Raw genomic sequence first — 115,847 nt, forward strand, 5'->3', positions numbered from 1 at the left:
TCACATGGGAGAGTCACGTCTAATGTTTTAGAGCAAAACAGTAAACACATTCAGCCCTGTGTGGAATCCTCCAACCCAGCCAAGCCTTTCTAAAGAGAAGATCCTGACCTCTCTCTCCAGTGTTCTGTTTAGCCTGATCTTCATGTCAGCATTGTTAAGTGCCTGTTACTACCACTAAGCCAATCATGTGCCTCCAAGTAATTATCTCAGGCGCACTGCAGCACAAGAGCAACTCTGTTTGTGGCTTCTTGTTGTCCCAGCATAGAGCTAAATAAAACCTTTTAAATTAAAGAGCCTCTGACTCTTCCCAGAAAAGCAGTAACAGCATTCTGTCTCCATACACTCCCTGAATTTTTCTCCCCTGTTTTTAATAGGAAAGGGACATTTTGTTATAAATAGGATTGTTTCAAAAGCATTCACTTGCTCCTTGTGTTTATCCTCTGTGATAGACCCAGGCCAGTTGGGTATAGCAGAAGGCAGATATACTGGCTACTAGATTTTCTGTTCCCTGACTGACCAGAGCAGGGGCTGCTCCAGGCTAATGAGAACACCTGACTCTCATTAACCTGCAAAGAGTCAGGTGAGGCCATTAAGCTAATGTGATCACCTGACTCTAATTAAGGCTCTGCTGATACTATAAAAAGGGTTCTCACCAGTCAGGCAGAGGAAAGGAAGTGCAGTGGAAGGGCTGGTTAATGAAGATACTCTCAAACCATTACTAAGGGAGACCTAAGGTAAGGGAGAAGCAGGAGAGCTGTGGGGAAATGGCCCAGGGAAATGTAGCAACTCTGGTAGTGAAAGGTTGGTTGCCAACAGCTGCTCCCATTAGGGTCCCTGGGCCAGAATCCAGAGTAGAGGGTGGGCCTGGGTTCCCTCAGCCCACCACTACAGGAACATCTCCAGGGAGGGGAAGTCAGGCCCCTGTCAGGACAGGAGGCTAAACTGTTCTGAAATAAGCCCCCAGGGACAACCGAGACTGTGGGAGTTCTCTCATCAACCTCTATGCTGGCCTAAGATGAAAAGGGTTCAGTAGACTGTAACCCTGGCCCTAGAGAGAAGGGCTATGTGGAGGGTCACAGTGAGCCACTGAGGCTAGCATAAATTGCCTAGAAGTGCAGGACCCATGGGGGTAAGGTCAGAGCTCTGCCACACCTCCCATGATGCCAGATTCCTGTCTGTGCCATTAGAATCACTTCCATAGCATCCACTTCAGACTGAAAGCTCTTTGGTCAGGAGTGTTTGTTTTTTTTCCCCAGTACCAATGGGGCCCTGATCCAGGTTGGAGTCTCTGGGTGCTATTATAAAATAAATAACATCAGAATTCTCAGTGACCAAATATACTTGTGCTACAGGAGCAGATGGGCACCTAAAGAACAGTGAGCCTGGGCTAGATTCACTCCTATAGACACAGGGGAATGCAAATTACATTACCTTAGGTCCAAGAGTGCAGTTTTGCCCTAGGAGTCAATCCAACTCTGGGGAGGGGGTGCATTGATACCACAGCCTACTTCTCCCAAGGGTTCCATCAGAGGGAAGCAGTTTTGAATTGCAAACGTGCTTCTGTGAGTGTGCTAGCAGTGGAGGGTCCCTTGGAGCCAGTCTGCCTGGTCTCACCCCCTCCTGGGCTGACCAGGCTCACTTTTGGGGTCAGAAATGGGTGGCCAAGGATGGTATATTGCAGCTTATGTCTCTGATGTCCTTTTTAAGAGGACTCTCTGATGCCAGGATGCTGCAATGTAAGGGGTGAATCTGGCCCCCTGCTTCTAGACAAATGTTCTAGCAATAGGGAAGGAGAGAGATTGTCAGTCTGATGTAGAAGCTGGAATATTGTGTTTGTGTGTGTGAGAGAGTGAGAGTTCTCTATGAAGTCTCAACAATTCTGTAAAAAGCTGTTTTAAATATGCTTACTACATGTTTCAGGCTGGCAGAACTGACATTGAATTCCCATTACATGCCTCCTTCTGTAACCAAACATCCCAAGGAAGGATCCTGCAAGGTCAGATCTGTATGTGCCTGCAGAAAGGCCAAAAGCAGGTTTAAATGTTCAAGTCTGTGGTTTTGGGGGCTGGCACTAAGGGGCTCCCCATGTGTCGTAACAGCTCTCTGCAGCTCACCATCTGGGGGAGGGGGACATAGCAGGGGCTTGCTTATTGGCTCTGTGCACTGCTATCTCCCCCAGAGGAGAGAAGCAGCAGGACACATCTGTTTGTTTGTCTCCTTAATCAGGGCTAGATGAGTAATCTTGAGACAACTGGCAGGTTGGGGACCTGCTCAAGTGCTATAGAGAACCATTTCAACACCTGCTGAATTGCAGCTGGGCCTGGTTTATGTTCATGAGATCTGGATTGGACAGGAGGGACTGTTTTGCTATTGACTTAATTGGGAGCAGGATGGGCCCCTGTGTCTCATGTTTGATTACTTTTTGTATTCCCTCTCTCCCCAGTCCAGGCATTGGTTCCAATGAGAACTATATTCAGGGGAGAATTCTGAAGGAAAGAACTACAGTGAAAACACAGCTGCACAGTGCCTACATTTCCAAACATTGTCTTTGGACAAGGCTGAGGAGAAGCCAGGGTTCTGGGTGCCTAAATATATCAAGGTTTTAGTTATGCAGCCACAACCCATGGAGGGCCTATTTCTTCCCAAACAACTTTCCACTGTGACAGACTGCCCCAACTCTAGCCTGCAGTTGTCTTCTGTGGGGAGGCTTGGTGTCCTCTAATTCCTGTTCCACCGTGGCATCTTCAAGGAGGAGCACCAGACCTCTTCCCTGTTCTGATGTCTTTAGGGAGCGCTCACACTCTCTCTCTATGGGGGCTGGGAGCATCTCCCCATGCTCTTCATGGTGGTCAAGGGCTCCAGGCTTCTCATCTCTCTAGGATTTGAAGAAGCTGTTTGTTTTTCCCTCCCCATGCATTCCCATCTCCTGGTGAAGCCCCAAAGGTTCCTTTCCCTTTCACCATCCCTGAGAAATCAATAACCATCTCCCAAATCTCACCTGAGCTGCTGACTGACCCCAGCAGCCTCTCAAGACTGCACCATTGCTGCCTTCTGTGGCGTAACGCCAACAGACTCTGGTCAGCAGTGGGCAGGATTGAACCTAAGCAGCCTCTGGAGCTTAATGCATGAGCCTCTACCACATGAGCTAAAAGTCAACTGGCTGTTAGGTAAGGTTGTAGAGCAGACTCAATCTCTCTTGCTCGCTAAGTGGTCTCGGTGCCACTAAATGGGACAAACACTACACCCAGGAGGTGTGTGGGTTACACATGCACAACAATCCCATTAAGGAACACTCATCTCTTTCTCATTCTCCCCACTTAGGCTGGGACATCGGAGCAAGGACCACTTGTAAAAACATGGCACTGTCCTGGCCAAACTGAGATTTGGCACCTATGCAGCTGTAATGGAAGTAATTTTTAGGACTCTCTAAGTAGCTTCTAAATGGCACTGATACAATAGGTTTCCTCAGGAGCATGCTGATCAGTATAACTATGGAAGAAACATGATGATGATCACAGTGGTTCCTAAGTGACCAGCACTGTATTTGGATGGTCAAACCAGCCTATTAACTTAGAACTACTAGTGCTGATTCTAGAGTTTTTGCTGTCCCTACCAGTCACTCATACTATAGTCACTAAATATTTTGCTGACCGTAATATTTTATCTGAAGCAATCCTGTTTTGCTTCTATGACCAAGCTAGCCCTGCCCTGAACCTCTGATCCATATGACTCTTCCAGAAACCAAACAAAAGCCAAAACCTAGAGTTTTACTTCATCTCCTCTAATTCAGCAGATTCTGAAAAGAACAACTTCTAAAGTTGGGTTGCTTATGTGCTCCAGAGTGAATGTGGTTTGTCACTCACATGGGATTTTAGATTAGATGGCTTTGTACAAAACCTTGGACAGACTCTCTTACAAGGTGAAATAAAAGGATGCAGCAAAGAAGAATTCACCATTTCAACCTTGTTTGGTCAAGGTTTCTGATGCTTCCAACCTGCTCTGTTCTCTTGGTACTTGCATAATTTAACCTCATCGCCATTTCAGCTGAACCAGTTTGAGACCCACATGGAGATGAGTTAAAAGTTTTGTAGTGTTGTTCAAATGGGGTTAAAAAACAACCCAAAACTAGGCCCCTAAGGGATGCCCCAGCAATAATTCTAGCGGACAATGAGAATCTTAAGAATGCATGAGGATAGGCCTCCAGAATTTTCTGCCAGGCTATGGGTTAGTCCTTTTGTCCCAGATTTTTAAAAGTATTTATCCATTGCTCTGCTTAGACTCATTCACTTTTTTTAAACAATGAAACATAAGTTCCTATGTCAAGTAGGCATTGCCACAGTAAGCACAGCAATGCCTAAATACTTTAAAAGTCAGTTGTTTTCAGTGTTGTAGCCATGTTGGTCCCAGGATATTAAAGACATGTTTCTGTTGGTGAAAGAGACAAGCTTTTGACCTTACAAAGAGCTCTTCTTCGGGTCTGGGAAAGGCACTCTCATTTCCCAGTAGAAGTTGGTCTAATAAAAGATATTACCTCACTCACCTTGTCTCTTAAAAAAAAATGTAGGCCTTTGTGACTAGAAGTTTTATACTTCATGGGCACAGAGGCAAGTTGGTCCTATGTATGCTGATTGTGGACACTGGGTTAGCACCTCTCTGGCATACTCCCTAGAGTTCTCATTAGAAAAGTGATAATATGGTTCGCCAGAGATAAACCATGCTATAGATCATCTCACATGGTAAACCATGCTAGAAACAGCTAGAATGATTGGACATCACTTATACTGTCCAGGGAATCTCTGTGAGAACTATTTTAGTAGGAGCTGTATCAAAACTAAGGGGGCCTGATCCAAAGATTCTTTAAGAATTTTCCTATAGTTATCCAATCTATGTAATGGGCAGCACTAAAATTCTAGATCTCTAGGGAAGTTTGGGTCAAGATCCTGATCTGGGCATCATGGCTTAATCCCATCTCTAGTTTCATTTAAACATTGTTCTCTAGAAAGATGCCAGCACAGTTTCAACCCTTGATGTAGACAGGGCTTCAAAGTTTTACAAAACTTTGAAGATTGTTAGGCCCAGGGAATGGAATGGGGAGAGATTTTACATGATGGAAAAGAAAAGACTAAGCTTATCCTTATCACTATCCAGATACAAGGTCTCTTATCTGACTATGAAAAGGATTGTTGATAGAAGACAATGTTCTTGACAAGATAAGACACAGGATAATGTTCCTTGGAACAATTAAAGAAATAAAATATATAGCTTTTAAGACCCTGTCTATATATCTTAGTGTTTTATAGTATTTTAAATGGATGTTAAAACAAAGAATCCAGAGGTCAGTCATCCAGAACTTGCACTCACCACTGCTGTCATTTAGAAAATCAGAGGTGGAGTAGTGAGTAAAGGACTTGCTGGGGAAGAGGCTGTTGTAGGCAATGAAAATACTTCATTGATTCTAGGGCTATTCAGGGGAGAGAATGCCCCTTATCATAAACATGGCCCTTCTTGTTCTTTTCCGACCATATGGATGTGTTAAAGTCACCTATGCTCCTCCCTAAAAATAAAATTTCCAAATCCCAATTGGCTTTTTGACAAATTGTTGTTTTCCTGAACTAGTCAACTAATGTCTATTCTCAACAAATCAATATATTTTAGTAGCCACTTGAGTTTTTTTTATTTTGTGCAGTACAGTAGCTTGCAGAAGGGATGTGTAGGGGCCTGTGAGTAAGGGAATTTATGCTGCTTTATACCTAAGTATCAGAGATACTGGTATAGCCCAGTGGTTGCTAAGGTGGTACAGAATTCATACTTTTGGTTTTTTATATTTATATACACACACACACACTGTGGCTGAGTGAGGTTAATGGCTTCATCTAGCAGCAGTGTAACATTTAGAGGGTCTGTCCATATTTACACTTTTTTCTAACCTTTTATTTTATTTTTTGTAGGCATTTATAACTTCACTGTTTAAATATCTTGCTGACACTGGGAAATATGGCTTTTTTATTACTTTTTACACAGACGTAATCAAACTTGCTATTTTTGCCCTTCACCTAACTTTAAAGAAATAATTTGGCTTCATTTCTCTGTTGCAGTTTTTTTTTTAAACTGAAATTGTAGTCTGTTAGTCAGTGATGGACTAGAGCTTTTACATGCTGCAAGGATCTTGGAGCAGAGCATGCTTCTATAGATCACGTGCAGTACAATACCTTAGTACATAGGGATGGTTTATCTCTGAATGTCCTGGAGTCTGTGGTTCAAGTCAACACCTTTCTTCTAAATCTTCATGTACAGCAGCATCTGCAACAAAGTTGTAATACATACAAAATCTCATAATTGCTTTCTGGACACTTTTATTTGGGAATCATAGTCAGTCTGAGATCAGTTGACAATGTCTCCTTCCAGTGGTTTGGTGGGGTAGGAGATCAATGTTAGAAGAGGGTCCATTCTTCATATACAAAGGGATGTACTTTTATTGAATAACTGATCATTTTTTCTTGAGTTAATAATTTCTTCACACAATGCCCAGTCAACCTGTGGAACTCCTTGCCAGAGGATGCTGTGAAAGCCAAGACTATAACAGGGTTCAAAAAAGAACTAGATAAATGCATGGAGAATAGGTCCATCAATGGCAATTGGACAGGGATGGTGTCCCTAGACTCTGTTTTTCAGAAGCTGGGAATGGGCGACAAGGAGTGGATCACTTGATTTCCTGTTCTGTTCATTCCCTCTGGGGCACCTGGCATTGGCCACTCTCAGAAGACATGGCTAGATGGACCTTTGTTCTGACCCAGTATGGCTGTTCTTAGGTTCTGTTTAGAACCAAGCACTGTGAGGGGAGGGAAAAGATCCTTTGGTTAGTTCAGGCTACTTTACAGTGTTCTGGTGTCACAAAGCAGCCTTAAACTCTCCCAGTTGGCCTGGGAAGATGCTGACAGCTCAGGGGATTCGTCCATTGGTGAAGGCCAGTTGTAGTGGCTCCTATGCCACCTTCCCTCAGGGCTGCCCTGCATAGGAATAATGGCTGGATTGCCATTGCATGTTACTGATCCCAAGGTGCAAGAATTGTCTGAGGGCCATAGGCAGTTGAATATCAAAGTACACTGTTCTTCTCCTTCCTGTGGCACTCTGTGATTTAACTTTATGCTAGTATATTTGGTAGTGGATAGAAAATCATATTGACACACATAATCATCTTGAGTCCTGCTTTTAGCTTTTGATCACATATCTAAAAGAACACAGAATTAGATTCCAGATAAGGGCAATAAACTGATTAGAGGCATAGGAGAAAAGAATTGCATAGTCTGTAGTTAGTAATAACACCCATATTGCACTTTATCTTCAAAGTGCTGTGCAAATATTAATGAATTAATCCTCACAACAGCTTTTGAGGTATGGAGGTTTATCCCATTTTACAGACAGTGAAACTGGGAAAGGGAAGTTAAGTGATCTGCCCAAAACCAAAGAGGGAGTCTGTGTTAAAGCCAGAATTGCAACTCAGGAGTTTGTGGTTCCTTACCAGACCACACCTGTTCCTGAGATACCAGGATTGTTTCTTTAGTTTGGAAAGAGGAGGAACTAGCTACATGACATAGATATATCAAATAATGAGTAATGGAGACTAAGCAAAGAACTTGCTTGATCGATGGGTTAATAATGAATGAGCTGTAGCACACTTGTTCACTGTAGAACAGGCACTCTCAACTAAACAGAATACACTGTGGGGTGCAAAACAATAAAAAAGAGGCTAACAAATACAACCCATAGAGAAGGAAAAATCAGTTAAAGTCTTTAACTGTCTGAGAGGGAGAAGCATCTTGGAGAATGATGGGCTACACTCCACCCAAAAGGCATCTCATTTGCTTGTTTACAATAAAGGGCCCTGTGTGCTGGGGACAGTTATTACCCGTGGGAGGCTTGCTCACTCTACCTGAACAGAACAGAATGCGCCTATAAGTAAGCAAGTAACTGCTTTCCTCCGAGGGCACACGCACACATACAGACTTTCATATTTTGTATTCAAAGTTCTTGGCTTGGGTTCACTAGCAGCTGGTGCTAGCCATTTATCTCCCTGCTTATGTCACAGAGCTGGAGGAGGTTGCTTTAGCATTGCTGCCCCCAGGGCAGCTGTGTGGTGTTCCCATAAAAAGAGAAGGCGGATTAATTGAAAAACTTGGGGGGTGATACAGCCCCAAAAGCATTCCCTCCTCAGCACAACCATGCACCATATATTTAGTGCACACAATTAAGTTTCCTTAAAGCTGAAGACTCCTTTAGTGAATAAGGATGAATGATTTCTTTGGGGCACTCCCTCATTAGGCTTCAGAGGCTGAGCTGCAACTTCAAAGCCCTTGCCTGTTCAACAATTTTTAAAGCGGGAGCTCCACTAGCCTAAGTCTGTCCATCCAGCTGAGAGGCTTGCTCCAGAGTGCTTTGTAAACATACCTAATGGCAAAGATCATAAAGAAGAAATTGGCTTGAGAACTGCATTCAGCAAACATATCTTAAAACATTTTACAGAAACCCTCTATTTAAAAATTATTCTGCTAATGAGCCATCCACTTTCTGCACTGTTTCGCCTTTATTCTTTACCACCAAGAATATCTTCCCTTCCACAAATACACACAAAGTGGAAATACACTTCTACCCTGTTATGTGACCCGCTATAACACAAATTTGGATATAACATGGTAAAGCAGTGCTCCCAGGGGAGCAGGGCTGCACACTCCAGCGGATCAAAGCAAGTTCAATATAACACAGTTTCACCTATAACACAGTAAGATTTTTTTGTCTCCTGAGGACAGCGTTATATCGAGGTAGAGGTGTACTTTAAGTGTCTTTAGCCAGAAAAATCAAAACTGAGGCAAAACATTCCAACCTCAGTCCCCACTGCTCTGAAAGGAGCCTCAAAAGGAAAGAGGAAAAAACCACTTGTAGTGATATTGTACCTGTTCTTGGCATCCAGGCATCTTTGTATCAGCCCCTGCTGTAGTGCAGTGAATAGTACAGAGATAGAAGTTTGTGGGGGCAAAAGACATATCTGGCTTTAAGACTAAGCTTGATAAGTTTATGGAGGGGATGGTATGATGGGATAGCCTAATTTTGGAAAATAATTTGGCAACTGATCTTTTATTATCAGCAGGTAAGTATGCCCAGTGGTCTGTGATGGGATGCTAGATGGGTTGGGATCTGAGTTAGTACAGAGAATTCTTTCCTGGGTGCTGGCTGGTGAGTCTTGCCCACATACTCAGGGTTTAACTGATTGCCATATTTGGGGTCAGGAAGGAATTTTCCTCCAGGGCAGATTGGCAGAGGTCCTGGAGGTTTTTCACCTTCCTCGCCAGCATGGGGCAAGGGTCACTTGCTGGAGGATTCTCTGAAGCTTGAGGTCTTCAAACCACAATTTGAGGACTTCAATAATTCGGATATAGGTTAGGGATTTGTTACAGGAGTGGGTGGGTGAGATTCTGTGGCCTGCATTGTGCAGGCGGTCAGACTAGATGATCATAATGGTCCCTTCTGACCTTAAGTCTATGAGTCTGAGCTGCACTATAGCCTTAGCTGTGCTATGGGTGAAACAGTGAAAGGAAAATCTGTAAAACCACAGGCCTGTAGTATGTAGTTTCGGCCAGCGTGTAGGCAGGGCCTTGTTTAGCTCACAATACACAGTCCCATCATAGGCATACAGACAGGTTGTCTAGTTAATCTTGATTTTACTCGTATCTGTTTTCCAGATACACTGTCAAAATCAGCCAGGTTGTTCAATTTTAACACACCTACATAAATCATCAGATCATGCAGTGGATTACTAATCATGAATCAAGGCCCAAGATGATAATGTGTGTTCATATGCATTTTCATGTTGTCATTAGCCATTACATAACTGATGGGTTGGTTTCTCTGAAGGTTATTTATGTATCTATATACAGTATTTAATAGTTCTTTCATTCTCTATGGCTGATAAGAATCTAGCAATAGTTGCCGTATGTAATCCTTAACTTATTATAAATTCCTGTCAAATCAAGATTGGATGTCTTTCTAAAAGAAATATTCTCATTCAGTCACAAGTTGGGCTTGATGCAGGAATCACTGGGTGAGATCTATAGCTTGTTTTATGCAGGTTAGATTAAATGATCATAATGGTTTCTTTTAGCCGTAAAAATCTATGAATCAATGAAAGTACAGAGTGAACACTGTTAAATCTCTACAGTAGCCTCACACAGAGGATTAGAATTTAGTCTTAGGCAGCACCTTTTCATGAAGGTATCACAAAGAGCTTTAGTGCGTTAGATATTGGTAGTGCAAGAGCTATGCAGACATATGCAGCAAAAACTATGAGCTCACACATAGCCTTGGATGCTACATTTTTGGGGGAGAAGACTATAGAGAAGTTGAGGCAGCACTTTCAATCTCTTTATCTAAAGGGGGAAAAGGCAACATGTCCCCTTTCCCCTGGGCATAGTGGATAGACACAGCACTAGCCACTACTGCACCACCTACCCCACTAGCAAAGGTCCCTCCCTCTCTCTCATTTCACCAGAGGCTATTGTCTTTGTCTGCAGCACTGGATAAGAAAATCTGTCACCTGCACAGCTGCTACAACTGAGGGGAGTGTTCAGACTGGGATGTGTAAGTTATGCTATATCCCTACAGCTGCTACTTGAAAGGAAAAAGGAGAAAGTGGGAGCACTTATCTCTCCCCTCCTTCCGCCCCTTCTAGCAGCTACAAAGGGAATCTCAGCTCAGTGGCTTATCTATAGGAAAGCACCTCACAGTGCTTAAACCTTGACATAGTGCTTAACATTCAGGTGGGAGCTGGTCACCAATTCAAGCTTGGGGTCCCAGCAATGCTAATATTGGTGGAACCAGTGTAGGCCAAGCCTACCAGTGTAGCATCCTTTCCCAAGTTCTGCAGTGTCAGAATGACTATTGTTGTTATTTACTGTGGGCAGAATTTTCAGAAGGGTTGTAAGTGCTGAACGCTTGATACACAGATCTTGAGAGCTCTTTTTGAAAATCTCGCTCCGTATGCCAGCAGTGTATTCTGCAACGGATGAGACACAATTAAAGGTACAGCCCTTGTTCCAAGGAGTTAAATATCTAAAAATCAGAGTTGAATATAAGGTCAAGTCTAGCTTGAACCCACCAGGGCTAAGAGTGCTATTCGCTGAGACAAAATGACTTCTTCTTTTAAAAGACTAATTTAAAAATCACACTTTTGTCTGAGAATGTTGAACCTGCTATTGTCATAAGTAACAGCTAAGGTGGTGATTTCTGAAAGAAGTTAGTTGGTGGGTGTGATCTTCATTTTGTTTACTTTGTGTATTTGACAGAACTATATGTACAGTGAGTTTTCTTGTGTATAGTCAGTTTCCTCTGGGGGGGGCGTGGGGGGGCATTCACAGTAGAGGGAAACGTTTAAAAATGTGATTTATAAAACCACAAATATTAGCAGGAGAACTTGGGCAGGTTTAGGAACTGAAACTGCTATAATCCCTTTTTAAAAATTGAATGACAAGATTTCAAGATGTTGGCGTCCCTCTAAGGTATTCTGTAGTTTTAAGGTAAATGTTCTATTTACTTTTTGGTAAACTGAAAGTTTATTTAGCAGATTGATGTAATATGTTGATTCTCCTCATGAACTGCTCCAGTTCATGGAACAATAGATGTCTGTGTTTGGCAACTGGCAAAGGGTTCATGGGTATTTGTTTAAAAGGGTTTCTCTGAGTATTGCTTAATATTCTACTTGGGTGCACAGAAACTATAGCTGTTCAATATGCCTGTGCCATTATTAGCTACATTTACCTGTATGCTTTTTGGCAATGGGGAATCTCTTCTATATGCCATGGACGTTGGATGTAATAAATATGCCATGTCCTGTCTTAGCAACAGGGATCAGAGACCCTGGGTATAGCACTACAGGAATTGTGAGAAGGAGGCTCGGATGTTTTGGAAAGGGCATGTAAGAAAATAGAGAGAAATCTGCCATACTCCAAACAGAATTAAAAATCCTTTTGCAAGAAGACCGTAAAAATGTAATGTATGTCCTAGTGCCCCTTTCCCCATATTTATGGAATATTCTTTCTTTAGGCATGATTTACACACAGGTTTTGTTCTGGTGTAACTATGTTGGTTGGGGGTGATTTTTTTTTACTCTATTTTATTTTTTTTTAACATCTATAGATATGCTGGTGCAACCTCTAGTATGGATGCAGTTATACTGGTAGAACTTATTCTCCTTCCCATATACGAGTGAGCTATACCAGTATAAGCACATTTATATGGATATAATAGCAACCACACCAGGAGGGTTGTGTCACTTTAACTATTCTAGTACAATGGTACAACCTTATTTTCAGTCAGAGCCCAATCTGCTACTCTTTACTCTAGCAAACCTCCCACTTAAGTCAATAGGGACCAATCTTTTTAACACAGTTTGGCAAAACATATCCTCTTTTCAAGCCAGCTGTACGCTACCGATTTCTGCCAGCGTAGCTAGGTCAGTCAGGGTGAGAAAAGGTGTGATCCCTGACCAACACAGCTGTGCCAGCAGAAGGCCCTGATGTAGATGCTGCTATACTGGCAAAGCTGTGTTTTTACCATCGTGTTTTGTTTAATAGCTTGTTTTGTTCAGGGGTGGTTTTACTATGTTTGTACAGAAGGCAGTTTTGCCAGTAAAGCTGCGTATGTTCTAGGAGTGCTTTGCCAATATAGTATACCCCTGTTCTTATACCAGGAAAGCTACCTTAGTGTAATCATGATCTTGTTTATGTCCTACTTTTTCATGAAATCTGACATGGTTTCATGCAACATTGGATATGACCTTCTTCAGTAGATCCTGAATAATGAACTAGTGGCTGGGCCCCTATGAGTTGGCTGCTAATCCATTGGCTGTTCCAGGAGTCAGCAGCTGGTGACACAGAAATGAGATGTTTGGCTTGGACTGCCTGTATCCTCTTTCTTCTCCATAGTGAGAAATGTCCATTTTAGATTGCATGGCACGGACTCCTGGGTTCCTGCCAAGACCTGCTTGGCTTTTGATAACCTAACACTCTGTTCTTGCTTGCTGCAGCCAAGAGCCACCTGATTTGTTTTCCACAGTTTAGTACTTTGTGTGCTATGAACCCATTCAGAAATTTGTGTCTTCAAAATCCCAGTGTGTGGATATTTTGCTTCTGGAAAAATGCCAGACGTTCCTTAGACATTTGAGGGACTCCTCAAACCCCTAAGAATTTATCAAAGGGGAGGGGCCATGCTATTAAAATGTCAGGGCGGAACGACGACTGTTTGAAAACCTTTAAAAGCAATGTTAAAATTCCACATTCTGATATCACTTTTGAGTCTGTCTTGGTCCTTTTACTCACACTGAGTAGTAATTTACCCAAGGAGTAATCCCCAATTTTTTGGGTCAAAACCAGTCTTTTTGTGAAAACTCCTCTTTAATTGAAAACATAAATGGATTTTTTTTAACCAGTTCTATCCTCTTCATCCCATACCTGGTCTATCTTGCTTCACTCTTAACTTGTCAAGCAACTTAATATGTGCACTGGTGCAAGCTTTTTTGAGTTATAATTGTAAACTTATATAATTGGTCTTATTCCTTTGGATTAAAGGACAAGCACTGGATAATGTATTGTAGGCAACAATCCTGCACTGGGGGATGGGGTAAAGATTAGAATGACCTAACTTGTCTTTCCATGATTATGTCTTTTGTCTGATTTTTTTCTTTTGGTGGCTATTCTGGCATCTTTTCTTCTGCTTACAGGCCATTGGCTTTGGCCCATTTGAACTCTTCACCTCCTGTTCCAAGAACCAGCCAGACAAAGTACAAATCAACTAATCCAAATCCTTATCTCAAGACTGATGATATCTGAGCCACATATGCTCAGTTTACATTGCTAAGGAAAAAATGGCATCTATTTCTGACAACCAGGTGACCAAATGTGATTGCTATTTGCTACAAAGTAAGGAAATAACCTATTAAAGATTATAGGCCATGTTGTATCCTGCTTTATACCTAGTGCCACTTACTGAGTGTAAGTCAGGGTAGAATTTTGCTCAGTTAATGCCCTTTTCTGTATTGTGACTATTGTATTTTAATGGTGAAATAGGATCCTGAAGGATCTTTCATTGCACCACCCTCTTTCAAAGGCTTCCTGTCATGATGGTCTTTAAGGAAGGATGGACACAGCTCCTTAAGTCTTTAGTGTTGCTCAGTAGGTGCATTTGAGAGAAATGTGTTCCCCCAAGGGGAACACTGCCTCCCCAATGCTAAGAACTGAAATCAAGATTGAAACTTCTATCCCATGCTACAGCAAACAGACATTAGCATGATGTGAAACTTGGGCTGGCTGACAAAAAAACAAATACAATCTTGTGTGCTATTGCTCAGTTGCCTCACTAGGTAACACCATGGACTTCAACTAGAATATTTTGTGAGACACACAGGACATTAGTCAGCTGTGGTGCTCCCCAATAGACTGAGGATGCCCTTCATAATCTCTTTAGGAGCTGAAGTAATCCTCAGAGGGACAAAAAAGAACATTCATATAAACGTAACCATATAATATATATATATGAAACTAAACAGAAACTACTAGCTTTCTTTAACCTCACTCCTGTTTCAAGGAATGTGTTCCCTCCTCCTTTTTCAGGATTGGTGGTGTTATCTTTTAATATAGAGATTAAGCTCCTTGGAGAAGTGATTGTGGGACAAATTCATCCCTGGTATAATTCTATTGATTTCAGGGAGTTCAGACATACCAGGAGCCAAATTAATCTGTGGGGTGTCTGAAGTGCTATACGAACAGGTACACTTAACATATAAAAAAAAACCAAGTCTTCCTTAAAACTGTACCTTTATGAGTGAAGGATATTTCCAAAATGAAAATACTTAGGATGGCTAAGAACTGCCAAGAGAAGGGGAGTGGGTATATTGTATCAGGCAGAAGCAGGATTTTGTGATAGTTTTTTATCCCTTTGTTAGTGATAAGCAGTTTTTTATCCCTTTGTTAGTGATAAGCTGGAAATCAGGGCATCATGTTCTAATGCCCTGCCCAAGCAGCATTAATACTGATATGCTCTTCCCTAAAGTGGCAGACACCAGTCTTCTATGGAGAGAGCTCATTTGGGTGCTCTCGGACTAGCTGTTGAGTTATTGTGCTTGCTCACTAGACTGATTTACCTCTATCAATTTTAAATGTCCTGCAATTAGAAATTGACATATGATTGTACATCTTTGTTAATACTGTACTTTACTATTTCAAATGGTTAAGGAACTTGAGGCACATAGTTCTGAGACCACATAGTTCAAGAATCCTGGCAGGCAGAAGGAAAAGAGAAAGGTCTCCCAAAAATGCAGGTGTCCTGCTTCTACCTTAAGAAGCAGCTTCTGCCACCTTTACTCATGCTCAGTAGCACTGCTGAAAATCAGCGCTTGCTAGTAATGGGTTCCGGTACTATGGTGTGTGAAGCAGGACTTGCCCCTCACCATGGTTTATGCAAGATGCTCTAAACCTACAAAATGAGGGAAAGTGTCCACTACCTTTCAAGGGATATTGCTCAAATATGTTAAACAGGAGAAACTAAGAAGAGACAAGCTATCAATTAGAAAGGTTTTATTAGAAAAGTAAAAAACACCCAAAAAACAATACAATTGCATAGAAAGGCTTGCACTTGAACATCAAGTGTATTAATGTAAACTGTAATCAACGGAAGCACTACATGCGTATCATATAGGTTGTTTGTGAGGGTTCCTGCCCTCATCCTAGCATCACATCACACCTCCCTCTGGCATGCAGTATTGGAGTGCTGTAGGCAGCTCCCAGCAGCATTTGCTTCAAGCATAAAATATATGAAGTGATTACAACCCACCAACTCCTGCTTCTACATTCACTTGGAGTCTATATATAGCTGCCCTAATGTCAGTAGTGGAGCATCATCTGATCCAAATACATATACTTGGTCCCATTAGACAGAAGTTTAACCACCATTCACTCATACACATGCATCACCCTCCCCCCCCCCCCCACAAAAAAACCCCCACCACTTTGATTACAATGTATTTTGTTATAAAAAAAAATCAGCCAGGAATAGGGAGACTGTCTACCCCCAAAGCAGCCCTGCTGCTGCATATGGCATCAGCACTGTCACAAGACTAATTGAAGTCAGTACAATAAAATTGTCCTACAATCACCAAAAGGTTACAGCTAGCACTCACTTGCTATCCATGCCCACTCTGAGAGTGAGGGAAGCAGGGTGCAGTTTTGTTTTCCAGCAAGCTTCCTTCTAGCCCTCCCTTTCTGTTTGGACTATTTCCTTCTGTAATTGTACAATCATGCTCCAAACTAACCTAACCTTGGTGACTCTAAAGAGTTGCCACATTTTAACCAGCTTATGTTCACTTTTTCAAAGCACTTAAGTTGTCACTCCAGTTTCTCCTGGTGCTCTACACCAGTTCAAAGAGTAATGATCAGTTATTCCTCTATGAGGCGCGTTCAACACTCTTCTATTAGCAACTGCTCAGAGCTGTAAAGCTTCTTTTTAATGACTCTGAATCCAGTGCTCAGCTTCAGCGACTGACTGAAACCAGGAGTGAAAGAAGTCCCAGAGCTAAGAAGTCCCTGGATTTTGGGCCAGAGCCTGGAGTCCAGTCTTAGCACAAGGGTCAGCTGGAAAGTAGGCACAAGATTCGGATCCACTGCAATCTGCCCCACACTGTGACACCCCTTCCCTTGTTCAACACACAGGTCAATGAGGGCACCTCTCAGGCCACAGGGCTCACTATAAGCCAGATGAAGCAGCTCTTTGCTGACTTGAGTGACGAGTTGGCTTGGCATCACAAGTCTGGAGCAACGCCTGGAATTGATGTTGGCTTTGTTCAGACTGACTTGGATTAGTTTCATGAGATTATTACATAGGAGTTCATCTTCTGGGTCATTTAACAAGTCAAAGTCTGGCAAAGAAACTTCATCCAAGTACTCTGCATCTGTGAATGAAAAATCAAAGAAGGCAGGTCAGTATTGGCCAGTTTATTAAACTGGCTTTTGTTTCACAAACTCCCTAATAAAAGTTGCTACAAAGGACCAAACGTTAAGGGAAAGCAAACTGATCAGTTTATGAACTGAAGCAGCTTTTCTGTGCTGTGAGAGAATAATGTAAAGTAATAGGTGATAAAGAACAGTATTGTGGGATGGGGGAGAAGGGCTGCTAGAGTTTTATGGGACTATTTTTATTAAGCTTAAACCTCTCCCACTGAGTGTTTTAGCTTTTACTGAATTACAGCTCTGGTGTACATTCATTTTGCTATTTTAATTGTTTTAAAGTGTATTTAACAGACACAGTTTAGAAAAAAAACCATTTTATTTTTTAGGAAGTGTGTACCCTTCTTAAAATTGGGTAATGCCATCCCAAATTGTTCGTTATAGTTTAACTCAAAACACCAAAGAACATGACGTTTCAGCCCTAAACTCGACAGTGCTTACCTCCTTCACAGCTCAAGCTGCTGTCCAGGGATTCACAGTCGGAGCTCTCCGCTCTGACACAGCGATCGGGCGCTTCCTGCTGCCAGCTCTTTCCCCGGGAGAAGATGGGTGAGGGCTGGTTCTCTCTCTGCTCTGGAATGGGAGGCAGCGGCGAAGAGAAGCTGTCCCACACGCCTGGCATCGCTGCTGCTGGTCACCCTCCGGAGTGGAAGTGGGGAGGCGGAGATCAGCACAAAACACAGGTCCTGCAATCCAAGGCCAGCACAGAAAGGGGGGAGGGTCAGTAACGCACGGCTCTAGCTCGCCTAGTTCACGGTCATGCAGAGAGATCCCGAATGCAACAGACCCCCAGATCTCGGGGGGGGGGGGTTTACACCGATGACCATCTAGCGAAACAACCCGCGCAGAGAACGAACGGGAGCGGAGCGCTGCGCCCCGGACCGGCAGCGACAGGAAAGCCAGCCCCAGCGCGATACTTACCGGGCCGCGGGGTCCGGGCTGGGAGCAGCCGGAGGCGGTGGAAGAGGCAGTCGAAGTGCCGCTCCCGGGCAGGCTGCTGGTAGGGGCCGGGGTAGCGCCGTGCAACCCCCCACGTCCGCACTGAGCTCCCCCTTCTCGGCGCTGCGGTCCCCCGTACCCGGCCTGTGGAGCCCTTTAAATAGACAGCGCCGGAGCGGCCGCCCCTCCCTGCCCAGGCAGAAACCCCGAGCCGGCCCCCAGCGCCGCAGCCGCCAGTCGCGAGCCGGGAGTGTGTGCCGGGCTCGGCCAATGGCAGGCGGGCGCACGTTCGCCGCGTTCTCCTGCCCGGTGACAGCAGCCTGGGCCCCGCCCCCCATTGTGGCTGGAGCCTGAGCCGCAGGCGGAGAGGCCTTGGGGATGCGGGGGAAGATGACGGGGGGCGGGGTGGGGGGTATTGCAGGGGCTCGGGGCTCGGTTGGGCTGGGGGATGGCGCGGAGCGAGCCCGTGCACCCGAACGGCTCGTTTGCTGCGGAAAGCACAAGCTTCTCGTTTCTGCCTGCAAACTAGCTGCTGTAGCCTGGGCTACACAAGTAACATTGTATTGTACCGGGGGATCTGAGCCCTGGCTTCGCTCTCCGACCCAGCACAAGCGGGTGCCTTTGGCTCGCAGCGATTGAAAGGATGGGGGTGGTGATAGGAAAAATAACTTGCTTATTTCAGCCAACTTTTATTAATCTTGTGTCCCCGCCCCTCCCCCACGCGCCCCATTATCACGCTGTTTGTCTTGCTGGATAATTTTCCCAAAGGAAGACGTGTTCAGATGGACACTCTTCAGGCAGTTTAGGAGAAAAGGGATCTGTGTTCAGAGTTAGCCATTTGTAACACGAAAGAAAGCTTCGAATATCGGTCGTTAGGTGCTGTAACAAAGTGATTGCTTCATATAAAATCAGTTCAACCCACTCCAAACTAAGAATAAAAATCTCCTTGCTGGTAGGTGTTTTGGTATTGGGGTTCATTTTAAATAATGCGATGAATTCGGATTGGTATATATGGAACCCCATTAATCATCTCAACAGGAAAGATGCTACAGTACATTTCATCAACTGTGTTTGATGTAATTTTATAGAGAGGCGAAGTAGGAGTTTATTTCCTAATAAATCCTAAAGATTTTTTCCCATCCTAACGCACTATAAAGTGTGCCTTTCCAACTGTACATTGAGCTAATACATTCCAGCCTTGGATTATTTCGTGCACAATCAAGGTCAGGACATTAGTGCATGGTTTTCCTAACTTTTAGTCCTTAAAGCCTATTGAGAAACTAGTTTATTGCCCCTCCTTTACGTCAACCGATTTTTTTCACGGGGGGTGGGGCACTGGTGGTGGAAGGGGTTGAACGCCTGATCATGCTATTGATCATTCGAGTCGATAAGTTAATTTGTTTGTTGCAATTCTGCTTATGGGAATTCAGGGGACACGGTGAATTCTGCACGTATAAAGCTAACTTCTAGGTAAACAATCCGACGCTAGCTGGAGCCCATCCGCAGGGTCCTAGCGTCCGTCCTGAACTCTGTGGCTGCTTTGTGTAAATGACTGGGAAAATTGCATCATGAGGAACGAGTTGGAGAGAAAAAATCCCCAGCGAGTGCAATAAAGCAGATCGTTTCATCAGAGAGAAACTAGCAAGTCTACAACAGGAACAATCAACCGTATAACCTTTAAAAAGAAGGCTTAAAGCTTGACGCAGTCTAGTCGGCAAAAAAACATGTTTTCTTCAGTTTCACAGATTAAAACCCTAAGTGTAGTGTAACCTGTGAGCTCTTTGATTATACCATTAGTTATTATTATTAACTTTAAATCTTGGATTGATGTACTAGTGTGTATGTAGTTAGATAGCTACCTTTTCTGGACTAAGAGCCACACTCCTGTCTGCTATCCTACATCTCAACTCTACAAAGATGAGTTCATGCTAGCATATTCAATACACAGATTGTTTAAAATATTTCTGAAAATTAGAAAATAAAATCTCTGAAATAAGGAGGAGGTGGGGGAGCTGAAAGAAAATGGAGAAACAAATAAACATTTCCACCTAAATTGAGAGAGAAACCACCTAATTAATAGTAATAAAAAGCCACAAACCAAGGAAAAACAACATAGGGAAATTATTTTACTGTTTTTCAATGTAAACAGAAACAATTACACACAAGGTCTCCCCATTATAGGCCTGGTCTACACGTAACATTTTGAGTGGCATGCTTCCATGAGTGCTGTAGCTATGCTGGCCTAAGCCTTAGGTTTCTTCCATTAACCTAGCTACTGCTGCTTGAGGAGGTGGATTACCTACAGTGAAGGAAGAAACTCTTCCATTGCTGTAGGAAGTGTCTGTATTGTGTCGTATAGAATCGGTGTTGCTAGCATAGAGGGGTTTGTGCAGTGTGCTCATCCCAGGAACCTTCATTTCAAATCAGTTAGCAAAATATCTTTTTCCATAGGTCCATAGCTTGTTGCTATGAGATGAGACACTAACTGGAGATAACTGTTGGTCTTGACCTGCCCTCATTCACACACACGACAGTTATTAAACATCTTGCTGCCTCTCCACATAGCTCACCAAATCTATAGCAGGCTGCTAGAGGCTGAAAGTCATTTCTCCTGGATAGTTGTCTGGTAGCCTCAGTTAATTGAGTTGGTGATCACTGTGCAGTTCCTTGAGGTCAAAATGCACTATAACCATGGGCATACTTGTCAGGCCCAACAGTCAAAGGACTGAATGGGAATTACAAATCAGTGGTTTGGGTAAACTGAGGACTTCAGTATTCATGAAAGGTGCTCTATCAAGAATAATCACAAGTACTCAAGACTGATTTTACTTACACACATATGCATTTTGCTGCCCTTACCACTTTTTTTCTGGCTTAGGTAACTGCCTGTCCAGTTTATATTTGTCTATAAATCTATATAGTAATGATAGACCTGGTTTATATTTGTCTATAAATCTATATAGTAATGATAGACCTGGTTATGACATTTGAGTTATAGCCCCTGCTATTTTCTGTCTGGTTAGCTATGGACTATAGCAGGGGTGGGCAAACTACGGCCCAGGGGCCGCATCTGGCCCTTAAGACATTTAATCTGGCCCTTGAGCTCCCGCCAGGAAGCGGGGTTGCAGTCTTGCCCCACCCCGTGTATGCCAGAGCTCCCGGAAGCAGCAGCATGTCCCTTCTCCAGCTCCTATGCGTAGGGGCAACCAGGGGGCTCTGCATGCTGCCCCCGCCCCAACCGCCACCCCCACAGCTCCCATTGACCAGGAATTATGGCCAATGGGAACTGTAGCAGTGGAACCTGTGGACGAGGCAGAGCTGCCTGGCCGCACTTCCATGTAGGCACTGGAGGGGGGACATGGGAGCTGCTTGAGGCAGGCACTGCCCAGATCCTGCACTCCCACGCTCCAATCCCCTGACCCAGCCCTGATCCCCCTCCCACCCTACAAACCCCTTGATCCCTGCCCAGAGCATCTTCTGCACCCCCAACCCACATTCCCAGCCCCAGCCCAGAGCCCGCATCCCCAGACCCAACCCTCATCCCCGCTGCACCTCAACCACAAGCCTGGATCCCCTTCCCGCACCCTGAACTAATTTCTGGCCCCACCCCAGGGCCCCATCCCAGAGCCCCACCCCCAGCCGGAGTCCTCACCCCCTCCCACACCCCAACCGCCAATTTCGTGAGCATTCATGACCCACCATACAATTTCCATACCCAGATGTGGCCCTCAGCCCAAAAAGTTTGCCCACCCCTTGACTTTAGCTATAAAACAACTTAGCATTGCTGAAGATGTTAACTATGAAAGAGGGCAGGGATTATGGACTGAACTCTGGTTCTCAGATGAATGGAAACAGCATTGCAGAACAAATCTTGGGGGTGCGGGGAAGAATATTATTATTGATAAATTAATAAATTATCATTTCTGCGTATTAAAGCATGTGAAAATTGCAAGACAACCAACACAGCATTAAATACAGACACCTTCCTCTCATTCACTCTGGTTTACTTCTCCTCCCATTTGTAACCACATAATATTCCTGCAGCAACTAACTACGAGCAACTGCTTCCATTAAATACTTTCCTAATATTATTTTTCAACGGAATCAATTGCTGTCATTTGCTACAGGGACATGATATGATTTTGAATGGGATGGGAGGTGGTTCATCGGATAGCAAATGGGAGAGAAGTGGGTCCATGAAACCATCTTTCAATTCAGATGTAATCCATGATATAAAAATGTTTAAGAATACCTCTTCTGTAGACATTTTTCAGTATCTTTATTGGATACCATAAAACCAGCCATTCTACAGTATGTTAACATGCTGTTCTCACTCTCTGTGGCTGCCTGTGAATGTAACAGCTCCCTGTTGTGAAATTGACTTAAACTAGTCCAAAATGGTCACTGGAGGTGCAGAGATTGCAAGCAGAATACATTTAGCACTCACATTTTCAGACTTAAACCATATTAATTCACTGATAATTGTATAATTAATCAGGCTTCCTGGCAACATTTGAGTTAACACAAAACATGAATGTGCAATGTATAATAAGAGCATTTGTTTAGTAGCCGCCACATTGAGAATTCCATATGAGTCACCTGGTATTTCCAATTGTTCCCACAACTCTAAAAAAAATCACCATTTTGGCTAAAATTTTACATGCTTTGTCCCAGTCCAGAAATGAATTTATTATTTATTATTACTTTAAGACTGAGTAAAATCAGTTCATTCATTGCACAAACATGGGGGAAAAGTATCCTGGGCTTACAACTCTTGTGCCTAATCATCATTTCAGTGACTTCCAAAAATCTTTGAAGCAAATATTCACTTGTACCAGCATCTAGTGCAGTAGGGCCCTGATCCTGACTGCTGATTCATTCTCTTTCTTTTGTACTACTCAGGATTATATATCAAATATTGGGCTCAGGGCACAGGGTCATAGTTGTAGTGGATGGTGAGAGTATTAACTGTGATGGTTATAGTGTACTGCATTTCAGAAAAATGACTTGGTCATAAAAGATAATTGTCCAAAATCCAAATTAAGCTTTGTATATAAAAAAGGAGCAGTTTTTTAAATGTTTGACACTTTACTGCATCAAGAGGGAATGTTGTCTAGAGTTTAGAGGAGGGGATTATGAGGACCTGTCCATAATTCAGGGAAGTGCTTTAAACTATACTGGCAGAAGCAGTCATTAGCTGGTAGAAACTATGTCTCCATGGGGGATGGGGCAGTGGATGTTGCCAGTATTGCTCTGCTGGTGTACCCCAAAACCTTTTAAGTGTGGACAAGGCCTCACTGTGTGATTCTTGAAAAGATCAAATTAATCTCTTTTTGCTTCAATTAACTAATCTGTAAAATGGGGGTGGTGATGTTTCCTTATCTCTAAACTGGTCATGTGAAGATTATTTAATATTTATAAAACCCTTTTGAGATGTCCCTGAAAAGTGTGTCGTATATGTGTAGATCATTATTACTGTGAACTTTAAAAGATTACAACCTGATAAATGTTAAGTATCTGGGAGAAATGGCAAAATGAAGATCTCTAATATGTTTGTTTTACTGTGATACTGATTACAGGTTTGTCATTGACATTGACCAAATTCTTAATCTATTTAATGAGCTATCTTGGGTACTGCCCTGCCTGAGCAGAGACTGATAATAGTGCCACAATAAGCAGAGTGGAGTATACATGCAGGATGCAGCAGAGACTAGACTAAGACCTCCAAGATCAATGGTTTAGGAATATGGATTAAGCTCAAACTGTTATTTTGCTAGTATTTCCTGAAGCAATTTTTGCTTGCTGCAGATTATTTGGGGGAACTTCATAGCTCATTTGATCTCAATTTGAAGAACAATTAGTTCACTGCCACTGATCTCAATTCCATCTATTAGAAACAGGCCATTTTGTCTGCAGTCCGTCTGGCACCAGTTCAGTGTTATAGATGCCAGTGCAAGTTCCTTACTGCTGATGATAATATATGCAAATAAGTTGAGAGCACCCAGATGAGGGTGTAATTGCCAGAAGAGTTTTGTCTAAAATTTTCCACCATTGCTACCACTGATTCATCTGCACAGGTGAAAGCAATGATTGTAATATCACTGTAGGGTAGCTGCTGGTGTGTTAGCCAGCATGCAATTTAATTCTGCTAAGAGCATATTTAAATGACATGGTAGTTACTTATGAAGATGAACTAGGGATAGAAACAGTGAGACATTTTGGGGGTTGGGAATGTGGACAGGATCTGAAACACAATACAGATCCACTAGTTCTGGAAGATCAGCTCATATATATGGAAGCCAAAAGTATTACAAAATTATGTAGATAGTGAATTGAGAGCCCAAATAGCCCATTGGATAGGGCAGGGAACGGAGAGCCAAGAGACCTCAGTGTTACTCCTGGGGCTGCGCCAATGACTTTCCGGGTGACCGTCAGTGCACTGGATACATTTCTGCATCTGTTTCCCCATTTGTTAAAACAACTCATGGCTAGCTAATGACAAAAGGGAGATGTGCTATAGTCTACAAGTACTCTATCTAAAGGGTCAAAACTCCAAAGAGGGAAAAGTAGTATTAGAGCTTTACATGAGCTATTGATTTAAATTATTAATTATAACCAAGAATAATGAGAAGCAATTAAGGAAAGGAAGTTTTTAAGAAAAATATCAGGGAAACATTGGGTTAAAAAAACCTGAAGTTGTATTGGGTGTAAATTTTTCTTTTTAATGATAATGCCTTGCATAGAGAAGAAGCCCTTAGGGATGTAATTTGCTGTGAAGTTTTTTTGCTCACATTGGCCTCAGTCCTTTAGTTTTGCTGAATGCCCTCAAATCCCATTGATTTAAATAAGACTTTGATGATGCAAAGCTCCTTAAAAGACCACATCTAATGTCAATAATACTTAACATTTACATAGTCCTTTCCATCTTCAAAGTACTGTGCAAATTCATTTGCTTTAGTAAAGTTCCCCTTGGGTGTGATGCAGTGAAAGTGTTTAGTTCCACGTGAGATCTAGGAGCCAAAAGCTCTTCTCAGGATACAGGTGCAATCATTGTAACTGAGAGCAGAATTTAGCCCTGTACAGTTTGGATTCCTCACCTGTAGGATTGAACATTTTAAATAGAGCCCACTTATTGAAAGACATGACTGTGTCAGATACTTATGTAGAAATGACGTTACCATAAACATTTTTAAACTAGTGCACTTTTCCATTTCTTAAATAAAATAACAGTACTTAACCACAGCCTCTCTGTGGGTATAATCAATATACTTTGTTTCACTTGTTTTATTTTCCTAATTTAGATTGCACTCGTTAAACTATTTTGCGACTATTTCTGTAAACGATCCGAATTTGGAGCACTAGATGTAGAACCAATTATGTGAAAGAAAAATAAACACAAAGCTGTATTTTTCGATTTGCTTTTCACCATTAATAACATGAATCTTTTGTGATGCACATGCTGTTTTTCACAATACGGGAACTGGATAAAATCATAAAAATACTCAGTTTAAAAAGAGCCCTAACCTACCCCAAAATACACTCCGTTGTTTGCACAGTCTTTCTGGACTGGCTGCTGCCTGCTGGATCTAGTTTCTGTAGGTCCCTCCCCCAACCTATCCCATCCCAGAGATTAGATTCTTGAGTTTACATAGATCTGTACCCAAAAAAGGGTGGGGGTGGAGAGGAGGAGGGGTGTGTGTGTGATGGTGGTGGGGATTCTTTGCAAATGAAGGGCTGTTTTCAAGGACGCCTGGAGAAGAGTGAAATTGAAGTAGTACAGTATGAAAAACTTATAGCAGATATTTTAAGGGCTTAAACTCATGTACCCATTTGATATAGATTTAACCGTTGCACCTAAGGTATTTAGTTGATAGTGGTTTTCATACCTCACTTTGCATTTAAAGCCAGTAATAATGAATGGGTTATTGATGGGTATTTTCTTTTACGGGCAAAGGTGAACTGAGCTGATTAGTGTCCGTCCCAGTTTGGTGCTCATTTCCACGGTGAGGATGGGATTCTTGTTTGCTTCCGTTTGTCTCTTTAGCCTTATTTTACGTTGTTATACGAGCTAGTGGAATCTGAGGCAGAACTGGTCTTTAAACGTGCCCACACTGAAGCGTTGCGTGCAGCACAAGGCAGGCGCTTTGTCCCTGCAAAGGGTTAAGCGCACTCTTGCGCAGGAACGTGCCATCCAAGGCGTATTCCTTGGGAGGGAGGGGATTTGCACAGGGGACGGGCCGTCCGCACGGGCCCCTGGAGCAGACATGCTGAGCTCAGCGATTTTGCAAGCCTGCTGAGAAGCAGGGGCAGGGGGTTGCCGGCGGTTCATCAGGCCGACAGGAGGCGGAGACAGTAACAAGCGCCTCGGGAAGATCAGCTGCTGTCGGAGAGGGCGGTGCAGGGAGGGCACCTTCCGATGAACTGCGTGCGGCCGTAGGGCCAGGCAAGGGCGCTCCCCGACAGCGGCAGGAGTTAGAGAATAGCTGGGGGGCACCAGGCGGTGCCGGGGAGCTGGGAATGCAGCACGCCGTGCCGGAGAGCTAAGGCCTAGGAGTGGACAGATAGGAGGAGCCCAGGGAGCAGCTGTGCTTCGGTTTCACTCTGTACAAAGGGGGGAACCCGTGAGCGCTACAGATTTGCGCTGGAGGAGAGCTAGTTAGTAAATACTCCCATGCCAACCTTCGTAGGCCGGGCAGCACTTGCTGGGGTTTGTGGAGAGTTGGCTGGTCACCTGGTGCCGATTGTTTCCCAGCTATTAAGTCGCATTAAGACGTACAGAAATACATAAAATACGTTCCTAGCGCCTCTTTCCCTGCAGTCAGTTGCTGTAGTCGCTTCAAAGCTGCCCATGAATGGAAGGGGTGGGGTCCAGGATACAGCCTGCCTAAGGAGTGTATGTGGCTGGGGAAAGGAGCACAAACAGAGCCCAAGCTTCAATCGTTAGGGAGTATATAGCTCGTGCAGGGCTGCAAGGCCAACAGGGCATATCACATAATTCAGATACGGGAAACACCCTAAGATGTATCCTGCAAGTGAATGCAAAGACCTGTCCCCTACCTGCAGCCATATGGTGCCTGCAGGCGGGAGCCACAAGAACTCCAAGGAACAGCCTCAGGCTGTGCATGCAGCAGATTAGGAAAGGAGCCCAAAGGTGCAGCTCAAACTGTGAATAGCTTTGAATGGTAGGATCCTGCTGAGTACCACCAAGCCAGTTCACAGAGGAGGGGAGGCTGGGGAAAGGGAGGAGCCCAGCTGCCATGATGGGGAAAGGAAGAAAGCAAGCCCAACTACCAGGGTTAGGTGGGGTTGAAGAGGAGCTGGAGGGAGGAGAGCCCTGAACATGATAAGAAATGTGGATGGCCCAGGGGAAACAGACTGTTGGAGATGGCCAGCACAGGTTGGTGTGGGTGGGTAATATAAGAGAAGCAGCAAGGAAGGGAGAGCCAGACACAGGAACATGCAAACATATGTTGAAAAATGAAGTGAATAAAGGGGAGTCAGACAACAGGGGAAAGGAGAGATGGTTATCACTGTATTTATATAGTGCACTGATGGTATACTAAGTGCTCTGAAGACTTGCAGCAAGTCAAGACTTGTGCGGAGCAATGTAGAACCTACATAAAGCAGAGGGGAGGTGTACAGAGGTTGAAATTGATGAGTTTGAAGCAAGAGACAAGTGTAATTTAAAAAATAACAAGAAAATAAGAGAAAAAGAGGGACTAAAGGGGGGGGAGATTGGAAGTGCAGAGGTGCCCAAGAGAGTGTTGAGTTTCCTGTCCTTTCTTTGACTTATCCCTGTTGCAGTCACCCAGGTCTGTCACTGTTGGGTGTGTTTGTACTTCTATGGACCTCATTGCCATATACATTTTTAACGTGCTTTCAGATTTCAAGCCTCGAACTGGCACTGAGGGAAAATTTTCAAAATACTGCTCCCCCACCCTCAAATTAAGGGGATTCATAGGGAAATAAAAACAAGGGGCAGGACAGCACAGAGGCAGTTTGCCAGCAGTGAGCCTGAAGGGAGACACCCTGCCCAGCCAGTCCCCATGAATACTAATACCTCAAAGCCGGCCGGCCAGCCAGCAAAATCCCCAAAGTTATCCTGATAGAGAAAGGTAAGAGCATTTCTTTGCTGTGTTTGTTTCTTTGTGGGTGCTAAGCTTTTCTGGTTATTGTGGCTAAGTAGGTGTAGTTTTGGTATCTGGCTGCATTTTATTTTCAACCCTGCACTAGGTTTGGTCTCGGGCAGCATGGTTGGGATCACTATGCTGGTGGATGTGCCATCTTTCAGAAAAGATGTGACAAATCAGAAGTCAGAGTGGAAAAAAAAAGGAGACATTCTCCAGAACGCCACCCACAAGTTTTGCAGGTGGAGCAAAAAGGGTTACTTACTTCAATCGCAGATAGACTGAATGTTGAATTTGCCCTGATTCACAAGGAAAGAAAGCTAACAAAGTGGACAGAAGGGTCTTGGTTGGTGATGTGAAAGATAGGATAGCTATTCTTGTCGATGACATGGCTGACATATATGGCACAGTATGTCATGCAGCAGACAAGTATTGTTCCAAATTGATTCAGTACCCCACTGTACAGTCACCAGCCCACATTGCTTGGTGTCCATGTCCCCCCAGCTTTCATTTCAGCTGGGTCGGAATAGTATCTAGTTGTTTTTTTCTAGGCCCGGAGGGCACACTCCTAGCCTCAGACCCCGTGTCTGATGACTTCTTCGGGACATGGAGTGCCATCACCCTCGAAATCAGTGTCTGAGACCTACCAAGCTCCTTAGTTGTTTATACATGCTCCCTTAGAGCTCCACCTAGGCCAGACATGGGCAAACTACGGCCCACAGGCCACATCTGGCCCAAAGGACTGTCCTGCCCGGCCCCTGAGGTCCCGGTCAGGGAGCCTAGTCCCCGGCCCCTCTCCTACTGTCCCCCTTCCCCCGCAGCCATGCCACTGCGCGGGCTGTGCTCTGGCCCGCTGCTCCCGCTGGGCAGTGTGGGGAATGCAGCTCGTTCTGGCTGGGTGTTGCGGCTGCGAGCTCCTGCTGCTGGTAAGGGAGCGGGGAGTGGGGTTGGGTAAGGGAGCAGGGAGTCCTGGGGGCAGTCAGGAGGAGGGGCGGTTGGTTGGGGCGGCGGTTCTGGGGGGGTGGTCAGGGGATGGGGAACAAGGAGGGTTGGGAGTGGGAGTCCTGGGGGTCCTGTCAGGAGGTGGGGATGTGGCTAGGGGTCAGGAGGGCAGTCAGGGGACAGGGAGCAGGGGGGTTGGATAGGGGGCAGGGATCCTGGGAGAGGGTGGTCAGGGGACAAGGAGCAGGGGGGGTTGGATGGGTTGGGAGTTCTGAGGGGGGGCAGTCAGGGGGCAGGAAATGGGAGGGGAAAGATACGGGGTGGGGGCACAGCCTTCCCTACCCACCCTCCATACAGTTGTGCAACCCTGATGTGTCCCTTGGGCCAAAAAGTTTGCCCACCCCTGACCTAGGCTGTGATTTGAGTTTCTAGTTTGACCCCTTCAAGGACAACGTAGCAGAAAAGCAAGGAATATAGGCTTAGCAAAGAAATTTCTTAACCACAGTATCTTTACATTTAAATAGAGCCTCATGGTGCTATCTGCTCCCGCCCCATGAGTTGTTCTTGCCCCTTCTTGTGGGCCCCTGTATAGAGAAACTATTGTTCCATGGTGGTAGGCCAGTACATGGGAGAGAGTCAGTGGCCCTAGATTGCTTTGTCCTGGCTTTTAATGCTCTTCAGTGAGGTGTCAAACACTCTCCCTGAGCCGGGCAGCAGTCTGGAATGCAGTAAAATAGTGTATTCTTGGCCATGTCGAGGCTTGTGCAGTCACAATTCCCAATACTGTACTTCCATGCACAGCATAAGTCAGTGGAACTACTCACATGCATAAAGTTACTCGTGCTTAAACATTTGCAGGATTGGGACCTCAGGCTGTAAATTCAGCAGAGCAGGGCAGCTTTTTTTTCTGTGTGTTTATAGGACACCTAGCAGAACAGACCCCTCTTCGGGGCCTTTGCTATTACTATATATAAAATGATGGGGTCTAAATTAGCTATTACCACTCAAGAAAGAGATCTTGGAGTCATTGTGGATAGATCTCTGAAAAAATGTGCAGAGGCAGTCAAAAAGCTAACAGAATGTTGTGAATCATTAAGAAAGGGATAGATAATCAGACAAAAATATCATATTGCCTCCATATAAATCAGTGGTTCTCAAACTTTTGCATTGGTGACCCTTTTCACAAAGTAAACCTCTGAGTGTGCCCCCCCCCAATTAAAAACACATTTTTTATATTTAACACTGTTATAAATGCTGGAGGTGAAGCAGGGTTTTGAGGGTGGAGGCTGATGGGTTGTGACCTCCCACGTAATAACCTCACGACCCCCTGAGGGGTAATGAACCCTGATAGCCCACATCTTGAATACCGTGTACAGATCTGGTCACCTCATCTCAAAAAAAGATATATTGGAATTGGAAAAGGTACAGAAAAGGGCAAGAAAAATGATTAGGGGTACAGAACAGCTTCTGTATGAGGAGAGATTAATAAGACTGGGACTTTTCAGCTTGGAAAAGAGACAACTAAGAGGGGATATGATAGAGGTCTATAAAATTATGACTGGTGTGGAGAAAGTAAATAAGGAAATGTTATTTACTCCCTCTCATAACACAAGAACTAGGGGTCATCAAATGAAATTAATAGGCAGCAGGTTTAAAACACACACAAGGAAGTATTTCTTCACACAATGCACAGTCAACCTGTGGAACTCTTTGCCAGAGGATGTTGTGAAGGCCAAGACTATAACCGGGTTCAAAAAATAACTAGTTAAGTTGATGGAGGATAGATCTATCAATGGCTATTAGCCAGGATGGGCAGGGATGCAAAACCATGCTGTGAAGTGTCCCTAGCCTCTGTTTGCCAGATGCTAGGAATGGGCGACAGGGTGATTACCTGTTCTGTTCATTCCCTCTGAAGCATTGGCCACTGCCCGAAGACAGCTTACTGGACTAGATGGACTATTGGTCTGACCCAGTATGGCCATTCTTATGCTCTTAAGCTTCACACACTTCTGGTACCAAAATGCAGTGTCACTCACAGTAGATTGTGCAGCTCTGTGTAACCTTTGATCTGCAATGAGAAATTATTGATGGATTTGATTTTGACCAACAGAGGTATTGGTTGCGAATCTGAAGGTGGTAGGCAATTTGGGTAAAAGTATTCATGAAATGCTAGATGTCATGAGTCTGAGGAAAGGAAGGAGTGAGAGCAGCAGGATAAACTCCGAGAACTGCTAGGTAAGGTCCCATGGGAAGAAAATCTAATAGAAGAGTTCAGGAGGGCTGCCTGTTTCTCAAAGAGACAGTATTAAAGGCACAACACCAAACTATATAGATATGAAGGAAAGATAGGAAGAACAGATGTAAGCTATGGACAAAGTGGAGAGAGTCCAGAGGACAGCAACACCAGTGATAAAAGTTTTAGAATAGAAGAATAGTAATGGCGATGGGTGAACTCCAGCTTTGGGGAGGCAAGCCCGTTGGCCCCAGCCACATCGGGCCAAGCCACTGTTACTGGACCCCCCCGAACCAATGCCCCCCCTCTGAGCACCAGGCTGAGCTGCCTTCTCCCCAGCCAGAATCGGGCCAAGCCGCCGGCCTCCTCCAGCGCCAGGCTGGTCCAGGTTGCCAGCCTCCCTGCCCCAATGGTCCCCCACCAGAGTCGGACCGGGCCGCCAGCTCCCCCTGGTCACCTAGTGCCTATCGGGCTGGGCTGCCAGCCCCCTAGCACCAGCTCTTCCTGCCCCTGAAGGTCCCACCCCCAGCTGTGCCATTGGCCCCATTGCCCGAGGAGGAGGGACACGGCAAGCAGTAGGGACGTGGGGGTGTGGAGTGGAGGAGGCAGTGGGGGTCTCGGGGAAGGGTTGGGGCCACCGCTGCCCTGGTGGCGGGTCGACGGCAGCGCCAGGAAAGGTGAGGACTTCCCTGGCCTATTATACCCTCCGCCCGTGGTATCTGCTCAATCAGGAGCTCTTTAATGACCTGAAAATCTAAAAGTAATTCTAGAAAAAAGTAGAAACTTGGACCAGTTGCTAAGCAGGAATACAAAAGTATAGCACAAGCTTGTAGGGACAAAGGCTAATGCACAAAAGCCTGAGGCACAAAAGGAGCTGTACCTACCAAGGAACATAAAAGGAAATAAGAGGTTCTGTAACACATTAGGAGCAAAAAGGTGAAGGAAAGTGCAGGCCCTCTACTTAGTGGGAAAGAAGAGCTTAATGACTTACGACATGGAGAAGGCTGAGGTGTTTAATATCTATTTTGCTTCAGTCTTCACTAAAAATATTAATGGTGACCAGATACTTAGCACAATTAACAACAAGGGGGAAGGATTGCAAACCAAAATAGGGAAAGAACAGGTTAAAGAATATTTAGATAAATTCGATATAGTGAAGTCAGGAGGGCCTAATTAAATGACCCCTAGGATGCTGAAGTAATCTTGGAACCTTTAGTAGTTATCTTTGAGAATTCATGGAGGACATGTGAGGTCCCAGAGGACTAGAGAAGGGCAAACATAATACCTATCTTTAAAAGGGAGAACAAACAGGACCTAGGGAAGCCTAACTTGGATACCTGGCAAGATACTGGAACAGATTACAGTATTAAGCAATCAGTGTGTGAGAACCTAGAGGATAATAGTGTGGGTAAGTAATAGGAAACATGGATTTGTCGAGAACAAATCATGCCAAACCAACCTAATTTCCTCTTTTGACAGGGTTACTGGCCTGGTGGTGGGAGAGCAGTAGACATAATGTATCTTGATTTTAGTAAGTCTTTTGACACAGTCACATCACATTCTCACAAATAAAGTAGGGAAAGGTGGTCTGGATGAAATTGCTATAAGGTGGGTGCAACACCAGGTGAAGGACCGTACTCAGAGAGTAGTTATTAATGGTTTGCTGACAAACTGGGGGATGTATCTAGTGGGGTCCCACAGAGGTCAGTCCTGGGTCCAATGCTAGTCACTATTTTCACTAATGGCTTGGATAATGGAGTGGAGAGTCATCTTACAAAATTTGCAGATGACACAAGGGGAGAAGCATGGCAAGCATTTGGGAAGACAGAATTTAAAATGATCTTGACAAATTGGAAAATTGGTCTGAAATAAAAAAGATGAAATTAAATAAAAACAAGAGCACAATACTTCAGTCAGAAAGGAAACAATCAAATCCCCATCTACAAACTGTGGAATGACTGGCTAGACAGTAGTAGTGCTGAAAAGGATGTGGGTTTATAGTGGATCACAAACTGAATGACTCAACAATGTGATGCAGTTGCAAAAAAAGGCTAATATCATTCTGGGATGTATTAACAGGAGTGTTGTATATAAAGCACAGGAGATAATTGTCCACTTTACTAAGCACTGGTGAGGCCTCTGCTGGAGCACTGCATAAGTTCTGGATGCCACACTTTAAGAAAGATATGGACAAAATGGAGAGAGTCCAGAGGAGAACAACAAATGACCTATGAGGAAAGCTTTAAAAAAATACTGTTCATGTTTAGTGTTGACAAAAGAAGACTGAGGGGGGGACCTGATAGCCATTAACATATTTGAAGACTGTTGTTATAAAGAGGATGATGATCAATTGTTCTCCATGACCACTGAAGGCAGGATAAGAAGTAATGGGTTTAAGATGCAGCAAAGGAGATTTAGATTAGATATTAGGGGGAAATAATCTAATATAAGGATAGTTAAGCACTGGAATAGACTTCCAAGGGAGCTTGTGGAATTCCCCTCAGAGATTTTTAAGAACAGATGAAACAAATGTCTGCCAGGGATAGTCTAGGTGTACTTGGTCCTGCCTCAGCACAGGGGACTGGACTAGTTGACCGCTTGAGGTCCCTTTAAGCCGTACATTTTTATGATGGGGCCCCTCAGATTCTTGCACTTGGGTTTGGTGTGTGCCCCAACCTCTGTGTGTGGAATTTCAGGCTTCTCTCCTTTAAAAAGCCTTCTTGGGCCAGATTCTTCCATTATTTCTTACACCCAAACAGCTGCCTGTAAACCAGAATTGCTGCCTGGGTGTAACAGAGAAGGATTTGGTCAACTGTATTTTAAGGATTTGGTCAAATGTATTTTAAGGAACAAGGTATAAAAAATTCCAGCAAATACATTGAATGCTAGTTTGTTTGATTGGTAGTGCTGTCCTTCCTCAGACAGCTGAAGAGTTAATTCCAAACTCACAATTTGAACTGGATTTTATGTTTAAAAAAATAGGCTGGGTAAGGTTCCCTGATCCTTCTTGTAGTGGTTTCATTCAAAAAGAGGATAATTATTCACAGATTGGCTGACCACATAAAGCCCTTGTGCATGACCAGGTCATGTTCTGAGAACCAAGACTTCACAAGTCTCTCTATTTGTAGCTTCTCTGTGTTCAGAAATGCACAGATGGTTATTAGTCCCATCTGCCCCTGATTCTGAAGTATTTCAGTTGCTTATTTGGAGGGTGAGGGGCAGAGGTCGAGAGAGATCTAAATTATCTTAATCTGGCCCTGTGTAAAGCAGGATCCTGGAGACTCTCACACACAATGCTTGAGTGGTGGGGAAGTTTGGGACTCACCAGAGCAGTTTATAGCTGATAAGCATTAAGATGAGTGAAGTTCTGGAACAGTCTTTCAAGGGGAGCAGTGGGGGGCAAAAAACCTAGCTGGTTTCAAGACTTGAGCTTGATAAATGTATGGAAGGGTGGTATGATGAAATTGGCATGTGGCCCATCTGTGACTGCTAATAGCAAATACCTCCAGCAGCCAGACATGGGACACTAGATGGGGAGGGCTGTGAGGTTACTACAGTGAATCCTTTCCCAGGTGTCTAGCTGGTGAGTCTCACTGACATACTTAGGGTTTAACTCAGGGGTTCCCAAACTTTTTGCTGGCACAACCCCATTTTAATAAAGTGTTTCCTGCCAGGACCCCAGACAACACGGAGGTCACCATTTTGAAGAGCAAAATGGCATCCTCTGCACAGCGTGACCTCGCAGACACTATACATGTGAGGTAATGCCTCATGGAGGATGCCATTTTGTTCTACAAAATGGCATCATCCTTCACACATTGTGAGCTCATATGTATACTGTGTGTGAGGTCATGCTGTGTGCAGGATGACATTTGGTGTCTTCTATGCATTGTGACCTTGTGCACATCGTACATGTGAGGCCACGCTGTGTGGAATAAAATGACATCCTCTGTGCATTAGGGATTGCTGCAAACCATCTGCTGATGGCACGACCCCTTTTAAGGTCACAACCCACAGTTTGGGAACTGCTGATCTAACTGATTGCCATATTTGGGGTTAGGAAGGAACTTCCCCCATGGGTCAGATTGGCAGATTCACCTTCCTCTGCAGCATGGAGCACAGGTTATGTGCTCATTTGAATTAGTGTAAATGGTGGATTCTCTGTAACTTAAAGTCTTTCAATCAAGATTTGAGGACTTAAGTAACTCAGCCAGAGGTTATGGATCTTTTACTGGTGTAGGTGGGTGAGGTTCTGTGGCCTGCCATGTGCCGGTCAGACTAGATGATCACAATGGTCCCTTATGGCCTTAAAGTCTATGAGACCCTGCTGTTATCCCAGCCAGCAGGCAGTGTGTGCAGCAGAAGTTCTTCCTCACAGAGGAATCCTCTGCCTTTAGTACAACCAGTTCCAGAGCTGCTGCAAGTAACGAACAAATGAGGGGCTTGATCCTGCTCCCATTGAAGTCAACAGAGAAAACTCCCACTGACTTAAATAGAAACATAATTGGGCCTTTAAGCAGCCAGGAGGTTCAGCCCTTGATGGGACTGCAGCTGAGAGGGAGTTTAAAGAGCTGCTGCCGCCACTGCTGTCTATACCCCAAACTTTGTTCAGAGGCTGCAGCGCTGGCTTCCATGCTCCCATCAGAGGAGCAAGAATATGCCTTTTACTATGCTTATTGGAGCTGGTCTCTTTTGTTTGTTTGACCCTCCAGTTTTTGGAGTATAAACTAGTGTCAGCAAAGTGAGTGAAATAAAGCAACAAGACTCAGTTATTTTCCTACATGCATCATTTCTGTGCCTGAATCTTTTACTCTGATGCTGAAACAGCAAAGAGAAATATAACAGTTTGTGATTATGGGGAAAAAAATGTCAGGGTGGAAACTTTTGACCACAAAGGTCAAATCTTGAAGGTGAAGACACGCTGTCTTCTGGAATTTAAGCAATTGGCAAGTTACCTGTTACAAATGTTCAGTGCAGTAAGATCTTTGTGACTTAGGAAAGGGGTTAAAGAGTATGTGTTGAAAGTGTGGACAAAGGTGATACTTGCTGCATTGACTTTTCTCCACTTCTCCTCTGGTGACAGATGGTGGTTCATATAGCTTTTCTGTCATCATGGGGTAATTGTCTTAAGCTACTGCAAAAAGAGAGCCTTGTAAAATTGGTCTGATGTAAAAATAATCAGACATATGGACATCTCTCACTCTGTATTCCCCTTGCACATTGCTTAAGTTAGTATTTGCAGAATTTTGCAATCTGTATAGATCCCTCTGTAGATAGTGGCATGACTCTTATCAGTTAACAGGGATTTCACTGAAAGTGGTCTAACTTGTACTCCAGCACCTTTCTCTGTCTCCTCCCTTGTTCTGTTTCAGTAATTATAATGCCCTTCGTTAGTACTGTACTAGATAAGGCCAGTTGCTTACTTCCCCGGAATGTCCTCCTTGTTCTTGCTTAGAGTCCTGCCTCTCCTGCCCTTTTCAAACCAATTCCCATTGCTAAGGCCCTGGATTGTAGCAACCATCCTTCCAAACAAATGAAGGGGTCTCCCTTTGGAGACCACTAATGCTACTCTTTGATCAGGCTAAAAGGAATAGCCTGAAGTCACTCAGTGTATAGGACAACCTCTTCTTCACCCCAGTGCTGTCTTTGGCATTCTCCCCCCATCTTCCCTGTTTTAGGAGCAAGAATATGGGTTTGCTGAATGGAAGTGCAGAACTCTGTCAGGAGATCTCCTGGGCAGGCCACCCATGAATTAAAGCACTTATCTGTCTATTCATCTATGACTTTTTGTCCCCAGATTCATTTGGGTGGGTTTGTTCCCCTTTTATTAGAGATGAAATCCATCTGGAAAGTATCTGCCTCGCTGAGAAGCAGGCTTATCTGTATTGTCTTGCCTTCCCCCTTCCTTCAGTGTTGGCACTGTTCCTGCTCTAATTTTTGTGCTTTCCTCTCTCCCCATAGGTTCTGTTGTACTCTTCCCCTTCTTATTGTATATTTCCTCCCCTCTACCACCTCAGTATCACAATCCTCTATTTCACCTCCTTTCCACCCACCTCCTGTTCTTTGTTGCTTCTCTTCCTCACCCTGTTCTTACTCCTTCCATACTGAATGCTCTAAACCAGGGGTCTCAAACTCAAATGACCCCGAGGGCCGCATGAGGACTAGTGCATTGGCCCGAGGGCCGCATCACTGACACGCCCCCTTGCTGCCCCTGGCCCCACCCCCAATCCACCCCTTCCATGAGGCCCCTGCCCTGTCTCTTCTCCACCTCCTCCCCTAAGCGCGCGGCTCCCCGCTCCTCCCCCCTCCCTCCTGGCGGCCCGGCCCCGGCGGGTCCCGCTTCCCTCCCCCACCCCACGGCCCGGCCCCGGCGGCTCCCGCTTCCCACCCAGGCCCCGGCGGCTCCCGCTTTCCCCCTCCCCCCCCTTACCCGAGCGCGTCTCCGGCGAGGCCTGAGCTTCGTCCCGCTCAGAGCCGCGTGGTGAGGGGGCGGGGCTGTGAGCTCCACGCCAAGCGGAGGGAGCCGAGCTCAGCCCAGAGCTCCCAGCCCCGCCCCCTCCCCGCTCGGATCGGGGCGGGGCTCAGGCGCTCGGACGGAGACTCGGCGCTCTATGTGCCGAGGCTCCAGGAGAGGGGCGGAGGCGGGAGCCTCCGCTTTTCTCTTGGGGGCCCCTGCGGAGCCTGGGGCAAATTGCCCCCTTTGCCCCCCCCCTCTGGGCGGCCCTGGGGAGCTCCGCGGACCGCATGTTTGAGACCCCTGCTCTAAACCCTCATCTACACTACAAATCCAATCATGTTGGAGGACTAGCATGGTTCTGCTCGTTAGCATAGAGGACTATCTAAGGCATTAGCACACTTCATGGGTATGATTAGGGCCCATCTACTTACATAACAGAACTGTACTTTTACTGTGTTGGGAGAATGGACATACTATAATCAGGTCCCTCCCAGATCTGGTTGTTTTTATTATACAGACAGCCTTTCCTTCTCCAAGTATTAAGGGCAAGGTGACATTTATAACATTTCCTATTTCTAGAATGCTGCAGTATTAAATCATGGGGCATGTTCATGCAGGGACTAAACCTGGTACCCTCTGCAACACAAGCCCCTTGAGCTGCAGGAGTAATACGGTTGGCTGTCTGAAATAAGCTGTCTCTTCTCTTCACTGGGGCCAGCCACCAGGAAAATACTGTGATTATATGCTGTAAATCAGCATAGTGGTCTACTGCCAGCATTTCAGAAATTGTATTAGTTTAAGTGTATGTGCAGATGGAGTGGGGCAGCAAGACAGAGAAAAGTGCAGATATTCCACACTGGCACATATCAGCTTAGTTTGAGCTTTGATTGAGAATATTTGTTAGAATATTTTCTTGAATTTATATAAGAACTTTTCAGACCCTGCATTTTTTCATTTGTCTTTTGGTGTGTGGCTATGGATCTGGGGTTTATCATTTAGTTTTGGTATCCAGGCATTAGGACCTAGGTGAAAGAGAAGTACAGAAGTACAGAGAAGTGTAGCTTGAGTCAGTACAAAATGTTCTTGTAGCACCCACAGGAAACCCCAAGAACATCTCTGAACAAGGACATTTGAGGTGTTTTTTTTCTCCTGCAAACTTTTTATTGCACTTCACAGCCTTTTCCCCACCCCTTCATAATGCTGTGTTCCGCAGTTCACACAAGATGTAAAATAGCACAGAGTGATCACTGTGATATGGGGATTAGTTTCTTGACCAGTTTCCTGATTCAGTATGTGTGATGGTCATTTTTTTCAGTGATAAATGTGAGAGAACTCCAAGTTTGTGTGGGACAGAGGTAAATCAGTCTAAATTAGCTAGTCTGATTAATGAGGAATAGTTAATTATATCCACAGCTGCCACCCCTACATCCACCTGCATTGATTCCACAAAGGCAAGTGCCTTGTAGAACCATACCACACAAACAAGCGACTTTGGGGTTTAAATCTATAAAGAAGAAGCTGCATTTAGAGTAGATAAAATAATATTTTCTATTTCCATATTTTTATTTTCAAGAAGCCTACAGTATTTGCTGTTTTTGTATAGTGTTCATTGGAAGAAAAAACATGTTGTTCCATTTGTAATACAGTACAACATGAACTTTTCACTTCCTCTCAACAGCACAGAAAGACATGTCTATTTTGGTATTATACACATATACAAACAACCCATGTACAATACAGAGCTTGATTTGTTTCCTTCTTGTTTTGCTGGTTGCAGTAACAAGACTGTCAGCATTGGTTTGAATATCACTTGCATATGACTTAAAAAACAAACAAACAAACCTTCTCTTCCTTATAGAAGGAGTGGGGGGTGAAGTCTTATGGTTAGAAGAGGCAACTGAGATTCAGGATTTCTAGGTTCTATTTCTAACTGATGCTGAGTTGCTGTGCAACTTTGGGCTAGTCACTTAGGCTAAAGTTTTTAAAAGCAACCACAGATTTTGGGTGCCCAACTTGAAATGTTTGGACCTGCTTTTTAGAAAGGCAACCAACCCCCCATCCCCCCCAACTCTTACTGGAGTCAATAGGAGCTGCTGGCATTCAACATATTTGATGATCAGGCATAAGGTGTCTCCAGTTTGCCACCCACAAAGGAAGCACTGAGTGACCATTTCTGAAGATGTTGACCTTAACCCCTTTGTGCCTCATCTTACTTATCTGTAAAACAGGGACAACAATTACCTTATAGGTTTGTTGTGAGGCTTAATAATGTTTTAAGACCAAATATTAGATATATACCCTCATTTAAGAGCCAACTACCAACTTAAAATTAAATTGCAAACATAACAAACACCTTTTGAAACAGGTAATGTACATGTTGGATAGGTGGTAATTAGACAGACAAAGGAGTTGGTGCTGGGAGCTTGTAGGTTTAGGATTAGGGATTGAATCCAATCAGCATTAGGTTGCAGCCAGAGATTTGATGGCATAATTTAATACTTCATCTGTCACCAGTGTGCACTCGCTTTTGTTCTGTAATGGAAATGTTGGTAGGTGAACAGGATAATTCTTTATAGTGCTGAATCAAAGTGTAATACAGGAGTTGGCAACCTTTCAGAAGTGGTGTGCCGAGTCTTCACTTATTCACTCTAATTTAAGGTTTCGCGTGCCAGTAATACATTAACATTTTTAGAAGGTCTCTTTCTATAAGTCTATAACAGATAACTAAACTATTGTATGTAAAGTAAATAAGGGTTTTAAAATGTTTAAGAAGCTTCATTTAAAATTAAAATAAAATGCAGAGCGACCTGGGGAGTGTGAGTGCCACTGAAAATCAGCTCACGTGCCACAGGTTGCCTACCCCTGGTGTAATACATATTTCAAAAGCAATAGACTCAGGTTACCATACACTTATGTCAGAGTTTTGTAAGTTCTGGTGATGTGCTGAGGGAAAATGGTCCAGTGATTAGTGTGTCAGCTTAGGACTTGGGACACCTGGGTTCAGATCTGTGATCTGCCACAGACTTCCATGTGGAGCTTAGGCTTAATTTCTCTGTGCCTCAGTTCCCCATTTGTAAAATGGAGATGATACTGTGACAGGATATAACTACTTTGTATAAGGTTTGTCCAGGATATGCAATTAAGATAATCATTACTGAATTAAGATCAATGCCTTTGGGAACCATCGTATTAAAATGCAGTTATTTGTGTTATTGGGAGATTGTATGTAACTTGGGGTATGTTAATATTCCTCTGGTTACCAGCCCTTTGAAGCCACCTTCCTGGAGAGGCTCACATAGACTAGTTTAAACTGGATTATCTAGGGGCCAACACAGAGAGAGAGGATTTTTAGATAAATAGCCTGGTTTTAAACAAGCTCAGGACCTTCTTCCTGATCCAGCAAACGGACAGGACCACTAGTCCACGGAACACCCCAGTCCTTAGGGAAGAGTTGGAAGGACTTAACCTACTATGGCTCATAAGGCTAGGTGCTAGTTCAGTGGTGAGGCTGTTATGAACTTGTGACCCCTTTGCGAGGGGTCTGAAGGACTCACCTGCTGGAGCCCATGTTGAAGGGATCTCTTGTAAGCTTATTAGCATGCATGTAGGTTCTTTTATTGTTTTAATATGTTTACTCTGTAGTGCTTTTATTTTAAGAATAAAATGGCTTGTATTGGAATTACTGTATGGTAACTTATAAGTTGTTGACAATTACTCTATCAGTCTCTGAAGAGCAAGCAAGCAGGCCTCGAGAGGTGATGGCCAGGGGAGCTGGAAGCTTGAGAGTGGGTGCCCTTCCTGTCCCATAGAGGAGGATACAGGTGCAGTTGCCTTGAACTGTGACTGATATTACTATCTTCCTTTCCAGGGGTGTTGTGAGATTCAGATACATGAGATACATTTTTCTGGGGGAAATGTAAGTACTAAGATATTATATTCATAATCGGTTTGATATGAAATGTATCAGCACATGACATGATGTATGTTTTCTGAGTATGCAGAAACTGTGCATTAATTATAGTATGTAGCATGTAACTGAGTAATATTGTATATTATTGTTACACTGTATTAGAAATGGATTCCTTGAATAGGAGATGGAATTTTATAACCTTGTAATATTGCTTTGCACTTTTTGATACATTTTTGGCACATTTTAAAAGGCTGGCCAGAGTAAGGCAAGGAAGACTTGGTTTCTTTTGGGTGATTTTTTTTTTTTAAATTGGGCTTAAGTTTGGAGGTAGATTGCCATTATAACTATGGAGCTGCCTCTGTTGCTCCATAACATCCCATCTTGTCCACAAAACAATTGATTTTGTTTCCTCATGTCCCCAAGCCTTAGAAAAGTTAAAGAAACAGACTTCAAACTCTTGAAATTTATTGGCCATTGAACAGTTTTGTACATTATGGTAAAGTGAGAGCAGATTTGCCTCTGCATTAAACTGCAGTTCCCTTCTCATTCTGTGTACAGTCAAAAAAAGAAACATGCCAGCAGACAGAAAAGACTCAGCAAAAACAAGGAGATCTAAATATAGAAATCGGTTAACATTTTTCTCTTCAGTTGACCCTGCACAGTTTGTTATCACATTCATCTTCAAAAAGAATCTTCTTTCCATTCAGTGCCTTGTGCTTTTTCCCTCCAGGATTTGGACTCAAAACAGCAAAGGTATCCAGGTCCTGAATGATTGATATTACCTGGCCAGTTCAGGCACGTACACTCCATTGTGAGTATAAATGATTGGGTTTTTTAAAATAACCTTCCCTTCCCCTTTAAACAAACAGATTATTCGCCAAGCCTTTAAAACGTACTGTATTTCATAAGTTACAGAAACCAGGCCCTGCTGAATTATTAACAAATGTCTACCCTGCAGAAGACTAAAAGGATTTACAGTTTTGTGGTTGCAACTTATTGGATACTATTACAGAGCCACCTGGTGTGGATTTAAAAAAACATGATGCACCTGGGAACACACTGATAAATGGCAGCATATTTAAAAATCAATCCCGAGTGTTGTATATTTGTGTTGTCTTTCAACACCAGTGATCCCAAAGCTTTCAGCCTGAGGATGGAGTGAACCCCAACAACTGCTCTATTGGCTTGTACCTCCACTCATCTGCTTCCAGTTCTTCCACTAAACCAGCTAGTTTTTCCATCCGAGCAACTTGTTGATCTACAAGAAGTGCAAAGATAAACGTTTGCAATAACATTTCACTTAAATCTTTTAATTAGATGTATTATCCTTTGCAGCAGGGATGTCCTTCCCTAATAATCCAGGCACTGGAAAACAGTTTTGCTCCACTGTGTCAGACTAGTCTGAACATTAAAAAATCCCCATGTATTGATATTTTCCCTATAGAAGCAAAGACTTTATCAGATCATACAAGAGAACAGACTTCATTAACCTTCTTCAAGGACTAAAAATATATGTCCAGTGTGGGACAGGAGATGTATCTGCAACTCCCTGAACACACTGAGGCACTAATGTGGATCAAAGACCACAAGAGGGAAACACAGACTTCTTAGCCTCACATTGTTTTCAGCTTCTTACACTATTTTCTTTAGCATAAATAACTGGAGGCCTTAAATGCAACTCAGTGGTATTTCTCTGTATGTATATAACATAAAGTTTGACCGTTGCAGCTGATCAATTCCAGAGAATGTTCTAGGCATCAATGGCCAGAATCCTACTGATCTGGGGGAAAACTTAAAGGGGAGAAATGAGAGGACACCTGGAGACCCTGCCATCTGATAGCACAGCCACAGATTCTAGTACCTCTTCTATAGATCAAACAGTTGCTAGATGGAACCCATTAATAGCCTCCATCATAACAATATCCCATCCCATCTCATCTCTGATCATGCTCCCAATAGACTTTAACATGTTGACATTGTGAATGACTTATCTCCCACACCAATAATAATGGGGAGTATGGAGGTACACACAAAGTCCCTGACATGAGGATGGGAAATAAGGAACACACACACCACCTTTGGCAGGGGGGAGAAATCAGGGGAGTGGTGGTGCAGTGTAAATGCTTCAGCTGGAGCCTGGGACCTCCCCCCTCAGAGGGTCCTGGAGCTTGGGCTCCAGCCCAAGCCTGAATATTTACACCACAATTTTACAGCCCCTCAGCCCAAGCCCTGCAAACCTGATTCAGCTGACACAGGCGTTTAACTGCAGGGTAGACGGGCTTAAGGCCAGAAAGTGAGTCTGTATTACAGCCAAGATTAGAATTTGTAAGGTTCCCACTCTCTGCCCACTGTTCAGACCTCACCACTTGTGTATATACAGTACAGCACAGAGCAATGGAAAATGAGGTTAGAAAGTCTCTGCTCCCACCCCCACACTGTGTGAATTTAATTCAATATTTGCACCATGTTTGAAAAAGGACCTAACAATAGCCTCAGTTAGTGCTAATTCAGGAAGTTAATTTAAATAGCCATTCTGCTTTTTGTGGTTCACTGCACAATATGTTGTTGACCTTTGCTATATCCTCCTGCAGCTTTCTCAGTAAACTTATACACACGCTCACAAAACATATAATACTTGAGTGCTTACCATGTTTCACTTGCTTTAATGTAGAGGCAACCTGATAGCTGAAAACGGATTCACAAAGAAATCTTTCGGAGCCATCTGTAAACGGAAGAGAGAGTGATTTAATCTTTCCTAAGTTCTATGACTGAGAAGCTTTCTATAATTTTTATATTCAGAATGTGCTTTTCCTCTGTTCACCTACTTTAGACACTTGTCCTATTCTGGTAACATGCAGCACTTTGGTCTCTGGGCCAGGAAGCCGTGGGTTGAAGTCCCACACCAGGGCTTTGACTTATACCCAGTGCTGACATGGAAATGGAGCACAGAGTGGGTGTGCTGCTGCACTGTTTGGTATCATGGTACCCCTTTTGCCTGTTTCTGATGGTTGCTGTCAAGATGGATATGAAAGATGCTATGGCATTTTGATTAAAAAAAATCTTGGTCTCTGTGCCAACAAGCTTTTCCTTAATAAAAGGAACTTGAATCATCTACAGCCTGAGAACTATTGATGAGTTAATAAAAATTATTGCATTTGCCCACACAGTCATGGCTCTTAAGATCTAATTCTTCTTTAGGAAGTCTTTTGAGATATAGTTTGAAAGGTGCTCCATAAAGCTCAAGTTTTCCCTATATTTCTGAAAATATAGCTAAAAACTAGTTGAGTAGCCTTTGTATAACAAATGACAATTTGCCTGTCCAAATACAAAATGACAAAATTTCACCCTTAAACCAAAACTACATTGGTTTATTGTAAGTGTAACAGAAGTGCTGCGATTTCAATTAAGATTTACGTGTTCTGCAAAGCAATTACAGGACCAAGCACTGTGTCTGTGCCAGACAATGTCCTGAAAAATGGTAGGAGAATGATAATTGAAGACACTGTAGAAACTCAGCTGTGAATGGCTTTTTGGGAAGTTGTAGGGTGACTGACTTGTGTTCATAATTGTGAATTACTCCTTGGCTGAGGGCAGTGCAGGGCAATATAAAAACAAATGTTTAGCACAAATGGTTTGTGGAAGGCATCTCAATCCACAATCCCTGCCTGAATGAAAAGGGAAGAGGCCGCTGTCTTTCTTTTTAGCTGATAATTCATATTAGCACTACAGTGTGCCACATCTCAGCCAGTCATGTGCCCTTTTGTCATATAGAAAGCACAATGAAAGGAGACCAGGCTCTAGAGAGATGTAGTACTTAACACAATCTGTACTTAAAAAAAAAAAATACAAACCTTAAAGCAAGCTATGGTCCATCAGCCTATACATTACATATAGACCATATTATATTTGCTAAATGCAAATATAGATTCAATAAATCAGAAAAGGGATACCTACATTGGAAGAAAAAAACTGGGCCTGATCCTGCAAAGTACAGAGCCCCACTGCTGTCAACTAAAGTTTAGCGTACACAACAACTCATAAGAGTGTCTTAAACTCTTTAGTACCACCTTATCTCAACCCTTGACTGTGCATTATTACCTAATATAAAAGGTCTTCTCAGGGAAAACAATAGTTATTGCCTTATTTGTATGTAAGCCTTGCTCTATCAACATCATGGTTTATTCTTACATTAACTGATTCTGCACCTGTAGGCAGGGCTTCCCGTTTCTACCACTTTAAAATGTTTTGTTCAGCACCAGAAAGGGCTATAATACATAGCCACTTCCTTAAGGATGATAGAATCTAATTATCTTGAAGTTCTGAGGTAGAAGAGAGTACATCTGATGCCACAGACAGATTACTGAATATATGGAACAATAGATAACCATGAAATTGTAATCCACTAAGGTTAAGTGATACTTCCAGCATTTTTTATTCTATATGCAAGCCATTTAAAATAATTCCATTTTGTCTGAGCAAAATGTCATTCTAAAAAAACTAAGGGCAAAGAGTTACAATTCTGTGGATCACTCCAGCTCTCCATCAGCACAAAGAGAGAAGCTCTTATACAGACTGAGCGCTAATATGTGTGGCTATTAGGATAAATAATAGTTAAGACATTTATACCTATTCTTTCTTTGCTAAATGAACTTTAAAGTCAAAGGACAGAGTCCTCCAAAGAAAAGACATCTTTCTTCTGCCAGGCTATGTTCTTGTGCATCAACTAAGATGGCCAAGCATTAAAATATATCAATTTATTAATGTCCTTCACTATCTTGTCATGTCTTATTGCACGTAACTTCAGTACCAGTTTTAAAAATGAGCTGCTAACTAAATCAGACAAGTTAAGTACAGATTTCCATGCTGAAATATCCCTACTAGCCAGGCTGTGGGAGGCCTTCAGCTCAGAAGTCAGCTTTCACTGACCTTTTGCAATTATTCCTCCTTCCCCCTAGGCCTACTTGGTACTTCATGGTTCACTGAAGAAATCCCAGAATGTGACACCACAAATAGCAGAAACCTTATTGCAATCTATAATACTTGTATTATTATAGAATTGTCTGTACTGAGTTTTCCTAAGTCTAGATTCTCGAGGACATGAACAGTCTGGAACTTTCCATATCACATTTAGCAAACTCCTTACAATAAACTAATGTTAAATCTGATTCCTCTTAAAAAGGATGGAGATGCTCCAAACAGGAAGTGACCTATACATTACCAGATGGAAAAGCCAGGTTGAACTTAGTCCTCAACCTAATAAGTATGTAATAATTCTAGAAGAGTCTCTTCTGACAATGGGAGCTAATAATAAAGACATTAGGAAAAAGCATTTTACCCTGGTTCTTAAATATTGATGAGGGATTGTCTACATCATCAGACACAGTCTACAGTTAATTTTAACTAAGTTATTTAGTTGTGTGAACATGACAGGAGATACTTTCAAAGGCATCATACCGATCAAATACATAATTCTGGGTGTGACCTTCATTTTATTCCTTTCAGTTCATCCCACAAGGAGAAGAGTCAGAAGTTGCCATATGCAGATTTCTAGCAAATTCTCTAATAAAGCTCAATAACAGTCTTCAATTTTGCATGTCACTTAATAGTCAGAAATCCTATTTTCCCGTTTCATGCAAAACTCCTTTTCCTATGGCCTGGAAAATCCACTTGCCCCAGGACAGCAGAAAGCCAGATGTCTTATCTGCAGATGACTCAAGTGCCTCTGCCACTGCATGAAGCTTTGTCAAGCTGCAGCACAATGAAAACTAAGTCTTTTCGGCCTCATTGCAGCTATTCAGAACCCAGTGGGCGGCAGTAAAACAGATTGGCAGTTCATTTTCACTCTGCTGTTGCCTGAGAAACTGGGCAACAGCAGAGACAGGCGATAGATCAACACAGTAAGAACTAAAAACCAACCTTGAGGTGGCATAGGCAGTGTTTCTCAACCTTTTTGATACCAGGGACTGGCTTACTGCCTTCCTAAACAATGTCAGGTAGATCTCAGGGACCGGCGCTAGTCTACGGACCAGTCATTGAGAACACTGGCATAGAGTAGTGTAGCTCCCCACTGCAGCAGCCAGGAGGTCGGGGAAGAATAGGCTGGTAAAGGTCCATCCACCTCCATAGCATCCAGGTCACTCGGGTGGAACAGAAATAAAATGCTCCTCCCTTCCAGCAACCAGAGGTGGAGGGGGGGAAGGAAAGGGCCAGTTTATTAGACACCTACAAGCTACTGGATGATACTAAAGATTTAACCAAAGTGCAGGGGCAGCACCATTGTAGAAGTCCCAGGATCCTCCACTATCTGAGCAGCAGTAGTGGAGAGAAGTTGGCTTCTTACCTGGGCCTTGCCCCCTAGACAGTAGGGTCCCTCATCTTTCATATCAGTCTTTGGCTAGTGGTTTAATCCTGTTTACTAGGTATCTGATAAAAACTTTTCTAGCTGTGTGTGTGATTGGATAGAAGTGAGCGGACATAAGTGGAGCAGGCTGGAAAGATTGATTGAATAAGCATAATGAGAGAGCTTGGAGAGAAGACCAACAATATAGGGGAAGAGAGAGAAAACACAGCTGTGTCCCCAAAAGACCAGGCCAACCCTCTAAATCGGATCAGATCCACATCCCTCCCCAGACTGAACCCCCTGAACTGAACCAGACCCAAATCCCTCCTGAGACTGAACCACCCCAAAGACCGGCCCTGACAGTATCTTTCACTCTGCTCAACAGAAGATGAGTGGAGTTTTTAAGCCTTGCCAACTGTCACTATTGGGAATTTTGCCTGAATAAAGGCTGAACTCCACAGGGCAATCCTTAGACTTCACCTGATTTATCTGATATGGCAGAATGTGATTATTCTGCATTACATCTTTTATTTATTTTTAATCATTTGTACAGAGCCTATCACTTAAGCAACTAGGCTGTACTTACAGAAATGCTACAAAACCATAAACATTACATCATAACTTTTTCAATTGATTTTAGCGAATATTAAACTGGAAGCAAGCTAAGTAGAAGTTAGGTAATCTTCTGGCAATCCCTGGCTTATTCAGAGTTTAAATAATCAAATATATTAACTTCCCTCTATACCTTGTAATTACCACAAGAATAATCATAACCCCATGCAGGTTAAAATTACTCATGTATCTTAAAGCATCTTAGAAATAAGGGATTCTGCAATACATTGTCAATAACATATGACAAATAACATTATTTAAATCTGCTCTTGATAGTACCACCGGTAAGTCCAAAATCCCTTAAAGAATCCAAGGGTACATTATTTAAACAAAATCTAAAACTACCTGAAAAAGATGTACAATTGGGTAACATTTATGAATATTTTAACTGCTTTCTTTGAAAAAAGGCCACCACAATATGCAGCCAGCACATTAACAACTGTATCCATTTGAAGAAAGAACACATGGGATGTTATCTAAGAAATTAAAAGCCTAAATTAAATGAAGCATCCTGTAATGAGGATAGCATTAAACTGCTGCTGCCACTCAAAATAGATTAGTCACCATGTTTTCAGGAACAGATAGACCGAAAACTATATCAAATAAATGTACCTTGCCTCACATCCTAAAAGGCTCCTAAACTAAACAAGGGGAGAAAATTTCAAAGGTTGGGGCATTTTAAGTATGAGAACCTTGCCACCAGTCCTGGAAAATCCCATCCCAGGATCCAGTTCTATTTAAAAGGGATGAATCAGGGGCTGATCTACTGTTCACCATTATCAGAATACCATTGTCATCTTCCAAGCCTCCTTTGCAATTAAAATGCCCTCTACTGTATTAGCGATGTGCTCAAATAAAAGGATAGTAATGTTCATTATGTTTTATTTTAATACATATGCATCCCATCATATCTTTCAAATGAAACATTGATATTACCAGCTTACCTGGGCCCTTTAAGCCTACATACCAAAAATTCTATTCGGCTAGCTAGACCTTCTGAAGCAGAGTCACTCATCAAGTCAGTAACTTGAAGTATTTCATAATTTTAATTTATTTTGAGGGCTCATTAAGTTCTGTGAACAAGTCTTTAGTCAGAATTATTTCAAGTCTGGCATACAGACTAATGTCTAAAAACCTTAATTAGTGATATGGCATAATATGTAATTACTACAGCGTTATCAGTACCCAGCACATCAACTAACCTAAGTAGTATTAGGTGATGATTTAAATTTATCTAGTGTCTTTCATTCACAATTATACATACAGCGCCACTGAAACGCAATCACTTCCAAGGTAGAGAGGACTGTAACTGACACACAGCTCACTGCACAACAGCAAAGGGAGGGGAAATTCTGGCCATGAAATTGAGGCAAACACTGGGGCTTACACAGTCATGGCCCCTATTCTTACATGGTGTGCAATAAGAGCAGGCAGATCTCAAAGACCCGCCTCTCCCTCAAGTAAACTGCATGGAATCTGTTTATTTACCACAGAGAAACAAAAGCCAGAGTTGACCCTGTTTGGATTTTAACCGGTAGTTCCACAGAGTTTAGGTGAAGCTGATGCTTAGATCACCCAAGCCACTGTTTCTTCAAACTACACTGAAAGAGCAGATCACAACAGCACCATAACTGACAATATTAGTGCTGCTGTACAAATATAGGGCATTGACTTAAATGGGAGCAGCAGGAGACCCATGTATTCTAATGAACATAACACACTGTACTATACAAAAACCCCAGCGCTACAGAACTAAAAACTATGAGTTTCGATCACAGGCATGTTGTGTTTCCCATAATCAACTGAAGGACCCTTTTGCCTGACCTTGCACTCCTCCATCCTACAGCTAAAAAGGGGAAAAAGGCAGAAGGCAAATAGAAAAAACAACAGAGCAAGTGGAGGGTTGGACAATTGAGCAGTTTTATGTATTAAAACAATGAACATTAACCTCCTTTCCTCTGAGCACATCACAAATTATTTACCATCGGGGCGGCTCCAGACCCCAGCACGCCAAACGCGTGCTTGGGGCAGCATGCCGCGGGGGGGGCTCTGCCAGTCGCCGGGAGGGCGGCAGGCAGGCCACCTCCTGCAGCATGCCTGCGGAGGGTCCGCTGGTCCCGCGGCTCCGGTGGACCTCCCGCAGGCGTGCCTGCGGAGGGTCCGCTGGTCCCGCGGCTTCAGTGGAGCCGCGGGACCAGTGGACCCTCTGCAGGCATGCCTGCGGGAGGTCCACCGGAGCCGCGGGACCGGCGACCGGCAGAGCACCTCCCGCGGCATGCTGCCCTGCTTGGGGCAGCGAAATGTCTAGAGCCGCCCCTGTTTAACATTGTCAAATATTGTAAAATATTCCAGCAAGAATATTCTGATATAGGAGGTGGCCTATCTTTTGGACTGCATCATGGTGCCATCTGTTAGCAAGTCTATTTAAATATCTTCATCACTGTTGAGGAAGGTGAACTAATTGGAAGTTGAGCATCCTGGTTGGCTTGAATCTTTAAAATAAACATTGTATGTATATATTTATTTGTATACAAGGCCATTAATTTACATTGCAGTTTACAAAGGACATTAAACAGGTTAAAAGACACAGTTCTTGCCCCAAAGAGCTTATAATCTAAACTGACTAGACAAACATACAGAAATTAACTCATAAGGGAGTGGGGAGGGAAAGGAAGATTCATAGTCATTGAACTGCCTCACCCAACACAAAGAGAATAGATTCTTAGCCATTAAGCTGCTTGAAGCATTGACCTGTGGCCTACCTAGCATAGGTGCATTTACAAATGATTTTTTTTCTTTTATAGTTGCTATATGTTTATTTCTCCTTAATTTCATTTTTCTTTTCTTTTGTAACTGTTCAGTCTTGAATAATGTTCACATTTAAATGTTAACATAATATTGCTAAAAAGGTAATAGTAATTATTCATTTTTTTAGAACTTTAATTGTGTTTTGCATTTTTCTGAGTTAAAATAACTCAGGCAAGTAACTTTTTTGTAATTAGGCATATGTATTTATCTAAGGCTAGGCATATAGGAGAGCATAAAATCTTACTCTTTTTTGTTATTGCTCTAATAAATTAGTGCCTTAAAATATCTGACCGGTTAACTGACCAATTATTTTTGAAACAGTCAAATGCCCAACACTAGGAAAATGGAAGCAGTTTTCTAACCTGCATATATCATAAGAGCACACACTCATATCTAACTGGAGATTAGATCTAAATTATTATTAGATTTTAGACAAACGCAATGGCATTTCAGATACTCAAATGAAACATGTGAGGCCAAGTTCATCCCTGCTCTAACTCCACTGACTTCAGTAACAGCAGGGATGAATTTGCCCATTATTCAGCAATCTGAAAAGAGTCCCATAGGCCAGATCCATCTTTGTGCTACAGCCCCGTTGCATAAGGTAAGCTGATGCAAAATGGCCATATGGCATGCATTTGCCCCACCATCACAGAGGGCCTGTATGCCACCTCTGTGCATGGCTGTGCCAGCTTTGTGCCACCTCTGCAAGTCCTCTTTCCCCTGCATGGGCACAGGGCCCGGAAAGGCACAGGATGGTGGAAGCAACCTTCACAACTGCATGGCCCACTGGAGTAGGGGTACAAGTTAGCCCTGAGTGCTACTCTAGTCTATGCTGCGGCCAAAATAGGCCATCTTGGTCCCTGAGTATTGGAGGCACAAGCTGCCTTGCCTTCTGTTTCTGCGCTGGCACAGCCATTAATCTGACCCTATGAACCTAAATAGAAGAGGATTTGCCAAAGAATAATATAACCCCATCAGTCATCTCTATAGTAATTTTCAGTTATGACACCAAAGTAGCAGCTAGCAATAAGAAGCTGACACAGTCATGCTCTCACTTTGTCAGATGCAGTCTTTCCTGTCCCAACTGCTGCCATGCTTCCTGTGAAGTCTGAGATTTTTGTTTTTATGGGTCTAAAAATCAGACTGTTTAGATAAGTTTTTTGAACATATGAAGGAAAAACAATCCTATGCCATTTTAAAGTTTGAGATAAATAGAGGTAGATAATTTATCATAATTTTAGGAATGAAGGAAAGAACATGGTGGCAGGGAAGCAGAGAGAGACCTAGTATCCGCCTACCCAGATCTCCTTCCCTTTACAATGAAATCCTTTGGCTGCTTTGTGCCTAAAATGACATTAGGGATCCTAACTTTTTATATATTCTGTAAACTGTATCAACAGTTTATTGATAGCAAAATGTGAAACAGAGCAATCACCTTCTAACATTTCTCCAGCTCCTTTGGGGTACGTAAAGAGGGCTTTCCGTGGTGGGGCAAGTTCCGAGACACTGAACCCAGATCCAGTTACAGAGCTTCCACTGACTCCACCAGCTGAAGAGGATGAAGAGGAGGCTGCCATTTGTCCCTTTAACCTAAAGGCAACAGAAAAAATGTTATCTTTTCCTTCTCTAACTAATTTTTGATAACTCAGCACATCCTTTTGCCTTCAGAGACCTGGGTACAAACCGACTCACATTCATCAGTGAAAATTTGTTTGGTGATTCCTATCTTAGTCTTCCACATCTCAAGTCCACCACAATACTTGGCATCATTGGTTGTCTGATTGCAGGGCGTTATAGATCACAAGTAAGGTCCACAAGGAGCAAGTTCAGTGGCTAAGGTTCTAGACCATGGCATTATAAAACAAGTAACTGCATGGCTGAGAACTACTGGCCTTTATTAGCTATCTTTTTCACTGAAAAAGTAAGTATTATTTTCTAATTGGAGCTCTGCACCCTAGGAAGAACTGATATTTGAGAGCCGTATTGTGGCTATGTTCAAACTACAGCAGATTTCTTACTATGAGTCCTGTGACACCTTAAAGACTAACAGATGTACTGGAGCATAAGCTTTCGTGGGTGAATACTCACTTTGTCAGATGCATGTATTCACACACGAAAGCTTATGCTCCAATACATCTGTTAGTCTTTAAGGTGCCATAGGACTCATTGTTGCTTTTTACAGATCCAAACTAACATGGCTACCCCTCTGATACCAGATTTCTTACATATATTTTAGTACAAAATGCAGTTCACAATTTTACCACTTGGTGGCACAAAAAAATAATGCTAAAATGCCTTGACAAAATGGAAACATGAGTAGTAACAGAGTATGCATAACTAATTCAGTACAGAACAATAAACTTGATTCACCTTCTGCAGATACTTTTTTCCATCACCCACAAACATGAAGAGAAAGTCTCACTCCCCAGTTGTGCAAAAAACCCACAGAACATTCTAGAGAGCCACAAGTCTGCACCCTCCTCACATCACTCTGTGTGTGAAGAAATGCTATGGTCTTTAAAAGGGTCTTGTGCTCCTAAATGTGCTTTTTGTGTTTTATCTTTTTGTTTTTAAATTGCATTTGACAATAATAATGGTTGGGAATCCTTCTGGCCATTTAGCAGTCTGCCATCTGATCACTTTAACTCCTCACATATACACCTCCCACCCTGCCTTTAACACTCACCTACCTTATTCTTTCAGCATAACAGAATGGATTAAATATATTTTGATAGGGCATTTGACCTTTATGCCTTTCCATTTAGGCACTGAAGTGTTTTTTGTTTTTATTAGCCACTATAATTTCTCATCCATCCTTTACATTTTCCTTTGGTGATGTCTACACTATAGGAACTATAGAAGCACAGCTACAGAACCCAAGATGAACACTGTTGGGTTATAACTGTGTTCTCTCTCTTCCCCTAAGGCTACTGACTCCTTGCTTGTCCGGCCCATTAGCCTTATAGGACCTATACCATCTTCATCCCTTCACTCACTTCCTTATTCATTACCAAATCAGAACTTCCCTCTTGAAACCCAGGAAAGCTGGATGTCAAGCTCAAAGTGGGAGCAATTATTCATCCACTCTGCATACCAATTTAAAATTACATTTCACCTCAGCTTTTTGGGAATAGATGCTGATTCATCAGCAGTTCCATGTTTTGAACACAAAGCTGGCTGCAAAGAGAAACTGTTCATGGTTGCATGGATCTAAGCCCAGGTCCTCAAAGGTATTTAGGCCATTTAGGAAGTTAGAAGAGTAAATACTTTGAGGATCTGGGTCCTAATCATATGGCACAAAGCTTCTGAGCTTGAGGAGAAAGAAATTGATGAGGGTTAGTGAGTTTCCTTCTGAGTCTATCTGCACCTGGAAAGGGAAACTAACTAGGATGCTACTAGCCACTCCTAATTTATAGTAGCAGGCTCTATATTTAAACTTTGATGCAGGAGAAAAACAAAGGTGCATAAAAATGGGGGAAGGAGAATGTGGAAAAGTACAAAAAAGGAAGAGAGCAAAGAGCAGATAAGAGGGAGAGAGACAAAACAGGAGGAAGAAAATAAATATGGGAGAAAAACAGAGAAGAGATGACAGGGGGTAAAGAAACAGAGAAGCAACAAGGTGCTGAAGCATCTCTTCAAGGTGAGAGAAAATACAAGGTAACATTACTGTCTAAAATGTTACACCTATATTGTGCTATATTTAATGTTTGCATAAAACTCCTCTTGACATCAGTGGGAGCTTGACAGAGGGTAGCACTACCCCTAACTCGTACCTCGTTCACAGCTCCTCTTCCTAGAATGAGTCAGGCATCCCTAGGGCAGAGGCATCCCTCACTGCACATTAACGGATTTCTAGTGGGAAGATTATGATGATGTCAGTGAATTAGTGGAAGAGGGAAGGTCAATAGGAAAGCAGGAAATCACCCAAGAGATGAAGGCAGCGTGTGTGGGGATTGCCAGAGATCTTGGTCAAGGTGGACATTTGGCAGCCCCCGGGCAGTGCTTGGTGTCTCTTTTCCCTCCACATCATGGCTGAGTGGATGTTTCTCATTTTCTCTCGGCCCAGGTGTCTGTACATCCTTCACCCGCAAGCATTTCTGTGGGTCATCTGCCCCCGCGCAACCACTGCTGGGTCGAGGCGTCTCCCCCCCGCGCCTCCCTCAACCAACACCGCCGGGGCGGGGCTGGACTGAGAGCCCCAAGGAACCGGAGGAGGGTTCCGCGGGGGCGGGTCCCGGTACTGGGGCTGGGCCTAGCTTAGCTCTCCCCGCGGCGGCCGTGGAACGGGCTGGTTGCCAGGGAGACTGCCCCGTGCGCGGCGGAACAAAGGGGGGAGGTGGGGCCTCACCCCCCAACGCCCCTGGTGGTAGAGCGGGCGCGTGCTGGGGGGAAGGGGGATCCCAGGCGAGCGGACCCCGCCCACGCCGGAAGAATATCGGCAGCAGCAGCAGTTTCTAAATGGCCACTGCGCATGCGCAGGCTCAGCTACAGCAACAAAACGCATGCGCTGAACAGCAGCTAGCTACTGTAGGGTGGGGGTAGCGTAGCGCTCTCCCTCTAAAACTGCCACCTACCCCTCCCTACCCGACGGCGCCCCGGTGAGTGAGGCAGCTAAGACCGGGCCCAGGTCGCCCCCTCGCTCCGGCCGCCCTCACCCCGCAGCCTCACCTGGTGCCCGGACGGCTTGGCGTGGCGAAAGCGGCCTGAGTGCGCGCGCGCTACCTGCTGGGCGGGCGCGAGCACGCACGGCCCCGCCCCCTGCAACGCTGCGGGCCTCTCTCGGGCGGGGCCTGTGGCCTGGAGCAGCGGGGGGGGGCTTTGCGTTTCAGCGTGGGGGGGAAGAGGAGGCAGCCAGCCAGCCCGGCCTGCCCCGCCCTGTCCTGGGGTAGGTGGGCGCTTGCCTCCGTTAAGTGCCGGTGAGCCGCCCGCGCGCCCCCCCGGGCAGGGCCGTCGCCCGAGGCCCTGCCCCGCTCTCAGCCCCCGCCGAGGTAGGTGAGTGCCGCGTGCAGCGGCTGCAGGGAGGCCCGGAGCCCCACGGCAACACGTGGGAGGGGCGCTTCGCTTCCCCGCTTCTCTTTGCAAAACCAACAGACGCCAAGCCCCTGCTAGGGCCCCGCGTAGCTGCGTGCGGGAGTGGGCTGCGGCTCCCCGCGTTTGCCAGTGTGCGCGGGACTAAGGCCTCGGGGGTCTCTGTGTGCGTGTCTGTCATTGTAGGATTTAGGCCAGTGGCTCCCGGGCAACAAAACATGTCATGGGGGTACCCAGCCATGCACTACTATGGCGTTGCACCCGTCATCCACACGCTGCATCTTGCGGGAGCCGGGCCTTAGTCTGTATCCTTCTTACTGTGCCCACAACCCACTGTTTCTTCTCCGCTATGTCCCCGCCATGCCATTGTGTTGCCACTGCTTCTTCGTAGCATATAATCTGTAGCATATAATCCAGTTTTGCATCAGGTTTTCTGAGCACAGATTCCTGTGCTAATGCAATTTTGTCAACCTTGAATATTCAAAAATCACAACTCAGAAATAACAAAATTGGCTTTAAAATCATGAGACTTTAAAAAAAACACACCCATCAAAGTAAAAAAGGGGGAGGGATAGCTCAGTGGTTTGAGCATTGGCCTGCTAAACCCAGGGTTGTGAGTTCAATCCTTGAGGGGGCCACTTAGGGATCTGGGGCAAAAATTGGTCCTGCTAGTGAAAGCAGGGGGCTGGACTCGATGACCTTTCAAGGTCCCTTCCAGTTCTAGGAGATTGGTATATCTCCAATTATTAGTATTAGTATTTTTTTTGTCTTCTGTTTTTTGGGCTTTTAGGGTGCCCTTGCTTAGCATTTTCAAGCTTTTACCCTACAACCACAAGTACTAGGAAGGAACTTACTTTTTTTTATTTAGATAAAAACTGAGATTATTACATAATTACCTCTAGAACCTGGAGCTTTAAGGAAAGCATTATAGGTTGTGATACTGGCGACAATGTTTGTGGACCTAGATTAGATTAAACAGATTTTTTTTTTTTTAACACAGGCAGGCTTTTTCCCTTCATAGTGTCCTCATGCAGAGTTAAGGTTTCTGATAAAGGAGAAACTCTCAGTTATGAAGATTAATGGGAGGAGGGAATGAACATTAATCCTTAAAATTCAATCTTTGCCTATACCGGCATGGGCAAACTTTTTGGCCTGAGGGCCACATTGGGTTTTGTAAATTGTATGGAGTGCTGGTTAGGGGAGGGGGTTGTGGCCCAGCCCCCATCTCCTGTCTGCCACCCCTGGGACTCCTGCCCCATCCAACCCCCTTGTTCCCTGATGGCCCCCCTGGGACCCCTGCCCCATCCACACACCCCTGTCCCCTGACTGCCCCTGGACCCCTGCCACCCCATCCAACCCCTCCTCTCATTCCTGAGACCCCCCCTCGGGATCCTTGCCCCATCCAATCTCCCCTTCTCCTTGTCTCCTGACTGCCCCCGAATCCCTGACTGCCCCCTGCCGCCTCATCCAACCTCCCCTCTTCCTGACTGCACCTCTCCCCTCCCCCTGGACTCCTGCCCCCATTCAACCCCCTGTTCCCCCACAACCGCCCTGCCCCCTATCCACACCCCTGACCACCACCCCGAACTCCCCTGCCCTCTATCCAACCCCCCCTGCTCTGTGCCCCCTTACCACGCTGCCTGGAGCACTGGTGGCTGGCGGTGCTACAGCTGCGCCGCCCAGCTGGAGCCAGGCCACGCTGCCTCTGCCATCACCACACAGCACAGAGACTGGGTCAGGCTGGGCTCTGCAGCTGTGCTGCTCCAGGAGCTCACAGCCCTGCCACCCAGAGCATTGGGCCTGTGGCAGAGCGAGCGAGCTGCTGGGGAGGAGGAACAGTGGGGGAGGGGCTGGGGCTAGCCTCCAGGGCCAGGAGCTTTGGGGCCTGCGGGCCGTAGTTTGCCCACCTCTGGCCTATACTGTACACAAGTTTTCAATAAGTTCTAATTATATGGGAGTTTGAAGACTGTGACAGGTTAAAGTTTGGGTGCCTCAACTGTTTGTTTAGATACCTTAATATATTTAGGTTTATTTTTAAGTTTAACTCAGTTTCCTATCTCAGGTGTATAGTGGCTGACTTTTGGATAATTACAATATAGCTAAAATATAGCTTACCCAAAATTTTTGATTTGTATTTCAATCTTAACTCTGTTTTAACATAGCTTTTTGTCAGGGAATTTCCTTTTTTTTTTTTTAATTAAAAATTTCCTATAGGGACTCTAAGCAAGATACTCAGCGTATGTTACCATGTAATATTTCTAATGATTTGTAGATATGCAGTTTCACACAAATATATATTTTTAAAATTTTGAACTTTTACCAGATATAGGTACACAGTGGCTGCTTTATCTCACTCTGGAGCAGCACAGAACAGCTAAAGTATTTTGCGTAGTTAACCTGAGTTTGCAGCTGCTTTGTTTTGCCAGCGTAGTGCAAAACAGCTGAAAATGTACACAGCACTTTCTTCCTCATGCCCTCCAAAACTCCCTCTTCTTGCTCACGCACACATAGAACTTAGTTTCCCCCTATTTCCTGGTCTATCTGTTGAGTAGATCTGGTGCAATGGGTTGCTTTTGAAAAGATATTTAGGATCAAAGGTCATTTTTTTTGTTGTTTTTTTCATAACCAGAAGTTTATCTGTCAGGAAGAATTGTCCTCTTTTAAAATGGCCGTCATCTCCTATTGCTCTCAATCATCCCGAAGCCACAGCGGCCATCAGGGAAGATGGAGGCTTCCTGTGCTGTGAGGAGGCAGAGACAGGCCCATTGATAACAGCAAGACAGAGATTTCTGTGGCTTTGCTCCTTTTGAGAACAATGGGAAATGGCAGTGCTTTGGAAAAAAGGCAGTTCTGTGCGGAATTCTCTGTAGTAGACCATTGTATTTTTTCAGCCTCTGCTGAAGGAGAAAATTTCAGTTATGAAAAATAATGTGGGAAAATTGACTAATCCTAAAAAAATTAAAATGTATAGTATATGCACAACATTTCTGTGAGTTTTTAATTATAACATGGAAATTTCAAAGAATTTGTGGTTGATCATTAGGGACCAAAAAAAAAAAAGAGGCTAGTGCTGGGAGCTAAATCTCTTACACTTTAATTTCTTACTGAAAGACTATTTTCTGAGAATTTACAAGTAGTCTTAATTAGAAACTGAGAAATGTAAGCAAACTTTAAGAAATACAAGTGCTGTAATATTGGAGAAGAAACATTGTTGCTGTATTATTCATATGTAACAAAAAGGATGAATCCCTTGTTTTAAGTGTAAAACTCAGCCTTAATTACAGAGTCTCTACTGATGCCTCCATGGTAAACTCTTAGAAAGTACATATAGGAAACCTGGGAATTTACAATTTCTAGGGAGATGTCAGCAGAATTATTTTTATTTCGGTAGGGTGCCATCATTGGCAGGAAGAGCACAATGGAGGTTCTGCGTCCAACACTTATAAGGATTGGAGGGCGCATTTATAGGAAAAATAATATTCGACAGCAGACCTATCCAAATGAAGAAGAGGATGATTTCTATGCAGGTAAAACCTAACAAGCGGGGGCCCAAACTAGTATTAATATAATATATTGCAAAGTGGGGAATCAGCATTCAAGACTTACAGGGAGTTAGCAAACTCAGGGTCTGAGCCTGTGATGAGCTCGTGGTGGGCACAGGGGTCTGCCCTTATTGCAGGACTGGGGACATGAGTGAAGAAATACTTTGCACTGTTCTCTAGCAGTCCTGGCAGAGGAGCAGAGTACATTCTGGTTACAAAATGTTGGCTTAGGTGATTGTGAATTTGATGTGGGTTGCTGGCTATCAGTTAATTTGTTGATTGAAAAATTCAGCAAAACAATGTTATCTGTGTTTAAAAAAAAATCTTTTATTTAAGATGATCAGTAAAAATGTTAAGACTTTGTAGCGAATATTTTTTCCCTCTCCATGCATTGTTCTTGGTATTTTCCACAGTGAGTTTAATCTCAGAGTTAATAAGAGTTGAGGTCATTTAGCACCTCCTTGGAAGTGCTCAGGACTTTTCGATATTGGCCCTTAAATGGGTGTCTTCTTGTGGCCATCTAATGTGGATTTTGAAAGATAGCACCTATTTACATGGCTAACTGTTCCTTTTCTATCTTGGTGTACTCACCTGTATGTGTACCATATTAGGTAATGTTTGTGTGGGTCCTTGTAAATATAGAAAATCCCAAGAATATCTGGTAAACATCCACCATTTGTTTCAACTAGAAAAGATTGAAAGAACTGGGCAAACTCTAATATGCTTCTTGCCACCTGAACCCACCCCTGCTCACACAGGGCTAACCAGGTTTGGTTGAAAAACAAATATGACTAAGTGGTCCGTGGGTGAGAGGTGGGTCTTTAGATCCTCTGATACTTAGTTCTCTGAAAAGGGCGGGCGAAAGGCCAGTGGGCTACTGCTCAACAGTCAGAACAATTCTTTAAAAAAACCCTGTTGGGCCACTGGGCTATTTTGCAATTGCAAGCAAGAGAAAAACTGTTCTATAGCGGGCTGAAACTGCTACTTTTTTAACCCTCCAAGAATGGAAGATTTAAAAGTAGTGTCATGTTTTTCGGAGCAGGTAGTAAGGTGAAATAAAAGCTGCGTCTGTGACAGAAGGAGCCACTTTGTTCTTTTATTTAACCTTGGGAGAAGAAAGCCGGTGAGAATGTTGCATCACATAAAACACTATCAGCCTTTATAGAACAGTTTGATTTTCTACTTTATAGGCCTTGGGGATCCTACAGATGAGCCTTGTGATGCCTTCATGGTGGAAGAGACTGAGAGAGGTTTCCAGTGTGCAGTGGAGGTTCCCAGCCCACTATACAAGTGAGCCTACATATTGTTTTATTTGAATCCTCTTTTACAGAAGAATCTGTCAGGGAGGTTAGAATCTACAGCTGCCTCTGAGAATCCAGACTTCTCAAATAATTTCCATTTTGTGGAGAGCTCTGTATTTGTGTGGGGGAAAGGGATGTGAATCCCTTTCCAATGTACCTGTTTCACATTTGGCACTTAGCTCTCATCATGGTGGCAACTGCATCTTGTGCTTTCTTGCTGATAGCAGTTTTTTGGGCATCTGCTCTTCAGGACATGAAAGCAAGCCAGGAAGATGGAAGAATGTGGGGAGAGACTGAGGTAAGCAGCCAAGGCAGGGGAAGCTGTGAACACTTTGTGAGAAGGCACACTCAAGATTGCAGTGTTTTGCTAATTGAATATTTGAAGTGAAATACACCTCTACCCTGATATAACGCGACCCGATATAACATGAATTCGGATATAACGTGGTAAAGCAGTGCTCCCGGGGGGGCGGGGGCTGCGCACTCTGGCAGATCAAAGCAAGTTTGATATAACATGGTTTCACCTATAACACAGTAAGATTTTTTGGCTCCCGAAGATAACGTTATATCGGGGTAGAGGTGTAATTTAATGTTCACTTAGGGTATGTCTGTACTTTGAACTGGAGGTGTGATTCCCAGCTGGAGGAGATGTCCCTATACTAGCTTGATTAGAGCTAGCAACCTCAAAATGGAGTTTAGGCACAATAGTGTGAACAGGAGGGGTTCACACTGCTGTGGCTGCACTCCATTTTTAGTCCACTAGCTTGCTCAGAGTTAGTGCAGATATGCTCCGCAACTTGGGAACTGCACCCCAGCTAGAAGTATAGAAATATGCTTGGAAGTATCTAGCTGATATGACAGCTTTGTCTAGTAATATTTGCCAATTTTTAAAGAATGATTATATTACAATTATATACACAATTTTTTTATTTCAGTATGTATGGATGGTTAAAATGACTGTGCTGAATTGTGTTCCTTTGCTACACATTTTCTAGGTCTCTGCTATATGTTCTCTTTGGTGGCTGAAAGATATGGTAGTTTCAGAGATATGGACTCCCCTGGGGGAATCCTCCCCCTTTTACCCCGCAAGAAAGAAAAGAATAAAGCAACCAAACCCTGCCTAGAAAAATAAAATAGTGACATTTTGTACATGACAGTATAGCATTTGTATGTCTATAGGTATATCATTGGAAAAAAAGGAGAAACCAGGAAGAGACTGGAAACAGAGACTCGAACTTCTATCAGCATTCCCAAGCCTGGAATGGAAGGACAAATTGGTGAGCTTTAATGTGCACAAGATGAATGAATGCTCTTTTGTCCACTCCACCTTTGGTGTGTGTTTTGTGCACAGGACTGAGAATCAGGAGACTGCTCTTCTAGTCTCAGCTCTGACACATCACCGACTCTGTGACCTTGTGCAAGTCACTTAACTTTTCTTTTTACCTTGTTTTCTCTGTTTTACCTTTGTAAAGTACTGTAATATCTGTAGATGAAAAGTGTTGTTTAAGACCCTAATCCTCCTAACACAAGCATATTCATTACTTTAAGCCTCCAGGTAGCTCCACTGAAGTCAAACCTAGCAGTAGCCTAAAGTTAGGCGTATGTGCAAGTTTCTGCAGGATTTAGGGCGTAAGTTCTTGAATAATGATTTTTCTATTAACAGCAGTATTAATGGGGAGTTGTACATACATAGCAAGGCATCTTCTCTCAACATGTATGTACATGTGGAATAAACTTTCTTTAAATGCACCATAGGTCATTATAAAGCTGTCTTTTTTAAAAAAAGAGGTATTCTAATAACACTTGCATCTTTTGTTCTTGTTACTAGAACTTCACAATGAAAATGAGTGGGTTTGTATTGTATGCTCCTATTACACTTAGTTTTATAATAACAAAGAGCATCATAATGCCCATAATATACTGTACTTTGTGGCTTTTACAAAAGGAATGGAATGTCTGAAGCAGACACACACTACAGCATGTTATGGGCATTATGATAATATTAGTGTCACATGTCCCAGTAATTATATACATAAATGTCCAAAAAAAAAAAGTCTTTCATAGAATCATAGAATATCAGGGTTGGAAGGGACCTCAGGAGGTCATCTAGTCCAACCCCCTGCTCAAAGCAGGACCAATCCCCAACTAAATCATCCCAGACAGGGCTTTGTCAAGCTTGACCTTAAAAACCTCTAAGGAAGGAGATTCCACCATCTCCCTAGGTAACCCATTCCAGTGCTTCACCATCCTCCTAGTGAAAAAGTATTTCCTACTATCCAACCTAAACCTCCCCCACTGCAACTTGAGACCATTACTCCTTGTTCTGTCATCTGATACCACTGAGAACAGTCTAGATCCATTGTTTTTGGAACCCCCTTTCAGGTAGTTGAAAGCAGCTATCAAATCCCCCCTCATTCTTCTCTTCTGCAGACTAAACAACCCCAGTCCCCTCAGCCTCTCCTCATAAGTCATGTGCTTCAGCCCCCTAATAATTTTTGTTGCCCTCCGCTGAACTGTTTCCAATTTTTCCACATCCTTCTTGTAGTGTGGGGCCCAAAACTGGACACAGTACTACAGATGAGGCCTCACCAATGTCAAATAGAGGGGAACGATCACATCCCTCGATCTGCTGGCAATGCCCCTACTTATACAGTCCAAAATGCCGTTAGCCTTCCTGGCAACAAGGGCACACTGTTGACTCATATTCAGCTTCTCGTCCACTGTAACCCCTAGGTCCTTTTCTGCAGAAGTGCTGCCTAGTCATTCAGTCACTAGTCTGTAGCAGTGCATGGGATTCTTCCGTCCTAAGTGCAGGACTCTGCACTTGTCCTTGTTGAACCTCATCAGATTTCTTTTGGCCCAATCCTCTAATTTGTCTAGGTCCCTCTGTATCCTATCCCTACCTTCCAGCGTATCTACCACTCCTCCCAGTTTAATTTCATCTGCAAACTTGCTGAGGGTGCAGTCCACACCATCCTCTAGATCATTAATGAAGATATTGAACAAAACCGGCCCCAGGACGGACCCTTGGGGCACTCCACTTGATACTGGCTGCCAACTAGACATGGAGCCATTGATCACTACCCGTAGTCTTTAAAATTTCCTGCCTGTCAATACCGTTCAGAATCAGTGGATTGTGACCTTCTGGGGGTCGTGAAAGGCAATTAGGAGGATTGTGAGGCCTTGAAAAATTAATTTAAAGCAATCCCCAGTCTCCACAAGCCTTTTCTTTCAAGGTCACATATTCTCTGTTAGCCTCTCAAAGCACACACAAATGGTGTAGTATTACCATTGTTATGGATACATCTTTTACTCTTTCTTTTGTAGTAAATGTAAGGGGGTCATGCAAATGTTTAACTCCAAATAAGGGGTTGCCTACCTGAAAACTTGAGACAGTTATGCAGACATTTCAAGAGCAACTGAACTGAGAGAATCTTGTCACTTTGTTTGGCATCACAGCTCTATAAACGCTTTAGGGACTAATTTTCTTTAGGCGGCTGAGGAGGAGAAGCAACTTTTTGAATGACGACATCCTAATTTTAAAGAGGAGCAAAAATGTAAGGCATTGAAGGAAAATCAGTAGTCTAGCAAGACTTCTCTGGCTATGTTGAAGGGGTTTAGAATATTTTATTTTTCTACCTTTCCTCCTTTAAGACCTGGAATGAGGCTATGAAGATACAGTGCTACCAGGTAATTAAAAAAGAATATTGCAGCCCCATACATTTCTCAAAAAGAACAGGAGTACTTGTGGCACCCTAGTCTCTAAGGTGCCACAAGTACTCCTGTTCTTTTTGCGGATACAGACTAACACGGCTGCTACTCTGAAACCATACATTTCTCAGTCGTTAATACTGCTATATATCAAATAAGAAAGGGAAATAGTGATTCAGATAAACAAGGCTAATAGTACTATAGATAAATAACTATCCAATAGGATCTAAGTTTATTTTTTTAGCTTGTACGCAATTTGGGGTAATGACTTTCTTACAGTGTCTGGCACAGTGTGCCCAAACTACTTGAGGCCTCTAGGTGCTACTGCAATATAAATGCTTAATAATAATATTGACTATAGTGAATTAAATTAGTATTGGAGTTCTGTTTGATTGTCTTCTGTCCTGAGTCTTCTAGAATTTAATTTATATTCTTACTTAACTTGTCAATATCCTAGAAGAATCTGGATTGTTAAATGCATTAATAAGTACAGTGGAAAATCAGTATCTTTTTAATTAGTTCTTAGCTCTTGTGGACATCATAGCAAAATGTCACTAATCTTGTGTGGATTTCATATAGCTAAAATTAGTGTTATTTTATTTGCTTTTAGTGATTACTGGACAACAGCGTAGTGGTGTCATTTCAGCCCGAACACGGATCGATGTTCTTGCTGAGAGTTTCCGCAAGAAGCAGCCATTCACACACTTCCTGTCCTTTGCTCTCAACCAGCCTGCGATTCAGGAAAAATTTCTACAGTTTAAGGAGGAAGTATTGGAGAAATGCTCCAAGGTAGGGAACCATGATACTTGGAAGTAACTGACATAAAAATGGATGCTCTTCCCCAAGATGCTGTTTTATTTTATTAACATTAAAGGCAAATTAAAATATATTCTGATAGGGGAGAAAATGTCACTTGTGTTTGTGGAATGCATAAGTACAGTAATAAATTGAGGCCTTAAAAGTAGACAATGAAAACTAGTTATATTGAAGATGCTGAGAGCACTCTAATGGAGGCTTTTGGAACATGGAATTATTTTTGTAATAAATTGATAGTAAAATATTTTCCACAAATGTGAAGGAAACTGCCATTCAAAAGTTTTGGTTTTTAAAATTTGAAAACCATTAATGTACGTAACCTTTGGCTGCATTTTACGTGGTTTCTACTATAAATATCCAGCATGTGACAAGGGGTTTTAATAAGCTTGCTGCTGCTTTTTCACTGTCCCTTTGGCCCCGACATTGAACAAATGTGGGAATCGTTACCTTAACTTAGCCAGAAATGACTTGGTAGCATTTGACACAGTGCAAACATTATCACTTCACAACATTTTCTTTCATCCACCAAGACTGTGCTGATATTACCTCTTGCTTGTTTTCAAATCTTAAACTGATAGCAGCAGGAAATAATTAGGCACAGAATTGAGAACAGAATTCAGTGAATGCTGTATAATCCTTCTTTAAAAAAAAAAAATTAATTTGTTAGCTTTCACCAGCACTAAATTCCATTGCAACTTGATAGCCATGGAGTCTTCTCAGAACAGGTTCAGAAGAGAGAGCAGTGTTACGCTGCCATCCGCTGATGTATGTCAACACTAAGATGGAAGGTTTACCTTTTAGGAAGGAGGGGCTAATTGGGTGTTCATGCCCATTCATTCATTGGCTTCTTTGCTGAGGCTGACAATGAGAGTGCTAGATTGTGTGCATGTGACAGTCATTTCATTTATCTAGGGTCTGATATTGGTGCTCATCATAGTACCCAAGCACTTCCGAAGAATAAGAACGATAACTCTTTTGTGAGCAAGAGGCAGGCTTAATTTTTTAAAACTGAATATAGAAGATCAGGAATGTTGGTGTAAGAGTGCCATAGAAGGAAGCCTAGACAGAGAGGTAGGTTTTGCATTCATCTCAATGCAGCAAGATTAGTGCTCATTTTATCTAGCAGTGAGTACCATGATCTTGGCCTGGCTTCCTCTGTTGGTTTACAGTTCCGTTTTTCCAGTGGAACAAGCTGTTATGGAAAGAGATGGCCTTCATGTCATGGGCACATTCTAAGCAGAGCTCTTCTTGCCAGTTTTGTGCCGTAAGCACCATATATACCAAGATCACTGTTAGCTGTCTGGAGTTCCTCTTCTCCAGTTCCTTCAAAATCCTCTCCAGGCTGCCTTCCACCTCTTGCATATCACTGGAACTGTTTTCATCAAAGTCTTGACCTCTTCATAGTTAAAGCTGAGAAGCAGTACTCCATTCTCCTCCTCCTTGACCTGTCAGCCACCTTTTACAAAGTCAACCGTCGTCGTCGTCTTGAAATCTCATCCTCCTTGGCTTCTGTGACTCTGTCCTTGCCTGGCAATAGGGGATTTCTTCATTGCTATTTGCTCCTTCAGCGTGTCCTTTGGAGGATTATTGTTTCTTTTTCCTTTACACCTTATCTCTGGGTTATCTCATTCACAAACAAAAGTTCAGCTACTATGTCTATCCTGATGGCTCACATATCTATCTCTTCTCCAGACTTGTCTCTTTTTGTCCAATATAAAATCTCTGCCTGTCTTTCTGACATCTTTTTGTGGATGTTTAGCCATTAGCTCAAGTTTAATATAGCTAAAACAAAGCTCTTAATTTCCCCCCGCCCCTTCCTTTATTGATCACTGTTGACAACACCACCTTCTTTCCTGTCACTCAGGCCTGTGTGACCTGGATATAATTTTCAACTCAGACCTCTGTCCTCACATCCAGGATATGTCTGAATCATGCCATTTCTTTCTGTGTAACATCTCTAAAATGCCTGCTTTTCATCTACACATCATCTCGCATCTCAGTTACTGCAACATCCTTTTCTCTGTCCTTGACAAATGCAATTTTGCCCCTCTTGTATCCATTCAGAATGCTGCTGCAAAGATCATTTTCTTCGCCTTGGCTCCCTGTTCTCTATTACATCAAACACATAAGCCACTTGTCTTTGCTTTCAAGGCCCTTCAGTGCCTACCCCAACCCTACCTATCATTGCTCATTTGCTAATGAAATTTTATTTCTCACCTCTTGACACTAGCTTTCATTTCCCACTAGTTAAATTTTAAAACAAGCATCTTTGTGCTTTCTCTCGTGTTGCCTTATTGTTTGCTTATATTCCCCGATCTGTTGTCTCTTGTCCTATGCTAAGATTGTATGCCCTTTGAGGCAGGCACCATCTGTTTGCATGGTACCTAGTGCAATGGCGGTCCTGGTCCAGGATTAGCGCTTTTAAACACCATGGTAATACAAATACATAACTTATTTCATTGTCTGTCAATTAGTTATGGCTTTTGGTCACTACAGACTCAGGTTGCATTCAGACCAGGCACCCAGAAATAAAAGCCCTCATCAGTAGTATGGATGATGTAGCTGAGAATGTATAAAACTTATCAGTGAGATATGTTCGTTAACTGCATAATCAACAGGTAGAAATTTTACGCATTTTTAGGGCTTTCCTAAAATGGTGGGGATTGGTGTTTTACTTGACTTCCTTAGTGAATGTATTTGGATTAATTTAATGTATATTGCACACGTCTTTCTTGATAATTTTAAGTATGCCAAAAATTTGATGATAAACTATACTCTTTAAACTAGAAATTGTTTTGCAGTATCACTTTTCAATACCTCTGTATGTTTTGTTAAAGATTATAAAATCCTTAAAATAAGTTCTCTCTCTTTCCTCCTCCTCCTCCTCCATTTCTTTCTCTACTAATGTTGCTCCTGTTCCATCAGTGAATAGAAATACTGATTTTTTTCTCTCAGCATTACCCCTTCAGACTCTTGTAAATAGCTTACTTGACATTTTGGCTTCAGGTCTAAAAATATTTTTTTGCCACTCCCTTTATCAGGATTCAGATCCTCAATTTTTATTATTTTTAACTTTTCTATATTGAATTTAGTCACTGGCAAAGATTTATGTTTTATGTATGTGAGATTTGGGGATTGTGGTGCTTTAACTTTTCAGCCTTCTTCCTTTGAGTGTTTCATGAGTGTTCATAGATACACAGAATATATTGCAACTCCATATGTCTTTCAATCATTCCACAGCCAGTAATGCCACTGTATCGCACAGCAGGGTCTGCTAGAAAGCACATCAGTAATGAAAACTGGTAATTCAAAACTGTGCTTCACAGTGCCAGAAGAGAGCTTATGGAGCTGTCCACAATACAGTAATAGGGGATTTCTCAGGATGCTTAGAGAAACTTGAATAGATTTTAGGTATAGAAACTGTGTATCTTTGTTCCTGCTGCAGATTCAAAACAGTGCAGAGTCAGTTAATGACTCCAGTACTCAAAAGAAGCTTACTAATGATAGTAAATAAGGAAAAATCCAGGTGTGTAAGTTAGCATTTCTTCTGGTTGTTGAGCATTTGTGCAGGATTCTTTCCTCTCTAAAATTATTACCATGAGAACCATTCATCTATATTTTGTAATGATGCAGTCTTGCATGTCAGTATATATTTTGTATTACTTTTTTGGCTTCACGAGGTTTTGTAAGTTCACAGTTGCATTAAAATGTCAAAAATCTTAAGCATTATCAAAGCCACTTATGTTGGTTAGGCAGCCAGACAGTGAAGTGGCAAAATAGAATACTAGGGCCAATATTTAAATGTATGCTATCTGTCTCTGACTAGGGGGATGGTACTATTGAGGTATGGGAGACAGGTTTCTGGGTGATCTTGAGAGGCTTGCATCATGGACCATAAAGGAGAGGGGAGGACTGAGATGTTTATAACTGATCCTGGGGGTGGAAAAGGAAGTATGCATTGCAGTCTCCACCATCCTTCAATGGCTGGTTATGGAGCAGCATTGCCAAGAAAAATCTTATATGGTTCTTTCAATCTTTGCAAGTGCTGCCTTTATGTATAGCAGGCTGCAGCTGTAATGTGGGAGGGAAAATACAATTACTATGGTGTTTGGCAGTCTATAAATATCGAATGTAGATAATTACATGGGATGAAAGGAAGGTATCCTAGAGTGAAAAGGTAGGTGTGTGTGTGAGAGAGTGAGAGGGAGAGAGGGGCAGGCTTTTCATCCTGCACTCCAGTTTCTAGTGCATCTGTGATTCCTTAGGTTGTTCTGAGGAATTGTGAATTACCCTGCTCATTCCTTGTAGGTGCATACATCAGGATTGGAAAGGCATATAATTGGGGGTAAGAAATAAAAATGCTCATAAACTCTCATCTAAATATTAGATCCTTGGGTAGCAGAAAAGATAAAACTGGGAAGGAGGAAGCTCAGTATCAAATAGTTTATTCATGCACCTTGCCAAAAAGGATTTTGTTCTGGAACTTGGTCTCTCAATCCCTGATCTAATGGGTAGGGAGTACTGCAGACACACAGTGCTTGGGCTCTGGGAAGAGAAAGTGAGTGCTTCAAATAAAATTTTGTCTGGCATTCTATCAAAATTATATCCAGGATAGAATGCCTCAGCAGTGGGGAAGGAGTCAAATATTTAATGGGGAAGAAGTTGGATCCTAAAAGTTACCATGGGGTGGTTAATTGTCCCCCTCACTCTCTGGAAGTAGTAATGGTTAGTCATTTCCCTTCTACCCTAAATATATATTTGTGAATGAGAGTGTCATATTTTTGTTGTATCACAATCATGGAAGGTAGGATAGTTGAATTCAGAATTTTATCAATTTTTATGAAAGACCTGCTTTCCTTTTAGGCCAGCTCCGCATCAGTTGAGCTGTGTGTGTGTGTGTGTTTAAATATAGATGCAAAAAAGTGGTAGGCCTAGATTGGGAACACAATTATTTTGTTCCCTGTATAGAATTGCAATAGCTTTTCAGTGTGGACAACATATGTGACTCTTCGGGGAGTAAATATGTGTATAAAGTTAGTTAGCATTCAGTGTGTTTTGTTTCATTTCATAAAACCTTCATATATTGGCTTACTACTATTTTCAGAAAAAAGTGTTTCTTTCCTCCACAGGTTGGGGGAAAATCACAATCCTGTAATCTGTTCTCCTTCCCTTCCTAAGGGCTCATTATGTTCCCAATACACTGGAGCTGCTAACAAGAGAGAGAACACTTTGGCACGTCTGACGATGACTTTCCGTCCAGTAGAGGGCAGTGTTTGAAGGCAGGAATATCCCAAAATCTTAGTGATGTTTTGTAGTGTTACTTAAAGGGCATATTTTAAATAGAAACTTTCAGGATTCCAAGTTCGTGAGCAGTGGATTTTTTAGAGAGGCAGTGATTTCCTTTATTTTTGTTTGGCTGCCAGTGCATTTTAAGGAACAGTAGGCATAGATGGAAGGGCTTTTTTTTTAATTGGTTAACAACTACCACTTTGCACTTACCTAGCACCTTATGTGCAAGGATCTTGAATCATTTCACAAATTTTATTATGCCTCATGGCATCCATATGAGCAATGGTCAAAGTAGATCACAATAGGAGGGGGTATTCACCTATTTTTTTTCCCTTGTCATCAGAGGTATTTATGTTGAGTGAAGTGGTTTTATAACACCTTGTGGCGATGGATGCAGCAAAAGGAAGAGATAGGATAAGAAGAAATGTATCTAAAAGAGGTTCATATTCCCAGGCAGTACTGTAGTCACCTAAACAAAAATAATGCTCTTGTGTCTGCAGTGTGTGGAACTGCATAGCGGGCGTGTCCCTAATGCTCCTCACTTCAGTTTCTACCAGGATGAAGTCTCCATATTGATGTAAAACAAAATGTGACACCTTAGGAAAATTCCTGTGTTTTAGACGATAACCCTTGCAAAATAGATTTTATGCATAATGTGCCTTCCCCTGGAAGGGAGAGGTAGCTGGCAGGAAACTGGTATTTCTTCCTTCCCTTCTTTCTCTTTTAAGGAGGAGAAGCAGCAGAGGTGGTTTTCCTCCCTTTTCCTGTTCCCTCTGTAGGGCAGAGAAGGCAAAGAAGAGGTGTCCCCTCTTCTCTCTTCCCAGTGGGATATGGAAAGCTTGGGACAGGTACTCCTTTAGAGGAGAGAAGGCAAATAGGAGATTCATTCTTAGCTAGGACACCTTTTCTTACATTATTGGATGCTGATGTAGCTCTACCTGCTGCTCAGGAACCTCAACCATATACTAGCTCTTCTGATTTCAGATTCCCATGCCTAGTGAATCTACATTTTATGAAACACCCTTAAACTGGGCAAGAGGAGGAAAGCTCTGTTGTACTGAATTTACCCAAAACCAGGCTAAGAGGAAGAGAGAGAGCTGCACTTCCTTCTGCTTGCCTCTCACTTTAGCCCATGCCTGTGACATAGGGAACTGCTATATTCATTTTGCAGGTGGAGAAACAGTCACTCAAATTAAATGAGTTGTCCAGTTTGATTAATCGTGAGTGTTGGAAATAGAACTCAGGGCTCCTGGATCCCTATCCCTTGTTCTGAACACTACACCACACTCTCTTCTATATATACATAGTGGGCACTTGAGCTATGAAGTTTTCTTGGATATTTGGATGATGTCCATAGGGCACCATAGTGGTGAATATTGATTTGGCTCATATCTTGTGGGCTCTTTCTCCCTTGATGTCCATTTGACTTTCCTTAACCCTTGTACTGAATGTGTGCTGGGCTTCGGTTTCCTGTTAATTGTCTCTGCTGGCAGACTGGTACTGAGATATGATTGATGCCATTACTGAGTGCAGTTTTAAAAGAAAAATCAATGAAGTACAGTGGTATGGTAGTGATTGCTAATGATAAATCATAAGCTGGGGATATGAACAAGAGGGTTAAAATCTATCTGCATCTAAGTATACAGCTTCCGGCCACTCAGTCCTATGACATTTGGAGGCAGATTTTGAAACTTTTGTTTTTCAAGAAGACTCAGCTCAGATACAGCATCTTTTCATGGAAGATTTAGGATCTGTGGTTCTGCAACACTGGAAGGGTGAGACAAGGATTTCTGGGGTAGGCCTGAGATCCTTGGGACTACACAGGGAAGATACCGTGGATCTCGGGCTGTTCATTGGGGTCCTCCTTTTTCCCAGTACAGAAGACATAGCATACCCAGGTGATGTGCAACCACTGGCTCTGTGCTCACCAATCCATGTTCAGATACCTTCAACTGGTGTTTGAAAGTTGCAGAAGGGACAGCTCCTCAGGCCAATAGTAGGTTAGACAGCACAATATGCATTATCTTTTCACCCTTCACCATCTGCTTCATGAGATTAGGGTAGTTCTTCTCTCTTGCAAGCTACTTATTTATTGTGTTAATTTGTATTCTGTTCATTGTCATCTGTATGCATTACAGAAATTAAAATGAATTGTTGCCAACAACTGAAATCAATCCAACCTACCTCCAGATTCTATCTCCCACTCCATCCACTGATGGGCTAAATATCCTCTGGCTACAGACCTGAGTTAAAAACCAAAGAAACAAATCTCTTGCACTGTATCCTAAATATGTCTTAAAGCAGAGGGAGCATAGAGCCTTTTTCAGTTTGATTTTGGTGCCAGGCAGAATATAGAAAAGCTAGAGAATTGAAACCAAGTGTACTCTCAAACAGGAAATCCATCCTTACCTGCGCTTTTGAGATTGCTTCTCAAGGTAATTTCCTTTTGTTGAAAAGCTACTGCATTGGGTTGAAATATGCAGATGGTTTTGACACCACTGTGTCAGGATTTTGGCATTAATTCAGCAGTGAATTAATTAACAGCACACAAAGTGCACTTTCCTCCCCCAGGACCTGAGAGTGCTGCCTCTAAAGTGCTACCAGGCTTTGCCAACTTATGACTGAGAACAAGCTCCTGCATGGGATCTTGTGGTCTCACAGGTCACTGGACTGGCCTATAAGTACAAATATAAAAAAACTGTGGATGTTGAAGTTAAGTATGAAAAATGCTGGGTGAAATGTGAGGTTTTAATCCTGTGTCAGGAGTAAGGACCTGCTACTAGCTTGCTTGCCTACTGATTTAACCCTAGGCAGCCTAATCAGCAAAACTGGGCCCAAATTGAGCCACCTGATTGGCTGAGCTGCCTGATTGGCTGGCTGTGGGATTTGCAGATCTACTCCTACGATCACCAGCAGCAGTAGGGTATGGGCTTCTCACAGCATTCGCCCATGGCTGCGATAGCTCCTGTGCTTGCTTATTCCCAACCTTGCTCCCACCCTGTTCCAGTCCTACTCCTACCTTGGACACAGCCCTGCTCCTGCCTTGCCTCGCCTCAGACCCTGGGCTCTGGCTCTGATAGCTAGCCTTTGACCCTGGGCTCCTGGTTCCTGACTCTTGCTCTGACCACTAGGCACAGCTGCGCTCATCCCAGGCCGTAACACCCTGACAACGTGAGACAGGATACCATTTAAACATGTTAAAGAGGAGTTTTGAAATATAGCTCTGAATCTTGTGTAGAAACTTTAAAGGCGTCATCTCAGATAATGAACTTTATTTTGAGCCAGGGAAATACATGTGCCTTTTCAGCGGTGTGGTAAGTATTATTTCGTGTTCTCTTGGGGCTAATAGGATGGGCTTTTTAACTTTTGGTGCTAGAAACTGTGACCTAAGTAGAAATAATTTTAAAATAATCTGTGTCATATAGTTGCCCACTATATCTTTTTTTGTTACCTTTTCAATAGGATCATGGAGTCAATAGCAGTCTGTTCCAGAACCCAGCAAAGCTCCATCTTACTATTGGGACGCTAGTGCTCCTGAATGAGCAGGAGATCCAGAAGGCATGTGAACTCCTGCAGAGAAGTAAAGAGGACTTTATTGAGTAAGTGAAATAAAGGCATGATGGGGCAGGGGGAGGGGCATAGTCACTGAGTGCAGATTTTTGAAGAACCAAACTAGTTTTAGGACATGGGTAACTAATGCAGGAGATAGTGGTTCACCTGTTTGTTGTAATTCAGCAGTTTTGAATCATTGATTGAAAATTTGTCAAATACTGAAACATTTCAAAGAAAACCACCCAGAAGAAAGACAAGGACATAGTTGTATTTTGCCTCTATAACTGAGGACTTTCTCTGTGTGCGAGAAACCTTCAGTGGTTATTTCTTTATATCCCAGCAGTCCCCATTATTTTACTATGAACACAGATTATTTTTTCCTCTGCCGGCCACAAGAGCAGGAGGAATTCAACGTCTTAACGCGTTTTATCTGCAACAGTCTCAGGCACGTTGCCTCCCTTCTGCCTAAGAACAGATGCCAATATACCGCTGAAATGCATTTCCTGAGACAAATAGCCCTGTGCAGAAAACCTTAAAGACAGGATGAACTGTATAAGTAATCAGTCTGAAATATTAGCTCAATGCTGCTATGGCACTAAGATTGTCATAATTTCCATGTTAAAACCATAATATTTGAGGTTTAGAACTAGATGAAAGCTTGGTCTAATGGGTGTTGTACTGAGATAATCTGACTACAACCCAGAAATATTAGACCGCCTGAGAGAGTTTTTTCTTTCTACCAAAATTTTGCAAAAATTTTTTAGTATACAAGACTATTCCTTGATTTCTGACAGCTGTGCATGAGGAATTGTACATGCAGCTGCCATGAACCATCCATGGGAATCACACATAGCTAAAATTCTCATTACTGCTTTAAAATGAAGACTTCAGATTTTACAGCATTATACAGAATAAAAGTTAAATATGATTAAACACCCATGAAAGTTTCAGCATTCGTCTTATCAGTGGAGGGGTCTGTCTTTATATTATGAAGGCTACCATCTTCCTTGTAAACAAATAAAATCTGATAGAATCTTTCTCATAGATTGTCATGGGAAAAAATACTGTCATTTGAGTTTTTTAATTCCTTAAATTACATCCCATACCCCAAAATTAAATATATGTTGATAGTTTTGTTTTTAATTCATTTCTATTTATTTACATCTATATGCAGATGATGGATTTGTACACTACATGAAGATAAATAACACTCTCGCACATCTTTTTAGAATGAGTACTCTTAAGAAGTGTTTTCCCATTACCTGTATGTGCATACACTCCTGCTTCTCCTTCCCTAACTTTTGGAATGGGATGTGGTGTGCTGGCAGAGAGAGGCTTACTTACTGGAATGTTTCACTCTCTCTTTATTCTAGTTCAGAAGAAGATCACAAAGGGGGTTTCGCTAGCAGGTGCACTGAAGATAAGCTAACAAGATTAGTACAAAGTCATAAATGCATCTTGTTAGCTTCTTTATATTACTTCTCCCTGCTTGAGACACTCTCTTTATATTCTAGGAGACTTTCCAATGGAGAGAATGGAGCTTACCAACAGAGAAATCATACTCCACCTCTCCCACCACTTCTCTGGTTTGTGAAGGGGGATGAGGGCATGCACATATGTATCCATAAGGAAAGGGGATACACTTCATAGGAACATAAGTGCTTGGGGAGTACAAATTATAGACTGTCTGCCTGTGAAGTAACTAAAGACTGTTTCAAACAAAATGATATTTACTTTCAATATTTTTAAATGCATGTTGAAAGTACTTAAAAACTACACTCAATGTCAAGTGCTTTTCCCAGTGAAAATCCTTCACAGTTATGCTCTTCACAGGGAAAAGAACAGCCTCTGTGAAACAAGTAAGTTTAATTATTTTTATTGTAAAATTTGTAAAAAGCCAGTTCCTCTGTGTTTTTGGTTTTTATTTGTATAGGTCATAAATGTTGAAAAATTACTTAGTGTATGGTTTAGAGCATGTGATAAATAAGTAAAGTGCAGATTGAAATGTTTTTGTAGTACAGTGGTTGACTGGTCGATCCTGGGGAATCTCCCAGTTGATTGTGCTCTCCACTGGTGTAGCAGGGTTGCTGTTAAGGCAGGCTCCCTGCCTGCCGTGGCCCCCATGACCCCGGGGGGGGGTGGGAGAGGGTAGGGGCCCCGCACTGCTCCTGCCTGCAAGCACCACCGCCACAGCTCCCATTGGTCGGGAACGGGGAACTGTGGCCAATGGGAGCTTTGGGGGAAGTACCTGCAGAGAGGGGCAGTAAACAGAGCCACATGCCCCCCGCCCTCCTTCCCAGGGGCCACAGAGGCGCGTTGGCCCCTTCCGGGAACAGCATGGGGCGTGGCAAGCAGGGAGCCTGCCTTAGCCTTGCTGCACCGCCGACCAGGAACTGCAGGCTGTAAGGGCCTCCCTCAGGAGGCCGCACCCCAGGCCCTAGCTCTGAGCCCCCTCCCAGAGCCAGCACCCCAAGCCCCCTCCTGCATCCCAACCCCCTGCCCCAGCCCTGACCCCTCTGTAAGCCTGCACCCCAACCCTCCCAGAGCTTGCACCCCTCACCCCCTCCTGCACCCCAACCCCCTGCCCCAAGCTCAGCCCAGAGCCTCCTCCCACACGGTGAACCCCTTGGCCTCAGCCCAGAGCTCGCACCCACTCCCGAACTCCAGCCCGGTGAAAGTAAGTGAGGGTGGGGGAGAACAAGAGATGGGGGCGGGGGGGGTGGAGTGGGCTGGGCTTTGGGGTAGGGGCAGGGTCAGGGTCTCGAGGAAGAGGCAAGATAGATCCTGGGTTGCCCTTAAATTCAAAAAGTGATCTTGGGCATAAAAAGGTTGGAGACCACTGTTGTAGTAGTTCTTGACATGGTAAGATATCAGTTGCTGCTTTTCACACAGTAAAAATTGTTTTAAAATACAAAAAACTCTCCCTCTAAACATACCTTTAAAGATAAGCACAATTCTTTCTTAAAGTTCTATGTGACGGTCACCCTGTAGAGAGGACCAGCCACAAGGTCTACACATGGCTTAAGTTCCCTTTAGGGTTCAGGGTTTTTAAACTATAGCAAGGGCTTATGTGAAAAGAGCTGAGAAGTTAGTCCCTTGTATAGAACCCTTTAAGAAAACTCAAATAATTAGAATATGGATGAATAGCTGTTTTGGGGTGAAATGTAAAGCCAGATGGTTTGAAGTGGCTAAAAACATGTTCTCTGACTTGAATATATATTAATCCTTATATAATAGTGAAGAGGGTCACTCCCTTTATATGTTTTCTCTATTTTAGGTTGTCTCCACTATATGAACTCTCAACACATGGGCAGTGTAAATAAAAGGATACCATTTTTGTTTAAATATCTAATATACTTTCAATCCCCAAAAAGTCCCAAATTCAGTCACTGAAGAGAAGAATTTTATAGGTTTATTCCAAGCAAGGTCCTTTCTTTTTTTTTTATTCAGAAAATAATTATAGCTGTTTCTGACACACAGTTTCAAAGTGGGACCTTAATATTTTGAGGGAATTGATGATGATTATTCTTAAACAGGCATTTTTATGAATCTTATGGGGATTATATAATAGCATCAGTCCATATGCAAAACTTCCCCAACTTAGAGTTCTGTTTGTGCGTTGATGATAGAGTATGAGTTAGTCTGTTGATCTCTTTTAATTATAACATCAGCTATCCAGTGTACAATATAGGTCTCCATTTCAGCTCTCCAATGGCATTTTCACGTCTTCTGAGGGTTCTCAATGCTTTGTAAACTTTTCCTCTGAGTATGTCTGTTAGCATGCAAGCAAATGGAGCCACCATTCTGCACTCAGCGATAATCTACACATAGCCAGGGACACTCTAGAACCTGGCTTGTTATAGGAGAGAATGTTGGTCAGGGCCCTGTTAGCACCTACTCTCTCCAAAATACTTCAATATAAATTCGGAAGAGACCACAGTTCAAGGCATCCTTGAAATGACAGCAGGCTTAGTAACGAAGCACCTACCATTTTATTACTGGATTGAATATAATGGGATATAAATCAAAGACCTATTGATGCTTTAGTCCATTACTTTCTGTCCCAGAAGTGAGCGCTTAGCAACTGAGCCATGCTGAATTGTCGTCATGAGAAGGGAGGTCCATGCATGGGGCCTGCAGAGTCAGAGGGCAAGGCTTTCATTCTGGATACAGCAGGCACAGCTGTGAAAGAAACTGGCTGCTCACCAGCACTGGCTAGGTTCTGGAATGGAAGTTGGATGTTATGTTCTTGGAACTGCTGCGTTCCTCTCAGCATAACAAAGAGGGAAACTGTATTAGTGATTTGGCCTGTAATGGTATTAGTGATTTGACTCTGGCTAACATTTTTACAAGCATTGCTGCTTGACTTCTGTAGTAGTTGTGGGAGCTGCTAGTAAACTTGAATGAGGGTAAATGTAGCTTAAACAGTAAAACATGCATTCACCTACTTTTGTATTCAAAATGGATGTTTTTTTGTTTTTTTTAAATATCTTGGAACTTTTTGTTTTTTAGCAAAACTGTTGGAGGCAAATCCCTGACTCTGGAGGTGGCAGGGATAGAATACATGAATGATGACCCTGCCATGATCGATGTTCTTTATGCGAAAGTTCACATGAAGGATGGATCAAACAAGTGAGTTCCCTGTGCTCTCCATCTTTCATTCCACAGGGGTATGCAGACAGTACCTGAGGGGGCAAAAATAATGTAATGAAAGCAAACTTATTGTTCTCTGAGCTGATGGGCAGTGCTGGAGAGCATCACATTAGCAATCCAGAAGATGAGGTGGTACTGCTTTCTAGCCCAGTGGCGTTAAAGCTGTGATGTGTTTGGTCTTTAAATTGATTGTTGGTAGTGTTGCAGACAGATGTCATTTGTTTTTAGCAGTTTTAATAGTTGAATAATAAGGAGTCAAGCAAGGCTGAGCTCATGCTCCCCTGTGCTGGGTAAGGGAAACGATGATAAGCAGAGAGCAGATGATGCTCATGGGATGGTACAGCGCGCAAGATGACTCGTTCCCAAATACCCAGCTTTCCGCCTGCAGGCAAGTCCCAATGAAGTGTATTGATCTGATCACACTGACAGACTCTGCAAAATTAAAATATTCCTAAAACACAAGTATGTTTTCAGTTCTTATGGTTGTGAAGAAAACGTGCCAAGTGTGACCTGGAATCAGATTGATTGTTTTTCTGTGTCTGTAGGCAACCTGAAACTTTACCTCTTAGCGGAGTATGAACTGTCCTTATACGTATAAGTGTTAAATGCTGAATCCTAACAATGTCAGTTTGAATTTTAGTATTTTTTAACCATCATTTGCTGATCACATTAGTAGAAAATACCTGATGTAATGGCAGGTAAGGTAATGTTGGGGACAGCCTTTCCCCTTATTTTTGAAAAGTGCATGTTGTACCATCCTTTTCCTTAGAGCCCTATTGAAAGGGGGTAGGAGATGCATGAGTTCCTGTGCTTTCCATGCTCGTGAGAGGGGTAGGGAGACATGTTGCTTTAGCTTTCCATTTCCTTGAGGCATCACCTTTTGTCATCCTTTCTTTTGTAAGCGGCTTTCCTCCTCACTGCAGTACAATGGAGAGCCAAAGAGGGGAGCTGGAAAGGAAGCACAATTAGCAGTTAGGGAGAGGAGGAAGGAAGTTGGTGCTGAGAAGGATCTTGGGACAGAGAAGAGGATCTATTCTTGTAAACTCCCTTCCCCAAGGAGATGAAGAGGGCCTGCTAAAATGTCTAAGAAAGCCGGATTGCGGTAGGAGCTGGGATGGAGTATAGGCAGTGCCAGGTTTACAATGGTGCCAGTGGCTCTGTGGAGCCAGGCCTATGCTCAGAAGGGGCCACGGCCTACTCCACTGGCACTGTGCCCCGAGACCCCACTCTTCCCCCTGCCCATCACTTGTTCCTCTCAGCCTGCCTGCTGGCTGGCCAAGGACTCCTCTGCACCCCCTGGCGCCACCCCCCCGATCCTCTCTGCCCCCTAGCAGGACCCCAGTGCACCTCTGGCTCCAGGCCTGTGGGGCCCTGCCTGTCTCCCCAGAGCTGAGCCACCTGGGACTGGTGCAGAAGCCTGGCCAGTCTCAGTGTGGGGGGCTTGGCTGGGCCCCACCAGGCAAGTGCATCTTGAGGGAGCCCAGCTGGGGCAGGCCTTGGCCTGGCTGATTGCACCACTCCTGAAGGGACAGAGACATTCCTGGCCCTGGGACCAGTCTTGGCTGTGCTACCGGCTCAGCCCAGCAGACACAGTCACCTCCCAGCAAGGCCAGTGCGTGCAGCGGTGAGGCAGGGCATGGGGGTGTGGGTCTCTGGGGAGTCTGGGGGGGGTGCTGGGCTGTGATGGGGCAGGGAAGATGTCTGTGGGGGGTGCTGGGTAGTTGTGGTGGGAATGTGGGCAAGGGAGTGCTGGGCAGGGGTGGTGTTATGCAGGGCACTGTGCATTTCTGGAGGGGCGCTGGTCATAGGGAGTCAAGGGGTGTTGGGCAGGGGGCTCTGTGGCATGGGGCCGCCCCCCAAGGGGAAGGGGCATGCTGGCATCACAGGGCCACTGCGTCTGGCAACTACCAGTTTGTAAATAGTGCCCTCGCACTGGTCTGGGTAGAGCAGGGCCACCCCCGTCATGCCATGCCCCTGACTAGCCCCTTGGTCAGGGGACTGACCTCCCTGCACCATGCTCCATTGCCTCAATGGAGGCCCACAATTATGTTTGGCGACAGGCCCACAAAAGGTTATCCGGCCCTGAGTACAGGGTGAGAGTAAAGCTCAGAGCTAGGAAATTGAGAATTACAGGGAGGCTGTAACAAGGTGGCTCACTCTTTAGGGGCTGTAGGAACCATGCCTAGGGGAGAGTCAAAAAGCAGGAGTCAAAGGGTGGGTGGGTGGGTGGGAACAGTCGGTATGTTCACAGAAGTGTGTCAGCCCTGGGTGCTTGAGGTGAGGGAATGAAGTGGGGCTGTGATAGTCACAGGAACTCCCAGTGTGATTGAGCTGAGGGAGGAAATAAAGCCACAGTTGGTTGCTGGGAAATTTGACCAAAATTTGGGGAAGCCCAGAGAATGGCAGGGTTGTATTCGTTTTCGGGAGAAGGGGACAGACACTAAGGCTGCAGTGAAAGTGGATGTTGCAGTCATGGCAGCACCTCTTACAGCTGTCACAATGTGCAATACAGCACTGGGAGGAGAGGACATAGGAAACCTGACTTATCAGCAGAAATTAGTGTTATGGAGGAAGCCAGGCAGCTAGCCCTGAGGGAAAGGAACGAGCTGGCCTGATACAGTGGCACTTGGCTTTCACACACAACCCTCCCTCTTCAGATTTGAAGTCTGTTCTGAAGATAGAAAAGGAAAGGAAGACATTTATTTTCATGAAAGATCCCTGAAAATTGCCCACACTTCCATTTTCATCCAGAAATGTCAAAGGATGTTTTTTGGCCAGTTCGTGACCAATAAATAGTAGTAAATGGAACTATCCAAATCCCTCAATTTTGCTCTGATTAGAGAGACTGCTGTTGAATAATGCCAAGTGCCTCTTCTCCACTAAGAGCTGATAATGCTGATTCAAGTGGTGGTACTTTCTGCCCTGAGAAATATGTGGTAGTACAGACTATTGCTTCTCAGTTACAAGGCTAGTGCTGGAAGAGGGATTTAACGAGGATAAGGGTATCCACATGGTTTGCTATGCCAAATCAGACCCTTGGTCCAAGTTTGGTATCTTGCTTCTTGCAATAGCCAGTAAGTGAACCATAGAGGAAAGTTTACCTTCCTATTTCCTCCCATTCCACATCAGGCACCTAGCAATGTCAAGGGTGGAGTTCCTGCCTGATCTCTGTATTTTCTTGATCAGCTTATGCTATAAAGCAGATTTGATTTCCCTATCTTAGCTTGCATAACCATAGGTGGTATTAGATACTAGAGAGCCCTTCTGCATATATACTGGCTCAGCTAAGAAAGATCATGCTCTGATGCTTCCCACATGGCAAATACTCCCATTATAATTCATTCTAATTTGTTATATTTCCTTGATTAACTTTATAACATAATAAAGCACCAGTTTTACTCGAGCTATTCCTTGTTAATTTGTTTTAGTATTGTCTGTAATGATATTCATTTAATCTTTGTCATTGCTAATTGTAAAAATCACTGATGTAAAGCCAGAAAGTAAGTGACTAAAAACCATGACAATCAGTTTGAGTGTGTTGAAATTATCATATGACCAGTGGAAGCGTATAAGAGGCAGCACAAAGCCAGTAAGTAGTCTGTATAGTTAAATTCTGAGGGCTCAACAAGTGATATTTGGAGTTGGTCCTAATACTGCTCTATGCCTGTATTCCTGATTGGAATTGAGACCCCCAGGTTGTGGCATCTAGTGGTGAAATGGGGAACTATTGAGTGAATTGTATTCATGGACATGGATGGTGACCATTTAGTATGCTTATATCTTGTTTAATGGATAGGAACTTTGGGTTGTATTGAATGCTCACTGCCTGTAGTGTGGTGAGGAATTACTTATGTTGTGAAGGGAGAACAGTATGAAAAACCTGCAGGTATTTAGAAAAATACATCCTTCAAATTCCAATATAATCTACCACATCAGATCGTGTAAATGTCCTAGTATGCCAATGTCCTCTTTTAATGAAATATTTGTAACAGAATTTATTATCCAGGAGCCTTTGCAAACAGCCAGAACTTTTATATTTGTTTCCTTATTTGCATGAGCTTTCCTTTTCCCCTGTCCCCTCAGACATTACCAAAAAAGAAACAAAAAAACTATCCTGTCTCTAAATACAAAAGCAATTGAGTAAAAACAAAAACAAGGAGGTAGTCTTGCCTGGCAGGATTTTGATTAGTCTGTTATCTTTCCAATAGAGTTTCACTCAGTTTTTCCTCTTCACATATTGAGACTTCATTTTACACATACACTACCCTCTTTTGGACAAGATAGTGAAAGTGGGCAAAACAAGTATTTTTCTCTTGGCTTTGTAAAGTCCTATTTCTCACCCCCCTCCCCCCCCGCCCCAGATTACAGCTAATAGCTGATAGACTCATGGAGCAGTTTGTGACCTCTGGGCTGATGATGAAGGAGTGGGATAGGGTGAAACTCCATGCTACCATCATGAACACTCTCTTCAGGAAAGACACAAATGGTGAGTATCTTTAGAACCTTTCTGGAAAATCTGAACTATAGTAGTACCACTGAACAGGAAGTGCTGTGTTCCCTGGTATTGTGTGTCTAGGTATTGCCGCAGTTCATAGCATTCATTGGCTCTGGGCCAAAAGATAATAGGTTCAAGTCCTACACTAGTACACTCATATACACTGCCATTGCATTCAAGTGCAGTAATAGCAGGTGTGCTGCATTATTATTTGACTTTTGATAAGAAGCTAAACCATGGCCCTATATAATCATCTCTGGGGGAGAAGTTAAAGATTCCATATGACTTTTGAAAATAGTTCCATTGTTTTCATCAGTATTCCCTTTCTTGTTAAATGAGGTTCTGCTGTCCAAGGCTGAATATGAGCTATTGCTGAGTGCCTAATGTCTGCTATTTCTGCCAAAATAGTATTTGCACTGGCAGGCTGTAACTTATTTCTTATCTAACTCATTACTTTATAAAGCACTCCAAGATGGCTTGCATATGGAAGATGCTATGTAGTAAAATCAGACCATAGGGGTATCAATTAGGCATTGAAAATTAGAAGGAATTTTTTTTGACTGTTTTGGCCTTAATCTTCCAGTGCCTGAGTTCACCAGCTGTAAAATGAGGATAGTAATACCACCTGTTCTCAGACAGGTATTCTGATGATAAATTCATTAATGTTTGTGAAGCACTCAGATACTGTGGTAGAAGCACCATAGAAATGTCTATGAGGAAATGAATAACTTTGTATTCAATGCAGCAGGGTTTGGATGGTCTGTGTTAAGTGAGGTCTTGGCCCATACATTAAATGTTGATTAAAAATAAATATTGAATAACTATCCTTCACTGAATAAGGAAGAGGTGTCTTATGGAAAAAATAGCATGTGATCACATACTTAAAGACTGTATTATTGTGCATACACACAAGGTTGCAGTTCCTAACATTTCTGGACATGACTGCAACCTTAATGTTTGTTTAATGTATTTCTTTTGTTTGTGTTTTTATATATCTGTGTGTGTGTGTATGCAAGAGAGTGTAGTGTGTGTGTGTGTGTGTGTATGTGTGTGTATATATATATATAAAATAAATAAAATTTAGAAAAAAGGTGCAGGGACATTTCTCAGAGACCAGTCCAGATTTTCTAGATGCTGTCACGAATGTACTTTGCATTACAATCATATACTCAGTAAGGTACTTTGTGGTATCCCAGGAGATGCATGAGCTTGTCATTGCTAAATTTCTGACAGGCCAGAGAAATTGGAATCTGCTTTCCCTGGCTGATTCTATTACATTGTGCTATCAGCCTTATAAAATCCTCACAACAATATTTGTGATTTGGGGTGTTTCCTTTTTAAATTAAATTGCAAATTTTGCACACCCAAAAATGAAGTGAGACTTGTGTACTAAATATTTTATTAACTGGATACATAGACTTTAGGCGGGGAAGAGAGTGCAAAGTATCATCCCATCTGAAGTTCTCTCTCGTGACTTTTTCACAGTTGAAGAGCAAAATAATGCAACTACAGGCAAATCATCTTTCAAGGAACGGGAGACATTTGATGGCCGAAATATACTGAAGGTGAGTGCTAACTGGACATTGTGACTTAGCTGGGTTGTGGTACTGTATGTACAAAATAAGGTGAAACTTCACTTAAAAAATGTGTGTGTGTTGTGTACTTGATCTCCAGGGGAAAAATCTATTTTAAAAATAAACAAATCTAGATAACTAATAATTGGAAGTATTGTGGTAGTTATACATGCCTTCTTAAGGCCAGTGAGATTTTAGAACAAGGAAGGATGCATGTGGAAAAGATACTTAATAGGCATATATGTTGTGGTTTATGGTAACAGTGCTTACCTTGGAGACTTGCACCCATATTTTTCCATAGGTCAGAATAAAAAATTACTTTGTTGCTCTTGTTGTAGTCACTAGTTAATACTCCCATCAATTAAACCAGTTGTCACATCAGACATTTTTATCATGAATTTTTGCTTAAAAAAATAAAAACATCCAGGACTGGAATAGCAGGGGGAGGTCTCAAGTCAAGATTGAGAGCATTGGCAGTAATCTGAGAGAATCCAGGACTGGCATACCAGACAATGCAGGTTTTAGCCAATGAAACCCCCAAGAGTGGAAGGACGCTGTGGCATTAGGTTTTAGGTAGGAATCAAGACACATCAAGGGACTTGCGGGCATATGAGGAGGAAGAGCTACTGGGAAATCATAGCAGTGTTTTTGTTTTGCAGGATCAATGTATAATTTCACAGATGTTGGTGTTAAATGGGTAGTTTAATGAATGGTAGCTTAAAGACCAGGAGGGGAGTTGCGCTCTCATGTATCTACATCCCAGATGGCAGAGGATAAAGGGACAGTAAATGGAGTAAAGCTACTATCCATCCCAAAATGTTGTTGTGAACATTGCATCATGACTCAGCATTGTTGTATATTGAAGTGACATTGAGGCAATAAGAACACAACCATTGCATTGCTCTTGATGTGATCTAAGATTGTGGTGGGCTCCCAAAATCCTAAAGCTGGCTCTAAAAACAGAGGCTACTGCATGTCAGAAATGAGGTGTACTGGCATGTCCAAGGGGGAAGCTTCCAAGGTACAAGGCCACATTATGCCTAGTTTAAACCACATTCCCAGTCCTTCATTACATAAAGATTAAATTTATCCTCAGATTTTAATGAGAGAGAGAATCCAACTATCCTTTTTTCTTTACATTTTATCCAAAATACCTCAATGCTTTTTAAGGAATAAAGATGCTCCGTCTGCTGGCCCCACAATTTATAGATTGCTGCACTACTGTGTCTTAGGGACTGTCTGCTCCAGTGATGTATGGTATGTAAAAGCAGGGAAACACATCCGGCCTATCACAAATGACTATTTCTCATTCTGCTGCACTCTGAAATATGAGACAGTGTCTTTTTAAAACTCCCAATTGATTTGTACTGTTTTAGCAAGAAGAGCTACTGGCTGTTGGAGCATGAAAAGACTGTTGATAACTACTTCAAAGCAAGTTTGTTGTAAGAAATGTTGTCATTCTCCTCTATCCCCATCACATTCCTGAACCTGGTCACTCAGTATTTCCCTTTTGTCAGCCACGTGCCTGTAGCAACATCTGTTGGCACTAATTTATTATATGACTCATAGTGGGCTGCAGACTTTTCAATAGTAAAGCCTTGCCAGAACCAGCCATCTATCTAGTGATGCATTCCAACTCGACCTTGCAGGGATGTGCTGATTCTCTTCCCACATCCCCACTTCCCTCATTTCATATACATTATTTACACTCTTCTCCTCAGGAGGTTGCCCTTTTGCAAAGCGGCTTCATTAACTTCTGAAATAGGATCTGATTGACAGGCTGATAATTAATATACTGCCACTACTCATGCTGGTATTCCAGGGCTATTCTGTTGTCCAAGTGCAGTGTGCTATACAAACTTTCTCTTTTCCATACTCCCCAAACTTGATCCTCAAGCATTCTCTGAAATTATTTGGTTTGATAGCATTGTTTTCATAAAGGAAGTTGGTAAGCATAGTGGGGAAATAATACTATAGAAATGAGCTAAATCATCACATTGGAAAACTTAGTTTTATTCTACCCATCCTAGTTCTCATTGTGCAAACAATACCACAGCACTGTTCATCATAAATGACAGACTTTGTTCAGTAGAAGCCAAAGACTGGAATATTAAGGGACATTGCAGGTCTAGATTGTGGTTCATTGTCACAGTCATATGGAGACTCAGGACATGAAAGGCAGGGGTAATGCAAGTCAAGGTTGATGTGTGTGCTTGCAAAGAACTTGCCTACTTCTAGCTAGTGTATTTAATCTTATTTCCTGAGGAAATATTTGACAGTCTGTACTCCTGTATTCATCCCTGGTGCACTATTGTAATAATCTTTGTACAAAGTATGCCTTGTAAGGTGTCTTTTGAAAACTCAGAATGTGCTGGTTGGTAGTGTCCTGATAAAATGTGTAGCAGCATATGTAAAGTTATAAGATTCCGCTATATGGTGTTACTAAGACTTGTTTCAAGTCTGGGGAGTGTTCAAACCAGTTTCTCCGAGACAGAGGGCAAGCTGACACCTTAGCCAGGTGTAAACAAGGTCAAATGGGCTATCACCTGTTAAGGACTGGGAATGTGCTGGTGTCACACTGCAGTGTAATTCAAGAGTGTCTGGCTGCAGCACTCCTACAATATAGCTGGGAGTGACGTACATGCGGGACGCTATGTGAGAGCAGTCCAGGAGTGGTGACTACAGCAGCAAAGCAGTGTAAAGGGCACACCACGTTAAAGGGCTGAAGTGACTCAGCTGTTCATCAGTCTAGATTGTACTCTGGGCATGTCACAATATTAATAATTTAAAACATTGTTTTCCCACCAGTTTTTGGAGAGTTAAACATATCACTCTTATTAGCATTAATAAGGATTATCAGTGTCAGTACCATCCTACCCTAAACAGAGAATAGATCTCTTAGAATGAGTGCATTTGGAAAATAGTTACATTTTGAAAAGCATTTTAATGAAAAAGGCTCCCCACTCTAATTGATGCCAAGAGCCCAGTTTGATAAACATTGGTCTGCCCAGCAGCATAGTGTTTAATGCCCTATACTCACATGCGAGATACCCAGGCTTTATTCCTGTTCAGTCTGTTACTCTTAAAGGTACAGTAACTCCTCACTTAACATTGTAGTTATGTTCCTGAAAAATGTGACTTTAAGAGAAACGATGTTAAGTGAATCCAGTTTCCCCATAAGAATTAATGTAAACGAGAGGGTTAGGTTCCAGGGAATGTTTACACAGTGATGATGATTGTGAAGCTTGGTTGAGGTGGAGGAGTCAGAGGGTGGGATATTTCCCAGGGAATGCCTTACAATTGGCTGAGCCCTCAAGGGTTAACTCTCATACTCTACAAGGCAGCAGGAATGGAGGGAGGGGATACAGCATCACAGACGGAGACAGAGACAGGAGACAGAGACACACACTGTGTGTGTGTGTGTGTGTGTGAGAGAGAGAAAGATGCGCATTTCCCCTTTAAGTACACTGCCTTGTTAATTATATCAGCTTGCTGAGACCTCAGATGCTGCCAGCAAGCTCCCTCCATCCTGAGCCCTGTCGTGTGTCCCCCCAGCCCTATGGAAGATGGGGTAAGCGGGGTGCAGGAGCAGGGGGGAGGGGGACACCCTGACATTAGCAGGAGTCTCGGGGAGCAGCTTCAAGGCAGAGGGCAGGAGCAGCACATGGCAGTGGGGAGAGGGACAGCTGCAGCCGCTGCACAGGGAACTTAGGGGAGTAGGGAGCTGATGGGGGGGGGGGGGGGGCTGCCAGTCCACCCTCGTTCCAAGCCCCCACCAACTAGCTGCAACGGGCTGCTCTTTCTACAAGCAGTGGACAAAGCAGGTGGCTGCCAAACAACATTAGAAGGGAGCATTGTACAACTTTAAATGAGCATGTTCCCTAATTGATCAGCAACATAACAATGTTAACCGGGACGACTTTAAGTGAGGAGTTACTGTAGTAGATTGCTTCATAAGGATTACCTTGCATTACCTCAGAGAGAGAGACCCTTCAGCAGCTCTTTATGGTTGACAGCTCTGGAAGGAGTTAAGTTGAGCCCTTTTTGATTGGGAGAATGATGCTGAGATAAATACTAAGTTCTAAATAAAATAAAATGGAATTTGTGACTAGCCATGTTCAGCAAGCAACACACACAAAGTCTAAGCACTAAAGTGCTGAAATTGTTCAAAGTCAGTAAACATGCAAAGACCGTGTTGGTCTTTGGTGGCATAAATCTGGTTAGAAAGCAGACCATAGGGTAGTTTAAGAAGATCAAACGTTAGGGGGGAGGGATAGTTCAGTGGTTTGAGCTTTGGCCTGCTAAACCCAGGGTTGTGAGTTCAATCCTTGAGGGGGGCCACTTAGGGATCTGGGGCAAAAATCAGTACTTGGTCCTGCTAGGCATGGGGCTGGACTCAACAACCTTTCAAGGTCTGTTCTAGGAGATAGGTATATCTCCAATTATTATTTTATAAATATATAATTGGTATAATTTGCTAGTACATCTGAAATAAAGAAGGTCCAAGATAGGATGGAAAAACATCTAGATTCTTGTTGGATGTAAATTGAGTGGTTTTTTGTTTTGTTGGTTGGGGTAGTGATAATAAAGGAGTAATTGCAGTTATCTTTAAAGAAGATGGTAACTAACTTTGGGTAAGTAAATAGATTAACCTTGACACACACATTATATTTCTGTTGCGTATTAATAGGTACATAGGCAAAAAATCAAAGGGGACAGTTGGTGGGATGCAGCTGTGAAAAATCAACTGAATCTTATCAGAAAAATTAATCTCTAAAAAGAGTAAAAGAAAATAAAAAGATAATGGAAACTACTAACCAATTTGTTTAATTGCTAATCTCTGTCATGGGCAACATATTTGAAGTTATGATAGAGAAGGTTAGCCTTGTGCTCTTTAAAGACTTCTGAAAGCATGCTCCATACCTCGACCCTCTCAAATTTTGGAAGTCACTTCAGATTCTTAAACCTTGGGTCGAGTGCTGTAGGTATTTCTAGAAATCTCACATTGGTACCTTCTTTGCGTTTTTCAAATCTGCTGTGAAAGTGTTCTTAAAACAAACATGTGTTGGGTCATCATCCAAGGCTGCCATAACATGAAATATATGGCAGAATGTGGGTAAAACCGAGAAGGAGACATACTATTCTCCTTCAAGGAGTTCAGTCACAAATTTAATTAACACATTATTTTTTTAACGAGCATCATCAGCATGGAAGCATGTCCTCTGGAATGGTGGCCAAAGCATAAAAGGGCATACAAATGTTTAGCATATGTGACTTGTAAACAAATACCTTGCAATGCCGGCTACAAAAGTGCCATGCAAACCCCTGTTCTCACTTTCAGGTGACATTGCAAATAAGAAGCAGGCAGCAGTATCTCCCATAAATGTAAACAAGTTTGTTTACCTTAATGATTGTCTCAACAAGAAGTAGGACTGAGTGGACTTGTAGGCTCTAAAGATTTAATTTATATTGTTTTGTTTTTTGAGTGTAGTATGTAACCAAAAAAAAATCTACATTTGTAAGTTACACTTTTACCATAGAGATTGCACTACAGTACTCATATAAGGTAAATTGAAAAATACTTATTTTTATCATTTTTACAGTGCAAATATTTGTAATAAAAATAATATAGTGATTACTGTACACTTTGTATTCTGTGTTGTAATAGAAATCAATATATTTGAAAATGTAGAAAAACATCCAAAATATTGAATAGATTTCAGTTGGTATTCTACTGTTTACAGTGTGATTAATCATGATTAATTTTTTTAATCACAGGGTTTTTTTTGAGTTAATCGTGTGAGTTAAATGCGATTAATCGACAGCTCTAATTGTAAGGTCTTCTGGGCAAGGACTTCCTCTTATTGTATGAACAGTACCAAATGCGGTGAAGCCCTGATCTCATTTGAGGCCTGTAGGTTCTGCTTTAATACAGATGATGAAATAGTATGTTAAGGGACTGCATCTGCCTACATTTGAGGGGAAAAAATATATTTGATTGATAAACAAGAACTAATGAAAACCAGATCTTGCCAAGTGAATGTGATAATATTCTCTGCTGTAATTTTATGTTGGTGGCCAAGAATATGCAGTGGACATAATATGCAGTATTTAGATTTCATTAAGACATTGAATATAGTACCACATTTAAAAAAAATGTATTATGAGATAGGAAAAATAACTGCCTAGGTAAAAATACAATAACATGGATTTAACAGTTGCCTGCCCGCCTGACTGTGAATAGAATAATAATAGTACCACCTCCAGATAGGGAATGTTTTTCATGGTGTTCCAGAGCAATCAGTGTTTGGACTTGTATTGTTTAGCTGTTTTATTAATGATCTTGAGGAAATAGACTCTGTTTCAAGTTAAATTTACAGACAATACAAATCAAAAGGATAGGAAATATACATAAGGAGTCATCAAAACTGTGGAACAGTCAGAAAAGATTAGAGATTTTTCGTTGCAGTCAGCTAGGTGATGCACTAAAAATAAATCCAAAGTAATACATTTGGGGAGAAATGGTAACCAGTATAAAATGAGAGATAACTATTTAGAAAGTTTTGAATCAGAAAAAGACAGGGTAAGAGAGAAACTGAACAGAAACCTGTAATGCATTATTATTATATTCGGGGGTAGGGGGAAGGAGTGGAGCTAGTGCTTTCTCAAGTATATTTAAAGAAGAATCAAAAGCAAAATTTCAAAGATGGTAATGCCACTTTGCAGAGTACAGAATATTGCATTCAGTTCTAATCCTTGCATTATTTAAAGGATACTGAAATGCTATACTGGATTTAAAAAGGGCAATTAGAATGACACTGTGCTTGGAGGACAGTTTTGAATATGAGACAGTATAAAAGTTGATCAGCAATCTGGGAAAAGAGTTAAATGTAGGTCACTGTATAAATACTTCCATTTAAATAACATCCGTGATGAAAAAGGTGGGAGCCGCCAACCGATGTGCCAAGACTACTTCTATCCTTGTTTTCCCTGCCAGCTCAGGACTCCAGCACCCTGTCTTGCTGAGCCAGACACTCTTGTCTACTTCAACAAAGACCCAGAGTCTGAATTACCTGCCCCAAAGCTGCAGGTTTACCTGAAAATAGCTCACAGAAGTATGCTTGTCTTTAGCACCAAGATGCCCAACTCCCAATGGGGTCTAAACCCAAATAAATCTGTTTTACCCTGTATAGAGCTTATACAGGGTAAACTCATAAATTGTTCACCCTCTATAACACTGACAGAGAGATATGCACAGCTGTTCGCTCCTCCAGGTATTAATACATACTCTGAGTTAACTAATAAGTAAAAAGTGATTTTATTGAATACAGAAAGTAGGATTTAAGTGGTTCCAGGAAGTAATAGACAGAACAAAGTAACTTACCAAGCAAAATAAAATAAAATGCGCAAATCTATGTCTAATCAAACTAGATACAGATAGGATCCTCACCAGTTCCAGAATGCTCCCTTTTACAGGCTAATCTCCTTTTAGCCTGGGTCCAGCAATCACACACACCCCCTGTAGTTACTGTCCTTTGTTCCAGTTTCCTTTAAGTATCCTGGGTGCAGGGTGGAGAGGCTCCTTCTTTAGCCAGCTGAAGACCCCATGGAGGGGTCTCCCAGGGATTTAAATAGACTCTTTCTTGTGGGTGGAGACCCCCCTCCTCACCCTGTGTAGAATACAGTCACAAAATGGAGATTTGGAATCACATGGGCAAGTCACCTGCCCATGCATGACTCAGGACTTGCAGGGAGCAGCCATTACACAGTGCTACCTTGAATGTCCTCAGGTAGACTTCTTATGTGGATTTGAGTCTTCCAAGCTCTTTTGTCTATTAAATGCTTCCTGATTGAGCACATTCCTCTCCCAAGGAGTGACCAAATGTTTTAACTAAGGCTACTTAGAAATCAAGCAATTATACAGCCAATGTTCATAACTTTGAGCACACACATGGTGCCTACATACAACTAGGATGAACATAACCTTTACATAGATACGTTACATGGCATATGCAGCAAAACCCTATTCCAGTTATATCATACATACATTTATGAGCACCCCCACCCCATAAAGCCTTATGGAGTACACTGTCACATAGGTCACTGTATAAATACTTCCATTGAAATAACATCCGTGATGAAAAAGACTTATACACATCATCTGAGTATGGCAAAACAAGGAGTACTGATCTGAAGTGGAAAATGAGAATTCATACTAGGCATTGAGAAAAAATGTCATTTGTTAGAGTTGTCAGTCATTAAAGTAGACTAAAGAGGTCACTGGACGTATTCAGAAAAGCTGAGACAAGTCACATGAGGGGAAAATATAATGGATGAAGGTTGTACTAGCTAGCCTGACTGGTCTTTAGCTTTGCTATGTGACTTGATGACCGTGTGTCAGTAGACCAGGTACCTGACTTTCAGAGTTGCTGGCACCCTCTACTTCTGTTGACTTTAGTTGGAGTTGAGAGTGCTCCGCAATTCTGAAAATCAAGCTCTAGGAATTCAGTAGCTCTCCTTCCTGTTTCTTCTTCTCCTTGCCCATCTCCTCCTTGTTACCCCAGTGGACATCCCATGTCTTAGTTTCTCTGAAATCACTATTCTGCCATAGACAGCAATCACCAACTTCACTTCTTTGGTGTTCAGGAGATGGTTTTCACCAGTAACTGTCAAGAGTTGATTACAATGGTTCCTTAATAGAATATGGAGACATAGTGTTGAAGTACATGAGAAAGAACAAGTTGATTAGGAAAGGGAGGTGGTTTATCCAAAAGACATCTGGGTCCATTTGTATTATAATTTCCTGAGTCTGTATGAATTAACTCAGTGGTTCCTAAGCTGTACTCTATAGACCACTCGTGGTCTGAGTAGAGTTTGCTGATTGTATGCTGGTGGCAGCTGCTCCTTGTTTCCAGTTGCTTCTACAAGCATCCAACCTCTTCATTGCAAAAATAAGCATAAACAATTATAGAAGCCGCTGGAAATGGGTCAGCCTATCTGCATATAAGCATTTGCTGTAGTATGTACTGCGTGGGGCCACAAGGATGTTGCACAGTTGTTCTTGATTAGGAGGAGAGGTGGGCTGCAGGTGACCTCTGTTGGTAAGAGGTGGGCCACGCTTTGGAAATTAATAAGTTAATTCAGGAGTTGTGAAACTTTTTCAAAGACATGTTCAACCCTGTATTCACCAGTTTTATGTATGGTAGACTTTAGAAAGTTAGCAACCCATAAATGTGCTGGTGTTTTCAAAGACAACTAGTAATTCAGTTAATTCTGAGACACACTTGTATTTATTTGTTGGTTTGCAAAGTGCTTTTCACCATAGCAGCTAGGCCTTATTATATAGTTGAAGTGCATTTATTTTATAAACTGACGGAGAAGAGAGAGAATCGGAACCTAAAACAAATGTCTTGCATTGTGCCCTGAACATTGCAGGATTTGTGCTTGTGAAGGAGAGTGAATTTCAAAGGGAAAAGCCTCCACTGAGAGAGCCCGTCAGCTGGCCCCAAAGAGTCTTGCCTTAAGAAACAACAGCAAGCACCTATCAGATTAATTTAACTGTCATGATGGAGTATGTCTGACTGACTACCTTCCCATTGCCCTTAGCTTATGTATCACACACTCATTGTTGATGCAGTCATCCCACAATTTCACAATGAACTGTGATTTCATAGAACAACAGTTGAGGAGAAGGAACCATCTGTTACATTTCCAACCAGCCTGTGAATTTTTCACATCTACCAGATACTAAAACATAACTGGGAGATAAATAGAGCCTGAAGTAGTTTTTTCTTCTTCTTCCTTTAAAAAAACAAAAAACAAAAAAACAACAGAAGATGCCAATGGCAAGAAGAAGGTCCTAAATTGCTGTCAGTAATCTTTGGCCTCTCTGTGAACCAGACTCAGTCCTCAGCTGTTCTAGTAATCACTGTGGTGGAAGCAGCAAAAGAGTTGTTTGCAGGCCCCCAATTCTGGAGATGGTTCTATGCCGACTGCTTTAAGCTATATCAACCCCTTGTAACAGCCCTAAATCCCCAGCATGCAGGCTGGGGATCACTAAAGTCCTGGAGTACTACAACCACATCTTTCTCAAGCTGGGGCGGAGAGAGGTGGCATTAATTTAAATGTAAATTACGTGGCAGATCCCCTGCATAGCTTTGAAAAAATCTCAATCTTAATGCTGTATTTAGACACCTAAATAAATGGTTTATTTTTCAAGTGTGGAGCATGCTGCAGCTCCCCATAGACTTTGCTGGATGCTGTTGGTGCTGAATGTTTTTGAACATTCATTCATTCATTCATTCATGTATCCAAATGTTGGCTTTGCACCTGTGTTTAAAATGTTGGCTACTGTATTAGCTATACTGATGGTATGTTTATGTATTTTGGGATTGTTGGATGAAATTTGTGCAAAACACCCAATGTTATATAGTGCTTTCTTATTTTTATAGCAAATACTTATTTATTTGCTTTTGTATGTGCTTTATTTTGATTCAGTAAAAGAAAACTTAAAAAAATCACATGCAGTCCACAAATTCTACCCCCACCCTCATTCTTAAAAAGTAATGATAACTTTCCAGTAAAAACTGATTACATGTATAGTGCTTTAAAAGCCAAAGCATAGCTGATTTAATAAGAGGTTGATTTTAATTTTGTTTCCTTTTATTTAAGAAAATATATAAGTAGTTTTGTGCTGTGGTTTACACTGAGACTTTTTTAAAAGCTCAGTTGTAATAATTTCATGTTTATTTGCTTTGTTGCAAAACCACTTAATAGAATTGAGAGAAAAATTAATGATGAATTTGTGATAAATTCTGGTATTTGTATTTTGCATTGTATATAAATTCAGAAAATAGTAAATGAATCATTTGAATTTTTATGATGCTAGACGCTCTACTACACTGAAGCCCATATTGCTTCATTGTATCTGTGATAAATATGTACATGCATATCTTCTACGGCCCTTCAGAAATCTAGAATTTAAATAACATTTAAGCGTTGTTCATCACCTTATCAAGAGCATAAGGATTACATTGCATGTCGCTGGGGAGGAGGGAGTGGGTCAGAGCCAGATGTGTGCTTGCAGAACAAAACAAATGATCCAAATCTCTATCTGACATGTTTGTTCTTTGTCTTCTTGATTTTGAAGCCCTGGTGTGAGATGTGCTTGTGAAAGTAAAATGCCTTCCCTCTCTTCCACTCCCAGTAAATTTTTTTTCTGTGCTTGCTGTGGAACTCCTCTGGAGCACATCTTAATCATAGAACACCTGTGCAATAATTAAACGTTTTGTTCATCATCTGGCTAGCGTGCCTTAAAAGCCATTAAAAGGGAGCAGCTTTCTAGTTTTGACAGAAGGTGGTGTGCATTATAAGGAGCTGCCTCTCTGGATCAGCACCTGTCTGCCTGCTCTTTCTGCAGTCCTACATTATTGCTGGAAAGCTTCCAAACATCATTAAACCTCTGTCAGATAATCATTGGGGTAACAGAGCCCGGAGTGAATAATAACTAGAGTAAAATTATTTTTGGCACTGAAATGCTTCAGAAAACATATTTTGAATGTGAAAATAGAAAGCTGTTAATTGAACAAACTTCCCAGAATTTGACATGTTGCCAGGTTGTATGTTTGATTGCAAGTTTGTATCTTTTCTTCCATGTGCTAATAGAGAATTTTTAACTTCTAGAGCAGGAGCGGCCAAACTTACTGATGCTCCGAGCTACATACAATAATCTTCAGAAGTTCAAGAGCCTCAAGACACGCACAACCTGCCCCGTGGAGCAGTGTTACTGGGATATGGGGCTAAAGGCCTTAGATGATATCCCCGCCCCCCCGCAGGGAAGAATCCCCTAGTCCCACCACCCCCTGCAGGGCAGAAGCCCCAAGTCCCTCCTCCCCCCGCAGTCTGGTAGGTGGAGAGTGTGTGGGGGGGTATGTGGTGGTCTCAGCGAGCTGCACTTAACAGTAAAAGAGCTGCATGTGGCTCACGAGCCACAGTTTGGCTACCACCTGTTCTAGAGGATTAAGTTGAAGTTTAGGTTTGGTCACAAATGAAATGAGTTTGGCTTTCTCTCAGCATAGTCTTTAAGGGCATTTGCCCAAAATTTACTACTACTGGCAAATTCTTCTCTAGACAGACTTGCTAGGAACAGCAGGGGCGCAACACAGAGCTAAGAAGAAGGTGCAGATCTGTTTGGGTGTTCCAAGTGGAAAAGGTGAGTGATGCAAATTAGGATTGAGGTGCATTAGACAGCGCAATGAGAGCCCAGAACTGGAATAGCAGGGTGTTTACATGAAACACTTGAGGTTCACTTGCAGAGCTGTGTGGGGACAGATGGCAAAGTGCAAGCTAGGTGCTTCGCAAAGCTGTACTGTATTTAGAGCTGTCTGTTGCACACATTCATGAACTCTAAAATTCACCTCCATTTTTATAAATCATTTTTGTCCTGAGTGATTTTTGCCATCAATCACTTTGCTCTACTAGTCCTTCCACTCTTCCTTGGTACCTATATCAGTTGTCTCAAGGGGAAGGTTGTATCCTCACTACCTTTGCTGAGTTTTATCCTTTGGTTGGTGGGGAGACATCTTAGCTAAGTGCCCTATCCTCTCTAGTCTATATTGGTATCAGGCTTCTGGTTTAGCCAAAATTTTCAGAGTGATAAATCATGATTATACTTTGCTCTTCTATAGCATATTCCATCACAAGCTATGAAAATACTATACAAACATTAATTACATTTTACAGTACTCCTGTCAGACAGATAAGTAGCATAATTTTCATTTGGCAGACTGATAGTCTGAAGTATGGAGAGACTTTGATTTGCCCAAAGACCCCCAGAAAGTGCCTTCTGATCTCTCGACTTTGATTAACTTGCAGAGCATCCTTTTTCTTCTAGGAAACCATTCATCCTTTTGTGTAGACCTCTGTCCTGGAGTGGACTTTGAAAAGCTGTTGGTGGATTAAAAATTAATGAATAGATTGCTTTATTCTGTTAGTTCAGATTTTAGGGGGGTTGTATTCGTTTTAACAAATGCCACTGGATCGTCTCTGCAATTTAGTGGGCTGGCTAATGTGTTGGTGTTATTTAAAGGGAAATGCGTCCCTAACCTACTGCTACTTTTCAGAGATAGGAGAGTTTTAATTTCATCTAAGTTTAGATATTTCTAGTTTTAAAGGCTGCCCCTATCACTGGGCTCCTGTACCTCACTAACCTGGCACTGCTTGAGGTGTCCCCAGAGAGGGGAAGGTCTGGTGGGTATACAGTTCCGAACAGAATTTCTGTTCTCCCAGCTTCTCTGAAAATTAATATGGGACTGAACCTTCTGCACTGACCAGCCAGATGCTTTGGTGAAATCTGGGATTGGTAAACACCTTGTCCTGCCTCCCCCCCACCCCAAACACCCCCCCCCCCCATGCTCTTGAGGATGGTGAACTTCCACACAGGATTCTGCTTGGCTTGTTGTGTGTGTTCATAATCAGGTGAGCAGATTAACATGCATCCGAAGAAGTGGGCTGTAGCCCACAAAAGCTTATGCTCAAATAAATTTGTTAGTCTCTAAGGTGCCACAAGTACTCCTGTTCTTTTTGCGGATACAGACTAATACAGCTGCTACTCTGAAACATGCAGGTGAATGCCTGTCATGCTGCTTTCCAGCATCACGCCTGTTAGTGCCTTGGAACTTGTCTTTTTAATTCTACTTTGGTTTTCAATGATTCTTTCATATACTCGAATGCAGCTTCTGATCAGGACCAGCTAAGTAGTGGATGTGGTTGGGGAAGTTGGTGGCTGCTGTCACAGTATGTAAAACAGCTGACCCTTTCTATCTGTAAACCCCCCTTTTGAGCCTGAATTTGATATCCTAGCATAAGCAGTCTCTGCACGTCTCCATTGCCTGACATGTCTGTCCACGGATTCCCAGCACTGTGCCTTGTGTGTGCAAAGTGCTGGTTTGCTAACCGCATGCTGCATTTCAGAATTTCATTTTTGTAAGAGATGCACACCAGCAGGGATAGAGCAAAGTCGTCCTAGCACACTGCATACATGTAGATTCCACTAAGCAATTTTAACAAATGTGCAGCACCTTCATACTGGAGAGAAAAGAGATTGCTCTATTATCCTACCATCTACCATGGTAGGCATTTGATTAGTTTTTTTATATACATCTCTACCTCAATATAACGCTACCCGATATAACACAAATTTGGATATAACGTGGTAAAACAGTGCTCTGTGGGGGCGGGACTGCGCACTCTGGTGGACCAAAGCAAGTTCAATATAACACAGTTTCACCTATAATGCGGTAAGAGTTTTTTGGCTCCCAAGGACAGCGTTATATCGAGGTAGAGGTGTACTAGCCGCTGCCCCTTACTCCTCTGCTTCCCAAAAGAGAAAATTCATATTTTTGATACTTGCTTCAGGTTGAAATACTTGGGCCTATCATATCCATGAAAAAGGAAGCTGATTTTTTAGGTTAATCGGTCATAGGCTAGTGACCTAATATGCCTCAGCTTCGCTGCAGTGCTGATTCACCAGGGACAGTTTTGTACGGTTAATCTACAATAGCCCTACCCTAAGGCAGTACTTATGTGGCTGCAGTTTGCAGCAGACTGATCTCCCTGCAGACTATGTGTGGGGGAGGGGTGTGCGCGTGCGCATTTCATCCAGTGATAATGCAGCTCTTTGATGGTAGTTTTTAATTGCAGTGAGTTGTTCCTTTTGGCATTTTAAGTATCGAGACTCTCAAGAGAACTGCTTGGACACACTGATTTTGGCCATGTCACTTGAGGAGATTTATCAGTAATCCTGACAATAGCAGCAAAATCCAGGCCAAGCAGCTGAAAGTGCAATCTTAAAAAATTATGTGAAGGAAGTTTTAAATACCATTGCTTCCTTCCCTCCTCTTGCCTTTTGTCCTTCTGCTGCCCATTGCCTCTTCAGACAAATCCATTAATATTTCTCATATTTGTTGCACCAATGTAGATGATTTAAAAGCACCAGTTTGTGTTGGCATTCCCGCTCTGAATAAATGGAGCTGAAGTGCTTTGCTGCTGTCTTTGTGGTTTAGCTCTGTGATTTACCACTGCTGTTCCAAGGCTTGAAAACAGAGGTACCAACTTATTCTGGGAAGGTTGTCTACAGGAAACCACAGGACATAAGTAGTATGGTGATGAGTGCTTTACAAATGCGTAAGATAAAAGATGCTGAAAAGTAATGTGGGCACAGTTATAGTTCATCTTGAAATGTTACTTGTTTAATGTATTTTTGCAATAAGTAAGTATGTTTTTAAAAACGCAGAAAAAAATGCACCTATTTTTGATGGCCTGCTTCAGTTTACAGACTCTTTAAAAAGGAGACCGTTGAGGTTTGGACTGAAGTTTGTGATCACATTTTTGCTTACATTTGCAATGTTTAATTGTGTGTGTGGTTACCAAAACACACACTTCAGTGTTCCATCTTTTTTGTTATAAAATGACTGCCAGCACGCCTAGGGCACCCTGCAGTGTAATCTGTGCATAGTTTAAAAATAAACTTCCAACAGGAGTGTCTAACACAGTGATCACCAACCAGTCAATCTCCTAGAGCAGGGGTAGGCAACCTATGGCACGCGTGCTGAAGGCGGCACACGAGCTGATTTTCAGCTGCACTCACACTGCCGGGGTCCTGGCCACCGGTCTGGGGAGCTCTGCATTTTAATTTAATTTTTAAATGAAGCTTCTGAAACATTTTAAAAACCTTATTTACTTTACATAGAACAATAGTTTAGTTATATATTATAGAATTATAGAAAGACACCTTCTACAAACGTTAAAATGTATTACCGGCACGTGAAACCTTACATTAGAGTGAATAAATGAAGACTCGGCACACCACTTCTGAAAGGTTGCCGACCCATGTCCTAGAGGATCTCCCAGTTGATTGCGATCTCCGGTGGCAGTGTAGTGTGGCTGCCGCTAAGGCAGAGTCCCTGCCTGCCCTGGCCCCACACCGCTCCTGGAAGCGGCCAGTGCAGCCCTGGGGGTGGGGGGACAGGAGTCTCCCTCTGCGTGTGGCTGGCTGCCTGCCTGCAAGCACTGCCCCCGCAGCTCCCATTGGCCGGGAGAGCTGCGGGGGTGGTGCTTGCAGAGAGGGGCAGTATGCGGAGCCATGTGCCCCCTGCACACCCTCAAAGGCCGCAGGGGCACGTTGGCCCCTTCTGGGAGTGGTACGGGGCCAGGGTAGGCAGGGAGCCTGCCTTAGCCTTGCTGTACCCACCACTGACTGGGAGCCACCAGAGGTAAGTGCTGCCCAGTGGGAGGCTGCACCCCAGCCCTGAGTCCCCTCCTGGAGCCTGCACCCCATATCTCCTCCTGCACCCTGAGCCCCCTCCCAGAGCCAGCACCCCAAGCCCCTTCCTGCATCCCAGCCCTGACCCCCCTTCCAGAGCCAGCACCCCATACCCCCTCCTATCTTCCCACACACTGACCCAGCCCAGAGCCCCTTCCTGCACCCAAACTCCCTCCTAGAGTCTGCATCCTCCACCCCAACCCCCTGCCCCAGGTTCAGAGCCTCCTCCCACTTGCACCCATCCCAGAGCCCGCACCACTTCCAGAACTCCAACACCCTGCCCCAGCCCGGTGAAAGTGAGGGAGGGTGGGGAAGAGCGAGCAACAGAGAGAAGGGGGGATGGAGTGAGTGGGGTGGGACTTTGGGGAAGGGGCGGGGCCTTGGGGAAGGGGAGGGGTATATCCTGGGTTGCCCTTAGATTCAAAAAGTGATCTTGAGCATAAAGTGATCTTGATCACTGGTCTAACATGAGGGACCAGGACTATAAAAATGACAATCATTTTGATTCTAGATCTCTTTGGCTCAAAATAAATGACTGTCCATACAGTGTGGTATGGGGAGAAATTTAGAAGTGGATTTTTTATATAAATCTGCTGAAGGGCACTGGGCCCTTGATAAGTGCCTACTAGTGTGTGCCTTTAAGACACCGCCTGTTTTCAGAAGGTGCAGGAGGAATTCTGCTGGCTGATGTGGGAGGAAGGGTAGACATGACTGTATTCTCTGTCCCCTTTTTGGCTAGTTGCTCCCATGGGAAACAACTAAGTAATAGCTCCTGCATTCTCCCAAATGGGGCGTTACTGTGTGCCCCTCCCCATCGTTAAGTAGTTTCTGTAAGGTGAGGTGGAGGTTGCTTATTCCCTATTCACTGTCACTGTGTGCCTGCTTCAGCAGGAAGGAGTCACAACATAAAGAATTTGCAACACCCTGCATTTACGCACACCCCACAGATTTGGATCTGCACAATAGATCTCCCAGACTGCAGGATTAAAAGTAAAGGGATGAGTGTGTCATCTCACTTCCCTTGGAAGCTTCCTCCATTTAGTATATTCCTTTCAGAGGATCTCTTTTGGAAGGCTCTGACATCTGTTTAGGTATCCATACTGTGCTTATTAGTGGCATTTTGGGTGACACCACCTACCTCTGTGTCCATTTGTTTGCTTAAGGACACTCGGGACCCACTTTGAAAAGCGTACAACATATTCTCCAGCTCCAAGTCAATTTTTTTAGGGGGAAGGCACTTGGGCTAATGAGTAGATTCACTCAACATGTTTTTAGTAGTGTAAATCCAAGAAAAGCAAAGCAAGTATGGTGTTTACTATGTGAACTGACCTCTGCACCCATCAAATTCACCTTCATGTGCAGTAATAAAAAAAGTTCGTGTTTGTTCTTGAGGAAGCATCGGTGTGTGTAGGATTTATAAAATTAATGTTCTTTTGCTGAACCTCTGTGGTGGGGCGCCTCCTGCAGGTTGTCCTGGGAATTCGCTCTTTAAGCTCAGAGCACCCTCTGCAGCCCGGTAGCTCGCCTGCCGCTGGTCCCTGTGTCCCTCCCGGACCCCGGTTCTGCCCCCAGCAGTAACCCACAATTTGGGTCTCCCCACCCAGGGGAACCCCCAACCCTCTATCCCCACCTTGCCTCAGTGGCTACTGCCAGTCACCATCTAGCCCCTGCTCACTGAGGCTGACTTTAGTCTATAAACCACTCATCATCGGCAGGGGGTTGGACCAGCTGCCACTGCCTAGTTCTGGGCTGCCCCTCTGCAGCCCCTTGGTAGGCCTGCAGCCTGGGGTTTTACTAGACTGGAGCTCCCAGCTCCCTCTGCCCTTCCCCAGCACTGCTCCACCTCAGGTTCCCTTCTCAGCTGCTAGGCAGCCAGGTCCTTCTCTCTCAGAAGCTAGAGAGAGTAAGTCTCCTCAGCTTCTGGCCCACAGTCCTCTTATAAGGGCCAGCTGGGCCCTGATTAAGCTGACTACAGCTGTGGCTGTTTTCCCAATCAGCCTAGCTTTCTCTGCTGCAGCCCTCTCCAGGGCTCCTTCAGACAGGAGCGGGGTGACGGCCCCTGCTACAGCCTCATACCCCAGTCCAGTCAAATGGCTCAGCTTTTGGTAACCATGTTGATCTCCTCTGCTAGATACTAAGTATTGATCTGTGACTATTTCCCCCCAGTCTTTTAGCAAGGTGTGTGAATGAAAACTCAGCAAGTGGGAAGAAAATGAGGCTTGGACAGTTTTTAGAGTTAGCACATTACCCACTTAGAACATAATGTCCTCTACACATCATTTTTCTGTCCCACTGAAGTATGTTACAGAAAGCATTTCTATGGCTGTGCTCCAGCTCTCTGTGAGCAAGTTTCCTCCAGGGTGGGGAAGCCAAAGGGAATTTTCTTTTCCACCTCTACCTTGGTTCTTACTAAGACACTCTCACGCTCTCATAGGGGGAGGGTGATCCTAGAAACTGGTAGCTGTTTCTGGTAGCTGAGGTCCCTGAATGTTTTATAACTTTGTTCAACCAGGAAATCCAAAGTCTCAAAAACATAAAAATGGGAGGATGATTCCACTCTAGGAGCTGAAAGGCCCCTTTCCTAATTGTATTTGAGGAATTGGGATTTCCTGGTTGAACAAAGATATAAAATATTCAGGGCCTTCCAGTTACACTCTTGTTTTTATCCATAGCATTGCCACCTCTGTGGTACTGGACATCAGAGATGATCCTGAGCCCGTAAAACTGGACAGCTGGCAATGGCCCTTCAGATTTCCCAGAACAGCTACTTCAAAAAAGGGATGATGGTGGGAAAACCTAGATAGGTGGCAATGCTACCCAAGATCAGTATTTGTGGACTCTGATTGCTTCTGTCATTGGGACCCTGAGGGAGTGAGGAAGTGTCAGTAAAAGTGTAGAAGTCTTGAAATAAAGGCAGGAAAAATGGCTATGGTTGTCCTTGTAGTATGTTTACTTTGAGAATCTACAGTTTTATTACTAATGCTGTCTACCCTAGCACTTTTGTTGGTATAACTTATGTGTGAAAAAAACACCCCCTTGAGCAACATAAGTTTCACCAACGGAAGCACTGGTGTGGACTGCATGTACTATGTCAGCAGGAGACACTCTCCTTCTGACAGAGCTACCACCGCTCGTTGGGGGTGGTTTAATTATGTCGATGGGAGAGCTCTCTCCTGCCAGCATAAAGCAGCTATGCAGGAGATCGTACGGTGGTGCAGCTGTGTCGCTGAAAGGTCTCTAGCGCAGACATGGCCTAAAACTCAGGCATTTCAGCAGTTTTATCCCTGGGGAAAACACACACACATCACACACCTCTGTCTCTTCTTTAAAAAAAGGCAAGGGAGTAGAAGCTCTTCACTTCTTGCATCGTATGAATGGAAAGCCTCTGATCTTACTGACAAAATGACTGATGCTACTCAAGAGATTTTTTTTAATTAATGCTGCCACTTATTATTTTGAGACGTCCATTACTTATAAACAAAACCAAGCTGTTATATTGAAAGATTGCAGAAGTAATTATTTTGAAAGGATTGCTATTATAAACTCTTTTGTATATGGATTTGATTTCAGTGAGTTGCTGTTGGGACTGGACCATCCCAACGTGTAACTTTATTATTTATTTGCAAAGTTCATGGAATTCTGAGTATATTATTTTCCCCACAAAAATAAATTCTTCCGTTTTCTCTTTAAAATAACTTAAAATGCCAATATGTCCAGATTCACAAGAACTTTACAGCAATCTCTATTGTGTAAGCATTGGTGGGGTGATCATTTTTGTTGAGGAAGCAGATTTGTGTTCTCTTTTTCCAAGGGAGAGGGTTATAAGGACCAGTGGGGGAGTGGGCTGGGAATAAACTATATGAACATCTTGACAGAGTTGAGTTTTAAAGTTTTCTTATGGTTGGTAGATTTCAGGCCAGTTAACACTAAGCCTGGTCTGGAGATGTAACAAAAACTAGTCTTCAGAGCAATCACAGCCAAAAAAAAAAAAAAGAGAGAGAGAGAGAATCATTTTACCTTCACTAATGACACTGTGGTCCTCTGTGCTCTAATGTGAACTTCAGAAGCTTCTGGGAACATACTTAATCTTTATAATTTTATAGAATGGGGTTTGGGCTTTTAGTCATTTCTCATCTTTCATGCCTCCTACTGTTTAGATACCTTATTAAAATATCTCATTTTAAATGGTGTGTGCTCCATTAGAGCTATAGCTGCATTTCAATTAAATTCCTGCTAGCTGAGCTGTATCCATCCAATCCTCAAAACTCCGCACAGCACAAGAGGAGGAGATGACAAATTCTGAACAGGAAAAGCGTTTCTCCTGAACTCAAGTAATAGACCACAGCAGATTCCTCCACTGAGGTGGATAAATAGGCGAAAGAGCTGAAATTGAGCTTGCCCAAGGATCTAGACAGGAAGAGTGCTTAGCACTTGGGAAACTGGGGTTTAGGAGTGACTAGTGGTGAGCTGGTGCTGGATCCCACCGGTTCGCAAGCCCCGGTTGTTAAAATTAGATGCTGGTGTAGAACCAGCTGTCAAGGGGCAGGCAGGTGGGCAAACAACTCGGCCCGCGGGACCGTCCTGTCCCCCACCTGAGCTCCCAGGAGTCCTAGCTGGGGAGGCAGCTCAGCTCCTGAGTCCTGCTGCTTTTAGTGGCTGCCAGCAAGGTAAGGGGGGGGACCTGCGAGCTCCAGGGCTGTCGGGAGGGGGGGGGGGAGTGGGGCAATTTGCCTTGGGCCCTGCAGGGGCTCCTGGCCCCATGAGGATGTCTCCGGAGCTGAGCTCCTCCCGCTCAGAGCCGGCAGGCCAAGTGGCAGGAGCTCAGCAATGCTCCGTCAGGTGTAAGAAAAACATCAGCAGCTACCTCACAATTATTGGGGGGAGGAGGCAAGCGGTTATTGTAATAAACATGTAAAAATGTTTTTTTTATTAAGTATGACTTCCAATGACTCAATGCATTGCCATATCTTATGGAGAAAGGTACAAAAAATATATACTGTGGAACATCCCTTAAATCAGAACTTTTTATAGGGAACTGGTTAAGATTTTGGCAGCTCATCACTGGGAGTGACCTCTCATTCCAGTGTTTCGGGGGGCTAGAAGCATTGCAGGAGTGAACCTCCTAGATAATGGAGGAAACTTGACTAACGTACTGCTTGGAAAGGCAGCTCTCTTCCATGCAAATGGATTGGGCAGTGAGGGGAGGGCAGAACTCAGAAAAAAAGAGTACCTAGATATGAAGAAGTGGGTGACAATCGTAAAGTCCATCTCCTTATACTGACTTGAATTTCTGCCTTGGAAGCAAAATCTGCCGCCTTCCTTACTCATGTTTACAAGAATGCAGTGACCACTACTGTGGGAGAGCCTCCTGCCAGGAAATAAATCTGAGAGATCCCCATTAGCAGGGCAGCTGGCTTCTGTCAATGCCAAGTGCATTCTTGAATTACCTTTTGGTGACTTACAGCCAGTTTCTCTAACTTAATAGGATTATGAATGATGAATTTGGTAATTCCACCACTAAAGCCCTGTTAGAAGTGAGTTGACAGTTAGATGTATACTAGATTCTAAAAGAAGAGAACAGAAATAATAAGTGGAGATAAAATGTTTTAGTAGTTACTAATTAAAAAAATAGGTCATGGGCAGATGTTATGAAGATCACCATGAACTGGCTGATTGGTAATGGGGGACACAGCCTTTGTCATGTTGGTCACTGTTTTGAATCTATCCTATGCTGGTAGTGAGAGTAAGCAAAAAGTTACTATGTAATAGTTTGGTGACTATCCAAAGAAGTGAGCTGTAGCCCACGAAAGCTTATGCTGAAATACCTTTGTTAGTCTCTAAGGTGCCACAAGTACTCCTGTTCTTTTTATGAATAAATTGCTATTCTTAGCCCAGTTCCCAGTGAACAAGTGTCCAGACAAACTGGTAGCTTCATACAGAGGTGCAGAGGGTTGTATTAGCCATGATGACTCAACTACCCTCCTGCTGCTGGAGTTGGTGCATCCAGGCCACAGCTGAAGTACTCTGCTGGTGCAGCATTGGGGGGCAAGGGAGCTTTCATTAGTTCTCCTGTGGATAAATAGGGAATTTCCATCTCCAAAGCTCTTAAGCAGCTTTCACCAGAGCTGAATTCACTTTAAAATAAAATCAAGAATTGTCCCATGAGCATTTCCAGTACAGGGGTGGGGTTTGTTTTTACAGAAAGGGATATTTGCAGTGTCAAACCAATTTGTCAAAGCCAGCAATAGAAACAAATTGTATAAATCAGTGCTGGGGAGACCTCCATGCATTTTGGAAAGGGGAAAGTGCATCCTTGTGTAGATACACTAGATCTTGGGTTTAAGATGATGACATATGGAAAAATCAATGCATCATTAGCCCTAGAAGGGCAGGCTTTAATGAACTGAGTGTTTCCTAGCCATTAATGTTTGCATGTTCCATAATGGCAGGAAGAGCTGTGTGTGACTGTCTTGAGCCAGTGTTTACAGGGACACACATAAAATTCAAGAGGGGACAGACTATGAGGGTTTCTCAGTTCCCCCAGGGTAGGGAGACCATACCATTCAGGCCCTTGATGACCCTCAGCATTGGAACATTAAACTGAGTTTGAAAGTAGTATTTTTATTGGAAAGCTTTCCTAAGGCATCACTGGTATTTTAAGGTAGAGTAATTTCCTGCATCTTAATGGAATGTGAAAAGCACTTTATACTTCAACATGATGCATTTCCAAGCAGTATTGAACTTTCCTATAATGAATTCTGATGTCACTTTTGTGTGTGGCTCATAAATGGCGTTAACTACTAGAGTGGCTCCCTGATGAACTGTGTTTTGCTCTTGAAAGTCTTTGAATAAAGAGGGACTCAGTGGTTTGGGGTTTAATGTTAGGATAAAGAGCATCTCACCTTGTGTACAAATCTGAATTTGGACCAGACTGGCCACAAACATTGCCAGTGTTTGACTCGTGAATGATCTGTTCTCAATCCAGTCTCCTATGGACATTGTAAAACCAATTATATTTAGCCTAGACTGGCCCCTTTGTTAGTGATCTCCACTAAGGACTGGAATAGGCCTGGGGACTGAATTAAATTTCTCATATCTAGTGGTGTGGTCCCTCTAGTTCAGGGATTCTCAAGCTGGGGGTTGGGAACCCTCAGGGGGTTGTGAGGTTAGTAAATGGGGGGGGGGTGGTTGCGAGTTGTCAGCCTCCATCCCAAACCCCGTTTTGCTTCCAGTATTTATAATGGTGTTAAATATATAAGAAATGTTTTTAATTTATTGGGGGAGAGGGTCGCACTCAGAGGCTTGCTATGTGAAAGGGGTCACCAGTACAAAAGTTTGAGAACCACTGCGTCTAGTTCATGGCTGAGATAAATGGATGAGATCGGGTGGTGAAAGCTGGCATTGCAACTGTGCTGTATGTATTACAGGAATTCAGTTTCCTAAACTTCATCTGGCATCCTCAACAAAGGCTAATCTCATTTTCTATTAAAAAAAACAAAACACTCTTCTGAAGAATCATTCTAAATGCAAAGTGAATACAGAAGTAGAACTGAATATCAGAAGAGACTTTCCAAGGTTGATTTTTACAGGCAGGTCTGCAAACATGCTTCAGTTTGTTTTGTTTGGACATTCCTCATGGGTTCTAACTCCTCTCTTTCAGATCTTTGAGAACTACTACTTTGGAGAACTGCAGCTGAATTCAGTCCATCTTTCTCAGAGATTCTCCACAGACAGCTCTGGTTACTACACTACATCTGGGCAGCTCACTTTCTCCTGAAATAACAACTCAGGTGCTCCAACAGATCTGCTGTGTAAAGGGGTTACATTAACTTTGGAGCCTCAAACATGAAGAGTGATCTCTTCTACAGATTCTACAAAGACTGTGATGCCATGTTATTTCTTCAAAGAACCATGCACAATCTGCGACGTTGCACTTTCTTGGTGGAACTCTCCTGCAGTCTTTCCTACAAATATCTCATCTCCCTATCTTTTCAAAAAGCTCTGGTCTCCTCCTACCTCCACCTCACACTGCTTTTTCATTTCCCTTAACACTTCTAGTTTACAGGTTTCTTCCACTAGGAAGCTAGCTGGCATCTTTAGAATAAAGGGTCATCGTCAGCTAACCTTTTATATGCAGTTTTTTTCGTTTTTATCAGACTTTTGATGCCATCTTACAAGTTTACAAAAATAACATTTATTTCTCTACAGTTTCTTTCCCTCTGGCAAATATTTGTCTCTCCCAGCCTCCCTCCTCAGCCTTCTTTGTAATGGAGCAGAAGACATGTCTTCATTTTGTTTACTTCGCGATTTCAAAGCCCAATGAAGTCAGTGGAGAGACTCCCATTGAAATCAGTGGACTTTGGATCAGGCCTTATATGAACAGGAATGTTGCATGTGCCTGTTTACATTTGTCACTAAACTGCTTGTTGTAGATAGCAGAGTGTGCACACCCAGCTTTCTGTGTGTGGCACCAGATCTTGAGAATTTTGTTTTTAAATGAGCAACTGTAACTCTCAAAATAAATGTTTAAAATCCAGAAGAGCTGCCCAGACTGTAATATAACAATGTTAAGGCAAGTCATTACGTGGGGCCCAAACAGTTTGACAATGTTTCTGTAACATTAATTTATTTGGTTATTTTAACATCACTAATTCCTTTCCAAAAAAAAGTGTTTAACTCCTGTTGCATTAATAAAGCTATCAAATTATTTTTGTAAACTTTTTGCACTTGTATTAATAAACCATTTGCAATAAGTGCAGTGAGAACTGTTTTAAGCAGTCATTCCTCAGGCTGTCAAAAATCTGTTTATTGTAAATGGCTTTCTGATAAAGGAGCAAAATTGTTATTACAGTTGGTGATACTTTGAGACAGCATCTTAAGACAGTTTGCCTAAACAATGCTGATCTGTTATAAAGGTTTCATTTCATGTTATCTGGGGATCATCGTTCCAAATTCAGTAATAGTGGCAACGTAGTTTTTTTTTTTTCTTTCTTTCACTAGGAAAGTTTAAAAATGGATGAGCCTGGTTTCTTCATTTTGTACTGAAAATATTCCTTTTTGCTGAGAAAATCAGTTTTAATATTCACCCGTTAGTCTGAAGCTATCCTGTACTCTATTTTAATATTTTTTTCCCCAGCTCTCTTCCCATGCTGCCCAATGCCATTGCACACTTATCCTCCGGTGGGAAGAGCCTCTTCTAAAACCACCCTTAATGCTGCTTAGCTAGTAAAGCATGTGTACTCACACTTGGGACCTAATCCTGTGAGATGCTGAGAGCTCTCAACTCCTGTTGGTTTCAGCTTTCAGCACCTCTCAAGAAGCATATCTCAGGATCAGGCTGTTAGTCTTCCACCCAAAAGTACAGACTAGATTTTCTTTTTGCGATAGAAAGATATACATATAAAAGCTTCTCAGCATGTTTTATTTTTAACATCTGTAACCAAGAAGCTGTTTATGCACTTAGCAATATACTTCAGACTAAATTCAAGCTCTAAAGGACACAGTACTATTTTTATTCCTCTTTGTAAGCAATTCCGTCTTAGCTTAGCTATAAAATTTCCTTTCCAACTAGTTTTGCCCTTTGTTTAATATTGATTTTTTTTCTTGCTGTTTTTTCTCATTGAGGTCATCATTAATTACTCCTGGGGGCATTCTGTGCCAAAAAATTAAATTCTGCACACAATATTTAAAAATTCTGCAAGTTTTATTTGTCAAATAAATGCAGAGGCTCCAGCATGGCAGTGGGGAGCACAGGCCCAGGGGTGAGCTGGAGCCGGTTTGCGCGAACCCGTTGTTAATTTTAGAAGCGGTTTTAGAACCGCTTGTTAACTAGCTTCCCTGCGAGGGAAGCTTTGATGGGCTCTGCCTGGGAAGCCTGTAATTCCTCCTCCTGGCCGCCGGGGGGCGCTGCGCTGTGCTGCGAGAGCCATGTGAGCTGCCTCCTGGCCCTGTTGCTGCTCCTGCTCTTTGGACCTCTGGCCCTGGGACTCCTGCTGCTGCCTGGTGAGTCCCCGGCTGCATCCTGCTGCTCCCAGCCCCTGCCCCAGCCGCCTGCCCGCAGCCGCCCCTGCCCCACCCCTGCCCACAGCCACCCCTGCCCCCAGCCAGCCGCCCGCAGCCACCCCTGCCCGCCCCTGCCCCAGCCAGCCGCCCGCAGCCAGCCGCCCGCAGCCACCCCTGCCCCAGCCAGCCCCTGCCCGCCTGCCCCTGCCGCCCCAGCCAGCCCTGCCCGCAGCCACCCACAGCCAGCCCCTGCCCCAGCCAGCCCCTGCCCCCAGCCAGCCGCCCGCAGCCAGCCCCTGCCCCCAGCCGCCCCAGCCAGCCTCTGCCCCAGCCAGCCTCTGCCCCCAGCCGCCCCAGCCAGCCTCTGCCCCCAGCCAGCCGCCGCAGCCACACCCTGGCCCCAGCCAGCCCCTGCCCCCAGCCGCCCCAGCCCTTCCCGCCCTGCCCCCAGCCGCTCCCAGCCAGCCCGCACCCCAGCCACCCCTGCCCCGTCGCCCCAGCCACCCCCTTCCCGCCCCTGCCCCCAGCCGCCCCAGCCAGCCTGCCCCCAGCCAGCCCCTGCCCCAGCCGCCCGCAGCCACCCCCTGCCCACAGCCACCCGCAGCCCGCCCGTCTGCATCACCTGCCCACAGCCAGCCCGTGTCACTCCCTGCCTCCAGCTAGCCCTGCCCCACGCCCCTATCTGCAGCCAGCCCCACATCCACTGGTGCCCTGCAGTTCCCAGGGCAGTAACCCTGCATACCTGCTTCAATGAGGTGGGGGGCAGGGAGCAGCTGGGACCCACACATGTGCACACCCTAGAGTGACCAGACAGCAAGTGTGAAAAATCGGGACGGGGGTGAGGGGTAATAGGAGCCTATATAAGAAAAAGACCCAAAAATTGAGACTGTCCCTGATCACCACCCACACATGTGAAACGGAGTTCATTTCTAGTTCAGCCCCATCTTTTTAAAAAAGAACTTTAGGTAGGGTTAAAATACATCTGTATTTTCCTGGACATGTCAGGCTTTTCGGTTCTTAATCACCTCCTGGGAAAACATGGACGTATGGTAACCCTATTGGTACAAAAAATACATGCTGTTGCACATCTCTTAAATCAGAACTTTTTATAGGGAACCTGTTGTTAAATCAGAACTTTTTATAGGGAACCCGTTGTTAAGATTTTGGCAGCTCATCACTGCACAGGCCCCTGGCTGCACGAAGGTGAGAGATAACCCTGCAGCCTCCCCACCCACGGGACATGGATTCAGTGGTGAGGCTGCACCTGACTGACACAGCACAAGGCCTGGGTCTGCCCCAGAAATACTAGGCCCCCCTACTTTTGTGCCAGGCGCACCAAATGTGGGGCAGGCAGGCTTAGCCAGGCAGGATCCAAGTGTGGAGGGGCTCATTGTGGGGGGATTCAGGTTTGGGATGAGAGGATTCTGTGTGGGACAATCTGGGTGCAGGCAGCTCAGTGGGGGAGTTGGTGTGGGGAGATCTGAATGCACAGGGTATTCACGGAAGGGGGGCTTGCTGGGGTGGGGATCTGGGTGCAGCTCGTTGGGGGTTGGTGGGGTAGGGGTTTGGATGTGGGGGTTCAGGATGGTTCAGGGGTGTGGGACTCAGGGTGGGGGTTTGAGTGCAGGGATCTCAGTGGGGGTGGTCTGGTTGCAGGGGGCTCCAGATGCAGGAGTTGAGGTTCAATGGGGTGGGGTTTGAGTATGGAGGACTGGGGGGTTCTGTGTCTATGGGGTGAAGCTTGGTGGGGGTGTCTGGGTCTGGAAAGTCTGGATGCATGGGGGTTGGGAAAATGGGGCAGCAGCTCCCTATACAGGGACCCCTCCCCCCACAGTTGAGGAGTGATGCGGGCAGGAAATGGGAGGATGCTGAGCTTCCTGCAGCTGGGAGAGGTTTGGGAGGATGGGTCTGACACAGCCCCAACCACTCCTTGCAGGGGAAGAGAAAATCCCGTTCTCTCCTGCCTCCAGCCCAGCCAAAACTAGCAGCTGATCCCAGCTCAGGGTAGGAGCCACTGGCTGGGATGTCACCAGCCCTGCAGTGATTTATCACTCCTCCGGGTGCCTGAAATGATGTACCTGTGCTGCTAAGGAGTGGTGCATGACTGCTCTTGCAGCTTCCCTTTGCTTCTCTGTCAGTTATTTGTCAAAGCAAAAAAATCTGTGGGGGCCCTGAATTCTGCGCATGCACAGTGGTGCAGAGTTCCCCCCGCAGTAATTAATATAGCTGGGTTTTGATTAGTTGGGCCAGATCCTGCCACCCTGACTAATGCTGAGTGTAATTCTTGCTCCATGAGTAATCCCACTGAAATCAGTGGGACTAGCGCATAGTAAGGTACTACAGTGAAACCCCGCTATAATGCGGTGTTTGGGGTCCAAAAAATTCCATTGCAATAAATGCAGGGTCGCGGTATAGCGGGGTTTCAAGCCAGTCAGTTTGTCAGTGGTCCCCAATGCGGTGCATTGATGTGTGCCGCCTAGTGTCCAGCAGGGGAGAGAAGCCGTGGCCCCGCGCCTGCTGGGGACAGTGAGCACCGGCGCCCACAGCCTCTGAGTTCTCTGTCCCCGGCAAGTGTGGGACCGCAGCTTCTCTCCCCTACTGGGCACTAGGGGCACATCAATGTCCTGGCAGGTGCCATGGCATTGGGGACCACTGGTATTAGGCCTTAAAGGGGAGCCAACTTATGATCGCGTTATATGCGATTTCGCGTTATGGCGGGGTGTGTTATTGCGAGGTTTGACTGTACTTCCCATGAGCAAGGGTGGCAGGATATAGCCCTTTGTGCACAAATACTGTATCAAGTGAGTGAGCACAACTGTAGAAGGGACATTAATGGCTGTGTTTGTATAGGTCCTTTAGTTCTGTTCCGGTTTACGTTCAATGGAGAGTTAAAAGAATGTTAGTCTGTTTCCTCTTCTGCAGATTGTCTTTAGTATTGTTAATTTCTAGAACTGAAAAACAAGAATGTGTTTGAAAACTGAATCCGCTCCTGTAAGATCAACATGTTTTGTGCCTCCAGAATTTTTGGCTCCTATTTTTTTTTTTTTTAACAATTGATGTAAACATCTATTATTCCTCCCTCTTATGAGAAATTTTTTTAATTCCCAGCAACCATTCCAGGAGTGTAACTCTTTAAAGGGGTGGTGTCATCTTGAAAAGCTGAGCATGTTGTAGCTACTATTGTGACAAATAACACCTACCATTACTATAAATGAAGTTAGTGGAAACATTTTTTCTCTTTTATCCATTGATTTCTTTGTGCATTTGACAGCACTTTGCACAGTCCCTCAGGCACCAGTTCTACAATGAGGCTTGGGTGGGTGAACTTCAGCAAAATCCCCTTGACTTTCAATGGGGCTCTGGGCTGAAAAGGGGGGGGCTGCTGGCATAGAGCTGATTGCAGGCTCAGGGGCCCTACTTCAGCCTGCTTAGGCACTTTTGGAGCTAAACTATTTAAGGGGGTGTTCTGTCAGAAATGGGAATTGCTATAGATCAGTGCTGGTCCCTGGGCTCTGATTTCTAAAGGGGACAGCACCTCCATTTAACTTTTTTAGGGGTCTGCAACTGAAACGGGCTGAAAATCACTGATACGGATAATCAGTTTTTAAAACCAAGTTGACCGTGTTCTTTAGAAACAGCCCGACCCCCATCCCCGCCGCCAGCGCTTCATCCCCTTTCCAATCCCCTGGAAAGCCCCACGCCATGTAGGGCGCCCAGCCTCGCTCTTCACGTTCCTGTTCGGCAGCCACTTCGCACGTCCCAAAGCCGGACCCATCCCTACGCAGGAAGCGGCGAGCCTCGCTGTTCTCCCGGGGGCAGAGCGGCGGGCTCGCCTCCTGCAGCCTCAGGGGACGGGCTCGGCCGCAGGCCCTTTCCCTGCAGCATCCAGGCCCCACGGCGGGCCGAGAGGGACCTGCCTGGGGCTCCGGGCCAGGAGACACGCCCGGGCAGCGCTGCCCCGCTGCAAACCCGCTCCACGGAAATCCGTGCAACAGCTCGGCTTGCTGCGGCCCGGCCGGCTCTGCTCCCGCGGGTCTGAGGGGCCGCTTTGGTGTCCCGGGAGGTGCCCAGCGCTGTCAGCCCCAGGCACCCGGCCCCGCAGCGCTTCCCAGGACCCAGCCCGGCGTTACGGGCCAGGCACTGAACACGG

At 43.5% G+C, this 115,847-nt stretch overlaps 3 protein-coding genes and 2 long non-coding RNA genes across 18 annotated transcripts; 3 read left to right on the forward strand and 2 right to left on the reverse strand.

The window, feature by feature from the left end:
- Nucleotides 1-665: 665 nt before the first annotated feature.
- Nucleotides 666-17,771, forward strand: LOC120369404. 4 transcript variants are annotated; one of them, XR_005583150.1, is made up of 6 exons: nucleotides 666-734; nucleotides 1,921-1,996; nucleotides 13,766-13,933; nucleotides 14,749-14,810; nucleotides 16,749-17,014; nucleotides 17,495-17,771. It is a non-coding gene; the product is annotated as an uncharacterized LOC120369404 (long non-coding RNA). The 4 variants fall into 4 exon arrangements; XR_005583149.1 differs by lacking the exon at nucleotides 1,921-1,996 and having other exon boundaries at nucleotides 13,766-13,964; XR_005583148.1 differs by lacking the exon at nucleotides 1,921-1,996.
- DDIT4 (DNA damage inducible transcript 4) lies at nucleotides 15,601-17,698 on the reverse strand. The gene is made up of 2 exons (XM_039482675.1): nucleotides 17,484-17,698; nucleotides 15,601-16,987 (listed from the first exon to the last, which is right to left on the reverse strand). Exons 1-2 carry the CDS (start codon nucleotides 17,662-17,664, stop codon nucleotides 16,497-16,499), a joined length of 672 nt encoding a protein of 223 aa, XP_039338609.1. The 5' UTR covers nucleotides 17,665-17,698; the 3' UTR covers nucleotides 15,601-16,496.
- Nucleotides 17,772-26,058: 8,287 nt separating the features above from the next.
- LOC120408992 lies at nucleotides 26,059-44,762 on the forward strand. Of its 2 annotated transcripts, none has more exons than XR_005601039.1 (4): nucleotides 26,059-27,378; nucleotides 27,865-28,096; nucleotides 41,609-41,656; nucleotides 42,381-44,762. It is a non-coding gene; the product is annotated as an uncharacterized LOC120408992 (long non-coding RNA). The 2 variants fall into 2 exon arrangements; XR_005601040.1 differs by having other exon boundaries at nucleotides 26,059-27,163.
- Nucleotides 42,099-56,243, reverse strand: ANAPC16 (anaphase promoting complex subunit 16). 4 transcript variants are annotated; one of them, XM_039546254.1, is made up of 5 exons: nucleotides 56,082-56,243; nucleotides 55,187-55,265; nucleotides 52,849-53,003; nucleotides 44,298-44,372; nucleotides 42,099-42,908 (listed from the first exon to the last, which is right to left on the reverse strand). In XM_039546254.1, the coding sequence occupies exons 3-5, from the start codon at nucleotides 52,988-52,990 to the stop codon at nucleotides 42,793-42,795; spliced, it is 333 nt and encodes a 110-aa protein (XP_039402188.1). In that variant the 5' UTR covers nucleotides 52,991-53,003; nucleotides 55,187-55,265; nucleotides 56,082-56,243; the 3' UTR covers nucleotides 42,099-42,792. The 4 variants fall into 4 exon arrangements, with proteins under 4 accessions (XP_039402188.1, XP_039402190.1, XP_039402191.1 ...); XM_039546256.1 differs by lacking the exon at nucleotides 55,187-55,265; XM_039546257.1 differs by lacking the exons at nucleotides 55,187-55,265; nucleotides 56,082-56,243 and adding an exon at nucleotides 55,338-55,631.
- ASCC1 (activating signal cointegrator 1 complex subunit 1) lies at nucleotides 55,747-110,453 on the forward strand. Of its 7 annotated transcripts, none has more exons than XM_039546251.1 (11): nucleotides 55,747-56,011; nucleotides 59,833-59,968; nucleotides 61,174-61,273; nucleotides 62,464-62,561; nucleotides 65,606-65,784; nucleotides 74,563-74,699; nucleotides 76,167-76,238; nucleotides 79,165-79,284; nucleotides 83,667-83,791; nucleotides 85,286-85,365; nucleotides 97,504-97,608. In XM_039546251.1, exons 2-11 carry the CDS (start codon nucleotides 59,860-59,862, stop codon nucleotides 97,591-97,593), a joined length of 1,110 nt encoding a protein of 369 aa, XP_039402185.1. In that variant the 5' UTR covers nucleotides 55,747-56,011; nucleotides 59,833-59,859; the 3' UTR covers nucleotides 97,594-97,608. The 7 variants fall into 7 exon arrangements, with proteins under 7 accessions (XP_039402185.1, XP_039402187.1, XP_039402181.1 ...); XM_039546253.1 differs by lacking the exon at nucleotides 97,504-97,608 and adding an exon at nucleotides 104,368-104,514 and having other exon boundaries at nucleotides 55,748-56,011; XM_039546247.1 differs by lacking the exon at nucleotides 97,504-97,608 and adding an exon at nucleotides 109,356-110,453 and having other exon boundaries at nucleotides 55,750-56,011.
- Nucleotides 110,454-115,847: the final 5,394 nt, after the last annotated feature.

Source organism: Mauremys reevesii, linkage group 7 (genome assembly GCF_016161935.1).
Source record: "Mauremys reevesii isolate NIE-2019 linkage group 7, ASM1616193v1, whole genome shotgun sequence".
In the NCBI taxonomy this organism is placed as follows: Eukaryota; Metazoa; Chordata; order Testudines; family Geoemydidae; genus Mauremys; species Mauremys reevesii.

Excerpts from the sequence above, each read along its gene's own strand:
- ANAPC16 (XM_039546256.1), bottom strand. The coding sequence starts at position 52,990 with ATGGCAGCCTCCTCTTCATCCTCTTCAGCTGGTGGAGTCAGTGGAAGC. Across the intron at positions 44,373-52,848 it reads AGCTGGAGAAATGTTAGAAG|ATGGCTCCGAAAGATTTCTT; the intron begins GTGATTGCTCTG and ends TTCCGTTTACAG. Across the intron at positions 42,909-44,297 it reads ATTAAAGCAAGTGAAACATG|ATCAACAAGTTGCTCGGATG; the intron begins GTAAGCACTCAA and ends CACTTCTTGTAG.
- DDIT4 (XM_039482675.1), bottom strand. The coding sequence starts at position 17,664 with ATGCCAGGCGTGTGGGACAGCTTCTCTTCGCCGCTGCCTCCCATTCCA. Across the intron at positions 16,988-17,483 it reads CAGCTTGAGCTGTGAAGGAG|ATGCAGAGTACTTGGATGAA; the intron begins GTAAGCACTGTC and ends TTTCATTCACAG.
- ASCC1 (XM_039546247.1), top strand. The coding sequence starts at position 59,860 with ATGGAGGTTCTGCGTCCAACACTTATAAGGATTGGAGGGCGCATTTAT. Across the intron at positions 62,562-65,605 it reads TGGAATGGAAGGACAAATTG|TGATTACTGGACAACAGCGT; the intron begins GTGAGCTTTAAT and ends ATTTGCTTTTAG. Across the intron at positions 85,366-109,355 it reads ATGGCCGAAATATACTGAAG|ATCTTTGAGAACTACTACTT; the intron begins GTGAGTGCTAAC and ends CCTCTCTTTCAG.